The following is a 144,179-nucleotide window of genomic DNA, read 5'->3' as shown; positions in this document are numbered from 1 at the left end:
TACTTATATGATTCAATCATGTAACGGTAACTTACTGCAGAGAGACGATGGCAGAAGTTACAGTGAGTTTCAAATTCATAAAGTGGAAATATTTGGCCAGGAAGGGCTTATTGTTGTCATCCAGAACCCTGACATGGGCTCTCACAGATTGACCAATCTCCACCTGCAAAAAACAAGTCAATGTTGTGTTACTAGGAAAAGCACTATTTGGGGATCTAATTTAATTAGTAAGTTACATAAAACAAAGTATATAAGCAGCTACACTCAAATGAGTTTAATTGGCATTAAAGGATCAACCAACATTCATAGCATCTTAATTCTATTTCCATTTCCTGAATACACACTTCACAGAAAACAAGGCTGTCCTGTTCCATAGCAAACCAGTGATACACAACCTTTGGAATTTCAGCATGACGCCATTTATTTATAAGGGCTAGTCAGACCAGAGGAATGTGTGAGAGATAACAGGGATTACAGTCAAGCTGGGTGTCTGCCCTGCAGGATAAAGTATTGAGGCTGGCCACTGACCTTGTCAACCAATCGGACATAAACCTCAAGGATGTCTGAGATGTGGACCGTAGCCGTAGCAGGGGCAGGGAGGGCCAGGCAGAGGTCATGAACCATCACCTGCACTGTCCCCGGCTGGACTGGAAGCACCTGGAGAGACCACAGTTATTAAAGGTTTTATGACATGTTTTCACTGAACTTGTCTATGTGTTAAAACAAAGGCACAAGGATGTCCTGGTGCTTTCATCAATGCTACATTCATTCAAAGTATCACGTCATTTACAATAGCATTAGAAAGTAAGATGTTAAGAGACCAAAAGAGGTATAAGACCTAGGAAGGCAGTTATACAACATCACATCAGACAAATATGTAACCATGGTATGCTAATCCTATAGAAGTACATTCAAACAGAGTATTGTCATTCTGAGTGTTCCATGTTTCTCCTCACCTCAGCAGATCCCTGGGCCTCTTTGTGCACCACGTATGCTATCCCGCCAACACTGGTGTTGACAAAGAAATACCCAGATCCCTCCCACAGGGCCAGGTCAGCCTGGAGGACACCGCAGGAGAAGCCATAGATGAAAGCGTGATACCACAATGGACAAGATGACAAAGAAGAAGCCCAAGGCCCATCACAATATCAGATGAAATGTACTGTAGCCCATGAAGTGTAACATCAATACATTGTGGTTCACATGCTTTTCACATCATAAGCCACAAGTAATAATAGTGAGATAATCCATGCTGATAAAACCTTGTGATGAAGGGCCCCTGTGTGTAATATTTCAAGGCATCATAATCCAGCGCTATCAGCTAGATGGTATCTGTGAGCCGTCAGCGATACGGAGGGAGACTGAATGAGGGGTTTACATGGCAGGTAGTGACCTCAGTAAGAGGATTACAGAGCGTGAGACGGGTCAAAGGTCAGACAGGATTAAGATAGTAGTGGCCAGTGAGGGAAGAGTGGAGGACCATAGAAATGGGATACATGGAGAAGATATCACTTTTGACAGTGACGGATGGGATAGGTCACATTGTATTCTGTCAGCTCTATAACTTACATTTCTATCCATTTCTTCTGAACATTTCACACAGGCCCCAGTTCTTACCCGCACGTTAGGGTGGTTGTATATGGTGACAGCTTCAGGACTGACTGTCAAGTCCTCCACCAATAGGAGCTCCAGAGTGGCTGAGACAGGGGTCAGAGGGTCAAACTGCCAGGAAGAGGGAGATAAAACAGGACGGGCGCCATGGTTACAGGTGTAAATGTCATGCCAAAAGAGTAACAAGATGAGATTACCCTACATGACGGTGTTCTTACAAAGTTGAGTTCTGTGGTGAAAGTCAAGTGAAATCATAGTGTTAGTGTAAACGGCAAAATTAATATTATATATAATATTTGTACAGTTCTTTGAAGATCTGACTTTTGCCTCTCGTGTCTTGTGTAGTTATCGCAACCTCTAAACTGATTAAAATGTTTATTTTCTGTGGTCACAGAGACAGACTTATTCAGCCAATGGCACTCTTCCTTTTATTTATTTTAACCTTTATTTAACTAGGCAAGTCAGTTAAGAACAAATTCATATTTACAATGACAGCATACAAAAAAGGTCTGCGGCGGGGGCTGGGATTAAAATGTTTTAAAAATGTAGGACAAAACACACATTACGACAAGAGAGACAACACAACCCTACATAAAGAGAGACCTAAGACAACAACATAGCATGGCAGCAACACAACAACATGGTAGCAACACAACATGGTACAAACATTATTGGGCACAGACAACAGCACAAAGGGCAAGAAGGTAGAGACAACAATACATCACAAAAAGCAGCCACAAATGTCAGTAAGAGTGTCCATGATTGAGTCTCAATGAAGAGATGGACATAAAATTGTCCAGTGTGAGTGTTTGTTGCAGCTCGTTCCAGTCGCTAGCTGCAGCGAACTGAAAAGAGGAGCGGCCCAGGGATGTGTGTGCTTTGGGGACCTTTAACAGAATGTGACTGGCAGAACGGGTGTTGTATGTGGAAGATGAGGGCTGCAGTAGATATCTCAGCCAGTCACAGGAGGAAGTGAAAAAGACTAAAAATGAACACAACGGCTCTCAAATGAGTTGCTTGTCTAACCACATAAGATAAAAGGTGTTGTTTCTCTGCTATAGGTTGTGTTTGTCTTACCGGACTGAGAACCTTAGCAGCCTCAAGGTGGGGGGCCTGGTAACCCAGAGCTGTTACTGTTATAGCAGCAATCCCAGACTGGTGGTGGACAAGGACCACCTGACGACCTAACAGACAAGATGACATTTCTGTTGGTCAAAGCTATTGAAATAGCCTGCAAAAACCTGGTATTTTACCTGATTTCACCTGGTATTAGATTAAAGAATAACGACAAAAGCAAACAAGGATACCATCATGAGCATGATCAAAGCCGTACCATGAAGTCTCTTCTGTTTGTTGCTGTCCTCTAGTAGTTCCAGTTCCATAGGCATGGTGGGCTCAATGCTGGCCAGGGATACCTTGGTCGACTCCCAGACGATACTCAGAGAGCTGAAGTTGTCAAACTTCCTGCCTTGCTGGTCAAAGGCAGCCAGGTCCAGCACAGGGTTGTGGTAGTTTGAGACAGGCACCTGCAACAAATAATGTTACAATGTAGTTCTCTTTCTATGTTACAGTAAACATAGAATCACTGTGTAAAATGTACCATCAGTGAGGAAGACATTCAATTTAATACACTTTATTTATTCCCTCAGGAGCAATTAAGGCAGAAAGACAAACTTGACATGACCTTGGGTCTTTAGTTTTTTTTGTCTCGCTAGCTCCTGTGGCAAATGTGTTAGTATGTGTGCTGTGTCAACACTGCCTGCTTTGCTCTCTTTTCCTCACCAGTTGTTTGTTCTGTTGCAGCAGAGGGCAGGTGAGGTCCAGCTGGGGACTGATGTACACAGGCACCAAGGTGAGGCGAGAGGGAGGGGCGCACACAAACTTCACCACCGCCGGCTCCACCGCAGGATAGGGATTGGTCAGACTGGGCTGGTTCCCCACGGTTACTGCCAATATCTAGAAAGATGGTTATAACACGTTTATTAACTGTTCATAACACATACTACTGGTGTGTCACAATTTCATCTACAGTGCATCTCAAAGAGCTAAAAAGTCAGTTTAAAGCCCAGGGTACTGAACAAGTAGGTACCGAACAAGGAAAAGCCCATAGGAAAAGCCCATTCCCTCACCTGTTCTCCTATGGCTCTACAGGTGGCTCTGAACCAGTGTCGGAGGTAGCTACGGGAGGTGGACCCGGTCAGAGCCAGCCTAACCCCGTTGTCATCCTCAGCCTTCAGGTTCAGGAAGAACTTGGAGGGCTCTAGAATCCATGGCTTGGGGCCGCCCTCAAACAGCATGAGCTTAGAGGAGCCCAGGGTCACCAAGGCAACAGAGGCAGGGTCCACAGCCTGGACAGGACAACAGGTAAAGCACAGGTCAGTGAATGGAGAAGTGGTATATTTTGTAGAGTCAAATTATATTTCATGAAGCACATTTATTGCATTCTGCCTCCACATTTGTTAGATGTCTTTCAGATAAAGCCCTGAGGTCACTGCCAATCCTAAATGATTCAACTCCAGGAGGTTTTTCAACCCTCTCTGGGGAGAGTGGATGAATGTGTTCAAGTCAGACAGCCAAACTGGGTCAAGGAGGTAGACAGACAACATGGTGAAAGGTTGGTAAATGCTACAATATTTATGAGGAGAGCGTGAACTGCAAGAGCCGAGCCGTAGTTCTTGGAGTAAGAGTAATGGCAAGTCTGCCCAACTTGTTTCGCTTTACATCCCAAAATAAAACAATTTCCTGTTAGTGTACTGAGCACTGTTTTAGCATGCACTCAGGTTAATGGGATGAAAACCCATAGGCATGGAATAGAGCATGCATGACAGAATGGAAATGGCGCTCTCCATAATGACTCTTAGCTTGACATAAATTGTCTATTCTATGGCCGAGTTGACATCAATTCCATTACAGTGCAATACTTGAGACAAAGCAGCAGGAAGAAGTAAATCAGTGTATCCAGTGCATGAGGGCATAATTACAAATGCACAGAACACTGAGGAAACCCAGGAAGAGGTTATTTAATGCTAGCTCATCCTTGCTCTTCTGTACTGATTGCAGAGAGATAAAGAAAGTGTGTGTTGTATTGTGAAAGTGTGTGTGTGTGTGTGTGTGTGTGTGTGTGTGTGTGTGTGTGTGTGTGTGTGTGTGTGTGTGTGTGTGTGTGTGTGTGTGTGTGTCCCAATCTTGCTGATTAAGAGAAAGGCTAATTGATGCTCCGGGGAGAGTTGGCGAGGAGAGTGACTGAAGATCATTGGGTAGACTTTAGACAGGATCATTCACAACAGAGCACAGGTAAAGGACCACTCATCAGGGTGTGTAGGTGCATTTTTTACAAATACAAAAGTAGGAAACAGAGAAATCTTATGATGAGTCTTATGATGCAAAATCCATTATACGGGGATGATTGCTGTATCTTGAAAGTTACTTATCTTGAAAACTTGATTGCTGACAAGCAAAACATTTTGGGACCATGTCAACAATAGACTAATGAAACAAATACCAAAATACAGTTTTTGATTGGAATTTTCCTTTAAATAACACTCTTTTTGTGAACAAATGTTTCATTTTATCATTATAACAATGCAAGTAGAAACGTGAAAATCGCTTTGGGAAATCTGGTGCAGCTCAAGTCTACTACATAACCCACAATGCAATGCTCTCTCTGGGCTAGCTGCTATCTAGCTAGAAAAAGATGGCTACACACAATAATACCAAAGTAAATATCAGCATGTGAAGTAGCTAGCTTAGCTATAAAAATCGTCTAAAACTGCACTATCAATTTAGGAGTCTTAATCACGGAGTTCAACTTGCAGTTTCTCTCTGCTACTGAGCTATAAACGGCATCTCTGCCCAGTGCAAGAGCACAGTAATGTTGCTTTCCCACAAAGATACTTTTGAGGAGATGGGAAACTCCATCAGAAACGTACTAACGCCCATCGTGTACTTTACCCATGAGTCATCAATGGGCCTCACAGTGCATTCTGGGTGATTCTGGGACAAGGAGAGCACTCCTTCAAGGAGTCAATTGGGCATTAGCTCAAAAACTGAACAATAGCATGAATTCAGGGCACAAGTTGTACAACATTGCAAATATTTTCCAAGACGTGAGATAAATAACTTGTTCTCTGTAATATTGTATAGCCTTGGAATCGTGACATTAAGTACTTTCGAGGACAATAATCAGGTTCCTCAACTCATACCCTGACTTTGAGAAGGGATTGCATGACGATTATCTTAGCAACCGTGTGACGAAGAATGACAACATGAATGTGATGGGTCGACAGTCAGTTGGGTGGGAAGTTTCTCCCTTCTTTGCCCAATGAGATTCTCATCTCCTCCTTTCTGTAATATCTCAGTTTCCCACAGACAGAGCACATTGCGACATGGTACTTGGAGAAAGATTTTAGATTGAGCACATCGAAGAGAAATATGTACCTTGTCTTGAAAACGGACGGATGTGTTCTAGACAGTATGCCCATACCATCTATTGGCTGATTTGGCGATCTGGAGTGCAGGTAATCGTTTTAAAAGCCTGAAATGTGATTCTCCCCCCCCAGCAACGACAATTATGTAGCTATGACACATTCCTAGACGGTGTCCAGATTTTCACAGATGCACCACTTAGAAGTTAAATCATGGGGAAATGTTTTATTTTACCCACTGACAGAACAAAGGTTTTCACCAAATTGACAGGAGTTTCATGATTTTTATATCTGGGGGTAGATTACCCCTTTAACCTTAAGTTTCTTTGTGTCCCTTCGATAGGGGAAAAGATTTAAGTAAACCAATATGAAATCCATGTGTGTGAATAGGCCATGCCCTCAGGTACAGGTACAGGGGCATAGACTCACTTTGAGTGGTGGGTAGGCAGCGATGGTGATCTTGGCACTGAGGTAGACATTGCCGTGGGTGTAGCTGACCGTTAGGGCTGTGTATCCTGTGGCTAGAGCCTGGGCCCTTACCCCACTGCAGTGGTTCTGCCCTGGAGCCAGTCTACCTGTAGGGAAGGAAGGAGGGAGGGGGAGAAAGAGAGAGCGAGAGTCATATGGCTGCAATCCCAGTCCTAGAGGACCAAATTCTGCCATCTTTCATACACATCTCTTATCCAACATCTCTTATCCAACACAGACAACAATATGTCCCAGGCAAGCAATAACATATATCAAGGAAGGCAATTGAAGTGGTAGATCTTATGTTCTTCCGTGGATCAAGAGAGCTTTGAGGGAAATTAAAACCATATTGCCAATATGAGAAGGATAAACTGAACACTACAGAGGGTCTTTGTGAAGGCTCTGCCCCCCAGCTAGGTACATTTACAGTTTTTTTTGTCATTTAGCAGAAGCTCTTATCCAGAGCAATTAGGGTTAAGTGCCTTTCTCAAGGGTACAGACAGATTTTTCACCTAGTCGGCTCGTAACTTTTTTCGGTTACTGGCCCAACGCTCTTAACTGTTAGCCTACCTGCCGCCACAGGTACAGTACTGTCAGAGTTTTATGACCCAAGCGTGGGGGCGTTTCTCACCCTCCAGCAGCTGGAACACCCCCTGGTTCTCCTCCTCCACCTGCAGGTCAATGTGGCTGCAGTCGCTCAGCATCACCCGTTCCTCTCCTCCCCCCTCCCCTAGCAGGCCAAAGATCCGGAGGGGCAGCTCCAGCGCAAGGCGCACGCGGGCCTCCACCGGGCAGGGAGAGAAATCCATCCCCACGGGCTCCACCACGTACACCTGGGTGTGGGGGTTAAGAGGACAGTGAGACAGGTCAGAAGAAACAGCTGAAGTCCAGACAATGTTCTTCATTTTCTATGGATTTGTTTAATTATTTTCATTGACGTATAATGTTTGGAAACATGTTAACAACGACTAACTAGTACAGTTGATAAAGATGTAAGATATGTAACTATACAATTCACTGCATTGACCAGTGATCCTTCACATCCTGTAAAATGAGTTAGGGGAGGGCTATACGGTCACCTTCATCGTTCCATAGTGCATTGGGTTGCGGACATCATGGGCGTATACCACACTGACGCCAATGTCACTGACGGTCGTCATCACTCCTTTCACTGTCACCGTGGCAACGGCTAGGTTAGAGGAGGACCAGCTGAAATTCCCACTGCCTCCAGCTGCCTGGGACACAATGCAACATGGGTAAATATTGACACAGAGTCTGCAATACATCAAGTTCAAGAGACACTCTAACTTGTATCTGTCATTCTAAGTCAGTGTCTGGCCTTATACAAATTAGTAGGTAGTTATAAGAAATAGCGAAAGAAGATTCACAAAATGTCTAAATATAAAATATTATACACAAACACAGAACTTGACGGAAGTGATGTGTAATTCACTGTGGCTGATGTGAGAGATTCTTCAGCATGAGTTCCAACAGAAATAACAGTGAACATATGTTGTATTTAACAGGGACAAATACCCGTATTGTGTACTGGTAGGCTCCAACCTTGGGCTGCCATGGAAACGTGAGGATACTGGGACTGAGGACTATGGGATTGTAGATTTCTACATCCTGTTCATTGTGGACTGGGTTTGCCAGCTCATGGACTCCTCCATCCTAGAACACAAACACAACCTTGTTAAGACATAGCCAGGCTGTTTCTAACTAATGATCATGATCTCTCACAATTCTATAAGATAGCATAAAGTATTAAAGTAAGATAACAACTAATAAAAAATCTGCAAAGAAACTAATCCAAGGTTTCTACAAAACTCACATGATCCACTACAGATTTGAGTGTAGCATCAATTAGTGTTAGCCCGTTGTTCAAAGCCTTGACACGGTGGTAGGACCCATTCAGGGAGGACTCTAGAATCTCAAAGTACTCATCTGGAAACACAGCTTCGATCCTGATGTTCTGCAAGCACAAACAATCAAGATAGTAGCACTTAAAAATACAGAGGGGAATGAGAGAGTGAACAACTGTTTTAAAGGCCCAGTGCAGTCTAAAAGCGTGATTTTCCTACGATTTATATACATTTCCACACTATTAGGTTGGAATAATACTGAAATTGTGAAAATTATGATGACGCCCTTTTAATGTAAGAGCCGTTTGAAAAGACTGCCTCAATTTCTGGAGTTTTGGCGTGCCTGGGAACATCACCAGCCGGTAAATTAGTTAGACCATTAAGAAACCTCTCTGCCAACCACAGGTCATTTTCCTTTTTCCCCCACCCCACTCAAACCACTCCCAGACAGTCCTGGCAAAATTCTTGCTTGAGAAATTGCTCATTGCTGTGCAGGCATTTTTGTATATTTTTGACCATTTTAATTGAAAACATACACAGTATGGTATCTAATTGTTACACAGAAATCATTTGATATTGAGATAAAAAAAAGCTGCATTGGACCTCTAAAAGTGTGGAAAAAACCTAACCATTAAAGAGAGGACAGTGCATACAATCTGGCTGAGATGATAACATAGAAACTCCATAAAAAATTCAAAATGTTCCTTTCCAGTATTTGAATGTGTCCCAGCTATAGCTCAGTCTGCAGTTGATTAGACATCAAGAGGGATATGCCAAACTATTTAACAAAAAAAATCTAGTTTCCATTTTATAAGAGGGAGTGCGACAGTGTTTTGACAAACATAACAAACAATGGTGTAGAATTAAGACAACTTAGGCTGAGCTTACTTACATCGGATAAGTAAATCCTATTGCTTGACTTGTCAAACACTTCGATGAGGATATTATACACTCGTCCTGTTTCTAGAACCCAGCTCTCTACAGGATTCATCGTCAATCCTGGTAAAACAGGTTATAATTTGAACTGAAACAGGATATGTAGTTCAGAAATCACTCAATAACTGACAATGGTTTACTTTAAATGCTTCACTAATGCACAAGGATGAACAAAACGCATGCAGCCATACCCAAGTATACCGGTTCCACAACATACAGAGTCCCGTTGGGCATGCGAGACACCCTTTGCATGCGAAGGCCTGAGCAATTGTTAAGGACAATAAAGTTAGGTTATACAAAGAGAGGCATACAGGGACCATTTTAAGCACAGTTTAAATCTTGTGTTTGTCAAATGCACAATACAACCTGCTGGGATAAGTCTTAAGTAGTGAGCTTTAGCTAGACATGTTCCCCCCCAGACTGTCAAGTCCTGTTATATTACTGCCCGTCTCTGCAAGCCACTGAGAACGATATGAGAGAACGGAACACTCAACTTACCTAATCATGAATCCCTACATGAACACCATTCATGGTACACACCATTCATGGTACACACCATTGTATGTCATTACATTAAAATAAACCAGTGGTTCTCCAACTTTTCAGACGGGTCCCCCTTCCATCATCGGGGAACATCCTATGCACATTTATTTTTTGCCATTTAAAAACTAAATTCCTGCAATTCTACACATTTTGCTATGGGGCAGGTATCATTTTTTACAGCTAACTTTCTGCAATTTTACACATTTTGCCATGAGTGACTCAAACATTACAACAAAATCAATGGGCTAAAAAACCTAGCTTAAAAACATTAGCTGACATGGACTAGTTGATCTGAACATTTCTTATAAATAGCTCTCCAAGGTCTGCCATGACAAGAGGAAAACTGCTGATGCACTACCCAATATATATTTTTTTTATATTTGTTTTAGATGCTGCTAATTACCAACTAATGTTATAGCACTGTAGAGGAGTCTCAGACCTAAACTGATCAAGATCATATGAAGTGTATGTTGTCTTAAAAAGGAAACTCTTGTGATCCAGCAGCACGTTGATGTGTCCCAGCTGCAGGGCGTTAACAGTGGAGGTGCTCTGGTCCAGACTAGCCACAGCCAGGTCAGTGTTTCCATCAGCACCAGCCACACCGTCCTGGAGGTACAGCTCATATTGATCACAGGGCATGGAGATCTCTGGAACACATTACCCTGGGTCAGCTCTTCATGATTTGTCTTCATTAACTATTTCTTACATAGATGGGATGGACAGTATACACCCTGAACTGTGATATGAATACCATCTAATCATTCTTGATACTACATTACTGTATCCAATGACACAATTCAATACTTTTCTAGACACCCTTTTTTGTGACTATTGTCGATACATCATTGGATTTGTAAATGCATAGAATGATATGCTTGACTGTATAGTGCAAGTTCAGACCCACCTGTGATCTTTCCCTGTCTGATCTTCTGGACCTTGTATTGGATGGATGTGCCCACCAGCAGGTAGACATCACATGCAGGGCTCAGCAGGATGTTCTCCAGAATCAGCAGTTTCACCTCTGCTGCACCTACATTCTTTGTGAAGGGTGGATATCATAGTTAAAGCACGGCGTACAAACGGCACATGCCATTTGCTACATCAAGAAACCAGACCAACTCCATTGCAGTATGATTCACACGCCATCAATAGCGACCAACCCTCAAAGGTACGCCTTTAATCAAATGTTTAATCTAAACTCTAGATCACATTTACTCCACACACAGAAACACATAAAGCTCTCCCTCCATTTGGCAAATATGACCATAACTTTATCTTCCTGATTCTTGCTTACAAGCAAAAACTCTAACAGGAAGTACCAGTGACACGCTCAATTCTGAAGTGGTCCAATGAAGCGAATGCTAAGCTACAGGACTGTTTTGCTAGCACAGACTGGAATATGTTCTGAGATTCATCCGATGGCATTAAGCAGTTTACCCCATCAGTTACCGGCTTCATTAATAAGTGCATCGATGACAACGTCCCCACAGTCACTGTACATACATATCCCAACCAGAAGCCATGGATTACAGGCAACATCCGGACTGATCTAAAGGCTAGAGCTGCCACTTTCAAGGAGCGGGACACTAACGCTGATAAGAAAGCCGGTGTGAGTAAGACCTTTAAACAGGTTAACATTCACAAGGCCACAGATCCAGATGGATTGCCAGGACGCCTACTGAGAGCATGACCAGCTGGCAAGTGTCTTCACTGACATTTTCAACCTCTCCCTGACCCAGTCTATAATACCTACATGTTTCAAGCAGACCACCATCGTCCTAAGGCTGGGCAATATGGCCTAAAAATCAGCTTGATTTAAAAAAAATTGATGGGCGATTCCCGAGATCTCATATCTATACAGTGCATTCGGAAAGTATTCAGACCACTTTGTCCACATTTTGTTACGTTACAGCCTTATTCTAAAATGGAGTCAATTGAGAATAAAAAAATAAATAATAATACACACAATACCCCTTAATGACAAAGCAAAAAGAGATATGTAGAAATTCTAGCAAATTATGAAAAAAATAAAATAACTAAATATCACCTTTACTCGCCCATAGTTTAGGAATCCCCATCATTCCAGTGGCTATGCCCTTCCCAGTTCACGCCTTAGACAGTCGACCATTAGGGTCAGGGTTGATTAGGGAGGCCACCGCTCCTCTGGGCATGGTGACGCGGGGGGGGGGCACAAGGAGAGAATCAGTCTCTTCCTCATTGACTGTCCTGCGTTTCCCGTGGTGCTAGGCCTACCATGGTTAGCTTGTCATGACCCCACTGTTTCATGGCAATGGAGGGCTCTCACAGGGTGGTCGCGAGAGTGCTCGGGGAGGTGTTATGGGGTTTCTGTTGGTGCTACTACGGTGGAGAGTCCAGACCAGGTCTCCACCGTGCACATTCCCCCCGAATAGGCCGATTTGGCTCTCGCCTTCTCCAAAAAGAAGGCGACTCAATTACCACCCCATCGACGGGGGGGATTGTGCGATAAATCTCCTGGTAGACACCGCACTTCCCAGGAGTCACATGTATCCCCTGTCACAGGCGGAGACGGCGGCTATGGAAACATGTCTCCGAATCCCTGCGTCAGGGGTACAGTCGGTCCTTCACTTCACCCACCTCCTCGAGTTTCTTTTTTGTGAAGAAGGAGGGAGGTCTGCGCCCGTGTATTGACTATCGAGGCCGAAATCAGATCACTGAGGTACAGTTACCCGCTACCTCTTATCGCCACGGCGATTGAGTCAATGCACGGGGCGCGCTTCTTCACCAAACTAGATCTCAGGAGCGCTTACAATCTGGTGCGTATCCGGGAGGGAGACAAGTGGAAGACGGAGTACCTCATCATGCCGTACAGGTTGATGAATGCTCCATCCTCTGCCTTCCAGGCAGTTGTAAAGAAAAAGCCATATCTCAGACTAGCCAATAAAAATTGAAGATGGGCAAAAGAACAGACACTGGACAGAGGAACTCTGCCTAGAAGGCCAGCATCCTGGAGTCGCCTCTTCACTTTTGAAGTTGAGACTGGTGTTTTGCATGTACTATTTAATGAAGCTGCCAGTTGAGGACTTGTGAGGCGTCTGTTTCTCAAACTAGACCCTCTAATGTACTTGTCCTCTTGCTCAGTTGTGCACTGGGGCCTCCCACTCTTTCTATTCTTGTTAGAGCCAGTTTGCGCTGTTCTGTGAAGAGAGTAGTACACAGCGTTGTGCGAGAGCTTCAGTTTCTTGGCAATTTCTAGCATGGAATAGCCTTCATTTCTCAGAACAAGAATAGGCTGACGAGTTTCAGAAGAAAGTTCTTTGTTTCTGGCCATTTTGAGCATGTAATCAAACCCACAAATGCTGATGCTCCAGATACTCAACTAGTCTAAAGGCGGCCAGTTTTATTGCTTCTTTAATAAGAACAACAGTTTTCAGCTGTGCTAACATAATTGCAAAAGGGTTTTCTAATGATCAATTAGCCTTTTAAAATGCTAAACTTTCTTTAGCTAACACAACGTGCCATTGGAACACAGGAGTGATGGTTGCTGATAATGGGCCTATGCAGATATTCCATAACAAATCAGCAGTGTCCAGCTACAATAGTCATTTACAACATTAACAATGTCTACACTGTATTTCTGATCAATTTGATGTTATTTTAATGGACAACAAATTAGATTTTCTATCAAAAACAAGGACATTTCTAAGTGATGCTAAACATTTGAACAGTAGTGTATATGTATAGTTCATAGCTACGTCAATTACCTCGTACCCCTGCACATCAACTCGGTACTGTATATAGTCATGTCATTTTTACTCGTTATTTACTGTGTATTTATTCCTCGTATCACTATTTCTATTTTATCTAATCTTTACCTCTGCACTGTTGGAAATGGACCCGTAAGTAAGCATTTCACCTTTACTCTAGACCTGTTGTCTACAAAGCATGTGACAAATACAATTTGATTTAGTCAACTTTGCAATCATATTTTGCATCATTACATTTACATTTCAGTCATTTAGCAGACACTTATCCGGATCAACTAACAGTAGTAATTAGGGTTAAGTGCCTTGCTCAAGGGCACGTCGGCAGATTTGTTCACCTAGTCGGCTCGAGCTTTCAAACCTGCAACCTTTCAGTTACTGGCCCAACACTTAACAGCTAGGCTACCTATAACTGACTGTTCTACAACATCCCACAGTGGTTCTGTCATCTCTGACTAATATTAGGTCCATCTTATGACCCTGGAGGTTTTTTATTTTCAGACGGGTGACCTCATAGCAAACAGGTCATCGCCTGGCGACGGTCCAGATGGCTAGACTAACTCTACTAGCTGTGACATCACAGTAACGCAAGTCAGCCTGTTATTTATAGCCGTCTATACCCCTGGAGGGCTGCTGTCTGCCAGCCACGAGCTGAGATGATCGAAGGAAACTATTTTAAAAGGAGCTAAAGTTCTTCTACTCCTCTGATGTTCCTGTCCCTCGCTCCTAAAAATACATCTGATTGCAGTCCTTGAGCCAGTATTTGATTCTTAACTATAGAGTATGATATTCCATCTCCACAGACTACTTCAAGAACAAGGTAAGAAATTCAGGAAATTATTAAACGGAATACCTTATACAGCGATTCTTGTATTTTCGCCTTGAGCTTAGCGTGGCCCGTTTTCAGTCCTGACACCAAGATGATATCTCCCTGTTTCCCCACTCTCTCCATCTCAGAGATGTAACCAGAGGGGGTGTAAGTAGACTCAGAGAATTTAAGAACCCTTGAGGGATGGAAAATGCATAACAAGCCTATTATTGACAGTGACAAATTGACATCTTACAATTAACCTACGTAATATGTTGAACTTGTGATAAGATAACCTGAGGTCTATCATATACTATTCTGGCACAAGGCAAATCATATACAAATGTATTCAAATAACCTGATAAATCACAGGTTAGATTGACTTTGCATTGAACTGCCATCCTTAAACCAGTTGTTGTTATAATGACGTTGTTGACCATCTACTTTTACGTTCACTCCTACAGGCAGGCTCCTTTCTCCAGGGTTGAATGCATGGCAACGTGGAGGAACTCACCGTAATGAGGTGTAGGAGTCAGGGAAACCATCCATGTGGGCATCTTTCACTATGGTCCAATCAAACACCAAGCTCGCCAGACTACTGAAGGTGTTTCCTGCACAATTAACAATTTGGGGGTTAGAGACATGGCTTAACATATGCGCCCATTGCTTGGGATTTGATTTAATGTACATAAAAATGTAGATGGCCCAATTTAATTTTCAATTAAAAATATATATTACATGCGACATGCAAAACATTGTCTTGTGAATTTGATGTGAAGTGTTGAAAGGACTTAACCATTTACACTCGTAAGAATTGGCCTATATGGATAGGGCTAAATTGAAATGTTTCTTACAGAAGAAATATGAAAAGCATGGTAGGAATTAAAAGGGAACAGTTTGGAGATTATGGGAAAATGATTAGACCAAAGGTGAGGACAACAGTTTACCTGACAAGACTGAATCAAAACACTACACTGTTGAATTCATGTCTATTTTACATTTACTGTACTTTTTGCAGCATTTGTTGATAAAGAAAATCCTGGAAAATGTGGGGTAGGTGCAACATTAGATCAAATAAATGACAAAGAGTGCAGTAAAGTCCTTTAAATGCACTTATGACTCCAAGAAGAGTCTTCAACAGCTTTGATGAGCTCTCCTAGCTGTGCCGTTGCAGAAGTAAACCAAGCACAATTGTAATGATTTTGTTTGGAACACAACCCTGCATCCCCAACATCACACAATTACTATTGTTGTTTACGCATATAAAGGATAAATCAATGTGGACAAGACTGAAAATAGAGCACACTAGTTTGACAAGTCCCTAAAGGTTGCAGTCACATAAGCCCAAACAAAACCAGCAATCCTCTCAACACGATATTTTAGCGATTCCATTTGACAGCTCTGAGCGTAGTACACATCAAGGCCAAAACAAACACCGAAATGCAATGCGGCTTTGGGGCTGTCATCAAAGAGAATCAGGTTGTGGCGCCAGCTCATGTAAAAGAGTGTCTGTGCCTGGCCATAATGAAACCAGTGAGACAGAACAAACAGGGAAATTAACAGCTGCCTCACGACATGGAAGGCCTGCCTCACGACATCACAATCATCACTAGTGCACACAACAATGTGGATCTCTCTACGCAGTATACTGAAGTGGGTAGCACTTTTCAGTTGTTCTTATATCTCTGTAGGCACACTGTAATTACTCTAGTAACATTGTATTGACATGTTGATACATAGCAATATTGTAAAAAAAACACATAAGTGGAATCAGGACTTTATGATACAATGTTAGAGTAATACAGTGTTATTACATAGGTAGGTGTTATGATGACAGCACATGCCAATGTAAAAAGGTCTTTGTTGACCAAAAGAGAACCACTGACACAAACTGTCAAATAAAACATAAGTAAGAGTGTATCCTTGAACACTCACCTTCAGAGTCCAGTGCGTGGATCTTCAGTTCCAATGGCGAGTCCTCCAGGTGCAGCTCTCTGGTGGTGGACACTATCTGGATCTCACTGATTATGTCCACGATGGCATCACAGCGCAGCACCTGTCCCGTTACTGTGGAGAGGGGAAACGAGTCACATACACAGGTACTGTATCAACATTTGAGACATCTACAGAACCAGAAGTGAATATAAAAAAAAAAGTCAGGAATCAGTTGTGGCTAACTCTGCTGAGGTTTGATAGGTCATGCTGTGATGAGTCCTGGGCTACATTCAGTATCAGGCTGTACAACGTGGCAGAAGTCTGGGTGTTGTTGTAATTCTGGATGGCCAGAGAGCTAGCAACAATGACAAGAAGCTGCCATGTGGGGATTTGATTTGTAGGTGGCTTATTTCAGCTAGTTTTATCTTGTTCTTGATACCATGTCTTGTTTTGAGGTGAAGATGCTCCTAAGCAACTTTGCAGTCTTTTTTTTGTTATTTCTCACCTTATTAGCCTAGAATGTTCTTTGCAATATTACACACAGCTGGAAAGAACTTTTGGATATCAGATATCATGATGCCATCTATTTTGTGAAGTGCACCAGTCCCTCCTGCAGCAAAGCACCCCCACAACATGATGCTGCCACCCCCATGCTTCACGGTTGGGATGGTGTTTTTTGGCTTGCAATCCTCCCCATTTTCTTCCAAATATAACGATGTCATTATGGCCAAACAGTTATATTTTTGTTTCATCAGACCAGTGGGAATTTCTCCAAAAAGTACAATCTTAGTCCCCATGTGCAATTGCAAACCGTAGTCTGGCTTTTTTATAGCGGTTTTGGAGCAGTGGCTTCTTCCTTGCTGAGCGGTCTTTCAGGTTATGTCGATATGGGACTCGTTTTACTGTAGATATAGATAATTTTGTACCCGTTTCCTCCAGAATCTTCACAAGGTCAGCTTGTTACCTGTAAAAAAGACACCTGTCCACAGAAGCAATCAATCAGATTCCAAACTCTCTACCATGGCCAAGACCAAAGAGCTCTCCAAGGATGTCAGGGACAAGATTGTAGACCTACACAAGGCTGGAATGGGCTACAAGACCATCGCCAAGCAGATTGGGGAGAAGGTGACAACATTTGGTGTGATTATTCGCAAATGGAAGAAACAAAAAAGAACTGTCAATAGCCCTCGGCCTGGGGCTCCATGCAAGATCTCACCTCGTGGAGTTGCAATGATCATGAGAACGGTGAGGAATCAGCCCAGAACTACACGGGAGGATCTTGTCAATGATCTCAAGGCAGCTGGGACCATAGTCACCAAGAAAACAATTGGTAACACACTATGCCGTGAAGGACTGAAATCCTGCAGCGCCCGCAAGGTCCCCCTGCTCAAGAAAACATATACAGGCCCGTCTGAAGTCTGCCAATGAACATCTGAATGATTCGGAGGACAACTGGTGAAAGTGTTGTAGTCAGATGAGACCAAAATGGAGCTCTTTGACATCAACTCAACGTGTTTGGAGGAGGAGGAGGAATGCTGCCTATGACCCCAAGAACACCATCTCCACCGTCAAACATGGAGGTGGAAACATTATGCTTTGGGGGTGTTTTTCTGCTAAGAGGACAGGACAATTTCACCGCATCAAAGGGACGATGGACGGGGCCATGTACCGTCAAATCTTGGGTGAGAACCTCCTTCCCTCAGCCAGGGCATTGAAAATGGCTCGTGGATAGGTATTCCAGCATGACAATGACCCAAAACACACGGCTAAGGCAACAAAGGAGTGGCTCAAGAAGAAGCACATTAAGGTCCTGGAGTGGCCTAGCCAGTCTCCAGACCTTAATCCCATAGAAAATCTGGGGAGGGAGCTGAAGGTTCGAGTTGCCAAACGTCAGCCTCGAAACCTTAATGACTTGGAGAAGATCTGCAAAGAGGAGTAGGACAAAATCCCTCCTGAGATGTGTTCAAACCTGGTGGCCAACTACAAGAAACATCTGACCTCTGATTGCCAACAAGGGTTTTGCCACCAATTACTAAGTCATGTTTTGCAGAGGGGTCAAATACTTATTTCCCTCATTAAAATGCAAATCATTTTATAACATTTTTGACATGCGTTTTTCTGGATTTTTTTGTTGCTATTCTGTCTCTCACTGTTCAAATAAACCTACTATTAAAATTATAGACTGATCATTTCTTTGTAAGTGGACAAACGCACAAAATCAGCAGGGGATCAAATACTTTTTCCCCCCACTGTATGTATTCACCCCTTTGCTATGAAGCCCCTAAATAAGATCTGGTGCAACCAATTACCTTCAGAAGTCACATAATTAGTTAAATAAAGTCCACCTGTGTGCAATCTAAGTGTCACATGATCAGTCACATGATCTCAGTGTATATATACACACACCTGTTCTGAAAAAACTCAGAATCTGCAACACCACTAAGCAAGAGGCACCAACAAGCAAGTGGCACCATGAAGACTAAGAAGCTCTCCAAACAGGTCATGGACAAAGTTGTGGAGAAGTACAGATCAGGGTTGGGTTTAAAAAAAATCTGAAACTTTGAACATCCCATGGAGCACCATTAAATCCATTATTAAAAAATGGAAAGAATATGGCACCACAACAAACCTGCCAAGAGAGGGCCGCCCAAAAAAACTCACAGACCAGGCAAGGAGGGCATTAATCAGAGAGGCAACAAAGAGACCAAAGATAGCCCTGAAGGAGATGCAAAGCTCCACAGCGGCAATTGGAGTATCTGTCCATAGGACCACTTTAAGCCGTACACTACACAGAGCTGGGCTTTACGAAAGAGTGGCCAGAAAAAAGACATTGCTTAAGAAGAAACAAACACGTTTGGTGTTCACCAAAAGGCATGTGGTACACTCCCTAAACATATGGAAGAAGGTACTCTGGTCAGATGAGACTAAAATTGAGCTTTTTCGCCATCAAGGAAAACGCTATGTCTGGCACAAACACAACATCTCTCATCACCCCAAGAACACCATCCCCACATTGAAGCATGGTGGTGGCAGCATCATGCTGTGGGGATGTTTTTCCATCGGCAGGGACTGGGAAACTTGTCAGAATTGAAGGAATGATGGATGCCCAAGGAATGATGGATGCAAGAATGAGCTGCAATCAGACAGGATGTGGCCCAGAAGTTAATTGACAGCATGCCAGGGCAGATTGCAGAGGTCTTGAAAAAGAAGGGTCAACACTGCAAATATTGACTCTTTGCATAAACTTCATGTAATTGTCAATAAAAGCCTTTGACACTTATGAAATGCTTGTAATTATACTTCAGTATTCCATAGTAACGTCTTACAAAAATATCTAAAGACACTAAAGCAGCAAACTTAGTGGAAATTAATATTTGTCATTCTCAAAACTTTTGGCCACGACTGTATGTGAACACCCCTTCAAATTAGTCTATTTGGCTATTTCAGCCACACTCATTGCTGACAGGTGTATAAAATTGAGCACACAGCCATGCAATCTCCATAGACAAACAAACATTGGCAGTAGAATGACCTTATTGAAGATCTCAGTGACTCAACAGTGCGGTCATAGGACACCACGTTTCCAACATGTCAGTTTGTCAAATCTCTACCCTGCTAGAGCTGCTCCGGTCAACTGTAAGTGCTGTTATTGTGAAGTGAAAATGTCTAGGAGCAACAACGGCTCAACCGCAAAGTGGTAGGCCACACAAGCTTACAGGATGGGCCCGCCGAGTGCTGAAGCACGTAAAAATAGTCTGTCCTCTGTTACAATACTCACTACCAAGTTCCAAACTACCTCTTAAAGCAACGTCAGCACAAGAACGGTTTGTCAGGAGCTTCATGAAATGAGTTTCCATGGCCGAGCAGCTGCACACAAGCCTAAGATCACCATCCGGAATGCCAAGCATCAGCTTGAGTGGTGTAAAGCTTGCTGCCATTGGACTCTGGAGCAGTGGAAACGCATTCTCTGGAGTGATAAATCACCTTTTTACCATCTGGCAGTCCAACAGATGAATCTGTGTTTGGAGGATGCCAGAAGAACGCTACCTGCCCAAAAGCATAGTGCCAACTGTAACATTTGATGTTAGAGGAATAATGGTCTGGGGCTGTTAGTCATGGTTCGGGTCCCTTAGTTCCAGTGAAGGGAAATCTTAACGCTACAGCATACAATGCCATTCTAGACAATCGTGTGCTTCCAACTTTGTGGCAACAGTTTGGGGAAGGCTCTTTCCTGTTTCAGCATGACAATGCCCCTGTGCACAAAGCGAAGTCCATACAGAAATGGTTTGTCGAGATGGGTGTGGAAGAACTTGACTGGCCTTCACAGAGCCCCGACCTTAACTCCATCGAACCTCTTTGGGATGAATTGGAACACCGACTGCGAGCCAGGCCTAATCACCCAACATCAGTGCCCGACCTCAGTAATGCTCGTGGCTGAATGGAAGCAAGTCCTCGCAGCAATGTTCCAACATCTAGTGGAAAGCCTTCCCAGAAGAGTGGAGGCTGTTATTTAATGCAAAGGGGGGAGCAACTCCATATTAATGTCCATGATTTTGGAATGAGATGTTCAACGAGCAAGTGTCGACATACACATTCATGACCAAAAGTATGTATAGATGCACTCCGGACTCCGACATTGCTCCTCCTAATATTTTTTAATTCCATTATTTTACTTTTTTTAGACGTAGCTAAAATTTGATGTAACAATGTATTTGAGAGAGAACAAGTGCTCATTGTACAAATGTATTAATGTTCTCAATAAACATTGGAGATGAAATATAATTCACATGTTGTCAACAATCTAAGCCAACCCCGTCTGTTTTGCCCCATAGTTGCTAAACACCCAACCCGTCTATAGCATTGGAGTAAACCGCTGATTTACACTATTACACAATGCTGTAAACCAGTGTTCTTCATTCCTTTTACTGGGCCCCACAGGGATGTACTTTTTTGTTCTAACCCAGCACTACCAATCCTGATTCAGCTAATCAAGGGAAATGTTTCAACATATAGTTAATAGGGCTGACTTGTGCACTACACTGAGTAGATTGTCTGCTGAAGCCTTTAGGCTAAATCACCTCAACTTCCAAGGACCGAAGCATAACAAGTCCTTATCATTAAGAATTCAGAGAATCTATACAGCTCTTATCTCAATTCGACCCTCATGAACTAGTTGATGAGCAAGTAGTAGCACTTCACCCGTTCATGTTAGCCTCATGTAATGCTGCTTCAAAAAGGCCACAAAGGCTATTTGACCAAAAGCTTAGCCACAATAAACTGACATTTGCATTGACACCAAATAAGCAGATGTTCTCTCTTCATCCAAGCAGGTACTCTACTCCAGTGGTTCCCAACCTTTTTTGTTGTTGCTCTGCACAGAGTTCCCCTGATGTACCCCCTCATGTGAATTTTACCAGTAAGCCTGTGGTTTCATGAGTCCTCATGTATCCCCTGTGGATAGGCCAAGTACCCCCAGGGGTCCTACTACACCTGGTTAGAAAGCCCTGCTCTACGTACCGACATCCTCAGCCAGTATGATGCTGGTGAGTCTGGAGGAATGTGTGGAGCAGGCCTGGAGAACAGCTCTCTGGGAACACTGTCGGCTGAGGTCAGCCTCTACAGCCTCGATGCTGGCCACCTCTGGTCTGGTGGAAGACCTGGAGGTACGAAAAGGTACTGTATTTAGACACTCCAGGGACAATCTAAGTTTATATATAAATACTTGTATTTATTCAAAACAAATGCATTTTGCTTTCATCTGGTTGCTTTCTGTCCTCTTCAGCAAAACCTGGTGAGCATAAATCGGTCTAAGAAAACAGATTTTGCCCAAGGACATGTTGGAAGCTGTTATCTAATGACAGGAAAGAATAAAATCTGTTTTGACAGGAAATGTATGATTGATGAGGCACAGATTCTAAAATGAAAGACAAAGTTGATAGAGTATTTATAAACTTGTACCGTCAGCTCTGAATGGGAGTTTGTGTGCACTGTGCAGACCAGGCAGAGAGCTGAACATGTCCCACTGACCATCACACTCTAGCACAGTGGTTCCCAAACTTTCAACTCACTCTTCAAAGTTGTAATAGAACGTACAAGGTGCCATTTCAAAATTGGGTAGTGCATCATCAGTTCCTCTTGTCATGTCAGTCATTATATACCTTGGAGAGCTATTTATAAACTTGTCAGAAATGTCCATATCAACTAGCCCATGTCATTAACGTTTTTTGTTGTAATGTTTAAGTCATTCAAATATAACACGAATAAACATTAGACATGGCAAAATGTATAGAATTTAAAGAAAAGATATAACCCACAAAATGTTCTCTGCACCACATAGCAAAATGTGTAGAATTGCAGGAAATAAGCTTTAAACCTGCAAAATTCTCTCACCCGACAAGAGGGTGCCCATAAAAATAGAAGTGGCGTGCGCAGGAAGGGGGGCCTGAGTGAAAACGTTTGGGAACCCCTGCTCTAGCGGATACCTGACATGGGGTGCATGTGGCTGGGGCTCACGGTGGGCATGATCCCAAGTAGGTTATTTTCAATGCATGGTCATGGGTGTTAGATTATATCCATCCCAAAACTATAGCTTCAATAAAGAACTTTACTTTCCATTAAACAAAATCTTCCTGATTTACTTGACTATATGCTGCAGTGTAACAGTTCATGTTGCAACGCGTCCCACACGACCTATGAGTAGATATGAAAGACGATACCTGCGGGGACCCAAGCAATACAGTTGTCTGTTTCCTAGCGGGTAATTCTAGGAGCGATAATCTCTTTTTACAGATATTCACTTACCATCTGTAACAGCCTTCAGTTGCTTCCAATGTGAAGTTTATTCTGGTGCTTCGGGCAAGTGGTAATAACACTTTGGGGATATTCAACTTTGATGAGGCACTTGTGGTGTGAATTGAACTTGATATTAACAAAAACACTGATAGCGTGTTCAGCGCAAAAATCGCCATTTCCGACAGCCAGATAGATTGCAGGTACTGCTATTATCAATAGGAAAAAATACAAAATAAAATATGTTAGCGGTTACAGCCAACTAGCCTACAGTACAATAATTGTATATTTCTTCCATCCTCAATTATCCTAACGTTTCCGACACTGAGTGATCACCACGGGGTAACCTAATCGTTACAATGAACTAACATGACTACTGTAACCATTTCCTTCAGCAAACATTCGAACCATTGATAGTTACCTTAGTTTCAATTTCTGACAATAACGGAGAGCGGCAGCCGCATAACTATGATCATTTGGCCGGTTCCTAAAAATGGACACCTTTAATTCAAATACCCTTCAAATCTCTTGGATAAAATATACAGCAGACCTTCCCCTACCGTCTAAGTTTAGGATAAAAGGTAATTTCAACAAATATTATGTAGAAATACCAGCCATTACAAATAATTAGAGCTGCAGCGTGCATGCTGGCTGGGAGGCAGTTGACGTCATTTACAAAGTAAAGTAGTGGATGTGATGCGATGATGACGCGTTGTCTTAAAGATGCAGCATTGCTCAGCTTTTAGCCCACCAGCAACATACAGCAACCTACAGTATGTATCATTACCACCACAACTGACACATACTTTATATATTTTGTTATGTTCTACTCCCTGTATATAGCCATGTTATTTTCACTCGTTCTTTTTATTCGTTATTCACTGTGTATTTATTCCTCGTGTCACAATTGTTTTAGTACATGTTTTATTATTTATCTTATCTTTAACTCAGCATTGTTGGAAATGGACCTGTAAGTAAGCATTTTCCTGTTAGTCTACACCCGTTATCCAGGAAGCAAGTGTCAAATAAAATTGGATTTGACTATGCAGCTGAGCCGCCTATTGAGGGAGAGCTCAATCAGTTTGATCATCAGGTGAATTATGGATGTTTGTTATAACAATAGGGCTATTATGTACAGGTGTGACTGGGACGGGTTACCATACCCCTAGCGTAGCCAATCTCAAGATATTCAACTACTGGTAGACTGATACATAAAGTTCTACTGATACAAGCAATTATAGTGTGGTTTCAAAACACAGATTGTACTCATGTCTGTTTCTCTTTGACCCCAGACTTCTGAGGATCACTGTACAGCATTAGTCAGTGAGTAGTGAATCATTAATTGTGATTGTTGTTCATGAGGTCCGCAGGTCTAAACGACTTTCAGTAACCCAATTCTTCCTCTAACTACCAGCCTCTCTGTCTCTATTTCTCACCAGTCACCACCAGCAGAGGACTGAGTTAAGTACATGCATGTCCTATGGATCACCCATTTATATTAATTAGTGCCAATCTAAACCATGGAGTTGGTTGACACAGAAATGGGAACATAATATAGCTGGCCCCAACCACTTACAACTAGACGAGTTGAGTAAATTAGCTGGGAGCAAGAGAGGATGGCTCATAATAATAATAATAAATAGGACTTATATAGCACTTTTCAAGGACCCAAAGTCAAAACAAAACAGACCAAATAAAAACATGAATAAAGAGAGGGGTGGGCTCAAGGAAGGGAAAGAGTGTGATGAGTCAGTGTATGGGGAGGGTTTGGATACGAACCCGGTTTAGGATAAGGGGCGGATTGGGTTTAGGATACGAACCTGATTTAAGGTGGCCTGCTGTGGTGGAAAGGAGTGTGTGTGTGGATTGGTAGGGGAGAAGAAGGTCTGAGAGGTAGGGGGCAGCTTTGTAGGTTAGAAGGAGGATCTTGTAATCAATGCGTTGGAAGACAGGTAGCCAGTGGAGTTCACGGAGGACAGGGGTGATGTGCTACCAGGACTTAGTGTGGGTGAGGAGTCAGGCTGCAGATTTTTGAACCATTTGGAGCTCATGGATGAAGCTTGAGTTGATGCTGGAGAGTAGTGAGTTGTAGTAGTCAAGACGGGAGGAGATGAATGCATGTATGAGGGTTTTAGCGGCAGGACAGGAGAGGGATGATAATGAAGAGAATGCAGTGAATGGACTGGAGACCATTCCATTCATTACGTTCCAGCCATTACTATGAGCCCGTCCTCCCCAATTAAGGTGCCACCAGCCACCACTGCAGCAAATACTTCAGGAAGATCAAACACAGACCTCTTAAAGGCCTCCGCATGCTTCCCAGCCGAAACAGTTTCGGAAGAGATTGTGCGTATATCATGATGACATTTTGTGACGTTTTTTTGTTCGTTTTGGACTTCGGTAATGGGTTTTTTGGCTGTTCGGGCACACTACACATTTGTAAAATAGCTTAAAGTCTGGGTAGGATGGGTGGGAGGTAACACATTAGGTATGTCTGCAAGAATACAAGGAGAGTGTAGTCTTTTGACCTTTTATTGAAACAGGTTTGTTGGTCTTTTGTAGCCTTCAAATGATGAGAAATGTTACAGCTGATGAAAGATGGTTTGTCTAGGAACAAACTGTGACGTTCGTCGTTAAAGGTAGACCAAGGCGTAGCGTGAGTTGGGTTCATCATACTTTATTTTAAATGTGAACCAGCAAAAACAATAAAACGACCGACACGCTAGGCATGCAAACACATGCAACACAAAGACAAGACCCCACAACTGACTGTGGGGAAAAAGGGCTGCCTAAGTATGATTCCCAATCAGAGACAACGAATGACAGCTGCCTCTGATTGGAAACCATACTCGGCCAATCAAAGAAAAAAACAACATAGACATACAACGCATAGAATGCCCACCCCATGTCACACCCTGACCTAACCAAACAGAGAAAAACGTCTCTCTCAGGTCAGGGCGAGACACAAACAGAGGAAACAATCACTTAACATCAAGGTATAAAGGTTAAATTAGCACTATTAAGTCAGGAGGTAACGAAACAATATAAAAGGATAACTTTGCCTTGGCCGCCACACTGCATTCATACAATAATCATTGTCAATGAACGCAGCTCTGCGGTTACATGTTGGTTTGCCACCTCAACCTGCCTCTCTCGCACTGGACACTTCCAGTCTCCAGCAACATTGGCACCCCTACAGTTGACACACACAACTTTTCCCACCGAAACTACACAAACCTCTGTCCCATGCCCTACTGCACACTTTCTACATCTTGGAATCTCCCTACAAACACACTTCTGCGACATGACCATAAACGTGGCACCAAAAACACAGAAGTAGATTCGGCTGATAACTGATGTATCCTAACATGACTTTGTCAGGTAAAGACTGATTCAGAACTTAAAAGGACAGACTGACACCTCTGTTTCACCACACTCCCCACCTGGCCTGTGTCACACCAAACGATGGGAGTCACAAACACCAGGAATCTTCAATTTCAATTGCTCGACCTTCACACTTAACGCTACCCGAGAAATCACTCCTTTCAATGGTGCCTTATTCCTAAGAGCAAGGTAAGAAACAGATCTTGACCGAGTTGCGTGGCATGGAAACAAACATCACAAGTCCACTTCGGGTTACCTTCACCCATTTAACAGTACCCAACATCTTTTCCAGCCAGCCTCATACCACATATGGATAGACCAAAAGGCCTAGATCCACTTTCTCCAAGAATCTCACTCCCACTGGGCCAAACTCATCTTTATCATAACCATGTCCATCGATGCAAGGCTCGGGCTCTGAGCTCCTCGCAACACCTTCCACCTCACTTAAATCTCCCTCATTCACTTCCATTTCACCTCCAGAGCTCGGTCTGGCGGACATCTCACTCTGTTGTACTTGATCCCGGTCTTCTTCGACACACCATCTCCACTTTTAATCGCCATCTTCATCATTTTAAGATTCAATCTCTTCTTCAATTCTCTTCTTCCTCTTTTTCCTCTTCCATTCCTCCTCCGAAATCCACCTTTCCTTGTTCCTGTCCCAATATTCCTCTTCTTCTGGATTTGCTAGCGGCCCTGTGGCATGCCGACTTAACTCCATCTCTCTAGTCAGTCAGCTGACCGTCCATCAATTCTGGGACAGGGTTCCGGTCTGGAAGCACGCTTTTGACTGCACCTACATTATTGACCCTTGGCACTCACATCTATAGCCATTAAGTGCTTTGAAAGGCTGGTCATGGCTCACATCAACACCATCATCTAAAAAACCCTAGACCCATTCCAATTTGCGTACCGCCCCAACAGATCCACAGATGATGCAGTCTCTATTGCACTCCATACTGCCCTTTCCCACCTGGACAAAAGGAACACCTATGTGAGAATGCTATTCGTTGACTACAGCTCAGCGTTCAACACCACAGTGCCCTCAAAGCTCATCAATAAACTAAGGACCCTGGGACTGAACACCTCTCTCTGCAACTGGATCTTGGACTTCCTGACGGGCCACCCCCAGGCGGTGAGGGTAGGTAACAACACATCCGCCACGCTGATCCTCAACACAGGGGCCCCTTAGGGGTGCGTGCTCAGCCCCCTCCTGTACTCCCTGTTCACTCATGACTGCACGGCCAGGCACGACTCCAACATCATCATTAAATTTGCCGATGACACAACAATGGTAGGCCTGATCACCAATAACAACGAGACAGGCTATAGGGACAGCCTATAGGGACAGCCAATAGGGAGGAGGTCAGAGACCTGGCCTTGTGGTGCCAGGACAACAACCTCTCTCTCAACATGATCAAGACAAAGGAGATGATTGTGGACTACAGGAAAAAGAGGACCGAGCACGCCCCCATTCTCATCGACGGGGCTGCAGTGGAGCATGTTGAGAGCTTCAAGTTCCTTGGTGTCCACATCACCAACAAACTAACATGGTCCAAGCACACCATGACAGTCGTGAAGAGGGCACGACAAAGCCTATTCCCCTCAGGAGACTGAAAAGATTTGGCATGGGTCCTCAGATCCTCAAAAGGTTTAACAGCTGCATTATTGAGAGAATCCTGACTGGTTGCATCACTGCCTGGTATGGCAACTGCTTGGCCTCCGACTGCAAGACACTACAGCGAGTAGTGTGAATGGCCCAATACATCACTGGGGCCAAGCTTCCTGCCATCCAGGACCTCTAGACCAGGCGAATTCAGAGGAAGGCCCTGAAAATTGTCAAAGACTCCAGCCACCCTAGTCATAGAGTGTTCTCTCTGCTACCGCACGGCAAGTGGTACCGGAGGGCCAAGTCTAGGTCCAAGAAGCTTCTAAACAGCTTCTACCCCCAAGCCATGAGACTCCTGAACATCTAGTCAAATGGCTACCCAGACTATTCACATTGCCTCCCCTCCCCTCTCCACATCACTGCCACTCTCTGTTGTCATCTATGCATAGTCACTTTAATTAACTCTACCTTTACCTCAATTACTTATTTAATTATCTATTTTTTTCTTTTTTTTCTTAAAACTGCATTGTTGGTTAAGGCCTTGTAAGTACATTGTAATGTGACATTCTCTTAGTAGAGGATCTAAGAAGATCAAATTTGACTTCCCTATGGGGCCATCAATGGGAACTATCTTTCTTGGCCGTGATTCAGTTAAATCAAATCAAATGTTATTTGTCACATGCTCCGAATACAACAGGTGTAGACCTTACAGTGCAATGCTTACTTACAAGGCCTTAACCAACAATGCAGTTTTAAGGAAAAAAAAGAAACAAATAGATAAGTAAAAAAGTAATTGAGGTAAAATGTACACTACCATTCCAAAGTTTGGGGTCACAGAAATGTACTTGTTTTTGAAAGAAAAGCAATTTTTTTGTCCTTTAAAATAACATCAAATTGATCATAAATACAGTGTAGATATTGTTAATGTTGTAAATGACTATTGTAGCTGGAAACGGCAGATTTGATATTCCATAAAAACAATCTTATTAGTCACACGCGCCGGATACAACAGGTGTAGACCTTACAGTGCAATGCTTACTTACCCTGTCCCAGAAAAATGGACGGCAATCTGATAAACACTGTACAAAAATGTCATTTTGTACAGTCACTGAACTATCTTAATCAACTTTTGGCTCTGCATGGTCATTATTATAGGATAAAGGTATTGCAAAAAGTCTCATTATTTTCCTTTCATTACTAGGCAAAGGTGAAGCAAATGTTTCAAGTCAAAGTACCTTGTGTACCATTGGATGCTGCTGAGGGGTATAATAATGGAATTGAACACAATTTAAATAGCTGTCAGTGACATCTAGGGATGGGAACGGGTGCACTGCATGCAGTTGGACACCACCTGGTAAGATACATGGCAAGATTAGGGATAGTTGCTTACGCAACAGTGGAGGCTGCTGAGGGGAGGACGGCTCATAATAATGGTTGAATGGTCAGTTTTTTTATTTATTTATCCTTTATTTAACTAGGCAAGTCAGTTAAGAACAAATTCTTATTTACAATGACAGTCTACCCTGACAAAAGGGGGATGCCTAGTCAGTAGTACACCTGAAATGTTCTTCCACATGGCCCTCTGAATCAGAGAGGTGCAGGGGGCTTCTATAATCAACATCCACGTTGGCGCCCGGGGAACAGAACCAGGGTCTGTAGTGATGCCTCTAGCACCAAGATGCAGTGCCTTAGACCACTGCATCACTCAGGAGCACAGGAATGATGTGGTTTCCATGTGGTTGATACCATTCCATTAACTCCATTCCAGCCATTATTATGAGCCGTCCTCACCTCAGCAGCCTCCACTGTTGTGTAGGCTATTATCACGAACCTTGTCATTGTATTTACCAGGTGATGTATTCAACTACATGCAGTGTAACCCTCACCACCCCTAGATGTCACTGACAGCTATTTTAATTGTGTTCTTCAGAGCCTCCAAATGTGCAGGAATGGATCATTCAGCACTCTCTGGGAGTAACATTTTTATGTCGATATACAATCTAGAGAATCGATATACCATTATATTATAAACTATTTTGTCTGAAGTTGGGTGCTTTGAAACATTGTTGTTATTCTATTCCATTCAATTAAATTCTATTCTATTCTATTCAATTCTATTCTATATATCTAATAGATAATTCATTTCCACACCCCCTAAAGGAGAAAATACTCATTCTCGGGAGAAAAACAGACTCACTAATCATGGGGAATATTCATCTGTATGGCAGCAGTAATTATGTGTTTGTTTATTTATTTATATTTTACTAGAGGGTTGCAATTAAGGGATCTCATTTTTTATGCAAATCTGGCCAAGGGCTATACATTGGAGGAGAGGCAAGAGATTAGCAATTCTAAGGATAAAAAATGTATTTGTCACATGCTTCGTAAACAACAGGTGTAGACTAACAGTGAAATGCTTACTTATGGACCCTTCCCAACAACGCAGAGAGAAAGAAAGAGAAATAATAGAAAAATAATAACAATACTAACGATAAGCAGTGGTGGATAATGCAATGCTGTACGGTCCAAAACAGAGACATGATCACAGTGTCTAATTGCCACCTGTGCCAAAGAGGGAGACAAGAATTTGCAGTCAAGCAGTGAGAGCTATAATCAAGTCAGAGTTATTTTACAAGAAAGGTCTATCATACATGCAGAGCACGCGCTCTCTCCAAGGGATATCAGTCACATGACAAGACACTGGAAGAGATGAGGCGACTGTATCTTATCACATCAATTAACCCTTGAGTATGACAGAGAGGATGAAACCAGAACTGGTTTAGTAACATGACATAATGTTAGACACTGTCTTGACTCAGGGAATAAACAATGAGCCAGATGTTACCTCAATACACCAAGATGAGACCACTGTTCTTGTCTTTAACCTTAATCACAAGGTCTCAATACTACATGTGTTCATTGTATGTGAACTCATTTGTTGGCATTGCAGCTTATGACTTCATGAGTTAACACTCATGGACTGATACCAGATTTTTATCATACAGTCTGAATTCATCTCTCTATGTCTCCTCTGATTCCACATTGTATTCCTTTTCTCTTTGATCCTGTTACCACAACGCTCAGTCCAGATTGTGTGCTGGTTTCTTGGACACTGACAGATGCACAGCGTGATTAACAGCAACAGTTGACTTGATGTGTTTTACATAATGTCGTGCCGTGCCAGAGATGACATATTGTATTAGTCAGAGAACATTAACAATGAGATCACATCGCTGACTGCTGGCGTCGTTGCGTTCCAGTCAAAATGGTTGGTGAGATTGCAATCCTCCAGTCCAATACATGCTTAAAGGGGCCATCTGCAGTTCGGACTTAATCAAAGTGTAACCCCACCACTGATTTGGTAAACAGCTGAGGCATGGGGCTGGAGAAATCTAACCACTCTCAAACTCATAGAGCTATGGATACAAGGGCTGACTATGATATAACATGTGTAGTTTTAACTAGGTTTTGAGGCTATACAGTGTTTACTGTAAACAATTTACAACACAGTTGTGGTACTGTATCCTTGGGCACATAACTTTGATCATGACCAGACTTTATTGCTTCTAAATATTTGTATATTCTGACTGAAAAGGGAAGACATATTGGTGTTGGAATGGCTTTGAATGGTCTCTAGACAGCATGGCAAGATTTGATAGAGGTATGGTGACACCTTAGAGGATGGTGAAACATCTTGTATTCGTTTGACTTAGCATCTTTGTGAAGATGTAATTCCGAGGAGTGTGTGTGGGCAGTGTTGGTGCAGAGGTCTGGTACGGTGTGATGTAACGTCTTAGCAACAGGAAAACAATATCTAAAAGTCATGCAGTGTATCTGTAAGCAATTCCCCAGCGGGACTGCCCCTCACGTCTAGACAACAATAGAGCTGAGTACCAGACTGACCTCATGAAAAAACTCCTATGGCCTGTGATGTGGGGCTGGTTCTATGCCTGAAGAGAGATTGGCCTGTGATCTCCTCAGTCCCATTCTGCTTGGCAGTGTTCACAACCAAGTTGCCATGAACTAGATCCAAGGACAAAAAAAGGGGGAGGTCTCAAATAGCAGGAGAAAAAAACACTAAAACCTTTTTAGCAATGAGTTTCCTGTGTTTTTTATCATGTTTTCTGAGGGGAATTGGGGGTATAACTTCTACAAATGGCATGGTTCCTAGTTTCTGAAAATGTATTTAGGTTGGTTTTAAACTGTAAGAGGTTGTCTGTCACAGAGGCAAATGTGGATTTGGTTGGGAGCACTGTGATTGAAATTCTATATTTTGGACAAATATTTGGATTTGTTTAAAGTACATGCACCGCAGAAATCAAATGTTCTCTAATACAGCCTCAAACCACAGGCCACCCACCCCCATATTGGACATTCTGATACTGTAACTACATGATTATTTAGCTCCTTCTGCCATTTGTAGCTGGAGTGCCTATAGGACTTTGCCAGTCCATGAGAGAACATCAACAGGGCACTGTGGAGAGTGTTAGTCTGGGAGGGCAGGTGTCCTAGTGGTTAGAGCTTTGGGATAGTAATGGAAAAGGTGCCCGTTTGAATCCCTGAGCTTACACGTGAACAATCTGTTGTTCTGCACTTGAGCAAAGCAGTTAAACCCCCTGGGTGCCCAATATGGCAGCCACCTGCACCTCTCCTCTTCAGAGGGGTTGGGTTAAAAGTGGAAGTCAAGTTTTGATTGGACCTTGTGTGCAATTGATTATTAAAAGAAATGCATCCCCTAACCCACAACAGCTGCCTTGCACTTCTTGGTGTTAACAGGTAGTCTATATTTTGGTGAAGTATTTTGATTTGTTTCAATTACATGCACCGCAAAAATCAAATGTTCTCTAATACAGCCTCAAACCAAAGGCCACCCACCTTCTTGGTGTTTACAGGTAGTTGTCATTGGTTACCATGCTTTGTTTACTTTCAGAAGGAGTTCCCAGGTTACGAGAAGTCGGAATCAACTGGAGGGCTTTAGATTGGTCGCAACCCACTCCCCCCGAAAAAGCTTTAGATTGGTTGCAAAAACGAATCGTTTTTTGGAGTCTCGTTTTGGTGTCATCTCACTGTGAGGCGCAATAAAGAGTGTGCTGTAGGTAGACCTCATTAAAGGTGTTAAAATGCTGTGAAATCAGGTCTTGCCCCAGGGAGACATTCTGTGTGTTCCAAGAAAAGCTAAACAAGTTAAAGAGGTGGGACTACAGTAGCATAGGTGATCACCAATAAACTAATTGCAATGGTCAATGAAGAGGTTCTGATATTTCTTAATTTCTTTAGTTTTATTTGGGGGATTTGTTTGTATTGTTAGGTATTACTGCACTGTTGGAGCTAGAAACATAAGTGTTTTGCTACACCTGCGATAACATCTGAAAAATAAGTGTACGAGAATAATAACATTTGATTTGAGATATGCCATAGATTTTAGCCAATAAAAGATGATTTCACATCCATCAAAATGCTGATTGTGTCAACAAAGAGTTTACATCTTGATTGTCACATATACGTTCAAACCAAATACTGCAAGGCTCAAAACCGTGAACACGCTGTTGTAATGTGGAGCTGTGTTCTCTGGGACAGAAAGGTGGATTTACAGAGCTGCATTCAAGGTGTATAAATAGATTTACAGAGCTGCATTCAAGGTGTTAAAACCCTTTACATGTACATAGTTCCATGCTTTGAATACCCTTGCTATTTCCATGGTGCAGGCATTAAGTGGAAATAGCTGAAAAGCGTTTGTATTTTGCAGCTCCATACACTCGTAATCATAGACAATAGCGGATAATCTCACTAAAACGTTTCCATGTGTTCCCAGTGTGATATATTCTGACTTCTGTTTATTTAACAAAGGTAAAAACCCAGGAGATGTATTTCTTCATCTTCATCGATATAGGAGTTCACAGAGGGGTATCAGTGGTAAACACCGCAAAAATATTGTGGTTGATATTATATGCGGTGTAGAATACAGGCCTATGTCTCCATCTTGCCCTCTATCTGTTTTCATTCTGTTCATCCCATTCAGTAAAATATATTCATTGTTACTATTAAGACTGGATGAAATATCACCCTTTATATTTCTGTCACTTTCGACAGAAATAAATGGACTAATATGGGCAAAGTTAAAAGATTTAAAATTTTGTAAAACTGTAACATCCTGTAAATTATATTCACTCTTAATTTCCCTTTGTGTAGCCCCCTGCAGTGCCACATTACGCTGTCTTTACTGGGCTGCTTTAAAGACTTCCTCCCCTCACTTCATCATTGACCTACAGTACTGCTCTCTCTCTCTGATAGGCAAGGGGGCTCGCTGTTAGAACAGATTGAGGGACTCTAACATTTTATTGACCAATAGCCTACAGCTGTGTGTGGCAATGTGGCTGCAGACCTGAATGGGACTGTAAAGTTGCCCGCTGGTATTAGGATTTTTATGTACCTATCTCATTTACTTATGTTCATATTCATGATTTGTACTGTTTCATGGGTGTTTTTCAAAAATAGTACAGTGGAAACAATGTGTATGCATGAGTCAGATTCTGCACACTCAATAGGGCCTAGTGACATTAGACATGCAATCAGGTGATAATAGACAACACTAAAAGGATGAAGCAATAGACATCTTACAACCCGACAGTATATGTGACTATTGTGGACTTGCAGCTGGGGATCCCCTCTCCACCTGTTCAAACAGAGATGAGAGGTCAGCACATTGTGTCGCGCAACGGGCAGATAATATTAACACCTGCTGCACTCAGGGGGCCCCTAGCAGACAATGATGTCACAGTCAATGATGTCTACTTCAATTAAAATAATGTAAATATACAGATACTACACAACACAGCTCAGTTCTTCCCTGGTGAGAATGACCTAATTCTGGTCAGAAGAAAGTTGTTATAAACAGGTGATAAACCCCTCCCAAAGTTCTTTGAGAAAATGTGTAATGGTGGAAAGTGCTGGAGAGTTTCCGGAGGGATCCCTGAGTAAACTGGCCCAATTAGGTGGATTATCAAGAGGCAGGGACTGAAGGCGGTAGGCTGGGTGAATTAGTATTGGCAGAAGTCACCATTCAGACATGCATGACTGGGTAATAACAACAGAGCGGGGTGCAATTACCTTTCCCAAATCAGCCCTGTGTCAGATCAGGTTACCCTGCGCTGAGAGGCTTTACGGCAGCCAGGTCGCCCACTGGGAGCCTCAGACGAGCATTCAAAGGTCAACTACAGTGGAGCAGCCTGCCTCTCTTGCCACGGCTTGTTACATGATGACGTCTTTCATAAGTCACATGTGCCAAAGGTCACAAACTTGCTTAGATAAATCTGAATTATGATGATGTCAAGGTTATTTTGAGAATTTGGTTAAACGTCCGGAATCTTCAGTCATTTTGGTAATTAACAGGTAATTAATCTATGGTAACTTTAGTTATTTATACTCAAGTAACTTTAAAAAATGTCATATAAATAGTATACATTTTGTATATCTGTGTCCATTTTGTCCATAAGTTTCTACTGGATATACCATACGGTTCAAGAGAAAATAGCCTAATTCATGAAAAAAGCATCTAATCAACAATGGCATTATTTTCAATTCACTCTTCCAACTTTTGACTTTTTTCACAACTGCCACCAGTTTGGCACCAAAACATTTACAACAAAGACATTTGGCCTTTTCTTGTTTAGAGAAAAGTCTCTCCTTTGTCCTCTCTTCTCCGTCCTTCTCGAAATCCTCCATTTAGGAAGGAAACACAAGTGTATCCTACCTCGGAAGAGTTTTTATATCTGACACACCCCTTTGAATCAGCTGTTGTATTGTCGGAGGAGAATAGCATGCACACATTTAAAAACGATATGCTACTTATCCTTTTATCTATAAAATGTCTTGCACAACTAAATAAATTCGTTTTTATAACTTTACACATTTATTTAGGGATCCACCGCTGTAAATGTAATTTGACCGATGAAGCGCGAGTGGAGAAGGAGTTTCTCATAAAATCGCATTTTCGTCCACGTTCACTCCTCGCATTGATAATCATGATGAAAAGACAACATGATCAAGTATGAAGTTTTTAGGGGGTTGGGCTACACATTGCTTTAAGTCTGTTCGCACTACAAAAGTTCAGTTAGACTTCATTACACAAATAGTAGGTGGTCTTGTGTTATACAATCTGTATCGAATGTACCGTGGCTCCAGAGCAAAAGCAGACTTAAACTCAATTTCCTCCCGTGGTGTGCCTTTTCATTTGTGTCATTATGCGGCTAAACAGTTCCTGCTTCTCAAATCCCTCCCTTTGTGTCTCAAATCACAACGGACTCTGTTCTCCATACAGTAGTGCACTGCTTTTGACCACAGCCACATTTGGGGTCCTGGTCAAAAGTAGTGCACTATTTAGGAAATAGCAAGGTAGTTGAGAGGCATTTGGTGTTGGTTTTAATTGCGGCCAGGGGTCTGGAGCAAGGAGTAGAGTGACACCGTGCAGGCTCCCCCAGCATTAGTGAGCTGAGCTCCACAGCCTGTTAGCTCATGGGCTCAGGTCATTAAAACACCAGAGACGGCATGGCTGCCAGGCACACCCCAGGCTGAGATCACAGTCCAGCTCTGAGCTCTGGACCAGAAGAAAATCTGTGTTTGTTCCCTGGGCGGTCACGACAATGGTATGTAGTCAGTCACAATACAAGTGGACACAATGTGAGTGGATGGACTTGACCTGTACTGGACAACATCAATGGATGCTGGCAAGATAGACTATGGGGCAAATGTTTTACCCAGTTACAGGATAGCACTGAACAACACTTTGGGTCATGGATTACACTTGTACGAATTTGTTTATAACACAGTTTGTTAAACCAGTGAAGCCTGACAGGTGATTTCTCAAAATGAAAAAGCTTGCCATCTTCATTATGTCTCTATACAAGGGCAATCTGCTGAGATTTTCTGTACTATACCAGTACTATACTAGCACTATACTATACTCTGTACTATACTAGTACTATACTAGCACTATACTCCTGGCAGGTAGCCTAGCGATTAGAGCGTTGGGACAGTAACCGAAAGGTTGCTTGTTTTAATCCCCATGCCGGCAAGGTGGAACAATCTGCCATTCTGCCCTTGAGCAAGGCAGTTAACCCCCACAACAACTGCTACCCGAGCGCTGATAACGTCGATTAAGGCAGCACCTCTCTGATTCAGAGTGGTCGGGTTAAATGAAGAAGACACTTCAGTTGTGCAACTGACTAGGTACACCGTTTCCCTTTCCCTACTACATCAGATCAATAGTCCAGAGGAAGACATATGATCTCCATATTGTTTTCCCTTTTCAACAATGTGCACACAAAAACAAATGCTAGAACCATTGACTCATCCATGTCATTGATTTATAGTGGGGGTGTCCCTAAAATAAAGCCACCAATGGCACCATAAATCCCCTTGTGTTTGTCTGATCAATCTATCCATTCACTGAGGGGACTTTTGTCTCTAGGATCACTCTCACTGATGGCCCCCATGACCCCTAAATAAGATAAAACAGACTGGCTCGAGGTGTGTGTCAGACAGTGATGGAGTTGGTGGTTGCTGACCTCTACTTGAGGGTTATTTAAATCAATCAATCAATCAATAAAATGTATTTATTTATAAAGTCCTTTTTACATCTGCAGATGTCACAAAGTGCTGTACAGAAATACAGCCTAAAACTCCAAACAGCAAGCAAATGCAGATGTAGAAGCAGGATGGCTAGGAAAATCTCCAGAGGTTTCAGAGGTTAGTCCACATCACAGGTAGGTTCCTCTCTGCTGCAACCTAGACGTAACATAGTAAAAGTAAATTCATGACTTTCGATTAGTATGGTATGTTTCCAATTTGAATTCCAATTTGTTTAGACTAACGTTAGCCAGGTGACTAGATTGCTAATGCTACTGTTAGCTAGGTGGCTAACGTTAGCTAGGCTAGTGGTTAAGGTTAGAGGTTAAGGTTAGTGTTAAAGTTAGGAGTTAGGTTAAAGGGTTAAAGTTAGGTTTAGGAAAGGGTTAGGTAACAAAGTAGCTAAAAAGTAGTAAGTAGTTGCAAAGTTGCTAAATAGCTTCACATGCTAAAGTTGTCTATGATGATATTTGAACGCGCAACCTTTGGGCTGCTAGACGTTCACGTTATACACCTACCCATCCAACCTGACCAACCACCCTACTTCAGTTTTTGCCTTAAAGGGAAACTTGTGGATTTTTGGCAATGAAGCCTTTTATATACTTCCCTAGAGTGATGAATTCATGAATACCATTTTTATGTCTCTACATCCAGTATGAAGGAAGTTAGAGGAATGTGTTGCGAGCCAATGATAACTAGCATTAGCGCAACAACTGGAAGTCTATGGTATCTACTAGCGTGCAGAAATTACACTAACGCTTGTTAGCAACTTCCTTCAAACTGCACACAGATAGATAAAAATGGTCTCCATAAGTTCATCTCACTTTGGGGAAGTAGATAATGGGCTTTTTTTTGCCAAAATCCTGAAGTATCCTTTTAAGTAACATTCTGTATTTTATGTAACTATACCAAGTCTAATATATATACTATTTTGAGTGTCCCGGATTTATGTTTATGATTAGGTCTAGTCTATGAGACCAGGCTGTCCTCTCACGTAGACAGAGATTGGGCAAAATCTAATCAACGCTTCAGTCACGTGTCTGTCTTTTAGCGGGAGAGCAGTTTACCCACTCCATTGAATTACAGAAACTGATTGTCGTTAAACAGTTACACACAGACGGCTATCTTAAATCTCTGGGCCTAAAACATGAAACACCGCATGGATCATGTGATATTTTCTTATTGAGTGAGAAGATTTGCAGGAGATTTTGATTATTGTGTGTGACTTGTAGCCTTTTTAGCCTATCCTTTATCCTTTTCAAGGTAATCAAATGGGCAAAATATGGCCATAATAGTTTTTGGTTGATTCAGCTGGAATTATAAGAGCTACACAAAAATGTCTCAATAATTAAAATATAAATTGCGCCAGGGAAAATGACTGCATTCATCAGTAAACACAAGTGCAATGGCTAATATTGGAATATGACAGCAAGCAGCCTATTTCAGTAAAGTAAAAGAGCAACGAGATGCAAGGAGTAGGGGATTGGAATTCGTTCAAGCGTGAATCAGTAGCGTAATAAACTAGAGGCGCGAAGTTATTCCAGACTTCTAATTTTCCAAAGTATTAGGAGAGCAAAGAAAGTTTTTGTTCCGCCCTTTCCTCTCTCCCTTCGCAGAGAGCGCTTGCACATCCCCCTTCTCTTTAGAACGCGCACAACTAACTTCGGGGACAACCGCTGGCCAGTAGATAATACAGGATAGTCTACCCGTCGCACAGTGACAGAACTGAGACGCAAGGTAAATATACACTTTTCAATCACTGCCTTTGTACACATCATTGTGAAAATGTGTTTATGTGCTAACCTTATATAAGAGACTGCATGAGATTCTTTCCATGATGTAAAACATGTAAGAAGTATGGTGTTTTCCCACATTTCTACCCATCAGTTGTGTGCATGGCTTGGCATGACAGCATGTCACTGACTTGAACAGATTTGTCAGGCTATATTTTAGTTCCTTTCTCCAAATAACTAAGATATCAGCATTTTAATAATATATTAAGTTATGCCTATTTCACACTTATTTGTTAAAACACAGAGAAAATGGGTTTAAATCATGTTTCAAATATAAAATAATGCAGTATTCTCTTCAATTATCCTTGAAGTCTAATACTTATATCAATGTGTATGGAATGACAAAGTGTAAACAGTAATATTTGTTAAAAGTGATTTGGATTTATTTGAATTTGTGCACCTTATCACCCCTCAGGCTACTGACTTAATCACATTCAAGACATTCTTATGCAAAGTATACCAGATAACTTCAGTCTATCTTTAAATCTTTACAACAGTCAGAAAATACAGTATTTCAAAACCCTAAGACTAACCACAAACAGTACTGTTGAGAACTTTTCCTGATATTCATTATCATGTTAAATGTTTTCTGTGTCCTGGCAAGAGTTGTGGTTGACAAAAGGTGGAGAGTGGGATGAGCAAGCCAAGCCCACAACCATTGTTTTCAGAAGCTTTGGACATTGTGTGAACAGATTGTACGTTTTTCAATGTACTTTGTTTCATTGAAACAAATGAGTATTATCTATGTAAGCAAAGATACAGTGGCCAGATGTATCTTCTATTCACTTTAGCTTCTTATCACAGATTCTGATAGTGGTTGTGCGTGACATATTTATACAATCAGTTTTATTTTCCCAGACAGACTTTCTATTTCTTTTTTGAATCTCACTCTAAGATGTGGCAGACATAGGAACAATCATGCCAATTGTCTTCACATGCCATGTGCTGAATTCAACATAATTAAAACACCAAACCAGTGGGGCACATGCCAGTCAAGACTGTGAGACCTGAAATGATTCCTTACCCGCTGCATACAAAGCCATCATTGATTGTCTAAGTGGTGCATTAGTCTGTGCTGCAGTCCTTCTCATTCTGTGGTCTGGTATGATGAAGAGAGAGACGTAGCCCCAGATGTGAGAGAGGTAGCCAGAACCAATGTTTTACTTTCAATTGGATGTCTGATGGCTCTCAAAAGCTTTGAATTTGAAAAAACGTTGAATTTGGAAAAGGAGATTGTAATATTTCATTTTGAAAACCTCTGCACTTGGCTGTGACTGCTATAACCAGTTAACTGTGCGCTTGGTTGAGTTTGACACTGAGGGGTTGTGTTAGTGTATGATGACAGAATCCTCACTGAAGGGAAGGCTGTGCATGGTCCCTTATATAATCAGCAATGGAGGAATTTGCTCCTAGATAATAGGATGCCTCAACACAGAGCAGCACACTTTGGCATACTTACAGTCCATAACACTATATAGGTTGATAAACTCAACATTCTTATTCAAATATATTTAAACATAGTAATATAATATGTCAGGAGCATAGTATTTTAGAATATGTTGATATAGAAAACATTGACTGTATGCAGTTATGAGTTGCTTTGAGAGTTTAAAGACGTGTCAGTGCAGGTTTCTCCATACAACCAATGTACACACGAGCGTGTCTATTGAGTAAAATATACCATGTCAACACAGGGGGATTTTTGCCCTCCCAAACTGCTCCACCACATGTTGGAATCTATGCACCAGCAAGCTGTTTCTTAGCACTAAGGGGGCACTATGTGTGTCTTTTGAGTCTAACTAACACTGTTAATATTCCTCAACTGACTGTTAAGCTCAGTGTTAAAGATTTCTAAAATGTCAGGAGTAGATCGAATATCGGTTTTTATACACAGAATGTTTCACTTACAACAGGAATGTATTTTGGAAAATAACTTGTGAAATCATAAAACAGATTTCTTTGCTTGAAATGTCGCAGTGTCTCTTATAACTGGACCAAGCACACGAGCAGTGGAGGAAAACAGGAAAAGTGAAATAGAAAACTTAGTTTTCAATAATATGTTCTCTGATTTGAAGTCACATCAATGACTTGGATGACACACGAGTATAGAATTGTCTGAATAACCAATCTGAATATGGATAACTGCAAAGATTGTTCAGTGCAATAGTGTAAGAAATTCATCTTATCAAGAACTTACACACTTCCCACATTCTGAATTGCAGATTTGGAAGCGATCGGGCACTATCAACAAGCCTACTACTGTATTGTGTTAGACCAGTGGTTCCCAAACTTTTTATAGTCCCATACCCCTTCAAACATTCAACCTCCAGCTGGGTACCCCCTTTAGCACCAGGGTCAGTGCACTCTCAAATGTTGTTTTTTGCCATCATTGTAAGCCTGCCACACACACACTATACGATACATTTACAGTGAGGGAAAAAAGTATTTGATCCCCTGCGGATTTTGTACGTTTGCCCACCGACAAATAAATGATCAGTCTATAATTTTAATGGTAGGTTTATTTGAACAGTGAGAGACAGAATAAGACCAAAAACATCCAGAAAAACGCATGTCAAAAATGTTATAAATTGATTTGCATTTTAATGAGGGAAATAAGTACTTGACCCCTCCGCAAAACATGACTTAGTACTTGGTGGCAAAACCCTTGTTGGCAATCACAGAGGTCAGACGTTTCTTATAGTTGCACACATCTCAGGAGGGATTTTGTCCCACTCCTCTTTGCAGATCTTCTCCAAGTCATTAAGGTTTCGAGGCTGACGTTTGGCAACTCGAACCTTCAGCTCCCTCCACAGATTTTCTATGGGATTAAGGTCTGGAGACTGGCTAGGCCACTCCAGGACCTTAATGTGCTTCTTATTGAGCCACTCCTTTGTTCCCTTAGCCGTGTGTTTTGGGTCATTGTCATGCTGGAATGCCCATCTACGACCCATTTTCAATGCCCTGGCTGTGGGAAGGAGGTTCTCACCCAAGATTTGACGGTACATGGCCCCGTCCATCGTCCCTTTGATGCGGTGAATTGTCCTGTCCCCTTAGCAGAAAAACACCCCCAAAGCATAATGTTTCCACCTCCATGTTTGACGGTGGGGATGGTGTTCTTGGGGTCATAGGCAGCATTCCTCCTCCTCCAAACACGGCGAGTTGAGTTGATGCCAAAGAGCTCCATTTTGGTCTCATCTGACCACAACACTTTCACCCAGTTGTCCTCTGAATCATTCAGATGTTCATTGGCAAACTTCAGACGGGCATGTATATGTGCTTTCTTGAGCAGGGGGACCTTGTGGGCGCTGCAGGATTTCAGTCCTTCACGGCGTAGTGTGTTACCAATTCTTTTCTTGGTGACTATGGTCCCAGCTGCCTTGAGATCATTGACAAGATCCTCCCGTGTAGTTCTGGGCTGATTCCTCACCGTTCTCATGATCATTGCAACTCCATGAGGTGAAATCTTGCATGGAGCCCCAGGCCGAGGGAGATTGACAGTTCTTTTGTGTTTCTTCCATTTGCGAATAATCGCACCAACTGTTGTCACCTTCTCACCAAGCTGCTTGGCGATGGTCTTGTAGCCCATTCCAGCCTTGTGTATGTCTACAATCTTGTCCCAGACATCCTTGGAGAGCTCTTTGGTCTTGGCCATGGTGGAGAGTTTGGAATCGGATTGATTGATTGCTTCTGTGGACAGGCGTCTTTTATACAGGTAACAAAGTGAGATTAGGAGCACTCCCTTTAAGAGTGTGCTCCTAATCTCAGCTTGTTACCTGTATAAAAGACACCTGGGAGCCAGAAATCTTTCTGATTGAGAGGGGGCCAAATACTTATTTCCCTCATTAAAATGCAAATCAATTTATAACATTTTTGACATGCGTTTTTTTGGATTTTTTTGTTGTTATTCTGTCTCTCACTGTTCAAATAAACCTACCATTAAAATTATAGACTGATAATTTCTTTGTCAGTGGGCAAACGTACAAAATCAGCAGGGGATCAAATACTTTTTTCCCTCACTGTATTAAACGTAAGAATGAGTGTGTGTTTTTGTCCAACCTGGCTTGTGGGAAGTGACAAATAGCTCTTATAGGACCAGGGCACAAATAATAATATAATAATCAATAATTTTGCTCTTTATTTAACCATCTTACATATAAAACCTTATTTGTTCATCGAAAATTGTGATTAACTCACCACAGGTTAATGATAAGGGTATGCTTGAAAGGATGCACATACAGTAACTCTGCAATGTTGGGTTGTATTGGGTTGTCTTAAATCATTTTCCACACACAGTCTGTGCCTGTATTTAATTTTCATTCTAGTGAGGGCCGAGAATCCACTCTCACGTAGGTATGTGGTTGCAAAGGGCATCAGTGTCTTAACAGCGCAGCCCAATCCAGAAATATGGCAGAGGTTTCTGATTTAAATTCAATTTTCACAGAACTGCTTGTTGCAATTTCGATGAGGCTCTCTTGTTCAGATATTGGTAAGTGGACTGGAGGCAGGGCATGAAAGGGATAACGAATCCAGTTGTTTGTGTCATCCGTTTCGGGAAAGTACCTGCGTAATTGCGCACCCAACTCACTCAGGTGCTTCGCTATATCACATTTTACATTGTCCGTAAGCTTGAGTTCATTTGCAAACAAAAAATCATACAATGATGGAAAGACCTGTGTGTTGTCCTTGTTAATGCAGACAGAGAAGAGCTCCAACTTCTTAATCATAGCCTCAATTTTGTCCCGAACATTGAATATAGTTGTGGAGAGTCCCTGTAATCCTAGATTCAGATCATTCAGGCAAGAAAAAACATCACCCAGATAGGCCAGTCGTGTGAGAAACACATCATCATGCAAGCGGTCAGACAAGTGAAAATGATGGTCAGTAAAGAAAACTTTAAGCTCGTCTTTCAATTAAAAAGACGTGTCAATACTTTGTCCCTTTATAACCAGCGCACTTCTGTATGTAAAAGCGTTACATGGTCGCTGCCCATATCATTGCATAGTGCAGAAAATACACAAGAGTTCAGGGGCCTTGCTTGAACAAGGTTAACCATTTTCACTGCAGTGTCCAAAACGTCTTTCAAGCTGTCAGGCATTCTCTTGGCAACAAGAGCCTCTCGGTGGATGCTGCAGTGTACCCAAGTGGCGTCGGGAGCAGCTGCACTAGCGTTACCACTCCACTATGTCTCCAAGTCATGGCTTTTGTGCTATCAGTACAGATACCAACACATCTTGCTCAAAACTCCTGTGGCTTATTTTTCAGATTGGCATGTTTTGTTTCTAAATGTCTGCGCAAGAGGGAAGGTTTCATTGAGTTGTGAGATAGTACTTTTGCACATATAACACACTGTGGCTGAGGAAAGGCACTACTCCCAATATAAGTGAACCCCAAATCAATGTAGTTCTCATCATATTTGCGCCTCTTCGATGGTCCAACGTCTTTGTCTGTTGTTCGGTGCTTTCCCGGGTAAGGGGGCAGTAGCTCTTAGCTGCATCAGATTCACAACTGTCAGTGTCCATGCTAGCTGGGCTAACAACAAATGTAGAATTACTGATGCTAGCATTGGATGTGTTCGTGGAAGCAGAACAACTTGTGTCGTCGACAGGTGCAGGTGTAGTACTGCTGGTAGTAGCAGTACTACCAGTAGAGCTGGTATGTGTCTTACTTTTTTCAACCATTTATCCATTTTCGAGCAAACTGAATAAGCAGCAGCTCAATTGGCTACATACGGACCGTTAGTGGAATTCCCGCGAGAGAGTAACGGTTAATGTGATCGGATGTTCATTATTTGACTAGGCTACCTGTATTTGACATTGTGTTGTTATTTCGCTGAACTCTAGATGGTTTAATTTTATTTTTGGCAGTGAAACGAGGTTACTCAGGTGAGAAAAAAACCTCACCCAAATGTTTAGCCCCGTTGGAAAATATAAATGGACAGAATCTGTTATTTTATTTTATGTTAAAATATTTTTTTTAAATGTGAATCACATTTTCATTTGGCGTACCCCTGACGGCATTGTGGGTGCCCCAGTTTGGGAATAGCTGTGTTAGAGGATTAGCTTAGCTCTCTGTTTATTATTGTATCTGTTGAAGTTGTTCATGCTCTGTCAGGTGCAGTACTGTAGGTGGAGTACTTTCATCTGTTAGTGTTCCTAACAACTTGTTACTGTACCTCAACAATACCCTCTTCATCTTAAAGGAACTTAACTTTGTAAAGCATTTTACAAGGCAATATTAAATTAAGTTGATATTGTTGCTGATAAACAATCTTCTGCTCCAAGCACTCTGTCAACTGTTTATGTGTGGGCCTCCAATTGTATTGTATTGTTTTGGAAGGTTTTGTTATTTCAGCCTTGCTTTTCTAACTGTGGAAAGTTTGTCTAGGGTTGTCCATATTTCCCCCCAACCCTATCCGGCGTTACCTGTAGCCAAATGTCCATGCCAATGTAATGTAAACCACAGCATGCATCCACAGCTGTGCTGTGACCCAAGAGAGTGGGCATGGAAAAACATACATTAGCTCAATGGTCAATTTTAGTCTAGGCATAATGACAGTAATGTTAGCTAGTTTAAACACACTGGTGGGACCTAGTTCAAATGAAATCAAATATAAGTTTATTTGACACGTACACAGGTTACAGCAGCTGTAAACAGTGCAGCCAAATGCTTACCTGCAGCTTCCTCAACAATGCAGTTCAAATACCAATACCAATAATATCAAAAGTCAATCAAAAACAAAAAGTAGAAGGAACAGACAACTTGGTGATTACCTTATGGTTCTGTCACTACAGTAACATAACAGAACAGATGTTATGCCTCTTTCATTCTCACAGGTTGAAGGAGGCCATTTGAAATCGGACCTTCAACATCATTCTCACTCTTGTTCGACTGCAGAGGACTGGGTACAATTGTTATCAACAAATTCAATTTTCAACATTTGTTCTTGGGGGACTTTTATGCAAAATGAACCAGAAGAATGTGATGCTGTTTCAATGTGTGCTCCTGTTGTGGCTGGGCACCTGTCTAAGCCAAAGGGACTGTACAAGCGTGGATTGTCCAGTGTTGGACAACTGCATTGAGGAGGTTTTGGAGAAGGGAGCTTGCTGTGCCACCTGTGTTAAAATAGGATGCTCATGTGAAGGTTACCAGTACTATGACTGCATCCATGCAGGATTCCGGAATGGTAAAGTTCCAGAGGGAGAATCTTACTTTGTGGATTTCGGAAGCACAGAATGTTCTTGTCCACAGGGAGGCGGGAGGATCGGGTGCCATTTCATCCCGTGTCCCGAGATCCCTCCAAACTGCATCGCTGTTGCGGAACCCGCGGATGGATGTCCGCAGTGCGAGCGCATTGGCTGTATCCATATTAACCAGAAATACGAGGCAGGTCACTCCTTCCAGATGGACCCTTGTCAGGTGTGTCACTGTCCTAATGATGGCGGGAGCCTGATGTGTTCCCCTATCCCTGACTGTGACTCGGGTAACGTTAAGAAGCCCATGATAGCAACAACCACACAGAACAACGACCCTCCGAGAGACCTCAGCAAACTGCATGATAACAAACAGACAAGCCCGCTAGACCCATTCGCCACCGCTAACACCCTACCTCTTTACAAAGAGGAGCCATCCGTCCTGGATGAAGATGAGGATTATGACTACACACTGCCTGACCCCACATCTACCACTCCACAAAACCTGGTCCAGCCAACAGAATCTACCACTCCACAAGACCTGGTCCAGCCAACAGAATCTACCACTCCACAAGATCTGGTCCAGCCAACAGAATCTACCACTCCACAAGACCTGGTCCAGCCAACAGAATCTACCACAGTGTCACCATCCTATGCTGAGACAAGCTCTTCTCCTTATGAGATTTTTAATGACCTGAGGCAGGAGCTGAGAGAGAGACTAGGAACATACGATCAGGAGCGAACAGAGGAGGCGACCGTTACTGAGGATCCACATCACATAGATCAGACCACCTCAATGGCCCAGGGTGAGTCAACAACATCAACAACTAAACAGGAAGTGACCTCAGAGAGCCAAAGGCGTCAACAGGAGGTTGTTGACCGGGACAGCAGGCATCACAGAGACAGTGACAGAATGATGAAGAGTGACAGTTCGGAGGACGTCACACCAACTGTCCGTAGTGACAAGGGAGTGAGACACACTGGCCTCCACGAACAAAGAGACAGCCACAGCAGTCACCACCATGATGGCAGTCCTTTATCCCAAAGTCATGGAAGGCACCTTGAGGAGCAGCGTGAGAAGCAGCGTGAGCAGCCCAGAACGCCCCAGAGTAAACCTGACCAGGAGTCTTCATTCCCCACAGAGAAGTTCAGCCCGACCAGCAGAGCTCCTGTCACGAGGGAGGAGGGAGTCCAGCTGGCCAGGAGACAGCCCCACACCCTCTTCAACTACCAGGGCCCAAACGAACAGCCTGGAAACACTGAGGGTAAGTCAACAACACTAATATGGCCACTGTGCTTTTGGTATAGTTGATATTGAACAGCTCTACCTGTCCACAGTCTAAAACAATAAGGTACTGCCGATATGTTTCTATTCATTTTCTATAATTACTTTATTTAACGTGAGTAAATCACATACAATGACCTTTGAGACCTAGCGAAAGGCACTATACATGACAGCAGTTCTTGTATATGCAATTTGTTAATTCATTAAAAGATAGGAACTACATTCATCAAATGAAATGGTTTGTGCCTGTGACAACAGTAGCCCAGTGTTAGAGCCTCAGATGATTTACTGTCCTATTTCTCTTACATCCTGTGTTCAATGTAGGAATTCTTAATCAGTCTATAGTAGCTACTACTGTAGCTGGCGCTGGGTCCAGGAAATGCTAGGGTTCATGGAAAGCATATGGTCCCTAGACAGTGAGTCTTCAACTTTCCTACTCACAACAGGGGTTGGAGATAACCATGCTTGTCTTTTTTTAATTAATTTTTTTACTCATTTTAGTTAGGCATTTTATCAAATGGAAATTCCTTAGGATAACCTCTCAATAAAGGACTACAATGGAGGCATTTGGAGAATTCAAGGATGTTTCCATGTTTTCTTTAATTCAAACCCAAAGTGACAGATTGATAAAGTATTGTGACATTTCCGTATCTTCCTTGTGACGTCTACATCAGTGCCTTCCATCCTTCCAGGAGCCTCCTGAACACCGCTTAGCTTCTGTAGCAGTGTCACTCATGTACCATCATCAGTAAGCTCTCAGAGCTAGCAGGCCTCCCCAGGGCATAAATACTGTACAAGAGCAGCTTCTGAGATGGACAGCAGATGATGAAGACATTAGTTAAATGTCTGGAGGATGGGTTAAGAGGGTACAGTGTTCATAGAGAATACCTATCTCTGCTTTCAACTTGAGGTCTTCTCGTCTGTGACACATTCATAGGTAGTAGCTGTGATTGTGTATGCCCTCTAAATGGAGACTGTGTGGGGCCTCCAATATGTTGGAAAGTCTTCTCATCAAATCAGGTTTCACCCTGAGAGAAAAACCCCTCAATCAGATCATGAGATTCCTATAGGGTTTATGGGTTTACCTTTCATAATGTTTACAGTAATAAAGTGATTTGAACTGAATAAACTCCATGTAATTTCATCATCACCGCCACTGTACAGCTACTGAATTACGAACTAGGTCAGAGTTATGGGAGTTCGGACTCTTGTACTATACTGTAAGTAGGTATCGTGTAACAAACAGTCATCTGTGGATTTTCCCAGCCTCAGCAAGCCATCCTGCTTTGCTACACTATCACTGTTCAGACCTGTTGGTATTTTTCTCTGCTTTCAGCATAGGAATGTATAGTATGTATTAGCTGTATGGGGTGTTTCTTTGGGAGTTAGCACAAGAGATACCTGTCACATACATTCCATGCGGAGAGGCTAGATTCTACAGGTCACGGATAGAGTCTGGACTCACGAGAGCAAAGAAAGAAATATGTCAGTTCTTGTCTTCCTCAGTGGCATTGGTGTTTACAATTCACACAATTTGTTTACAAAGGCAAGGCGAAGGTCTGGTCAACTTCTCCAGTATGCCTTATGCCTGCCTGTGAGTAAATATCCCCCCGGCCTGCCTTGGCTGCAGTGCAACACGTAGATTTGTCTTGACAGATGCCCTCAACTGTTTTTCACGCTGCATATCAGAATATTAGGATATCATCCAAAAATGAAATGGTAGATTACTGTTGCTTCACGGTAGGTTGACTGAGACAGTCTGAGTTCATTCACATCCATGCTTGTCAAACACACCCTTAGTATCTCTGCCCTGTTTGGAGCAGCGACATAGAGATGACTGGCCTGGCTACTGTCCAGCCCCTGGGTAAAACTGTAATTGTTAAGCAGGGCCGGACTACCGCATTTGGGGCCTTGTGGCCCCTTCCTCCAGGGGGCCCCCAACCCATTTTTTTTGTTGCAGTTTTAAAGAGAATTTCCTGATATTCTACACATTTTGCCATGATGCTGAGAGAAAATGTTGCAGTTTTAAAGCTAATTTACTGCCATTCTATACATTTTGCCATTTCTTATGACGTGTTCATATGCTTGACCACCAGGGTGCCACCAACCCCCCTCCCCCCAGAAAAAGTATTCGGGCCCCATGGAGGTTGGGGGCCCCAGAGCACATGCCCTGCTTGCCTGGCCCTGTTGTTACTGTAAGGGTCAGAGGTCATGGTCACTGGGTGAAGGGAAAGCGGTTCCAGCATGGTGACATCCTTAAGGACAGGAAGAGACTCAGTTGACAAGGCCCTGAATAATGCCTGTTATCAACCCCCTTTAGGGCAGCATGCCAGAGTCTTTGGGAGAGGAAAGGAGAAAGCATCGACTACAAAAACACAACTATTTTTCACTACACATAAACCGGCCTAGTTTCTATTGAAGTAAAATATATATATATATATTTTAGAGTCAATAACTACCCTGCTCCGTCTGGAGTCTGGGCTGCTACCCTCCCTCTACCAGTTAGGGGGGTTTCAAGTTGTGGGGGTTTCTTGGCACTCCGAGGCTGTCATGGCCGTGTTGGTGTAGGATTTCACAGGGGGTTGTACCTGAAAAGGGCATAATACACATGTGATGAATGAGACCTCTGTTGTGGCCTGATTGCCAGGCGCTACTCGCTGGTCCCTCATGAGCCACTGTGATTACGCTTCTCCCATGAGGCACTGGGCCTCCCAATCCAACCATTAATCACTGGAGCTCCGCTAGACTTTCACACTCTTCTCCTGCTCATCAAGAAACTTACTTAGCCTACTCAACCAAGCCATTTTGGGATCGATTTGTTAAAACAGGCATAGGAAAATGTAAGGCGTGTACAAAACGTTCAAGTCATTTTGGACTTTTGTCCAAAACTCAATTTTCAGTAGCCACTATGCTGTACTTTGTGCCCTCATTATTTGTGTCAGGGATATAGCAAGGAGGACATTTGTATCATTGCCGCTCACAACACCTACTGTTGCATCCAGGGCCGGATTAAGAAATCATAGGCCCCAGGACTTTGTTTTTTTATATAGGCCCCGCCCATCCTCACTTCCCGGCACACCATCATTTTCTGTAAACAAATCCGTGCACCAAGATGCAATTCGATGTGTGATAAATTTACTGTTGAAGAAAAAGCCGCTTTATAATAAAGCCATAATAACATTTGCAATGTGGCATAGCCTACAGTTGAGCAGAGGCGTTTTTAGGATTTCCACACATGGGGAACATGTTAGCAATTCTACTTAAATTTACATGATAGAACACATTAGCTGAATCTTTTTTAATACTATATAAATTACCAAAATGAGTGGCTACACTAACAATCTGAGATCAACAGGTCTTGAATTCAAACAAACAATAGCCAAGGCCACTGAAACGTCACGCAGATTGAACAATATTAAGAGGCAATGTAAGTGCTGTTATTGTGAAGTGGAAAAGTCTAGGAGCAATGATGGCTCAGCTGCGAAGTGGTAGGCTACAGAAGCTCACGGAACGGGACTGCTGAGTGCTGAAGCGCGTAGCTCGTAAAAATGGTCTGTCCTCAGTTGCAACACTCACTACCGAGTTCCAAACTGCCTCTGAAAGCAACGTCAGCAAAATAACTGTTCATCGGGAGCTTCATGAAATGGGTTTCCATGGCTGAGCAGCCGCACACTAGCCTAAGATCATCATGCGCAATGCCAATCATCGGCTGGAGTGGTGTAAAGCTTGTCGCCATTGGACTCTGGAGCAGTGGAAATACGTTCTCTGGAGTGATGAATCACGCTTCACCATCTGGCAGACTGACAGATGAATCTGGGTTTGGCAGATGCCAGGAAAATGCTGGAAAAAATGGTCTGGGGCATTTTGTCATGGTTCGGGCTAGGCCCTGTAGTTTCAGTGAAGGGAGATCTGAACGCTACAGCATACAATGACATTCTAAACAATTCTGTGCTTCCAACTTTGTGGCAACAGTTTGGGTAGGCCCTTTCCTGTTTCAGCATGACTATGCCCTGTGCACCAAGCAAGGTCCATACAGAAATTGTTTGTCAAGATCGGTGTGGAAGAACTTGACTGGCCTGCACAGAGCCCTGACCTCAACCCCATCAATCACCTTTGGGATGAATTGGAACGCCGACTGCGAGCCAGGCCTAACCGCCCAACATCAGTGCCCTAATGCTCTTGTGGCTGAATGGAAGCAAGTCCCTGCAGCAATGTTCCAACATCTAGTGGAAAGACCAGCTCCATATTAATGATTTTGGAATGAGATGTTTGACGAGCAGATGTCCACATACTTTTTGTCATGTAGTGTTTATTATCGGCTACTAAACACAATTTCCAATAGCACACTGACTCATCTAATGATGAAGATGAAGCCACAGGCTTCTTCCCACCAGTCTTGGCAATAGCATTATCTCAAGATGAGCTACTTATAAAAACTGCTGCTGTTTGCAAAAAAATGTATAGTTGTTGAGAAAAATAGTTACTGTTAGTTCCACAGACAGATTAGTCTTCTCTTTCCAGAAGTAGGCATTTGCTTTCCAAACTTTACACTTTTCCCGCAATAGTTGTCACGTCCTGACCAGTAATAGGGGTTATTTGTATTGTAGTTTGGTCAGGACGTGGCAGAGGGTATTTGTTTTATGTGGTTCGGGGTGGTGGTTTGTTTAGAAGGGTGTTTGATTTATTATTTCCGGGTTTTGGGTTATGTTCTATGTTTTTTGTATTTCTATGTTCTCTCTAGTTTAATATTTCTATGTCTAGGTAATTGGGTGTTGGACTCTCAATTGGAGGCAGGTGTTTTAGTTGCCTCTGATTGAGAGTCCTATATATAGGTTTGTGTTTTGTGGGAGATTGTTTCTGTGTATAGCTTCAAGCCTGACAGGACTGTTATTCGTCATTGTTTCTTTTTGTGTACGTGTTTATTTTTGGTTCACCTTCTTTGCCAACTAAATAAAAAAGAAGATGTGTGCACATAATCCCGCTTCGTCTTGGTCCGCTTTATCCGACGACAACCGTTACAATAGTATTTTGAAATTTGCAAAAGACAGACAGACAGCTGCAACCAACCATGGAAATATAATCCATAGATGGCCGTTCCCATTAAAGTCAGGACTAGCAGCTATTGATATTGTACCTATGATTTTAATCTTCAAATTGCCAGGGTAAGAGGTTCCAAAACCCTTCTATCGATTATGTCTATAGCCACAACACAACAAGTTGTATATTTGGCTAGCATGCTGGACAAATAGCAGCCTTTCCGACTATAGGCAACCGGTAACTGCCAAAATAAAGGAAACACTTGAGTAAATGAGGGAAACAAATAATATGTCATGGTGTGGGGTGCATTTTTCCTGTCATGGTCTAGGTCCACTTGTAGAATCTTTGACAAGGATCATTAAAGCTGTTCTGGCAGCTCATGGTGGCCAAACACCCTTTTAAGACACTATGTTGGTGTTTCCTTTATTTTTGCAGTTACCTGTGTATGCTTGTGATACAATTTTATCCACAGTATTTTTTTTTTTAACTATCGATCCTCTGTTGCTAAATTATGCTCCCTGGTGTATTTTGAACATTGAGAGTGGGTTCCTGTGGTTGGATAAAATAATATTAAAATTACAGATTTTTTATTTTATTTGCTTTGTCTCTTGGGCCCCCTATAGGCTTGGGTCCGGCCCCTGTCTCACACAATTGACCAGTCACATGTATTTGTTATGCAGTTACCCAATCAAGGCAGGGCCCCCCAATTACCCACATGTGCCCCCTACCTCTTCTCCTCCCCCAATCTGACGATTAGCTGAGCGGCAGTAAGCAGCAGCAGTCTGTCTACATTCATTGAGAGCGGGCTCCTGAATCCTCCTGTGGTTGGTGGTTGCAGTAAAACATTTTTTTATATATATTACATATATAATATATACTGTATGTATTTATTTATTTTCTACATAAAAAATAAAGAAAATGCTGCCTCTTGGGGCCCCAATGGGCTTGGGCCTGGGCCCAGTGGCTTCATCCCCGGTAAGCTCCTGCATTAATCTGTCCCTGGTAGCATCTGGGAGTGAACTAGGCAGATATGTAATTTTAGTGCTGATGAAAAGGAGTGTGAATTCCAGACCTGGCCACATCAGGGTTCATCTTTACCGCTACTTTGAGGGAAGCGCTTGGAGGTGGTTGATCCTCATGCCAATCTACTGTAGGGGGCTTTCCAGGACATTTCCAGGAAGGCTTATCTCACTATTGCATGTCTTTACCGTAAAAGGGCAAACGGATCCACAAAACCACTCAGAATTGAAAATACGAACCCGAAAAAGCCATATGCAGGAAACCGGATCGTCAACAAGACCTAGAAATAACATGAAATTGGTGATAAATACAACTGAATAACAGCTCTGCCACTTGTATCCATCTGCATTAATGTAATTGCAATTATGGTTATGTAAGGCCAACGGCTTGCAGCTATTTTCAGCATACTATAAATCTGTTCTCATGGTTAAAGATTAGATGATATGCTTTATTATTCTTCTTTGATGTGATTTGACCTGGCAGTCAAACATTTGCAATGGGCCAAATAAGATTAGAGAGGTTCACCTGTGTAACCACAAATCAAATCGTTATTTGTCACATGCGCTGAATACAACAGTGAAATGCTCACTTACAAGCCCTTAACCAACAATGCAATTTTAAGAATACATTTTTTTATTGAAATATAACAAATAATTAAGGACAGATCCCGGAAATGCAACCCTCTTTAGTGTGTGTGTGTGTGTGTTTATATTTGGTGAGGTTATTGCCGTATAACTCTATTGGATTAGGTTTTTTAATACTTAATCATCAATATTCAAAGAAAAGGGCCTTGACAGTGGAACCAGAGCCTGTTAGAATAAGGCAATAATGAAAAGGAAAAGCTAACACCTTTTGGAAACAACGACCGTTCTTTCTATACAGTAATGTTCCCGTCTGAATGGCTGCATATAAATGAGACTGTTTTAACTGCAGCTTGCAAATTCAACCATGCTGAGCAATTGGGCAATTTTTCCCCCCCGTGGTATCTGATGTTACAAAATGCAAAATCTGGATTTGGATGGATGTGCCAAGGCATGGAATTAAACAATATCCTGTCCTTTGGCTTGTGAAAACAGGCTGTGATATATTACCCATAGAACACCAACAGGAAATGGCTCCACACGTTGGAGTAAATGAGAGGTCTGGCGAGGGTGTGTTGCATCTAACCATAACTCTACATGTAGGGAAATAATCACATTCAAGAGCTCTATCCTTGAAATGCAGATTGATTCTAGTCTGTTTGAATGTCAATCAAAATGAAATGAGTTGTATTAATTTGCATTTTTCACAGACATATTTTACAGAATGCTTAGCAAAACAGTGGAAAGGAACAAACAACCAGACCTAAACTAACTATTTATACTGTATACTGTAACATTGATTGCGATCCTGTCAATGATGTTGATCATTCAGATCACCGGAGCCAATCAGGAGTCGGGACGAGGCGATGGGACATTTCAGTGTGTGTCTGTGCCTCGTACTGGTCTGGTCATCCATCCAACACCACCAAAGACAGTGGGGTCTGGATGGCCCTCAGGGCTCCCAACCGCAAACCACAGCCCAGTCAAGAGTTCAGACTCCAGAGAGACTGATGGATCACATGTCCATCTGTTCTACTATCACTACTATCAGTCTCAGTCACTATCAGGGTGATCAGGATAAAAAGCTGTCGATACGCTGTCTTCTTCAACATGCTTCAGCCGGCCATGGAAAGGAAGTCATGCTGATGGGGGAAACACCCTCCCTGTTAAGTCATAGACAGCTGGGGCGTTCCACCAATTGAGTACCTTTTGGGTATTGTTAAAAGTTTTATTTCACTACATTTTTATAAAAGATTAACTTTTGGTGTATGGCTAATTACTTCCCACTCATCTCCCCTGTAACTATTCTCCAGGTCGTTGCTGTAACTGAAAATGTGTTCTCAGTCAATGTACCTGATAAAATAAGGGTAAAATAAAAACTAATTATAAACTGTACAGCAGCACCGGCCACCAATTTATGGCACAAGGATGGAGACATGTCGGGATGGGAGCTGCTCCCCTCTTGTTTTCAATACTCTCAAAGGAAGGTGGTGGTGGTGGGCTACAGTGCTGTGTGTGCGTGATATTACTGCAACTTAACAGGCTGACAGACAGATGTAATGACAGGCCAAGAAGAGAGAGATGTACCTAGAACCACCTATCAAGGCCACCTCCACAACTTTCCTCCTCACATGATAAATCAGCCATGGGGGTGATTACACACCTGAATGGAACATATTTGCTTTAGTCTCCTAATTAGAGAGATGCAGCATATTCATGGGCTGAGCTTAGACATGGTTCCGTTACTCCAGGTAATTGTTTCAAGGCTGTAAAGTGGCTGTTTCAGTCTAAATGTTTGACCTTTATCTGCAGGGTCTCTTTTCAGAGCCTTTTTGATGTTGTTAACTCAAAAGGCCTCAATTCAATCAAACCTGCATTGTGGTATTTTCAAAGTAGCTCTTTTCCCCCATTTAAAAAAACCCAACTTAGAATGGTCTTGGGTTCTGTAAAAACTCACATATTTCATAATAAGAAGTATGTGTTTCTGGGCAGACATTTGTAAACTAAGACCTTGCACAAATATTGCTTTGGCATGTTCAACTGAATTCCAGTCCAACTGCAAATAATATCTTACCTTGTTAATGAGCACATGGGACCATTCTGTACTACGTTTTATGATTGCTATACTGATTCCAGCTGGAGAAAAAAAATGAGTAGGATGCAAATGAAACAGATGACTGATGAAGATCTCGGTCTTATAATAATAACAAATTCACGCAGGTTCAAAGAACATTGTCAGAGAGCGCGAATGGGGACAGATATTTCTGCATCAAAGAGGCCTTGCCTCCTCTGAGGTTCCCTATCTTTTCATTTCTAAACCTATAAATGATTCACTGCTGTGCAGAGCATTCTCCACTGGAAATAACAGCTTGGTGCTCACATGAAAAGGCATGTCAAGGAGAGTGGGCCAAACAAAGGAAAGTGAATCACTAAGAAAAGTTGGGGAAGTTAATTAATGACGAGAGAATTAATGACCAGTTCACATAAGCTCCTTCAAACAAATACTTATTTTTTGCATATGTATTATCTGTATTATCCTTTCTGGCTGTTTCTTTAACTGGACTCATGCTTTAGTTGATTTTGTAGACTGTGGAGTTTAATCATGGTATTGGGTAAAGATCTCCACTTAGCACTTTTCTCTGTACCGCCTCCAGCTGCTCTCCTATTAAATCAAATGCTACATTTTAATCAGCCTACATAATAATTGACAAATTAAAGTTATAAAAGGTATACAAATTAGTTTTTACAGTCTGCTGATTTAGAAACAGTGCAGCTGGAATGCCCACAAACATAAAACAGTTTTAGAACAATGTCCCAGTTTTGTGTTTCACAAGGGTAAACCCTTCAATAATATCATAACAGTCTTAAGATATTATGTCGTTTTATGAAATGTCATCTGTCAAAACCATTGTGATGCACAAAAGAGGCTTGAGTTAACGCTGCTATTTAATTTAACTGTCATTTGACCAATGTTGTCCCCAGGGTGGTACGGATTACTTGAACATTTTAATTTATTACAGATTACATGACAATAAAACATGATTAGTAACAAAATCCATAGAATTACTCAAAATGAATAATGATTCATTTCGCGTAATTATAACTTTTGGATTACTTCCTTGGTTAGACGGCATCTGCCTGCCTCCTCAATTGATTCTGCAGACCGATCAGTTCCCTCTAACTCTGTCCACCCAACCCCCCCAGCATCCTTAGGCAAGTGCTGGCTCAAATTCCTGCTGCATTTTCTTGATGACATGGCATCACTGCTAAAAGGTCAGCTTCACTATGAAGTTACAGGGAAAGCTTTCTCAACCGTCATTCTTTGATTGTGAAATTATAGGCCTATTACACCCAGCCACCAAGCAGATTGTGGCCAGTAAAAGAGGAAATGGTCATTTGAGTGTCTGACCCACCATTACCTTGGGCTCCCGAGTGGCACAGCGGTCTAAGGTACTGCATCTCAGTGCTAGAGGCATCACTACAGACCTGGTTAGATTCCAGGCTGTATCACAACTGGCCGTGATTGGGAGACCCATAGGGCGGTGTATAATTGGCCCAGCATCGTCTGGGGTAGGATGTCGTTGTAAATAAAAATGTGTTCTTAACTGACTTGCCTAGTTAAATAAAGGTACAAATAAAAAATAAAAGTATACCATAACAGGTTGGTATGATAAAGATGTCAATAGACAGATGTAATGGATCTAGGAGAAATCAGATGATTTGTTATCCCAGTGCTTGGGAAGTGAACAGGGTGGAGCTGTGTTGACACAAAGATCATGATGTTTTTTGTTACAAATCCTGACGTAAAAAAAAAGTTTCTGTGGAAAGCCGCCAACGAGAAAAAATGTGGCCGTTTTGGAGATTTCAAACGGATTACAATAGAAGGGAAAGCTTTAATTCCCACTGAAAACAGTGTGGCTCGGCAAGCTTTAAAATAGGTTCCAAAATAGTATGTGTTTAAGGCAACCATTTGCAGCCCAGATCTTGATATTAGAAAAATTATTTCTAAAATGTAATCAGATGTTTTTAAGAATATAACTGTAATTTAAGTAATCCAGTCAAGTTACAGATACTTTATTTTTGTAATCTGATTACGTAATCCCTGGTACTAATTTACTAGTGAACCCTGGTTGTCCCATGATAATATAAACTATCTCATAAGAGAGACATGGTCCAAGATGGTTGTAGCAGAGGACTTGGCAGCCTAGTTGGGAAGGAGCAGTGACAGAACGCGCAGTCATAAATCAACACCCATCAATAGGCAGCAGTGGTAATACATTTCACAGGCAATAATATTGCACACTACAAATATGAATGGCCAGTACTTAATGCTGAAAATCCATAAAGACATAATTTACATTAATATTAGAAACATTCAAAAACATTACTGAAATGGGATAAACCAAATAACGAGAGGCGCCAGCACACAACCTGTGGCTAAAAGGTGAATTTGACTGGCGTGCGCACCTCACAGAGACAATTCAGAGGTGGTGAGTAGATTAGAGCAGGTTGGCGATAGAACAAAATCTATAATAGAGCTAGTCCTGCCCGACTATATTGCTGACGCATGCCAGATCTTACAATGCCTGGATAGGTATTTTACCTGTGTTATAGCAATCTGGTACCTGAATGCACAGTTGACCATGTGGCATGCAACCATTGGTTGATGCAATGCAACGCCTGAGAAGGGGAACACGACCAAACATTTCTTAATAAATTACTTGATTATCTGTCTCTGGCATTCTTTTATTATGGGCTGTCAGAGTTAATCATTTAACTCGAGTTAACTTTTTGTAATTTTGTGCACCTTTTTTCTTTATTGTGTGATTAATCACATTGTCTGAAAGTGTTTAAAATAACTGGAAAACATCCATTATACATCATATTATGCTATGTCAAAACAAGTTGACTTTGAGGTTAAAGAAAGTGTGCTTTATCAATTTACCTGATTTTGCTAACTGTTAGTTTGGACACAATCAAGACATCAACATGCAATGTATTTTGTATAAAACAATCTTAATTCTGAATTTGAGATTAATCGTGATTAATCACATCAAATCCCCAAAAATATTTATCGTTTGACATCCCTATGCAAAAAAACTATGCATTGATGGGACTAGCGATAGCATAGGCCTTGGTAAGCAAACATGTTTCATTAGCAACAAACTTAGTAGCAAACGAGGAGTTCATGTGGGAGAAATGGCACATTATAGATTGACCTAATTATACCAACCAGAGAAATACAGTATTGTAGGCTACAGGCCTACCTTTTCAGCTGGAATGGCTACACTGGGAAACATATCTTTGACCTAGAGGGTTAGGTTCAGTCTGTCCAAATGTAACAGAGTTAAGAACGTACCGTAAACTCACTCCATAGCTAGCTTGAAATGGCTCGGATTGCGCCATCCAATCGGTACGTTTTCGGTGGCCCAACCCTTTGGAATCTTGTCAAGGACGGCAGTCACATGTGTTGCAAAGCAGAAGGTCATTGGTTCAAGCCCAGTATGAGGCAGTTGGACAGTGGAGGAAGCTAAACTGTTAGCAGCAAACTAAACCCTGTTACACAAAGAACTACAGTACAGGAAACACCAATCAACATTGGAATGCACTGATCTGGAGTCATCATGATCATTGGGCAGGCTCTAAATGAGATTATTCTTTTTTTCCCTCTGTCTGTTCCTAGTGCTGGATGGGGTGATAGTGTGTTGTCTGAACACTGATTAGCCTTCAAGCTAAGATTTTGTATACATTGGCTCTGAAGTGTACTTTATAGAGTCTAAGGTTTCACAGTGCTCCCTGCCAGGGAAACAGAGAGAGGGAGACGGAGGTGGAAAATAATAAAATAATTTGTTCCTCATGCTGCTGAATGTGAATTCAGTCTATTCACCAAAGCACATTCAGAGCAAAGTCAATCACTCTAACAGACACGTGGAACAGTAACAGTCAAGCTGGGATGCAGACACACTCTCAGTAAACTGCCTCAGATTTATGTATCTTTGGATATTGCATAGACTACAATGTTACACATTAAATCCTTACTTCCATAAAGGACTGAGTGAGATGTATTGCGTGAATGATAGTCTGAGAGTTTGAGATTGTCCTCTCCAATGGTGATCTCTTCTTCATTCTATTTAGTTAGCCACTTTTCTTTTTTCATTTCATGTGTTCCCTCAAAAAAATTGAACTAAAACCCAATCTGTCTGTTGGTGTATTTGTTTTGTGTGTGTGTGTGTGTGTGTGTGTGTGTGTGTGTGTGTGTGTGTGTGTGTGTGTGTGTGTGTGTGTGTGTGTGTGTGTGTGTGTGTGTGTGTGTGTGTGTGTGTGTGTGTGTGTGTGTGTGTGTGTGTGTGTGTTTCTGTAGTTTCTTCCAAGGAGTTGGTGGAGACCTGCTGTGGGACAGGGGAGAAGTGGGCCTCAGCCAATGGCCACTGCAGCAACATGGAGCTCCCCAGAGAGGACAGACACTCCATCTGTCGGTACGCCCATGGAGACACACTAAACACAAGTTTTAGGAAGCCCAATTTTTCTGTAGAAATTACTCATTGGTAGGGACCAGAGTTTTTCCTACTTAGTTATAGAGTGTGTTATAAATGTCAGCTTTGCTGCTTTCACTATGCCAGTGAGGGATGGTCGGCTGCCAAGTTTGTTTCTGTTTCTGCTTCTGCTACTTGTAAAATATGATCATTTTATAAATGGCATCTTACGTGATTTCGCTTCGTGGGCCCATGTCATTATTGTGTGGCATGATTCCATGAAAGTTGTATTTGTGGTTGATGTGTTAAATATGAAGTGAATCAGATCACGATCTCTAAAACAATTGTGCCAATATGAAAACTATACATTTTACAGGCCCTCACACATTATATTGCACAGCGTACTAGTGTGAATCTTTGCCCTAATAGACTTCCAATTTGATTCCATAACATTTCCAGATGATGCTGGTTTTGGCCAGAGGGAGGCACAGCTAGCCAACACTCTTCTAGTGTAGGACCACAGTTAGGTCTAGGTACAGTCAAAACACTGACTCAAATTCTAACATCTCTCCTGTGTGTCTCTCTCTCTGCCAGGACGGCTCAGAGACAGTGCTGTCTGGGCTCTCTGAAGGAGAGTCGCTGTTTCTCTGGTATGAATGCAGCCAGAGAGGGAGTTGTGTGTGAGGTGGACAACAATGACCAGTGTGGAGCTGACTCCTTCAAGGTAAATGTGGTTCCCATGAGTTGGTTGGTTGGTTGGTTTGGTGGTGCTAGCTGTAATCCCAGAGTTATGGGTTTGATTCCCACATAGGCCACATTCCATATAGTGAGTAATGTTCTGTTGTTCTTGCCATAACCAACTCTTACCTCTTTTCTAACACTGAATATACAGTATATAACCAACTCCTACCTCTTTTCTAACATGGAATATACAGTATATAACCAACTCCTACCTCTTTTCTAACACAGAATATACAGTATATAACCAACTCCTACCTCTTTTCTAACACGGAATATACAGTATATAACCAACTCCTACCTCTTTTCTAACATGGAATATACAGTATATAACCAACTCCTACCTCTTTTCTAACATGGAATATACAGTATATAACCAATTCCTACCTCTTTTCTAACATGGAATATGCAGTATATAACCAACTCCTACCTCTTTTCTAACACAGAATATACAGTATATAACCAACTCCTACCTCTTTTCTAACACAGAATATACAGTATATAACCAACTCCTACCTCTTTTCTAACACGGAATATACAGTATATAACCAACTCCTACCTCTTTTCTAACATGGAATATACAGTATATAACCAACTCCTACCTCTTTTCTAACGCTGAATATACAGTGTATGCTTGGATTTGGAATGAAAGTGTTTGCTAAATGGCCATATATTTATGTTACCTCATTCTCTGATCTGTTGACAGAGCCAACATAATTTGCTGGGGGAGTCCCCAGAAATGATTTAAGGTCAAACATAGCCTACCTAGAATTAATTTAAATCAAACCAAATGCATCTACAAGACATGAATAGCCACAGTTTCATGAATTAAATGTACAAAGACAACTGTAAAAGCAGTTAAAAGAAAACCTCCCTTCAGATTTCCACTGGCCCTAGTCATTGCCAGTGAAGACCACACCAATCAGGAGGACCGTTTAGAGTCCCTCAGTGACTCAATTACCTCTTATTCAATTTAGGCAGCTCAAAGAGGGAGGACCATGTTTGTGGTCAAGGTTCCCACAGATTTATGAGCTTCTCGCTCATGAAACGAGGCTGCAGTACTGCAGGATATGTCTGAAGGTGTTTTCACCATCCTCCCATGATCAATAGCTTGGACACTGGTATTTTGAAAGCAGTGATATTTGATATTTCTGGAAAATGTAGCTATGTAGCTCAAGGTCTGTTATTGATGTCAGTGAGAGTCAAATCATTGTGATGTAGTGTGGAGTTGTAGTGTATTAGCCCAGATTTCCAGAGCCATTCATCTGCCATCAGACCTGTCTTCCAGGAAGTACCCAGAGCGCCCAGAATAGTAGGGGGGCATTATATACTCAAGGCCTTGGTCTAATGTTAAATATTGTCTTTTACCACCCCACCATGGGCTCTACATAACTCAAGTCATATAATAATTCTGTACAGCCACGCTATATCACAGTGGTCACTATTTCAGTGTTATGTTTCACTCTCCTTCATGTAGCCTGAACAACATCCTGCTGCGCGCTAAGACAGAGAAAGAGAAGAGAGACACTTGATATGGTAGATATAGCAGTCTGATGTTGAATCTGCCCACCCTACAGGAGTGTTGTAGCTGCTGCTCTCTGGGGCTGAGGTTCCGTAGGGAGGGCCACCGCTGTGAGGCCCATCAGTACCTGGGCTACCCCTGCAGCCACGTCTTCCTCACCTGCTGTGAGGGAGAGGAGGAGGTGGCGAGAGAGGAGGGGGAGGGAGACGGCTTGCACACCCTCAGAGAGAGGCCTGTGCTTAACCCGACTGCAGTGCCAAAGAGAGGTAGTGTCACATACCTGAGCACACACACACACACACACACACACACACACACACACACACACACACACACACACACACACACACACACACACACACACACACACACACACACACACACACCACGGTCCTGCCAACACACTACACACACCACTGTCCTGCCAACACACACCACTGTCCTGCCAACACACTACACACACCACTGTCCTGCCAACACACACCACTGGCCTGCCAACACACTACACACACCACTGTCCTGCCAACACAATACATACACCACTGTCTGCCAACACACTACACACACCGCTGTTCTGCCAACACAATACATACACCGCTGTCCTGCCAACACACTACACACACCACTGTCCTGACAAAACAATACACACACCACTGTCCTGACAAAACAATACATACACCGCTGTCCTGCCAACACAATACATACACCACTGTCCTGACAAAACAATATATACACCGCTGTCCTGCCAACACAATACATACACCGCTGTCCTGCCAACACACTACACACACCACTGTCCTGACAAAACAATACATACACCGCTGTCCTGCCAACACAATACATACACCGCTGTCCTGCCAACACACTACACACATCACTGTCCTGACAAAACAATAGATACACCGCTGTCCTGCCAACACAATACATACACCGCTGTCCTGCCAACACACTACACACACCACTGTCCTGAAAAAACAATACATACACCACTGTCCTGCCAACACACTACACACACCACTGTCCTGACAAAACAATACATACACCGCTGTCCTGCCAACACAATACACACATCACTGTCCTGCCAACACAATACATACACCGCTGTCCTGCCAACACAATACATACACCGCTGTCCTGCCAACACAATACATACACCGCTGTCCTGCCAACACAATACATACACCGCTGTCCTGCCAACACACTACACACACCACTGTCCTGCCAAGCACACTACACACACCACTGTCCTGCCAACACAAACACACACACCACTGTCCTGCCAACACAATACACACACCACTGTCCTGCCAACACAATACATACACCGCTGTCCTGCCAACACACTACACACACCACTGTCCTGCCAACACACTACACACACCACTGTCCTGCCAACACAATACACACACCACTGTCCTGCCAACACACTACACACACCACTGTCCTGCCAACACAATACACACACCACTGTCCTGCCAACACACTACACACACACCGCTGTCCTGCCAACACACTACACACACCACTGGCCTGCCAACACAATACACACACCACTGTCCTGCCAACACAATACATACACCACTGTCCTGCCAACACACTACACACACCACTGTCCTGCCAACACAATACACACACACCACTGTCCTGCCAACACACTACACACACACCACTGTCCTGCCAACACACTACACACACACCACTGTCCTGCCAACACAATACATACACCGCTGTCCTGCCAACACACTACACACACCACTGTCCTGCCAACACACTACACACACCACTGTCCTGACAACACAATACATACACCGCTGTCCTGCCAACACACTACACACCACTGTCCTGCCAACACACTACACACACCACTGTCCTGACAAAACAATACATACACCACTGTCCTGCCAACACAATACACACACCACTGTCCTGCCAACACAATACACACACCGCTGTCCTGCCAACACACTACACACACCACTGTCCTGCCAACACACACCACTGTCCTGCCAACACACTACACACACCACTGTCCTGACAACACAATACACACACCGCTGTCCTGCCAAAACACACACTACCACTGTCCTGCCAACACAATACACACACCACTGTCCTGCCAACACAATAAACACACCGCTGTCCTGCCAACACAATACACACACCGCTGTCCTGCCAACACACTACACACACCGCTGTCCTGCCAACACACTACACACACCACTGTCCTGCCAACACACTACACACACCACTGTCCTGCCAACACAATACATACACCGCTGTCCTGCCAACACACTACACACACCGCTGTCCTGCCAAACAATACACACCACTGTCCTGCCAACACACACCACTGTCCTGCCAACACACACCACTGTCCTGCCAACACACTACACACACCACTGGCCTGCCAACACACTACACACACCACTGTCCTGCCAACACAATACATACACCACTGTCCTGCCAACACACTACACACACCACTGTCCTGCCAACACAATACACACACCACTGTCCTGCCAACACACTACACACACACCACTGTCCTGCCAACCCAATACACAAACCACTGTCCTGCCAACACAATACATACACCACTGTCCTGCAACACACTGCACACACCACTGTCCTGCCAACACACTACACACACCGCTGTCCTGACAAAACAATACATACACCACTGTCCTGACAAAACAATACATACACCGCTGTCCTGCCAACACACTAAACACACCGCTGTCCTGCCAACACACTACCACTGTCCTGCCACCACAATACACACACCACTGTCCTGCCAACACAATACATACACCGCTGTCCTGCCAACACAATACATACACCGCTGTCCTGCCAACACACTACACACACCGCTGTCCTGCCAACACACTACACACACCACTGTCCTGCCAACACACTACACACACCACTGTCCTGCCAACACAATACATACACCACTGTCCTGCCAACACACTACACACACCACTGGCCTGCCAACACAATACATACACCACTGTCCTGCCAACACAATACATACACCGCTGTCCTGCCAACACACTACACACACCACTGTCCTGCCAACACACACCACTGTCCTGCCAACACACACCACTGTCCTGCCAACACACTACACACACCACTGGCCTGCCAACACACTACACACACCACTGTCCTGCCAACACAATACACACACCACTGTCCTGCCAACACACTACACACACCACTGTCCTGCCAACACAATACACACACCACTGTCCTGCCAACACACTACACACACACCACTGTCCTGCCAACACAATACACACACCACTGTCCTGCCAACACAATACATACACCGCTGTCCTGCCAACACACTACACACACCACTGGCCTGCCAACACACTACACACACCACTGTCCTGCCAACACAATACATACACCACTGTCCTGCCAACACACTACACACACCACTGTCCTGCCAACACAATACACACCACTGTCCTGCCAACACACTACACACACACCACTGTCCTGCCAACACAATACACACACCACTGTCCTGCCAACACAATACATACACCACTGTCCTGCCAACACAATACATACACCACTGTCCTGCCAACACACTACACACACCACTGTCCTGCCAACACAATACACACACACCACTGTCCTGCCAACACACTACACACACACCACTGTCCTGCCAACACACTACACACACACCACTGTCCTGCCAACACAATACATACACCGCTGTCCTGCCAACACAATACATACACCGCTGTCCTGCCAACACAATACATACACCGCTGTCCTGCCAACACAATACATACACCGCTGTCCTGCCAACACACTACACACACCGCTGTCCTGCCAACACACTACACACACCACTGTCCTGCCAACACACTACACACACCACTGTCCTGCCAACACAATACACACACCACTGTCCTGCCAACACACTACACACACCACTGTCCTGCCAACACAATACACACACCACTGTCCTGCCAACACAATACAACACCGCTGTCCTGCCAACACACTACACACACCACTGTCCTGCCAACACACACCACTGTCCTGCCAACACACACCACTGTCCTGCCAACACACACCACTGTCCTGCCAACACACTACACACACCACTGGCCTGCCAACACACTACACACACCACTGTCCTGCCAACACAATACATACACCACTGTCCTGCCAACACACTACACACACCACTGTCCTGCCAACACAATACACACACCACTGTCCTGCCAACACACTACACACACACCACTGTCCTGCCAACCCAATACACACACCACTGTCCTGCCAACACAATACATACACCGCTGTCCTGCCAACACACTACACACACCACTGTCCTGCCAACACACTACACACACCACTGTCCTGCCAACACAATACATACACCACTGTCCTGCCAACACACTACACACACCACTGTCCTGCCAACACAACACACACCACTGTCCTGCCAACACACTACACACACACCACTGTCCTGCCAACACAATACACACACCACTGTCCTGCCAACACAATACATACACCACTGTCCTGCCAACACAATACATACACCACTGTCCTGCCAACACACTACACACACCACTGTCCTGCCAACACAATACACACACACCACTGTCCTGCCAACACACTACACACACACCACTGTCCTGCCAACACACTACACACACCACTGTCCTGACAAAACAATACATACACCGCTGTCCTGCCAACACAATACACACATCACTGTCCTGCCAACACAATACATACACCGCTGTCCTGCCAACACACTACACACACCACTGTCCTGCCAACACACACCACTGTCCTGCCAACACACACCACTGTCCTGCCAACACAATACATACACCACTGTCCTGCCAACACACTACACACACCACTGTCCTGCCAACACAATACACACACCACTGTCCTGCCAACACACTACACACACACCACTGTCCTGCCAACCCAATACACACACCACTGTCCTGCCAACACAATACATACACCGCTGTCCTGCCAACACACTACACACACCACAGCTCCTGCCAACACACTACACACACCACTGTCCTGCCAACACAATACATACACCACTGTCCTGCCAACACACTACACACACCACTGTCCTGCCAACACAATACACACCACTGTCCTGCCAACACACTACACACACACCACTGTCCTGCCAACACAATACACACACCACTGTCCTGCCAACACAATACATACACCACTGTCCTGCCAACACAATACATACACCACTGTCCTGCCAACACACTACACACACCACTGTCCTGCCAACACAATACACACACACCACTGTCCTGCCAACACACTACACACACACCACTGTCCTGCCAACACACTACACACACCACTGTCCTGACAAAACAATACATACACCGCTGTCCTGCCAACACAATACACACATCACTGTCCTGCCAACACAATACATACACCACTGTCCTGCCAACACAATACATACACCACTGTCCTGCCAACACACTACACACACCACTGTCCTGCAACACACTGCACACACCACTGTCCTGCCAACACACTACACACACCACTGTCCTGACAAAACAATACATACACCGCTGTCCTGACAAAACAATACATACACCACTGTCCTGACAAAACAATACATACACCGCTGTCCTGCCAACACACTAAACACACCGCTGTCCTGCCAACACACTACCACTGTCCTGCCACCACAATACACACACCACTGTCCTGCCAACACAATACATACACCGCTGTCCTGCCAACACAATACATACACCGCTGTCCTGCCAACACACTACACACACCGCTGTCCTGCCAACACACTACACACACCACTGTCCTGCCAACACACTACACACACCACTGTCCTGCCAACACAATACATACACCACTGTCCTGCCAACACACTACACACACCACTGGCCTGCCAACACAATACATACACCACTGTCCTGCCAACACAATACATACACCGCTGTCCTGCCAACACACTACACACACCACTGTCCTGCCAACACACACCACTGTCCTGCCAACACACACCACTGTCCTGCCAACACACTACACACACCACTGGCCTGCCAACACACTACACACACCACTGTCCTGCCAACACAATACATACACCACTGTCCTGCCAACACACTACACACACCACGTCCTGCACACAAACACACACCACTGTCTGCCAACACACTAACACACCACTGTGCCAACCCAATACACACACCACTGTCCTGCCAACACAATACATACACCGCTGTCCTGCCAACACACTACACACACCACTGGCCTGCCAACACACTACACACACCACTGTCCTGCCAACACAATACATACACCACTGTCCTGCCAACACACTACACACACCACTGTCCTGCCAACACAATACACACCACTGTCCTGCCAACACACTACACACACACCACTGTCCTGCCAACACAATACACACACCACTGTCCTGCCAACACAATACATACACCACTGTCCTGCCAACACAATACATACACCACTGTCCTGCCAACACACTACACACACCACTGTCCTGCCAACACAATACACACACACCACTGTCCTGCCAACACACTACACACACACCACTGTCCTGCCAACACACTACACACACACCACTGTCCTGCCAACACAATACATACACCGCTGTCCTGCCAACACACTACACACACCACTGTCCTGCCAACACACTACACACACCACTGTCCTGACAAAACAATACATACACCGCTGTCCTGCCAACACATTACACACCACTGTCCTGCCAACACACTACACACACCACTGTCCTGACAAAACAATACATACACCACTGTCCTGCCAACACAATACACACACCACTGTCCTGCCAACACACTACACACACCACTGTCCTGCCAACACACTACACACACCACTGTCCTGCCAACACACACCACTGTCCTGCCAACACACTACACACACCACTGTCCTGACAACACACTACACACACCGCTGTCCTGCCAACACACTACCACTGTCCTGCCAACACAATACACACACCACTGTCCTGCCAACACAATAAATACACCGCTGTCCTGCCAACACAATACATACACCGCTGTCCTGCCAACACACTACACACACCGCTGTCCTGCCAACACACTACACACACCACTGTCCTGCCAACACACTACACACACCACTGTCCTGCCAACACAATACATACACCGCTGTCCTGCCAACACACTACACACACCGCTGTCCTGCCAAAACACACCACTGTCCTGCCAACACACACCACTGTCCTGCCAACACACACCACTGTCCTGCCAACACACTACACACACCACTGGCCTGCCAACACACTACACACACCACTGTCCTGCCAACACAATACATACACCACTGTCCTTCCAACACACTACACACACCACTGTCCTGCCAACACAATACACACACCACTGTCCTGCCAACACACTACACACACACCACTGTCCTGCCAACCCAATACACAAACCACTGTCCTGCCAACACAATACATACACCACTGTCCTGCAACACACTGCACACACCACTGTCCTGCCAACACACTACACACACCGCTGTCCTGACAAAACAATACATACACCACTGTCCTGACAAAACAATACACACACCGCTGTCCTGCCAACACACTAAACACACCGCTGTCCTGCCAACACACTACACAACCACTGTCCTGCCACCACAATACACACACCACTGTCCTGCCAACACAATACACACACCACTGTCCTGCCAACACAATACATACACCGCTGTCCTGCCAACACACTACACACACCACTGTCCTGCCAACACACTACACACACCACTGTCCTGCCAACACACTACACACACCACTGTCCTGCCAACACAATACATACACCACTGTCCTGCCAACACACTACACACACCACTGTCCTGCCAACACAATACACACACCACTGTCCTGCCAACACAATACATACACCGCTGTCCTGCCAACACACTACACACACCACTGTCCTGCCAACACACACCACTGTCCTGCCAACACACACCACTGTCCTGCCAACACACTACACACACCACTGGCCTGCCAACACACTACACACACCACTGTCCTGCCAACACAATACATACACCACTGTCCTGCCAACACACTACACACACCACTGTCCTGCCAACACAATACACACACCACTGTCCTGCCAACACACTACACACACACCACTGTCCTGCCAACCCAATACACACACCACTGTCCTGCCAACACAATACATACACCGCTGTCCTGCCAACACACTACACACACCACTGGCCTGCCAACACACTACACACACCACTGTCCTGCCAACACAATACATACACCACTGTCCTGCCAACACACTACACACACCACTGTCCTGCCAACACAATACACACCACTGTCCCGCCAACACACTACACACACACCACTGTCCTGCCAACACAATACACACACCACTGTCTCTGCCAACACAATACATACACCACTGTCCTGCCAACACAATACATACACCACTGTCCTGCCAACACACTACACACACCACTGTCCTGCCAACACAATACACACACACCACTGTCCTGCCAACACACTACACACACACCACTGTCCTGCCAACACACTACACACACACCACTGTCCTGCCAACACAATACATACACCGCTGTCCTGCCAACACACTACACACACCACTGTCCTGCCAACACACTACACACACCACTGTCCTGACAAAACAATACATACACCGCTGTCCTGCCAAGACATTACACACCACTGTCCTGCCAACACACTACACACACCACTGTCCTGACAAAACAATACATACACCACTGTCCTGCCAACACAATACACACACCACTGTCCTGCCAACACACTACACACACCACTGTCCTGCCAACACACTACACACACCACTGTCCTGCCAACACACACCACTGTCCTGCCAACACACTACACACACCACTGTCCTGACAACACACACACCACCACTGTCCTGCCAACACAATACACACACCACTGTCCTGCCAACACAATAAATACACCGCTGTCCTGCCAACACAATACATACACCGCTGTCCTGCCAACACACTACACACACCGCTGTCCTGCCAACACACTACACACACCACTGTCCTGCCAACACACTACACACACCACTGTCCTGCCAACACAATACATACACCGCTGTCCTGCCAACACACTACACACACCGCTGTCCTGCCAAAACACACCACTGTCCTGCCAACACACACCACTGTCCTGCCAACACACACCACTGTCCTGCCAACACACTACACACACCACTGGCCTGCCAACACACTACACACACCACTGTCCTGCCAACACAATACATACACCACTGTCCTTCCAACACACTACACACACCACTGTCCTGCCAACACAATACACACACCACTGTCCTGCCAACACACTACACACACACCACTGTCCTGCCAACCCAATACACAAACCACTGTCCTGCCAACACAATACATACACCACTGTCCTGCCAACACACTACACACACCACTGTCCTGCCAACACACTACACACACCACTGTCCTGCCAACACAATACATACACCACTGTCCTGCCAACACACTACACACACCACTGTCCTGCCAACACAATACACACCACTGTCCTGCCAACACACTACACACACCACTGTCCTGCCAACACAATACACACACCACTGTCCTGCCAACACACTACACACACACCACTGTCCTGCCAACCCAATACACAAACCACTGTCCTGCCAACACAATACATACACCACTGTCCTGCAACACACTGCACACACCACTGTCCTGCCAACACACTAAACACACCGCTGTCCTGACAAAACAATACATACACCACTGTCCTGACAAAACAATACATACACCGCTGTCCTGCCAACACACTAAACACACCGCTGTCCTGCCAACACACCACCACTGTCCTGCCAACACAATACACACACCACTGTCCTGCCAACACAATACATACACCGCTGTCCTGCCAACACAATACATACACCGCTGTCCTGCCAACACACTACACACACCGCTGTCCTGCCAACAAACTACACACACCACTGTCCTGCCAACACACTACACACACCACTGTCCGCCAACACAATACATACACCACTGTCCTGCCAACACACTACACACACCACTGGCCTGCCAACACAATACACACACCACTGTCCTGCCAACACAATACATACACCGCTGTCCTGCCAACACACTACACACACCACTGTCCTGCCAACACACACCACTGTCCTGCCAACACACACCACTGTCCTGCCAACACACTACACACACCACTGGCCTGCCAACACACTACACACACCACTGTCCTGCCAACACAATACATACACCACTGTCCTGCCAACACACTACACACACCACTGTCCTGCCAACACAATACACACACCACTGTCCTGCCAACACACTACACACACACCACTGTCCTGCCAACCCAATACACACACCACTGTCCTGCCAACACAATACATACACCTCTGTCCGGCCAACACACTACACACACCACTGGCCTGCCAACACACTACACACACCACTGTCCTGCCAACACAATACATACACCACTGTCCTGCCAACACACTACACACACCACTGTCCCGCCAACACAATACACACCACTGTCCTGCCAACACACTACACACACACCACTGTCCTGCCAACACAATACACACACCACTGTCCTGCCAACACAATACATACACCACTGTCCTGCCAACACAATACACACACCACTGTCCTGCCAACACAATACACACACCACTGTCCTGCCAACACAATACACACACCACTGTCCTGCCAACACACTACACACACCGCTGTCCTGCCAACACACCACACACACCACTGTCTCTGCCAACACAATACACACACCACTGTCCTGCCAACACACTACACACACCGCTGTCCTGCCAACACACACACACCACTGTCCTGCCAACACAATACACACACCACTGTCCTGCCAACACAATACATACACCGCTGTCCTGCCAACACAATACACACACCGCTGTCCTGCCAACACAATACACACACCGCTGTCCTGCCAACACACTACACACACCACTGTCCTGCCAACACACTACACACACCGCTGTCCTGCCAACACAATACCACACCACTGTCCTGCCAACACACTACACACACCACTGTCTCTGCCAACACAATACATACACCGCTGTCCCGCCAACACAATACATACACCGCTGTCCTGCCAAACCAACACACCACTGTCCTGCCAACACACACCACTGTCCTGCCAACACACACCACTGTCCTGCCAACACACTACACACACCACTGGCCTGCCAACACACTACACACACCACTGTCCTGCCAACACAATACATACACCACTGTCCTGCCAACACACTACACACACCACTGTCCTGCCAACACAAACACACACCACTGTCCTGCCAACACACACACACACACCACTGTCCTGCCAACCCAATACACACACCACTGTCCTGCCAACACAATACATACACCGCCGTCCTGCCAACACACTACACACACCACTGGCCTGCCAACACACTACACACACCACTGTCCTGCCAACACAATACATACACCACTGTCCTGCCAACACACTACACACACCACTGTCCCGCCAACACAATACACACCACTGTCCTGCCAACACACTACACACACACCACTGTCCTGCCAACACAATACACACACCACTGTCCTGCCAACACAATACATACACCACTGTCCTGCCAACACAATACATACACCACTGTCCTGCCAACACACTACACACACCACTGTCCTGCCAACACAATACACACACACCACTGTCCTGCCAACACACTACACACACACCACTGTCCTGCCAACACACTACACACACACCACTGTCCTGCCAACACAATACATACACCGCTGTCCTGCCAACACACTACACACACCACTGTCCTGCCAACACACTACACACACCACTGTCCTGACAAAACAATACATACACCGCTGTCCTGCCAACACATTACACACCACTGTCCTGCCAACACACTACACACACCACTGTCCTGACAAAACAATACATACACCACTGTCCTGCCAACACAATACACACACCACTGTCCTGCCAACACACTACACACACCACTGTCCTGCCAACACACCACACACACCACTGTCCTGCCAACACACACCACTGTCCTGCCAACACACTACACACACCACTGTCCTGACAACACACTACACACACCGCTGTCCTGCCAACACACTACCACTGTCCTGCCAACACAATACACACACCACTGTCCTGCCAACACAATAAATACACCGCTGTCCTGCCAACACAATACATACACCGCTGTCCTGCCAACACACTACACACACCGCTGTCCTGCCAACACACTACACACACCACTGTCCTGCCAACACACTACACACACCACTGTCCTGCCAACACAATACATACACCGCTGTCCTGCCAACACACTACACACACCACTGTCCTGCCAAAACACACCACTGTCTCGCCAACACACACCACTGTCTCTGCCAACACACACCACTGTCCTTGCCAACACACTACACACACCACTGGCCTGCCAACACACTACACACACCACTGTCCTGCCAACACAATACATACACCACTGTCCTTCCAACACACTACACACACCACTGTCCTGCCAACACAATACACACACCACTGTCCTGCCAACACACTACACACACACCACTGTCCTGCCAACCCAATACACAAACCACTGTCCTGCCAACACAATACATACACCACTGTCCTGCCAACACACTACACACACCACTGTCCTGCCAACACACTACACACACCACTGTCCTGCCAACACAATACATACACCACTGTCCTGCCAACACACTACACACACCACTGTCCTGCCAACACAATACACACCACTGTCCTGCCAACACACTACACACACACCACTGTCCTGCCAACACAACACACACACCACTGTCCTGCCAACACAATACACACACCACTGTCCTGCCAACACAATACACACACCACTGTCCTGCCAACACAATACATACACCACTGTCCTGCCAACACACTACACACACCACTGTCCTGCCAACACAATACACACACACCACTGTCCTGCCAACACACTACAGACACACCACTGTCCTGCCAACACACTACACACACACCACTGTCCTGCCAACACAATACATACACCGCTGTCCTGCCAACACACTACACACACCGCTGTCCTGCCAACACACTACACACACCACTGTCCTGACAAAACAAAACATACACCGCTGTCCTGCCAACACATTACACACACCACTGTCCTGCCAACACACTACACACACCACTGTCCTGACAAAACAATAGATACACCATTGTCCTGCCAACACAATACACACACCACTGTCCTGCCAACACACTACACACACCACTGTCCTGCCAACACACACCACTGTCCTGCCAACACACTACACACACCACTGTCCTGACAAAACAATACATACACCACTGTCCTGCCAACACAATACACACACCACTGTCCTGCCAACAGACTACACACACAACTGTCCTGCCAACACACTACACACACCACTGTCCTGCCAACACACTACACACACCACTGTCCTGCCAACACAATACATACACCACTGTCCTGCCAACACACTACACACACCACTGGCCTGCCAACACAATACACACACCACTGTCCTGCCAACACAATACATACACCGCTGTCCTGCCAACACACTACACACACCACTGTCCTGCCAACACACTACACACACCACTGTCCTGCCAACACACACCACTGTCCTGCCAACACACTACACACACCACTGTCCTGACAAAACAATACATACACCACTGTCCTGCCAACACAATACACACACCACTGTCCTGCCAACAGACTACACACACAACTGTCCTGCCAACACACTACACACACCACTGTCCTGCCAACACACTACACACACCACTGTCCTGCCAACACAATACATACACCACTGTCCTGCCAACACACTACACACACCACTGTCCTGCCAACACACTACACACACCACTGTCCTGACAAAACAATACATACACCACTGTCCTGCCAACACAATACACACACCACTGTCCTGCCAACAGACTACACACACAACTGTCCTGCCAACACACTACACACACCACTGTCCTGCCAACACACTACACACACCACTGTCCTGCCAACACAATACATACACCACTGTCCTGCCAACACACTACACACACCACTGGCCTGCCAACACAATACACACACCACTGTCCTGCCAACACAATACATACACCGCTGTCCTGCCAACACACTACACACACCACTGTCCTGCCAACACACACCACTGTCCTGCCAACACACACCACTGTCCTGCCAACACACTACACACACCACTGGCCTGCCAACACACTACACACACCACTGTCCTGCCAACACAATACATACACCACTGTCCTGCCAACACACTACGCACACCACTGTCCTGCCAACACAATACACACACCACTGTCCTGCCAACACACTACACACACCACTGTCCTGCCAACACAATACATACACCGCTGTCCTGCCAACACAATACACACACAACTGTCCTGCCAACACACTACACACACCACTGTCCTGCCAACACACTACACACACCACTGTCCTGCCAACACAATACATACACCACTGTCCTGCCAACACACTACGCACACCACTGTCCGCCAACACAATACACACACCACTGTCCTGCCAACACAATACATACACCGCTGTCCTGCCAACACACTACATACACCACTGTCCAGCCAACACACACCACTGTCCCTGCAACACACACCACTGTCCTGCCAACACACTACACACACCACTGGCCTGCCAACACACTACACACACCACTGTCTCTGCCAACACAATACATACACCACTGTCCTGCCAACACACTACACACACCACTGTCCTGCCAACACAATACACACACCACTGTCCTGCCAACACACTACACACACCACTGTCCGCCAACACAATACACACACCACTGTCCTGCCAACACAACACACACCGCTGTCCTGCCAACACACTACACACACCACTGTCCTGCCAACACACACACACACCACTGTCCTGCCAACACACACCACTGTCCTGCCAACACACTACACACACCACTGTCCTGACAAAACAATACACACACCACTGTCTCTGCCAACACAATACACACACCACTGTCCTGCCAACACAATACACACACAACTGTCCTGCCAACACACTACACACACCACTGTCCTGCCAACACAACACACACCACTGTCCTGCCAACACAATACACACACCACTGTCCTGCCAACACACTACACACACCACTGTCCGCCAACACACTACACACACCACTGTCCTGACAACACAAACAACACCACTGTCCTGCCAACACAATACACACACCACTGTCTCTGCCAACAGACTACACACACAACTGTCCTGCCAACACAATACACACACCACTGTCCTGCCAACACACTACACACACCACTGTCCTGCCAACACAATACATACACCACTGTCCTGCCAACACACTACACACACCACTGTCCTGCCAACACAATACACACACCACTGTCCTGCCAACACAATACATACACCGCTGTCCTGCCAACACACACACACACCACTGTCCTGCCAACACACACCACTGTCCTGCCAACACACACCACTGTCCTGCCAACACACTACACACACCACTGTCCTGCCAACACACTACACACACCACTGTCCTGCCAACACAATACATACACCACTGTCCTGCCAACACACTACGCACACCACTGTCCTGCCAACACAATACACACACCACTGTCCGCCAACACACTACCACACACCACTGTCCGCCAACACAATACACACACCACTGTCCTGCCAACACAATACACACACAACTGTCCTGCCAACACACTACACACACCACTGTCCTGCCAACACACTACACACACCACTGTCCTGCCAACACAATACATACACCACTGTCCCGCCAACACACTACACACACCACTGTCCTGCCAACACATTACACACACCACTGTCCTGCCAACACAATACACACACCGCTGTCCTGCCAACACACTACACACACCACTGTCCTGCCAACACACACCACTGTCTGCAACACACACCACTGTCCTGCCAACACAATACACACACCACTGTCCTGCCAACACACTACACACACCACTGTCCTGCCAACACAACTACACACACCACTGTCCGCCAACACAATACACACACCACTGTCCTGCCAACACAATACACACACCACTGTCCTGCCAACACACTACACACACCACTGTCCTGCCAACACAATACATACACCACTGTCCTGCCAACACAATACACACACCACTGTCCTGCCAACACACTACACCACTGTCCTGCCAACACACACCACTGTCCTGCCAACACACACACACACCACTGTCCTGCCAACACAATACACACACCACTGTCCTGCCAACACACATACACACCACTGTCCTGCCAACACAACACACACACCACTGTCCTGCCAACACACTACACACACCACTGTCCGCCAACACAATACACACACCACTGTCCTGCCAACACAATACACACACCACTGTCCTGCCAACACACTACACACACCACTGTCCTGCCAACACAATACACACACCACTGTCCTGCCAACACAATACACACACCACTGTCCTGCCAACACACTACACACACCACTGTCTCTGCCAACACAATACATACACCACTGTCCGCCAACACACTACACACACACCCTGTCTCTGCCAACACAATACACACACCACTGTCCTGCCAACACAAACACACACCACTGTCCGCCAACACAACACATACACCACTGTCCTGCCAACACAATACATACACCACTGTCCTGCCAACACACTACACACACCACTGTCTCTGCCAACACAATACACACACACCACTGTCTCTGCCAACACACTAACACACACCACTGTCCTGCCAACACACTACACACACACCACTGTCTCTGCCAACACAATACACACACCACTGTCCTCGCCAACACACTACACACACCACTGTCTCGCCAACACAATACACACACCACTGTCCTGCTAACACAATACACACACCGCTGTCCTGCCAACACACTACACACCACTGTCCTGCTACACACACACACGCTGCCAAACACAATACACACCACTGTCCTGCCAACACAACACACACACCACTGTCTCTGCCAACACACTACACACACCACTGTCCTGCCAACACAAACACACCACTGTCTGCCAACACACTACACACACCACTGTCCTGCCAACACAATACACACACCACTGTCCTGCCAACACAATACACACACCACTGTCTCAGCCAACACACTACACACACCACTGTTGCCAACACAATACACACACCACTGTCCTGCCAAACACAACACACCACTGTCCTGCCAACACACTACACACACCACTGTCTGCCAACACACTACACACACCACTGTCCTGCTAACACAATACACACACCACTGTCCTGCCAACACACAACACACACCACTGTCCTGCCAACACACCATACACACACCACTGTCCTGCCAACACACTACACACACCACTGTCTCTGCCAACACAATACACACACCACTGTCCTGCCAACACAATACACACACCACTGTCCTGCAACACACTACACACACCACTGTCCTGCCAACACAATACACACACCACTGTCCTGCCAACACACTACACACACCACTGTCCGCCAACACAATACATACACCACTGTCCTGCCAACACACTACACACACCACTGTCCTGCCAACACAATACACACACCACTGTCCTGCCAACACACACACACACCACTGTCCTGCCAACACAATACATACACCACTGTCCTGCCAACACACTACATACACCACTGTCTCTGCCAACACACACACACACCACTGTCCTGCTAACACAATACATACACCACTGTCCTGCCAACACAATACACACACCACTGTCCTGCCAACACAATACACACACCACTGTCCTGCCAACACAATACACACACTACTGTCCTGCCAACACAATACACACACCACTGTCCTGCCAACACACTACACACACCACTGTCTCTGCCAACACACTACACACACCACTGTCCTGCCAACACAATACATACACCACTGTCCTGCCAACACACTACACACACCACTGTCCTGCCAACACAATACACACACCACTGTCTCTGCCAACACAAACACACACCGCTGTCCTGCCAACACACTACACACCACTGTCTCTGCCAACACAATACACACACCACTGTCCTGCCAACACAATACATACACCGCTGTCCTGCCAACACAATACACACACCACTGTCCTGCCAACACACTACACACACCACTGTCCTGCCAACACACTACACACACCACTGTCCTGCCAACACAACACTACACCGCTGTCCTGCCAACACACTACACACACCACTGTCCTGCCAACACACTACACACACCACTGTCCTGCCAACACACACACCACTGTCCTGCCAACACAATACACACACCACTGTCCTGCCAACACAAAAAACACACCGCTGTCCTGCCAACACAATAACACACCACTGTCCTGCCAACACACTACACACACCACTGTCCTGCCAACACACTACACACACTACTGTCTGCCAACACAATACACACACCACTGTCTCTGCCAACACAATACACACACCGCTGTCCTGCCAACACAATACACACACCGCTGTCCTGCCAACACACTAACACACCACTGTCCTGCCAACACACACCACTGTCCTGCCAACACACTACACACACCACTGTCCTGCCAACACAATACATACACCACTGTCCTGCCAACACAATACACACACCACTGTCCTGCCAACACAAACACACACCACTGTCTCCCAACACACTACACACACCACTGTCCTGCCAACACAACACACACACCACTGTCCGGCCAACACACACACACCACTGTCCTGCCAACACACACACACACCACTGTCCTGCCAACACAATACACACACCACTGTCCTGCCAACACAATACATACACCACTGTCCTGCCAACACACTACACACACCACTGTCCCACACAAACACACCACTGTCCGCCAACACACACACCACTGTCTGCCAACACATACACACACCACTGTCCTGCCAACACAATACACACACCACTGTCTGCCAACACACTACACACACCACTGTCCTGCCAACACAACAAAATACACCACTGTCCTGCCAACACACACACACACCACTGTCCTGCCAACACACTACACACACCACTGTCTCTGCCAACACACTACACACACCACTGTCCTGCCAACACACTACACACACCACTGTCTCTGCCAACACAATACATACACCACTGTCTCAGCCAACACAATACACACACCACTGTCTCTGCCAACACAATACACACACCACTGTCCGCCAACACAAACACCACTGTCCAGCCAACACACACACACACCACTGTCCTGCCAACACACACACACACACTGTCTGCCAACACACTACACACACCACTGTCTCTGCCAACACACTACACACACCACTGTCCTGCCAACACAATACATACACTACTGTCCTGCCAACACACTACACACACCACTGTCCTGCCAACACAATACACACACCACGTCCTGCCAACACAATACACACACCACTGTCCTGCCAACACCACACACACCACTGTCCTGCCAACAGACACACACCACTGTCCTGCCAACACACTACACACACCACTGTCCTGCCAACACACTACACACACCACTGTCCTGCCAACACAATACATACACCACTGTCCTGCCAACACACTACGCACACCACTGTCTCTGCCAACACAATACACACACCACTGTCCAGCCAACACACTACACACACCACTGTCCTGCCAACACAATACATACACCACTGTCCTGCCAACACAAACACACACAACTGTCCTGCCAACACACTACACACACCACTGTCTCTGCCAACACACTACACACACCACTGTCTCTGCCAACACAATACATACACCACTGTCCTGCCAACACACTACACACACCACTGGCCTGCCAACACAATACACACACCACTGTCCTGCCAACACAATACATACACCGCTGTCCTGCCAACACACTACACACACCACTGTCCTGCCAACACACAACATGTCCCGAACACACACCACTGTCCTGCCAACACACTACACACACCACTGCTTCCTGCCAACACACTACACACACCACTGTCCTGCCAACACAATACATACACCACTGTCCTGCCAACACACTACACACACCACTGTCCTGCCAACACAACACACACACCACTGTCTCTGCCAACACACTACACACACCACTGTCCAGCCAACACAATACATACACCGCTGTCCTGCCAACACACTACACACACCGCTGTCCGCCAAACACACAGGCTAACACACACCACTGTCCTGCCAACACAAACACCACTGTCCCGCCAACACACTACACACACCACTGGCCTGCCAACACACTACACACACCACTGTCCTGCCAACACAATACATACACCACTGTCCTGCCAACACACTACACACACCACTGTCTGCAACACAATACACACACCACTGCCAGCCAACACACTACACACACCACTGTCCTGCCAACCCAATACACAAACCACTGTCCTGCCAACACAATACACACACCACTGTCCTGCCAACACACTACACACACCACTGTCCTGCCAACACACTACACACACCACTGTCCTGCCAACACAATACATACACCACTGTCCTGCCAACACACTACACACACCACTGTCCTGCCAACACAATACACACCACTGTCCTGCCAACACACTACACACACACCACTGTCTGCCAACACAAACACACACCACTGCTCTGCCAACACAACACACACACCACTGTCTCTGCCAACACAATACACACACCACTGTCCTGCCAACACAATACATACACCACTGTCCTGCCAACACACTACACACACCACTGTCCTGCCAACACAATACACACACACCACTGTCTCAGCCAACACACTACACAATCACCACTGTCCTGCCAACACACTACACACACACCACTGTCCCTGCCAACACAATACATACACCGCTGTCCTGCCAACACACTACACACACCACTGTCCTGCCAACACACTACACACACCACTGTCTCTGACAAAACAAAACATACACCGCTGTCCTGCCAACACATTACACACACCACTGTCCTGCCAACACACTACACACACCACTGTCCTGACAAAACAATTGATACACCATTGTCCTGCCAACACAATACACACACCACTGTCTCTGCCAACACACTACACACACCACTGTCCGCCAACACACACCACTGTCCTGCCAACACACTACACACACCACTGTCCTGACAAAACAATACATACACCACTGTCCTGCCAACACAATACACACACCACTGTCCGCCAACACACTACACACACAACTGTCCTGCCAACACACTACACACACCACTGTCTCTGCCAACACACTACACACACCACTGTCCTGCCAACACAATACATACACCACTGTCCTGCCAACACACTACACACACCACTGCTCCGCCAACACAATACATACACCACTGTCCTGCCAACACAATACATACACCGCTGTCCTGCCAACACACTACACACACCACTGTCCTGCCAACACACACCACTGTCTCTGCCAACACACACCACTGTCTCTGCCAACACACTACACACACCACTGGCTCTGCCAACACACTACACACACCACTGTCCTGCCAACACAATACATACACCACTGTCCTGCCAACACACTACACACACCACTGTCCAGCCAACACAATACACACACCACTGTCCTGCCAACACACTACACACACACCACTGTCCTGCCAACCCAATACACACACCACTGTCTCTGCCAACACAATACATACACCGCTGTCTCTGCCAACACACTACACACACCACTGGCTCTGCCAACACACTACACACACCACTGTCCTGCCAACACAATACATACACCACTGTCCTGCCAACACACTACACACACCACTGTCCCTGCCAACACAATACACACCACTGTCTCTGCCAACACACTACACACACACCACTGTCTCTGCCAACACAATACACACACCACTGTCCTGCCAACACAATACATACACCACTGTCTCTGCCAACACAATGCATACACCACTGTCCTGCCAACACACTACACACACCACTGTCCTGCCAACACAATACACACACACCACTGTCCTGCCAACACACTACACACACACCACTGTCCTGCCAACACACTACACACACACCACTGTCTGCCAACACAATACATACACCGCTGTCCTGCCAACACACTACACACACCACTGTCTCTGCCAACACACTACACACACCACTGTCTCTGACAAAACAATACATACACCGCTGTCCTGCCAACACATTACACACCACTGTCTCTGCCAACACACTACACACACCACTGTCCTGACAAAACAATACATACACCACTGTCCTGCCAACACAATACACACACCACTGTCCTGCAAACACACTACACACACCACTGTCTCTGCCAACACACTACACACACCACTGTCTCTGCCAACACACACCACTGTCCTGCCAACACACTACACACACCACTGTCTCTGACAACACACTACACACACCGCTGTCCTGCCAACACACTACCACTGTCCTGCCAACACAATACACACACCACTGTCCTGCCAACACAATAAATACACCGCTGTCCTGCCAACACAATACATACACCGCTGTCCTGCCAACACACTACACACACCGCTGTCCTGCCAACACACTACACACACCACTGTCTCTGCCAACACACTACACACACCACTGTCTCGCCAACACAATACATACACCGCTGTCCTGCCAACACACTACACACACCGCTGTCTCAGCCAAAACACACCACTGTCCTGCCAACACACACCACTGTCTCTGCCAACACACATACTGTCTCCGCCAACACACTACACACAACACTGGCCTGCAACACACTACACACACCACTGTCTCTGCCAACACAATACATACACCACTGTCCTTCCAACACACTACACACACCACTGTCTCAGCCAACACAATACACACACCACTGTCTCTGCCAACACACTACACACACACCACTGTCCCCGCAACCCAATACACAAACCACTGTCCTGCCAACACAATACATACACCACTGTCTCTGCCAACACACTACACACACCACTGTCTCAGGCAACACACTACACACACCACTGTCTCTGGCAACACAATACATACACTACTGTCTCTGCCAACACACTACACACACCACTGTCAGCCAACACAATACACACCACTGTCTCTGCCAACACACTACACACACACCACTGTCTCTGCCAACACAATACACACACCACTGTCTCTGCCAACACAATACATACACCACTGTCTCTGCCAACACAATACATACACCACTGTCCTGCCAACACACTACACACACCACTGTCTCTGCCAACACAATACACACACACCACTGTCTCCGCCAACACACTACATACACACCACTGTCCTGCCAACACACTACACACACACCACTGTCTCTGCCAACACAATACATACACCGCTGTCCTGCCAACACACTACACACACCACTGTCTGCCAACACACTACACACACCACTGTCCTGACAAACAATACATACACCGCTGTCCCGCCAACACATTACACACCACTGTCCTGCCAACACACTACACACACCACTGTCTCTGACAAAACAATACATACACCACTGTCCTGCCAACACAATACACACACCACTGTCAGCCAACACACTACACACACCACTGTCTCTGCCAACACACTACACACACCACTGTCTCTGCCAACACACACCACTGTCTCTGCCAACACACTACACACACCACTGTCCCTGACAACACACTACACACACCGCTGTCTCTGCCAACACACTACTACTGTCCTGCCAACACAATACACACACCACTGTCTCAGCCAACACAATAAATACACCGCTGTCTTGCCAACACAATACATACACCGCTGTCTCAGCCAACACACTACACACACCGCTGTCCCTGCCAACACACTACACACACCACTGTCTCTGCCAACACACTACACACACCACTGTCCGCCAACACAATACATACACCGCTGTCTCTGCCAACACACTACACACACGCTGTCCTGCCAAACACACCACTGTCTCCGCCAACACACACCACGTCCTGCCAACACACACCACTGTCTCTGCCAACACACTACACACACCACTGGCTTCCCAACACACTACACACACCACTGTCTCTGCCAACACAATACATACACCACTGTCTCTTCCAACACACTACACACACCACTGTCTCGCCAACACAATACACACACCACTGTCCTGCCAACACAACACACACACCACTGTCCTGCCAACACAATACACACACCACTGTCTCAGCCAACACAATACATACACCACTGTCCTGCCAACACAATACATACACCACTGTCTCTGCCAACACACTACACACACCACTGTCCTGCCAACACAATACACACACCACTGTCCTGCCAACACACTACACACACACCACTGTCCTGCCAACACACTACACACACACCACTGTCTCAGGCAACACAATACATACACCGCTGTTCTGGCAACACAACACACACCACTGTCTGCCAACACACTACACACACCACTGTCTCTGACAAAACAAAACATACACCGCTGTCCTGCCAACACATTATACACACCACTGTCTCTGCCAACACACTACACACACAACTGTCTCTGACAAAACAATAGATACACCATTGTCCTGCCAACACAATACACACACCACTGTCCTGCCAACACACTACACACACCACTGTCCTGCCAACACACACCACTGTCCTGCCAACACATTACACACACCACTGTCCTGACAAAACAATACATACACCACTGTCTCTGCCAACACAATATACACACCACTGTCCTGCCAACACACTACACACACAACTGTCTCTGCCAACACACTACACACACCACTGTCCGCCAACACACACAGGACACACGTCTGCCAAACAACACCACTGTCCTGCCAACACAATACATACACCACTATCTCAGGCAATACACTACACACACCACTGTCCTGCCAACACACTACACACACACCACTGTCTCTGCCAACACAATGCATACACCACTGTCTCAGCAACACAATACATACACCACTGTCCCTGCCAACACACTAAACACAACACTGTCTCTGCCAACACACACCACTGTCTCTGCAACACACTCACACACACCATGTCCGCCAACACAATACATACACCACTGTCTCTGCCAACACACTAAACACACCACTGTCTCTGCCAACACAATACATACACCACTGTCTCGCCAACACAATACATACACCGCTGTTCTGCCAACACACTACACACACCACTGTCTCTGCCAACACTACACACACACCGGTGTTCTGCCAACACACTACACACACCACTATCCTGCCAAACACTGCACACACCACTGTCCTGCCAACACAATACATACACCACTGTCCTTCCAACACAATACATACACCACTGTCTCTGCCAATACACTGCACACACCACTTTCCGCAACACAATACACACACACCACTGTCTCTGCCAACACACTACATACACCACTGTCTCTGCCAACACAATACATACACCACTATCTCTGCAAATACACTACATACACCACTGTCCAGCCAACACAATACATACACCACTATCTCAAGCCAATACACTACACACACACCACTGTTCGCCAACACAATACATACACCACTGTCCAGCCAACACAATACATACACCACTGTCCCTGCCAACACACTAAACACACCACTGTCTCTGCCAACACACACCACTGCTCCTGCCAACACACTACACACACACCACTGTCCTGCCAACACACTAAACACACCACGTCTCTGCCAACACAATACATACACCGTGTCTCTGCCAACACACTACAAACACACCACGTCTCAGCCAACACAATACATACACCACTGTCTCAGCCAACACACTAAACACACCACTGTCCTGCCAACACAATACATACACCACTGTCCTGCCAACACACACCACTGTTCTGCCAACACACTACACACACCACTGTCCTGCAAACCACTGCACACACCACTGTCTTTGCCAACACAATACATACACCACTGTCCTTCCAACACAATACATACACCACTTTCCTGCCAACACACTAAACACACCACTGTCCTGCCAACACACTACACACACACCACTGTTCTGCCAACACAATACATACACCACTGTCCTGCCAACACAATACATACACCGCTGTTCTGCCAACACACTACACACACCACTGTCCTGCCAACACTACACACACACCGGTGTTCTGCCAACACACTACACACACCACTATCCTGCCAAACACTGCACACACCACTGTCCTGCCAACACAATACATACACCACTGTCCTTCCAACACAATACATACACCACTGTCCTGCCAATACACTACACACACCACTTTCCTGCCAACACAATACACACACACCACTGTCCTGCCAACACACTACATACACCACTGTCCTGCCAACACAATACATACACCACTATCCTGCAAATACACTACATACACCACTGTCTCTGCCAACACAATACATACACCACTATCTCAGCCAATACACTACACACACACCACTGTCCAGCCAACACAATACATAACCACTGTCTCTGCCAACACAATACATACACCACTGTCCTGCCAACACACTAAACACACCACTGTCTCTGCCAACACACACCACTGTCCTGCCAACACACTACACACACCACTGTCTCTGCTAACACACTAAACACACCACTGTCTCTGCCAACACAATACATACACCGCTGTCTCTGCCAACACACTACACACACACCACTGTCCTAACAACACAATACATACACCACTGTCCTGCCAACACACTAAACACACCACTGTCCTGCCAACACAATACATACACAACTGTCCTGCCAACACACTAAACACACCACTGTCCTGCCAACACAATACATACACCACTGTCCTACCAACACACACCACTGTTCTGCCAACACACTACACACACCACTGTCCTGCAAACCACTGCACACACCACTGTCCTGCCAACACAATACATACACCACTGTCCTTCCAACACAATACATACACCACTGTCCTGCCAACACACTAAACACACCACTGTCCTGCCAACACACTACACACACACCACTGTTCTGCCAACACAATACATACACCACTGTCCTGCCAACACAATACATACATCACTATCCTGCCAATACACTACACACACCACTGTCCTGCCAACACACTACACACACACCACTGTCCTGCCAAGACAATACATACACCGCTGTCCTACCAACACAATACATACAGCGCTGTCCTGCCAACACACTAAACACACCACTATCCTGACAAAACAATACACACACCACTATCTCTGACAAAACAATACATACACCACTGTCCTGACAAAACAATACATACACCACTGTCCTGACAAAACAATACATACACCGCTGTCCCGCCAATACAATACATACACCGCTGTCCTGCCAACAGACTACACACACCACTGTCCAGCCAACACACACCACTGTCCTTCCAACACACTACACACACCACTGTCCTGACAAAACAATACATACACCACTGTCCCTGCCAACACACAACAAAAACACACCACTGTCTCAGCAACACAATACACACCACGTCTCTGCCAACACACACCACTGTCTCGCCAACACACACCACTGTCCTGCCAACACACACCACTGTCCGCCAACACACTACACACACCACTGTCTCAGCCAACACACACCACTGTCCTGCCAACACACACCACTGTCTCTGCCAACATACACCACTGTCCGCCAACACAATACATACCCCACTATCTCTGCCAATACACTACACACATCACTGTCTGCCAACACACTACACACACACCACTGTCTCTGCCAACACAATACATACACCACTGTCTCTGCCAACACAATACATACACCACTGTCCTGCCAACACACTACACACACCACTGTCTCTGCCAACACAATACACACACACCACTGTCTCTGCCAACACACTACACACACACCACTGTCTCTGCCAACACACTACACACACACACCACTGTCTCTGGCAACACAATACATACACCGCTGTCTCTGCTAACACACTACACACACCACTGTCCTGCCAACACACTACACACACCACTGTCTCTGACAAAACAAAACATACACCGCTGTCCTGCCAACACATTACACACACCAATGTCCTGCCAACACACTACACACACCACTGTCCTGACAAAACAATAGATACACCATTGTCCTGCCAACACAATACACACACCACTGTCTCTGCCAACACACTACACACACCACTGTCCTGCCAACACACACCACTGTCTCTGCCAACACACTACACACACCACTGTCCTGACAAAACAATACATACACCACTGTCCTGCCAACACAATACACACACCACTGTCTCTGCCAACACACTACACACACAATTGTCTCGCCAACACACTACACACACCACTGTCCCGCTAACACACACCACTGTCCGCCAACACACACCACGTCCTGCCAACACACACCACTATCTCTGGCAACACAACACACACACCACTGTCCGCCAACACACACCACTGTCTCTGCCAACACACACCACTGTCGTGATAACACACACCACTGTCTCTGGCAACACACTACACACACCACTGTCTGCCAACACACACCACTGTCTCACAATATACACAACTGTCTGCCAACACAATACATACACCACTATCTCAGCCAATACACTACACACACCACTGTCTCTGCCAACACACTACACACACACCACTGTCTCTGCCAACACAATGTATACACCACTGTCTCAGCTAACACAATACATACACCACTGTCTCTGCCAACACACTAAACACAACACTGTCTCTAGCCAACACACACCACTGTCCAGGCAACACACTACACACACACCACTGTCTCAGCCAACACAATACATACACCACTGTCCTGCCAACACACTAAACACACCACTGTCCTGCCAACACAATACATACACCACTGTCCTGCCAACACAATACATACACCGCTGTTCTGCCAACACACTACACACACCACTGTCCTGCCAACACTACACACACACCGGTGTTCTGCCAACACACTACACACACCACTATCCTGCCAAACACTGCACACACCACTGTCCTGCCAACACAATACATACACCACTGTCCTTCAACACAATACATACACCACTGTCTCTGCCAATACACTACACACACCACTGTCCTGCCAACACAATACACACACACCACTGTCCTGCCAACACACTACATACACCACTGTCCTGCCAACACAATACATACACCACTATCCTGCAAATACACTACATACACCACTGTCCTGCCAACACAATACATACACCACTATCCTGCCAATACACTACACACACACCACTGTCCTGCCAACACAATACATACACCACTGTCCTGCCAACACAATACATACACCACTGTCCTGCCAACACACTAAACACACCACTCTCCTGCCAACACAATACATACACCGCTGTCCTGCCAACACACTACACACACACCACTGTCCTGCCAACACAATACATACACCACTGTCTCTGCCAACACACTAAACACACCACTGTCTCCGCCAACACAATACATACACAACTGTCCTGCCAACACACTAAACACACCACTGTCCTGCCAACACAATACATACACCACTGTCCTGCCAACACACACCACTGTTCTGCCAACACACTACACACACCACTGTCCTGCAAACCACTGCACACACCACGTCCTGCCAACACAATACATACACCACTGTCCTTCCAACACAATACATACACCACTGTCCTGCCAACACACTAAACACACCACTGTCCTGCCAACACACTACACACACACCACTGTTTCTGCCAACACAATACATACACCACTGTCCTGCCAACACAATACATACCCCACTATCCCTGCCAATACACTACACACACCACTGTCTCTGGCAACACACTACACACACACCACTGTCTCAGCCAACACAATACATACACCACTGTCCTGCCAACACAATACATACACCACTGTCCTGCCAACACACTACACACACCACTGTCTCTGCCAACACAACACACACACACCACTGTCCTGCCAACACACTACACACACACCACTGTCTCGCACAACACACTACACACACACCACTGTCTCAGCCAACACAATACATACACCGCTGTCCTGCCAACACACTACACACACCACTGTCCGCCAACACACTACACACACCACTGTCTCTGACAAAACAAAACATACACCGCTGTCCTGCCAACACATTACATACACCACTGTCTCTGCCAACACACTACACACACCACTGTCTCTGACAAAACAATAGATACACCATTGTCCTGCCAACACAATACACACACCACTGTCCTGCCAACACACTACACACACCACTGTCTCTGCCAACACACACCACTGTCCTGCCAACACACTACACACACCACTGTCCTGACAAAACAATACATACACCACTGTCTCTGCCAACACAATACACACACCACTGTCTCTGTCAACACACTACACACACAACTGTCTCGCCAACACACTACACACACCACTGTCCAGCCAACACACACCACTGTCTCAGCCTAACACACACCACTGTCCCGCCAACACACACCACTATCCTGCCAACACAATACACACACCACTGTCCAACACACACCACTGTCCTGCCAACACACACCACTGTCGAGCTAACACACACCACTGTCCTGCCAACACACTACACACACCACTGTCTCTGCCAACACACACCACTGTCTCGCCAACATACACCACTGTCTCTGCCAACACAATACATACACCACTATCTCAGCCAATACACTACACACACCACTGTCTCTGCCAACACACTACACACACACCACTGTCTCTGCCAACACAATGCATACACCACTGTCCTGCCAACACAATACATACACCACTGTCTCTGCCAACACACTAAACACAACACTGTCCTGCCAACACACACCACTGTCTCTGCCAACACACTACACACACACCACTGTCTCTGCCAACACAATACATACACCACTGTCTCAAGCAACACACTAAACACACCACTGTCTCTGCCAACACAATACATACACCACTGTCCTGCCAACACAATACATACACCGCTGTTCTGCCAACACACTACACACACCACTGTCCTGCCAACACTACACACACACCGGTGTTCTGCCAACACACTACACACACCACTATCCTGCCAAACACTGCACACACCACTGTCTCTGCCAACACAATACATACACCACTGTCCTTCCAACACAATACATACACCACTGTCTCAGCCAATACACTACACACACCACTGTCTCTGCCAACACAATACACACACACCACTGTCTCTGCCAACACACTACATACACCACAGTCCGCCAACACAATACATACACCACTATCCTGCAAATACACTACATACACCACTGTCTCTGCCAACACAATACATACACCACTATCCTGCCAATACACTACACACACACCACTGTCCTGCCAACACAATACATACACCACTGTTCTGCCAACACAATACATACACCACTGTCTGCCAACACACTAAACACACCACTGTCCGCCAACACACACGATTCTCCAGCCAACACACTACACACACACGTCTCTGCCAACACACTAAACACACCACTGTCTCTGCCAACACAATACATACACCGCTGTCTCAGCCAACACACTACACACACCACTGTCTCTGGCAACACAATACATACACCACTGTCTCTGCTCAACACACTAAACACACCACTGTCCTGCCAACACAATACATACACAACTGTCCTGCCAACACACTAAACACACCACTGTCCTGCCAACACAATACATACACCACTGTCCTGCCAACACACACCACTGTTCTGCCAACACACTACACACACCACTGTCCTGCAAACCACTGCACACACCACTGTCCTGCCAACACAATACATACACCACTGTCCTTCCAACACAATACATACACCACTGTCCTGCCAACACACTAAACACACCACTGTCCTGCCAACACACTACACACACACCACTGTTCTGCCAACACAATACATACACCACTGTCCTGCCAACACAATACATACACCACTATCCTGCCAATACACTACACACACCACTGTCCTGCCAACACACTACACACACACCACTGTCCTGCCAAGACAATACATACACCGCTGTCCTACCAACACAATACATACAGCGCTGTCCTGCCAACACACTAAACACACCACTATCCTGACAAAACAATACACACACCACTATCCTGACAAAACAATACATACACCACTGTCCTGACAAAACAATACATACACCACTGTCCTGACAAAACAATACATACACCGCTGTCCTGCCAATACAATACATACACCGCTGTCCTGCCAACAGACTACACACACCACTGTCCTGCAACACACACCACTGTCCTTCAACACACTAACACACCACTGTCTCTGACAAAACAATACATACACCACTGTCTCTGCCAACACACTACACACACAATTGTCCCGCCAACACACTACACACACCACTGTCTCTGCCAACACACACCACTATCTCTGGCAACACAATACACACACCACTGTCCTGCCAACACACACCACGTCTGCCAACACACACCACTGTCTCTGCCAACACACACCACTGTCTGCCAACACACTACACACACCACTGTCCTGCCAACACACACACTACTGTCTCTGCCAACACACACCACTGTCTCAGCAACATACACCACTGTCCTGCCAACACAATACATACCCCACTATCTCTGCCAATACACTACACACACCACTGTCTCTGACAACACACTACACACACACCACTGTCCTGCCAACACAATACATACACCACTGTCTCTGCCAACACACTACATACACCACTGTCTCAGCTAATACAATACATACACCACTGTCCTGCCAACACAATACATACACCACTGTCTCAGCCAACACACTAAACACACCACTGTCTCTGCAACACACACCACTGTCCTGCCAACACACGGCACACACCACTGTCCTGCCAACACACTAAACACACCACTGTCCTGCCAACACAATACATACACCGCTGTCCCGCCAACACACTACACACACACCACTGTCCGGCCAACACAATACATACACCACTGTCTCTGCCAACACACTAAACACACCACTGTCCTGCCAACACAATACATACACAACTGTCCCTGGCAACACACTAAACACACCACTGTCTGCCAACACAATACATACACCACTGTCCTAGCCAACACACACTACTGTTCTGCCAACACACTACACACACCACTGTCCTGCCAACCACTGCACACACCACTGTCCTGCCAACACAATACATACACCGCTGTCTTCCAACACAATACATACACCACTGTCCTGCCAACACAATACACACCACTATCCGCCAATACACTACACACACCACTGTCTCTGCCAACACACTACACACACACCACTGTCCGCCAACACAATACATACACCACTGTCTCTGCCAACACAATACATACACCACTGTCCTGCCAACACACTACACACACCACTGTCTCTGCCAACACAATAACACACACCACGTCCTGCCAACACACTACACACACACTACTGTCAGCCAACACACTACACACACACCACTGTCCTGCCAACACAATACATACACCGCTGTTCTGCTAACACACTACACACACCACTGTCCTGCCAACACACTACACACACCACTGTCTCTGACAAAACAAAACATACACCGCTGTCTCTGCCAACACATTACACACACCACTGTCTCTGCCAACACACTACACACACCACTGTCCTGACAAAACAATAGATACACCATTGTCCGCCAACACAATACACACACCACTGTCCTGCCAACACACCAACACACCACTGTCCTGCCAACACACACCACTGTCTCTGCCAACACACTACACACACCACTGTCTCTGACAAAACAATACATACACCACTGTCTCTGCCAACACAATACACACACCACTGTCCTGTCAACACACTACACACACAACTGTCTGCCAACACACTACACACACCACTGTCCTGCCAACACACACCACTGCTCTGCAACACACACCACTGTCCCTGCCAACACACACCACTATCCTGCTAACACAATACACACACCACTGTCCTGCCAACACACACCACTGTCTCTGCCAACACACACCACTGTCGTGCGCAACACACACCACTGTCCTGCCAACACACTACACACACCACTGTCCTGCCAACACACACCACTGTCTCGCCAACACACACCACTGTCCTGCCAACACAATGCATACACCACTATCTCAAGCTAATACACTAACACACCACGTCTGCCAACACACTACACACACACCACTGCCCGCCAACACAATGCATACACCACTGCTCCTGCCAACACAATACATACACCACTGTCCCTGCCAACACACTAAACACAACACTGTCCTGCAACACACACCACTGTCCTGCCAACACACTACACACACACCACTGTCCTGCCAACACAATACATACACCACTGTCCTGCCAACACACTAAACACACCACTGTCCTGCCAACACAATACATACACCACTGTCCTGCCAACACAATACATACACCGCTGTTCTGCCAACACACTACACACACCACTGTCCTGCCAACACTACACACACACCGGTGACTGCCAACACACTACACACACCACTATCCTGCAAACACTGCACACACCACTGTCCTGCCAACACAATACATACACCACTGTCCTTCCAACACAATACATACACCACTGTCCTGCCAATACACTACACACACCACTGTCCTGCCAACACAATACACACACACCACTGTCCTGCCAACACACTACATACACCACTGTCCTGCCAACACAATACATACACACTATCCTGCAAATACACTACATACACCACGTCTGCCAACACAATACATACACCACTATCCTGCCAATACACTACACACACACTACTGTCCCAGCCAACACAATACATACACCACTGTCCTGCCAACACAATACATACACCACTGTCTCAGCAACACACTAAACACACCACTGTCTCAGCCAACACACACGACTTCCTGCCAACACACTACACACACACCACTGTCTCGCCAACACACTAAACACACTACTGTCCTGCCAACACAATACATACACCGCTGTCCCTGCCAACACACTACACACACACCACTGTCCCAAGCCAACACAATACATACACCACTGTATCTGCCAACACACTAAACACACCACTGTCTCTGCCAACACAATACATACACAACTGTCTGCCAACACACTAAACACACCACTGTCTCTGCCAACACAATACATACACCACTGTCCTGCCAACACACACCACTGTTCTGCCAACACACTACACACACCACTGTTCTGCAAACCACTGCACACACCACTGTCCTGCCAACACAATACATACACCACTGTCCTTCCAACACAATACATACACCACTGTCCTGCCAACACACTAAACACACCACTGTCCTGCCAACACACTACACACACACCACTGTTCTGCCAACACAATACATACACCACTGTCTCAGCCAACACAATACATACACCACTATCTCAGCCAATACACTACACACACCACTGTCTCTGCCAACACACTACACACACACCACTGTCTCAAGCAAGACAATACATACACCGCTGTCCTACCAACACAATACATACAGCGCTGTCCTGCCAACACACTAAACACACCACTATCCTGACAAAACAATACACACACCACTATCTCTGACAAAACAATACATACACCACTGTCTCTGACAAAACAATACATACACCACTGTCCTGACAAAACAATACATACACCACTGTCTCTGACAAAACAATACATACACCGCTGTCTCTGCCAATACAATACATACACCGCTGTCCTGCCAACAGACTACACACACCACTGTCCTGCCAACACACACCACTGTCCTTCAACACACTACACACACCACTGTCCTGACAAAACAATACATACACCACTGTCTCTGCCAACACACTACACACACAACCGTCGCAACACACTACACACACCACTGTCTCTGCCAACACACACCACTATCCTGCCAACACAATACACACACCACGTCTCAGCCAACACACACCACTGTCTCTGCCAACACACACCACTGTCTCTGCCAACACACACCACTGTCTCTGCCAACACACTACACACACCACTGTCTCAGCCAACACACACCACTGTCCAGCCAACACACACCACTGTCCTGCCAACATACACCACTGCCCTGCCAACACAATACATACCCCACTATCCTGCCAACACACTAACACACCACTGTCTCAGCCAACACACTACACACACACCACTGTCCTGCCAACACAATACATACACCACTGTCCTGCCAACACACTACATACACCACTGTCCTGCCAATACAATACATACACCACGTCTCTGCCAACACAATACATACACCACTGTCTGCTAACACACTAAACACACCACTGTCTCTGCTAACACACACCACTGTCTCTGCCAACACACTGCACACACACCACTGTCTCTGCCAACACACTAAACACACCACTGTCTCTGCCAACACAATACATACACCGCTGTCCTGCCAACACACTACACACACACCACTGTCTCTGCCAACACAATACATACACCACTGTCCTGCCAACACACTAAACACACCACTGTCCCAGCCAACACAATACATACACAACTGTCCCGGCAACACACTAAACACACCACTGTCAGCCAACACAATACATACCCGCCTACAACACCACGTCGCAAAACACACACACACGCGCCAACACAATACATACACCGCTGTCCTTCCAACACAATACATACACCACTGTCTCGCCAACACAATACATACACCACATCTGCCAATACACTACACAACCACTGTCAGCCAACACACTACAAACACACCACTGTCTCGCCAAGACAATACATACACCAATGTCCTGACAAAACAATACATACACCGCGTCTGCCAATACACTACACACACCACTGTCCTGCCAACACACTACAAACACACCACTGTCTCAGGCAAGACAATACATACACCTCTGTCCTACCAACACAATACATACAGCGCTGTCTCTGCTAACACACTAAACACACCACTATCCTGACAAAACAATACACACACCACTATCCTGACAAAACAATACATACACCGCTGTCCCGCCAATACAATACATACACCGCTGTCCTGCCAACACACTACACACACCACTGTCTGCCAACACACACCACTGTCCTTCCAACACATTACACACACCACTGTCCTGACAAAACAATACATACACCACTGTCTCTGCCAACACACTACACACACAACTGTCCAGCCAACACACTACACACACCACGTCCTGCCAACACACACCATATCGCCAACACAATACACACACCACTGTCTCTGCTAACACACACCACTGTCATGCCAACACACACTACTGTCCGCAACACACACCACTGTCTCTGCCAACACACTACACACACCACTGTCTCTGCCAACACACTACACACACACCACTGTCCTGCCAACACAACACATACACCACTGTCCGCCAACACACTACATACACCACTGTCCTGCCAACACACTAAACACAACACTGTCCTGCCAACACACACCACTGTCCTGCAAACACACTACACACACACCGGTGTTCTGCCAACACACTACACACACCACTATCCTGCCAAAGACTACACACACCACTGTCCTGCCAACACAATACATACACCACTGTCCTTCCAACACAATACATACACCACTGTCCTGCCAACACACTAAACACACACCACTGTCCGCAACACACACCACTGTCCTGCCAGCACACTACACACACACCACTGTCCTGCCAACACAATACATACACCACTATCTGCCAATACACTACACACACCACTGTCCTGCCAACACACTACACACACACCACTGTCTCGCCAACACACTAATACACCACTGTCTCTGCCAACACAATACACACACCACTATCCTGCAAATACACTACATACACCACTGTCCTGCCAACACAATACATAGACCACTATCCAGCCAATACACTACACACACCACTGTCCTGCCAACACACTACACACACACCACTGTCTCTGCCAACACAATACATACACCACTGTCCTGCCAACACAATACATACACCAGTGTCTCTGCCAACACACTAAACACACCCACTGTCCTGCCAACACACACCACTGTCCTGCTAACACACTACACACACACCACTGTCCTGCCAACAGAATACATACACCACAGTCCTGCCAACACACTAAACACACCACTGTCCTGCCAACACAATACATACACCACTGTCTCTGCCAACACACACCACTGTTCTGCCAACACACTACACACACACTACTGTCCTGCCAACACATTACATACACCACTGTCCTGCCAACACAATACATACACCACTATCCTGCCAATACACTACACACACCACTGTTCCGCCAACACACTACACACACACCACCGTCCTGCCAACACAATACATACACCGCTGTCCTACCAACACAATACATACACCGCTGTCCTGCCAACACACTAAACACACCACTATCCTGACAAAACAATACACACACCACTATCCTGACAAAACAAAACATACACCACTGTCCAGACAATACAATACATACACCAATGTCTCTGACAAAACAATACATACACCGCTGTCTCTGCTAATACAATACATACACCGCGTCTCTGCCAACACACTACACACACCCTTGTCTCGCCAACACACTACACACACCATGTCCTGCCAACACAATACATACACCACTGTCCTGCCAACACACTAAACACAACACTGTCCTGCTAACACACACCACTGTCTCTGCCAACACACTACAGACACACCACTGTCTCTGCCTAACACAATACATACACCACTGTCCTGCCAACACACTAAACACACCACTGTCCTGCCAACACAATACATACACCACTGTCCTTCCAACTCAATACATACACCACTGTCCTGCAAACACACTAAACACACCACTGTCCAGCCAACACACACCACTGTCCTGCCAACACACTACACAAAAACCACTGTCTGCCAACACAATACATACACCAGTCCTGCCAACACAATACATACACCACTATCCTGCCAATACACTACACACACCACTGTCCTGCCAACACACTACACACACACCACTGTCCTGCCAACACACTACATACACCACTGTCCTGCCAACACAATACATACACCACTATCCTGCAAATACACTACATACACCACTGTCCTGCCAACACAATACAAACACCACTATCCTGCCAATACATTACACACACACCACTGACCTGCCAACACAATACATACACCACTGTCCTGCCAACACAATACATACACCACTGTCCTGCCAACACACTAAACACACCACTGTCCTGCCAACACACACCACTGTCCTGCCAACACACTACACACACACCACTGTCCTGCCAACACAATACATACACCACTGTCCTGCCAACACACTAAACACACCACTGTCCTACCAACACAATACATACACTGCTGTCCTGCCAACACACTAAACACACCACTGTCCTGCCAACACAATACATACACCACTGTCCTGCCAACACACTAAACACACCACTGTCCTGCCAACACAATACATACACCACTGTCCTGCCAACACACACCACTGTTCTGCCAACACACTACACACACCACTGTCCTGCCAAACACTGCACACACCACTGTCCTGCCAACACAATACATACACCACTGTCCTTCCAACACAATACATACACCACTGTCCTGCCAACACACACCACTGTTCTGCCAACACACTACACACACCACTGTCCTGCCAACACACTACACACACACCACTGTCCTGCCAACACAATACATACACCACTGTCCTGCCAACACAATACATACACCACTATCCTGCCAATACACTACACACACCACTGTCCTGCCAACACACTACACACACACCACTGTCTCTGCAAGACAAAACATTCACCGCTTTCCTGCCAACACAATACATACAGCGCTGTCCTGCCAACACACTAAACACACCACTATCCTGACAAAACAATACACACACCACTATCCTGACAAAACAATACATACACCACTGTCCTGACAAAACAATACATACACCACTGTCCTGACAAAACAATACATACACCACTGTCCTGCCAACACAATACATACACCACTGTCCTGCCAACACACACCACTGTTCTGCCAACACACTACACACACCACTGTCCTGCAAACCACTGCACACACCACTGTCCTGCCAACACAATACATACACCACTGTCCTTCCAACACAATACATACACCACTTTCCTGCCAACACACTAAACACACCACTGTCCTGCCAACACACTACACACACACCACTGTTCTGCCAACACAATACATACACCACTGTCCTGCCAACACAATACATACACCGCTGTTCTGCCAACACACTACACACACCACTGTCCTGCCAACACTACACACACACCGGTGTTCTGCCAACACACTACACACACCACTATCCTGCCAAACACTGCACACACCACTGTCTCTGCCAACACAATACATACACCACTGTCCTTCAACACAATACATACACCACTGTCTCTGCCAATACACTACACACACCACTTTCCTGCCAACACAATACACACACACCACTGTCCTGCCAACACACTACATACACCACTGTCCTGCCAACACAATACATACACCACTATCCTGCAAATACACTACATACACCACTGTCCTGCCAACACAATACATACACCACTATCCTGCCAATACACTACACACACACCACGTCCGCCAACACAATACATACACCACTGTCCTGCCAACACAATACATACACCACTGTCCTGCCAACACACTAAACACACCACTGTCCTGCCAACACACACCACTGTCCTGCCAACACACTACACACACACCACTGTCCTGCCAACACACTAAACACACCACTGTCCTGCCAACACAATACATACACCGCTGTCCTGCCAACACACTACACACACACCACTGTCCTAACAACACAATACATACACCACTGTCCTGCCAACACACTAAACACACCACTGTCCTGCCAACACAATACATACACAACTGTCCTGCCAACACACTAAACACACCACTGTCCTGCCAACACAATACATACACCACTGTCCTACCAACACACACCACTGTTCTGCCAACACACTACACACACCACTGTCCTGCAAACCACTGCACACACCACTGTCTCTGCCAACACAATACATACACCACTGTCCTTCCAACACAATACATACACCACTGTCCTGCCAACACACTAAACACACCACTGTCCTGCCAACACACTACACACACACCACTGTTCTGCCAACACAATACATACACCACTGTCTCTGCCAACACAATACATACACCACTATCTGCCAATACACTACACACACCACTGTCTCTGCCAACACACTACACACACACCACTGTCTCAGCTAAGACAATACATACACCGCTGTCCTACCAACACAATACATACAGCGCTGTCCTGCCAACACACTAAACACACCACTATCCTGACAAAACAATACACACACCACTATCCTGACAAAACAATACATACACCACTGTCCTGACAAAACAATACATACACCACTGTCCTGACAAAACAATACATACACCGCTGTCCTGCCAATACAATACATACACCGCTGTCCTGCCAACAGACTACACACACCACTGTCCTGCCAACACACACCACTGTCCTTCCAACACACTACACACACCACTGTCCTGACAAAACAATACATACACCACTGTCCTGCCAACACACTACACACACAACTGTCCTGCCAACACACACCACTATCCTGCCAACACAATACACACACCACTGTCCTGCCAACACACACCACTGTCCTGCCAACACACACCACTGTCCTGCCAACACACACCACTGTCCTGCCAACACACTACACACACCACTGTCCTGCCAACACACACCACTGTCCTGCCAACACACACCACTGTCCTGCCAACATACACCACTGTCCTGCCAACACAATACATACCCCACTATCCTGCCAATACACTACACACACCACTGTCCTGCCAACACACTACACACACACCACTGTCCTGCCAACACAATACATACACCACTGTCCTGCCAACACAATACATACACCACTGTCTCAGCCAACACACTACACACACCACTGTCTCTGCCAACACAATACACACACACCACTGTCCTGCCAACACACTACACACACACCACTGTCTCTGCCAACACACTACACACACACACCACTGTCCTGCCAACACAATACATACACCGCTGTTGCTCAACACACTACACACACCACTGTCTCAGCCAACACACTACACACACCACTGTCTCCTGACAAAACAAAACATACACCGCTGTCCTGCCAACACATTACACACACCAATGTCTCTGCCAACACATACACACACCACTGTCTCTGACAAAACAATAGATACACCATTGTCTCTGCCAACACAATACACACACCACTGTCTCTGCCAACACACTACACACACCACTGTCCTGCCAACACACACCACTGTCTCAGCCAACACACTACACACACCACTGTCTCTGACAAAAAATACATACACTACTGTCCTGCCAACACAATACACACACCACTGTCTCTGGCAACACACTACACACACAATTGTCTCTGCCAACACACTACACACACCACTGTCCTGCCAACACACACCACTGTCCAGCCAACACACACCACTGTCCTGCCAACACACACCACTATCCTGCCAACACAATACACACACACTGTCCTGCCAACAACACACACCACTGTCTCTGCCAACACACACCACTGTCGTGCTAACACACACCACTGTCTCAGCCAACACACTACACACACCACTGTCCTGCCAACACACACCACTGTCCTGCCAACATACACCACTGTCCTGCCAACACAATACATACACCACTATCTCAGCCAATACACTACACACACCACTGTCCTGCCAACACACTACACACACACTACTGTCTCTGCCAACACAATGCATACACCACTGTCTCTGCCAACACAATACATACACCACTGTCTCGCCAACACACTAAATACAACACTGTCTGCCAACACACACCACTGTCCTGCCAACACACTACACACACACCACTGTCTCTGCCAACACAATACATACACCACTGTCTGCCAACACACTAAACACACCACTGTCTCTGCCAACACAATACATACACCACTGTCCTGCCAACACAATACATACACCGCTGTTCTGCCAACACACTACACACACCACTGTCCTGCCAACACTACACACACACCGGTGTTCTGCCAACACACTACACACACCACTATCCTGCCAAACACTGCACACACCACTGTCCTGCCAACACAATACATACACCACTGTCCTTCCAACACAATACATACACCACTGTCCTGCCAATACACTACACACACCACTGTCCTGCCAACACAATACACACACACCACTGTCCTGCCAACACACTACATACACCACTGTCCTGCCAACACAATACATACACCACTATCCTGCAAATACACTACATATACCACTGTCCTGCCAACACAATACATACACCACTATCTCTGCCAATACACTACACACACACACCACTGTCCTGCCAACACAATACATACACCACTGCTCTGCCAACACAATACATACACCACTGTCCTGCCAACACACTAAACACACCACTTTCCTGCCAACACAATACATACACCGCTGCTCCTGCAACACACTACACAACACACTGTCTCTGCCAACACAATACATACACCACTGTCTCAAGCAACACACTAAACACACCACTGCTCCTGCCAACACAATACATACACAACTGTCTCTGCCAACACACTAAACACACCACTGTCCTGCCAACACAATACATACACCACTGTCTCTGCCAACACACACCACTGTTCTGCCAACACACTACACACACCACTGTCCCGCAAACCACTGCACACACCACTGTCTCTGGCAACACAATACATACACCACTGTCCTTCCAACACAATACATACACCACTGTCCTGCCAACACACTAAAAACACACCACTGTCCTGCCAACACACTACACACACACCACTGTTCTGCCAACACAATACATACACCACTGTCCTGCCAACACAATACATACCCCACTATCCTGCCAATACACTACACACACCACTGTCCTGCCAACACACTACACACACACCACTGTCCTGCCAACACAATACATACACCACTGTCCTGCCAACACAATACATACACCACTGTCCTGCCAACACACTACACACACCACTGTCCTGCCAACACAATAACACACACCACTGTCCAAGCAACACACTACACACACCACGTCCTGCCAACACACTACACACACCACTGTCTCTGCCAACACACTACACACACCACTGTCCTGACAAAACAAAACATACACCGCTGTCCTGCCAACACATTACACACACCACTGTCCTGCCAACACACTACACACACCACTGTCCTGACAAAACAATAGATACACCATTGTCCTGCCAACACAATACACACACCACTGTCCTGCCAACACACTACACACACCACTGTCCTGCCAACACACACCACTGTCCTGCCAACACACTACACACACCACTGTCCTGACAAAACAATACATACACCACTGTCCTGCCAACACAATACACACACCACTGTCCTGCCAACACACTACACACACAACTGTCCTGCCAACACACTACACACACCACTGTCCTGCCAACACACACCACTGTCCTGCCAACACACACCACTGTCCTGCCAACACACACCACTATCCTGCCAACACAATACACACACCACTGTCCTGCCAACACACACCACTGTCCTGCCAACACACACCACTGTCGTGCTAACACACACCACTGTCCTGCCAACACACTACACACACCACTGTCCTGCCAACACACACCACTGTCCTGCCAACATACACCACTGTCCTGCCAACACAATACATACACCACTATCCTGCCAATACACTACACACACCACTGTCCTGCCAACACACTACACACACACCACTGTCCTGCCAACACAATGCATACACCACTGTCCTGCCAACACAATACATACACCACTGTCCTGCCAACACACTAAACACAACACTGTCCTGCCAACACACACCACTGTCCTGCCAACACACTACACACACACCACTGTCCTGCCAACACAATACATACACCACTGTCCTGCCAACACACTAAACACACCACTGTCCTGCCAACACAATACATACACCACTGTCCTGCCAACACAATACATACACCGCTGTTCTGCCAACACACTACACACACCACTGTCCTGCCAACACTACACACACACCGGTGTTCTGCCAACACACTACACACACCACTATCCTGCCAAACACTGCACACACCACTGTCCTGCCAACACAATACATACACCACTGTCCTTCCAACACAATACATACACCACTGTCCTGCCAATACACTACACACACCACTGTCCTGCCAACACAATACACACACACCACTGTCCTGCCAACACACTACATACACCACAGTCCTGCCAACACAATACATACACCACTATCCTGCAAATACACTACATACACCACTGTCCTGCCAACACAATACATACACCACTATCCTGCCAATACACTACACACACACCACTGTCCTGCCAACACAATACATACACCACTGTCCTGCCAACACAATACATACACCACTGTCCTGCCAACACACTAAACACACCACTGTCCTGCCAACACACACGACTCTCCTGCCAACACACTACACACACACCACTGTCCTGCCAACACACTAAACACACCACTGTCCTGCCAACACAATACATACACCGCTGTCTCAGCCAACACACTACACACACACCACTGTCTCAGCCAACACAATACATACACCACTGTCCTGCCAACACACTAAACACACCACTGTCCTGCCAACACAATACATACACAACTGTCCTGCCAACACACTAAACACACCACTGTCCTGCCAACACAATACATACACCACTGTCCTGCCAACACACACCACTGTTTCTGCCAACACACTACACACACCACTGTCCTGCAAACCACTGCACACACCACTGTCCTGCCAACACAATACATACACCACTGTCCTTCCAACACAATACATACACCACTGTCCTGCCAACACACTAAACACACCACTGTCCTGCCAACACACTACACACACACCACTGTTCTGCCAACACAATACATACACCACTGTCCTGCCAACACAATACATACACCACTATCCTGCCAATACACTACACACACCAATGTCCTGCCAACACACTACACACACACCACTGTCCTGCCAAGACAATACATACACCGCTGTCCTACCAACACAATACATACAGCGCTGTCCTGCCAACACACTAAACACACCACTATCCTGACAAAACAATACACACACCACTATCCTGACAAAACAATACATACACCACTGTCCTGACAAAACAATACATACACCACTGTCCTGACAAAACAATACATACACCGCTGTCCTGCCAATACAATACATACACCGCTGTCCTGCCAACAGACTACACACACCACTGTCCTGCCAACACACACCACTGTCCTTCCAACACACTACACACACCACTGTCCTGACAAAACAATACATACACCACTGTCTCTGCCAACACACTACACACACAACTGTCTCTGCCAACACACTACACACACCACTGTCCTGCCAACACACACCACTATCTCTGCCAACACAATACACACACCACTGTCTCTGCCAACACACACCACTGTCTCAGCCAACACACACCACTGTCCTGCCAACACACACCACTGTCCTGCCAACACACTACACACACCACTGTCCTGCCAACACACACCACTGTCCTGCCAACACACACCACTGTCCTGCCAACATACACCACTGTCCTGCCAACACAATACATACCCCACTATCCTGCCAATACACTACACACACCACTGTCCTGCCAACACACTACACACACACCACTGTCCTGCCAACACAATACATACACCACTGTCCTGCCAACACACTACATACACCACTGTCCTGCCAATACAATACATACACCACTGTCCTGCCAACACAATACATACACCACTGTCCTGCCAACACACTAAACACACCACTGTCCTGCCAACACACACCACTGTCCTGCCAACACACTGCACACACACCACTGTCCTGCCAACACACTAAACACACCACTGTCCTGCCAACACAATACATACACCGCTGTCCTGCCAACACACTACACACACACCACTGTCCTGCCAACACAATACATACACCACTGTCCTGCCAACACACTAAACACACCACTGTCCTGCCAACACAATACATACACAACTGTCCTGGCAACACACTAAACACACCACTGTCCTGCCAACACAATACATACACCACTGTCCTGCCAACACACACCACTGTTCTGCCAACACACTACACACACCACTGTCCTGCCAACCACTGCACACACCACTGTCCTGCCAACACAATACATACACCGCTGTCCTTCCAACACAATACATACACCACTGTCCTGCCAACACACTAAACACACCACTGTCCTGCCAACACACTACACACACACCACTGTCCTGCCAACACAATACATACACCACTGTCCTGCCAACACAATACATACACCACTATCCTGCCAATACACTACACACACCACTGTCCTGCCAACACACTACAAACACACCACTGTCCTGCCAAGACAATACATACACCAATGTCCTGACAAAACAATACATACACCGCTGTCCTGCCAATACACTACACACACCACTGTCCTGCCAACACACTACAAACACACCACTGTCCTGCCAAGACAATACATACACCTCTGTCCTACCAACACAATACATACAGCGCTGTCCTGCCAACACACTAAACACACCACTATCCTGACAAAACAATACACACACCACTATCCTGACAAAACAATACATACACCGCTGTCCTGCCAATACAATACATACACCGCTGTCCTGCCAACACACTACACACACCACTGTCCTGCGAACACACACCACTGTCCTTCCAACACACTACACACACCACTGTCCTGACAAAACAATACATACACCACTGTCCTGCCAACACACTACACACACAACTGTCCTGCCAACACACTACACACACCACTGTCCTGCCAACACACACCACTATCCTGCCAACACAATACACACACCACTGTCCTGCCAACACACACCACTGTCATGCCAACACACACCACTGTCCTGCCAACACACACCACTGTCCTGCCAACACACTACACACACCACTGTCCTGCCAACACACTACACACACACCACTGTCCTGCCAACACAATACATACACCACTGTCCTGCCAACACACTACATACACCACTGTCCTGCCAACACACTAAACACAACACTGTCCTGCCAACACACACCACTGTCCTGCAAACACACTACACACACACCGGTGTTCTGCCAACACACTACACACACCACTATCCTGCCAAAGACTACACACACCACTGTCCTTCCAACACAATACATACACCACTGTCCTGCCAACACACTAAACACACACCACTGTCCTGCCAACACACACCACTGTCCTGCCAGCACACTACACACACACCACTGTCCTGCCAACACAATACATACACCACTATCCTGCCAATACACTACACACACCACTGTCCTGCCAACACACTACACACACACCACTGTCCTGCCAACACACTACATACACCACTGTCCTGCCAACACAATACATACACCACTATCCTGCAAATACACTACATACACCACTGTCCTGCCAACACAATACATAGACCACTATCCTGCCAATACACTACACACACCACTGTCCTGCCAACACACTACACACACACCACTGTCCTGCCAACACAATACATACACCACTGTCCTGCCAACACAATACATACACCAGTGTCCTGCCAACACACTAAACACACCACTGTCCTGCCAACACACACCACTGTCCTGCCAACACACTACACACACACCACTGTCCTGCCAACAGAATACATACACCACAGTCCTGCCAACACACTAAACACACCACTGTCCTGCCAACACAATACATACACCAATGTCCTGCCAACACACACCACTGTTCTGCCAACACACTACACACACACCACTGTCCTGCCAACACATTACATACACCACTGTCCTGCCAACACAATACATACACCACTATCCTGCCAATACACTACACACACCACTGTTCTGCCAACACACTACACACACACCACTGTCCTGCCAACACAATACATACACCGCTGTCCTACCAACACAATACATACACCGCTGTCCTGCCAACACACTAAACACACCACTATCCTGACAAAACAATACACACACCACTATCCTGACAAAACAAAACATACACCACTGTCCAGACAATACAATACATACACCAATGTCCTGACAAAACAATACATACACCGCTGTCCTGCCAATACAATACATACACCGCTGTCCTGCCAACACACTACACACACCCTTGTCCTGCCAACACACTACACACACCACTGTCCTGCCAACACAATACATACACCACTGTCCTGCCAACACACTAAACACAACACTGTCCTGCCAACACACACCACTGTCCTGCCAACACACTACAGACACACCACTGTCCTGCCAACACAATACATACACCACTGTCCTGCCAACACACTAAACACACCACTGTCCTGCCAACACAATACATACACCACTGTCCTGCCAACACAATACATACACCGCTGTTCTGTCAACACACTACACACACCATTGTCCTGCCAACACTACACACACACCGGTGTTCTGCCAACACACACACACACCACTGTCCTGCCAACACAATACATACACCACTGTCCTTCCAACTCAATACATACACCACTGTCCTGCAAACACACTAAACACACCACTGTCCTGCCAACACACACCACTGTCCTGCCAACACACTACACAAAAACCACTGTCCTGCCAACACAATACATACACCACTGTCCTGCCAACACAATACATACACCACTATCCTGCCAATACACTACACACACCACTGTCCTGCCAACACACTACACACACACCACTGTCCTGCCAACACACTACATACACCACTGTCCTGCCAACACAATACATACACCACTATCCTGCAAATACACTACATACACCACTGTCCTGCCAACACAATACAAACACCACTATCCTGCCAATACATTACACACACACCACTGACCTGCCAACACAATACATACACCACTGTCCTGCCAACACAATACATAAAACACCACTGTCCTGCCAACACACTACACACACACCACTGTCCTGCCAACACAATAAACACCACTGTCCTGCCAACACACTAACACACACCACTGTCTCTGCCAACACAATACATACACCGCTGTCCTGCCAACACACTAAACACACCACTGTCCTGCCAACACAATACATACACCACTGTCCTGCCAACACACTAAACACACCACTGTCCTGCCAACACAATACATACACCACTGTCCTGCCAACACACACCACTGTTCTGCCAACACACTACACACACCACTGTCCTGCCAAACACTGCACACACCACTGTCCTGCCAACACAATACATACACCACTGTCCTTCCAACACAATACATACACCACTGTCCTGCCAACACACACCACTGTTCTGCCAACACACTACACACACCACTGTCCTGCCAACACACTACACACACACCACTGTCCTGCCAACACAATACATACACCACTGTCCTGCCAACACAATACATACACCACTATCCTGCCAATACACTACACACACCACTGTCCTGCCAACACACTACACACACACCACTGTCCTGCCAAGACAAAACATTCACCGCTTTCCTGCCAACACAATACATACAGCGCTGTCCTGCCAACACACTAAACACACCACTATCCTGACAAAACAATACACACACCACTATCCTGACAAAACAATACATACACCACTGTCCTGACAAAACAATACATACACCACTGTCCTGACAAAACAATACATACACCGCTGTCCTGCCAATACAATACATACACCGCTCTCCTGCCAACACACTACACACACCACTGTCCTGCCAACACACACCACTGTCCTTCCAACACACTACACACACCACTGTCCTGACAAAACAATACATACACCACTGTCCTGCCAACACAATACACACACCACTGTCCTGCCAACACACTACACACACAACTGTCCAGCCAACACACTACACACACCACTGACCTGGCAACACACACCACTGTCCTGCCAACACACACCACTGTCCTGCCAACACACACCACTGTCCTGCCAACACACACCACTGTCCTGCCAACATACACCACTGTCCTGCAAACACAATACATACACCACTATCCTGCCAATACACTACACACACCACTGTCCTGCCAAAACACTACACACACACCACTGTCCGGCCAACACAATACATACACCACTGTCCTGCCAACACACTAAACACAACACTGTCCTGCCAACACACACCACTGTCCTGCCAACACACTACACACACACCACTGTCCTGCCAACACAATACATACACCACTGTCCTGCCAACACACTAAACACACCACTGTCCTGCCAACACAATACATACACCACTGTCCTGCCAACACAATACATACACCGCTGTTCTGCCAACACACTACACACACCACTGTCCTGCCAACACACTACACACACACCACTGTCCTGCCAACACAATACATACACCACTGTCCTGCCAACACAATACATACACCACTATCCTGCCAATACACTACACACACCACTGTCCTGCCAACACACTACACACACACCACTGTCCTGCCAAGACAAAACATTCACCGCTTTCCTGCCAACACAATACATACAGCGCTGTCCTGCCAACACACTAAACACACCACTATCCTGACAAAACAATACACACACCACTATCCTGACAAAACAATACATACACCACTGTCCTGACAAAACAATACATACACCACTGTCCTGACAAAACAATACATACACCGCTGTCCTGCCAATACAATACATACACCGCTGTCCTGCCAACACACTACACACACCACTGTCCTGCCAACACACACCACTGTCCTTCCAACACACTACACACACCACTGTCCTGACAAAACTATACATACACCACTGTCCTGCCAACACAATACACACACCACTGTCCTGCCAACACACTACACACACAACTGTCCTGCCAACACACTACACACACCACTGACCTGGCAACACACACCACTGTCCTGCCAACACACACCACTGTCCTGCCAACACACACCACTGTCCTGCCAACACACACCACTGTCCTGCCAACATACACCACTGTCCTGCAAACACAATACATACACCACTATCCTGCCAATACACTACACACACCACTGTCCTGCCAAAACACTACACACACACCACTGTCCGGCCAACACAATACATACACCACTGTCCTGCCAACACACTAAACACAACACTGTCCTGCCAACACACACCACTGTCCTGCCAACACACTACACACACACCACTGTCCTGCCAACACAATACATACACCACTGTCCTGCCAACACACTAAACACACCACTGTCCTGCCAACACAATACATACACCACTGTCCTGCCAACACAATACATACACCGCTGTTCTGCCAACACACTACACACACCACTGTCCTGCCAACACTACACACACACCGGTTTTCTGCCAACACACTACACACACCACTATCCTGCCAAACACTGCACACACCACTGTCCTGCCAACACAATACATACACCACTGGCCTTCCAACACAATACATACACCACTGTCCTGCCAACACACTAAACACACCACTGTCCTGCCAACTCACACCACTGTCCTGCCAACACACTACACACACACCACTGTCCTGCCAACACAATACATACACCACTGTCCTGCCAACACAATACATACACCACTATCCTGCCAATACACTACACACACCACTGTCCTGCCAACACACTACACACACACCACTGTCCTGCCAACACACTACATACACCACTTTCCTGCCAACACAATACATACACCACTATCCTGCAAATACACTACATACACCACTGTCCTGCCAACACAATACATACACCACTATCCTGCCAATACACTACACACACCACTGTCCTGCCAACACACTACACACACAACACTGTCCTGCCAACACAATACATACACCACTGTCCTGCCAACACAATACATACACCAGTGTCCTGCCAACACACTAAACACACCACTGTCCTGCCAACACACTACATACACCACTGTCCTGCCAACACACACCACTGTTCTGCCAACACACTACACACACACCACTGTCCTGCCAACACAATACATACACCACTGTCCTGCCAACACAATACATACACCACTATCCTGCCAATACACTACACACACCACTGTCCTGCCAACACACTACACACACACCACTATCCTGCAAATACACTACATACACCACTGTCCTGCCAACACAATACATACACCACTATCCTGCCAATACACTACACACACCACTGTCCTGCCAACACACTACACACACACCACTGTCCTGCCAACACAATACATACACCACTGTCCTGCCAACACAATACATACACCAGTGTCCTGCCAACACACTAAACACACCACTGTCCTGCCAACACACACCACTGTCCTGCCAACACACTACACACACACCACTATCCTGCCAATACACTGCACACACCACTGTCCTGCCAACACACTACACACACACCACTGTCCTGCCAACACAATACATACACCGCTGTCCTGCCAACACAATACATACACCGCTGTCCTGCCAACACACTAAACACACCACTATCCTGACAAAACAATACACACACCACTATCCTGACAAAACAATACATACACCACTGTCCTGACAAAACAATACATACACCAATGTCCTGACAAAACAATACATACACCGCTGTCCTGCCAATACAATACATACACCACTGTCCTGCCAACACAATACATACACCTCTGTCCTGCCAACACACTACACACCACTGTCCTGACAAAACAATACATACACCACTGTCCTGCCAACACAATACATACACTGCTGTCCTGCCAACACACTACACACACCACTGGCCTGCCAACACACTACACACACCACTGTCCTGCTAACACACTACTCACACCACTGTCCTGCCAACACATTACACACACCACTGTCCTGCCAACACACTACACACACCACTGTCCTGCCAACACAATACACACAACACTGTCCTGCCAACACAATACATACACCACTGTCCTGCCAACACAATACATACACCAGTGTCCTGCCAACACACTAAACACACCACTGTCCTGCCAACACACTACATACACCACTGTCCTGCCAACACACACCACTGTTCTGCCAACACACTACACACACACCACTGTCCTGCCAACACAATACATACACCACTGTCCTGCCAACACAATACATACACCACTATCCTGCCAATACACTACACACACCACTGTCCTGCCAACACACTACACACACACCACTATCCTGCAAATACACTACATACACCACTGTCCTGCCAACACAATACATACACCACTATCCTGCCAATACACTACACACACCACTGTCCTGCCAACACACTACACACACACCACTGTCCTGCCAACACAATACATACACCACTGTCCTGCCAACACAATACATACACCAGTGTCCTGCCAACACACTAAACACACCACTGTCCTGCCAACACACACCACTGTCCTGCCAACACACTACACACACACCACTATCCTGCCAATACACTGCACACACCACTGTCCTGCCAACACACTACACACACACCACTGTCCTGCCAACACAATACATACACCGCTGTCCTGCCAACACAATACATACACCGCTGTCCTGCCAACACACTAAACACACCACTATCCTGACAAAACAATACACACACCACTATCCTGACAAAACAATACATACACCACTGTCCTGACAAAACAATACATACACCAATGTCCTGACAAAACAATACATACACCGCTGTCCTGCCAATACAATACATACACCACTGTCCTGCCAACACAATACATACACCTCTGTCCTGCCAACACACTACACACCACTGTCCTGACAAAACAATACATACACCACTGTCCTGCCAACACAATACATACACTGCTGTCCTGCCAACACACTACACACACCACTGGCCTGCCAACACACTACACACACCACTGTCCTGCCAACACACTACTCACACCACTGTCCTGCCAACACATTACACACACCACTGTCCTGCCAACACACTACACACACACCACTGTCCTGCCAACACAATACACACACCACTGTCCTGCCAACACAATACATACACCATTGGCCTGTCAACACAATACATACAACGCTGTCCTGCCAACACACTACACACGCCGCTGTCCTGCCAACACACTACACACACCACTGTCCTGCCAACACAATACACACACCACTGTCCTGCCAACACAATACATACACCACTGTCCTGCCAAGACACTACACACACACCACTGTCCTGCCAACACAATACACACACCACTGTCCTGCCAACACACTACACACACCACTGTCCTGCCAACACACACCACTGTCCTTCCAACACACTACACACACCACTGTCCTGACAAAACAATACATACACCACTGTCCTGCCAACACAATACACACACCACTGTCCTGCCAACACACTACACACACAACTGTCCTGCCAACACACTACACACACCACTGACCTGGCAACACACACCACTGTCCTGCCAACACACACCACTGTCCTGCCAACACACACCACTGTCCTGCCAACACACACCACTGTCCTGCCAACATACACCACTGTCCTGCAAACACAATACATACACCACTATCCTGCCAATACACTACACACACCACTGTCCTGCCAACACACTACACACACACCACTGTCCTGCCAACACAATACATACACCACTGTCCTGCCAACACACTAAACACAACACTGTCCTGCCAACACACACCACTGTCCTGCCAACACACTACACACACACCACTGTCCTGCCAACACAATACATACACCACTGTCCTGCCAACACACTAAACACACCACTGTCCTACCAACACAATACATACACCACTGTCCTGCCAACACAATACATACACCGCTGTTCTGCCAACACACTACACACACCACTGTCCTGCCAACACTACACACACACCGGTGTTCTGCCAACACACTACACACACCACTATCCTGCCAAACACTGCACACACCACTGTCCTGCCAACACAATACATACACCACTGGCCTTCCAACACAATACATACACCACTGTCCTGCCAACACACTAAACACACCACTGTCCTGCCAACACACACCACTGTCCTGCCAACACACTACACACACCACTGTCCTGCCAACACAATACATACACCACTGTCCTGCCAACACAATACATACACCACTATCCTGCCAATACACTACACACACCACTGTCCTGCCAACACACTACACACACACCACTGTCCTGCCCACACACTACATACACCACTTTCCTGCCAACACAATACATACACCACTATCCTGCAAATACACTACATACACCACTGTCCTGCCAACACAATACATACACCACTATCCTGCCAATACACTACACACACCACTGTCCTGCCAACACACTACACACACAACACTGTCCTGCCAACACAATACATACACCACTGTCCTGCCAACACAATACATACACCAGTGTCCTGCCAACACACTAAACACACCACTGTCCTGCCAACACACTACATACACCACTGTCCTGCCAACACACTACACACACACCACTGTCCTGCCAACACAATACATACACCACTGTCCTGCCAACACACACCACTGTTCTGCCAACACACTACACACACACCACTGTCCTGCCAACACAATACATACACCACTGTCCTGCCAACACAATACATACACCACTATCCTGCCAATACACTACACACACCACTGTCCTGCCAACACACTACACACACACCACTATCCTGCAAATACACTACATACACCACTGTCCTGCCAACACAATACATACACCACTATCCTGCCAATACACTACACACACCACTGTCCTGCCAACACACTACACACACACCACTGTCCTGCCAACACAATACATACACCACTGTCCTGCCAACACAATACATACACCAGTGTCCTGCCAACACACTAAACACACCACTGTCCTGCCAACACACACCACTGTCCTGCCAACACACTACACACACACCACTATCCTGCCAATACACTGCACACACCACTGTCCTGCCAACACACTACACACACACCACTGTCCTGCCAACACAATACATACACCGCTGTCCTGCCAACACAATACATACACCGCTGTCCTGCCAACACACTAAACACACCACTATCCTGACAAAACAATACACACACCACTATCCTGACAAAACAATACATACACCACTGTCCTTACAAAACAATACATACACCAATGTCCTGACAAAACAATACATACACCGCTGTCCTGCCAATACAATACATACACCACTGTCCTGCCAACACAATACATACACCTCTGTCCTGCCAACACACTACACACCACTGTCCTGACAAAACAATACATACACCACTGTCCTGCCAACACAATACATACACTGCTGTCCTGCCAACACACTACACACACCACTGGCCTGCCAACACACTACACACACCACTGTCCTGCCAACACACTACTCACACCACTGTCCTGCCAACACAATACACACACCACTGTCCTGCCAACACACTACACACACACCACTGTCCTGCCAACACAATACACACACCACTGTCCTGCCAACACAATACATACACCATTGGCCTGTCAACACAATACATACACCGCTGTCCTGCCAACACACTACACACGCCGCTGTCCTGCCAACACACTACACACACCACTGTCCTGCCAACACAATACACACACCACTGTCCTGCCAACACAATACATACACCACTGTCCTGCCAAGACACTACACACACACCACTGTCCTGCCAACACAATACACACACCACTGTCCTGCCAACACACTACACACACCACTGTCCTGCCAACACACTACACACACCACTGTCCTGCCAACACACTTCACACACCACTGTCCTGCCAACACACACCACTGTCCTGCCAACACACTACACACACCACTGTCCTGCCAACACACTACACACACCACTGTCCTGCCAACACACACCACTGTCCTGCCAACACACACCACTGTCCTGCCAACACACACCACTGTCCTGCCAACACACACCACTGTCCTGCCAACACACTACACACACCACTGTCCTGCCAACACACTACACACACCACTGTCCTGCCAACACACTACACACACCACTGTCCTGCCAACACACACCACTGTCCTGCCAACACAATACACACACCACTGTCCTGCCAACACACTACACACACCACTGTCCTTCCAACACACGACATACACCACTGTCCTGCCAACACACATAAGTGTCCTGTCAAAGAAAGGCACAGAGTTAAACAAAAGAAAACCTTTATACTCTACCCCTCCTTACTAAAGAGAGGCTTTGCAGTGGAATCTCCCCACTTTGTGCACCTCACTGCCCTGCCAGAGTGAGGATGGGAACTACTATAGACCCCTCTATGAGAGATACAAATCAAATCAAATTGTATTTGTCACATGCACCGGTGTAGACCAGGTGTAGACCTTGCAATGAAAAGCTTACTTACAAACCCTTAACCAACAATGCAGTTTTAAGAGATAAGATACAGTTCCTGTTCTGTATTCTCTTGTACTTCCTTGGTTACCTTCTGCTTTACTTGACTCTATTCTACTGTACAACATAAAGGTTAGGCTATTAGTGACAGCCCTCTCTCCTTGTCCTGTAGTGTCAGACAGTCCGTTCCCTAAAGAGGCCTTCTCCATCGGGGAGGAGGAGGAGAAGGAGAGGGAGAATACGGTGGAGGGCCCTCCGGAGGTGGAGGATGTAGATGAGTGCCAGTTTTACCAGGGAACACTATGCCACCACAGGTGTATCAACACCCCTGGCTCCTTCAGGTGTGCCTGCTACCCTGGCTATGTACTGCAGAAGGACGAGGTCAGCTGTGTGCCAGGTAAAGGAAAACTACTCTTAGGTTGTTAGAGTATGTCAGAGTACTGTACAGTACCATGCACTGTACTGTACAGTACTCCACAATACTGTATGTGCAAGACCACATAGCTATTAGCCTGGTTGCCTGTCTGTTTGGGCCTTGAATAATGGCACACAGTTGCCTTAATTGGCAATACGATGACACATTGGATAAAAACAGATTGGCACCTAGGCTAATAACTAAAGTATAGAACAGTTATGTTTAATTACATAAAACAAGTGAAGGATGACTGATTCCAGAGTGGAGTACCTTTGTGCCAAACCATTTTTCACAGCCACTCTCTCAACAGTATGATTAACAGCCTTCTGTGTTTTCAGACTCCTGCCAGACTCTATCTGTCCATATTTGTCCACACTTTTGACAGCATATGATTTTCCTGCTCTGGCCTGAACATTGCTTCCTGCCTACTGTCTCTGATTCAGACTGATAATTGTTATTCAGATCTCATTTATACATTTTTTTATTATATTTTTTATGTGTACCCCTTTTATCCCCAATTTTGTGATATCCAGTTGATAGTTACAGTCTTGTCCCATCGCTGCAACTCCCGTACGGACTCAGGATAGGTGAAGGTCGAGAGCCATGCGTCCTCTGAAACACCCCCCCCCAAGCTGCACTGCTTCTTGACACACTACTCACTTAACCCCGAAGCCAGCCGCACCAATGTGTCGGAGGAAACACCGTACAGCTGGCGACCGGGGCCAGCGTGCAGGCGCCCGGGCCGCCACAAGGAGTCGCTAGAGCGTGATGGGACAAGGACATCCCAGCCAGCCAAACCCTCCCTAACCCGGACGACGCTGGGCCAATTGTGCGCCGCCTCAAATGTCTCCCAGTCGCGGCCGGCTGCGACACAGCCTGAGATCGAACCCGGATCTGTAGTGACACCTCTAGCACTGATTAGTGCCATAGACCGCTGTGCCACCCGGGAGGCCCCCAGATCTCATACTGTTTTGATAAAGCTTTTCTTCACAGTTATCAGTAGCCTTCATACATTTAGACAAGTAAAGACAGTATGTTCAGGTATTTCCAACCTACTGTACTGTAGGCTACTGTAAGTGTGCCATACATTTATCGAATGGGGCTTTCACCAGCACAAGCCTGTCTCAACAGGAATCTAATGTGAAACCTACTTTACAGAAAGGTGCAGTGAGTCTGCAGGCTGATAAAAACCCAGGTTTGTCTGCAGGCCATGCCTTTTCCTGTCATGCCTCAACTCTCTGTCTCTAAGGGAACTTTAATCTGTGCCCTGTTGCTGCCTAACCTCATATCTGTGGATGAATTGAAGGCATTTCACAGCTCTCTCTTCTCAGGGCTGCGTGGGACGCTACCGTCCCACCCACAGTTCACGCTATTCAACAGCCAGTGAAAAATCAGAGCGCCAAATTCAAAACAACAAAATGTCATAATTCAAAGTTCTCAAACATACAACTATTTTACACCATTTTAAAGATAAACCTCTCCTTAATCCAACCACATTGTCCGATTTCAAAAAGGCTTTACTTCGAAAGCATAAAGTTAGATTATGTTAGGACAGTGCCAACAAAAGAAAAACCACACAGCCATTTTCCAAGCAGGAGAGGGGTCACAAAAACTATAAATACAGCTAAAATTAAGCACTAACCTTTGATGATCTTCATCAGATGACACTCCTAGGACTCAATGTTACAGAATACATGTATGTTTTGTTTGATAAAGTTCATATTTATATCCCCAAAAACATTTTACATTGGCGTATGATGTTCAGAAAATATTTTTCCTCCAAAACTGCCGGTGAACCAGCACAACAATTTACAAAAATACTCATCATAAATGTTGATAAAATATTAAACTGTTATTCAAAGAATTATAGATAAACATCTCCTGAATGCAACCGCTGTGACAGATTTCAAAAAAGCTTCACGGGGAAAGCACACTTTCCCCGTGAATACAACAGGCAATACAGATACCCGCCATTTTGGAGTCATCTAAAATCATAAATAGCATTATAAATATTCACTTACCTTTGATGATCTTCATCAGAAGGCACTTCCAGGAATCCCAGGTCCACAATAAATGTTGTTTTGTTCGATAAAGTCCATCATTTATGTCCAAATACCTCCTTGTTGTTAGCGCGTTCAGTAAGCTACTCCAAATGTAGGAAGTGCGCCCAAAATTTCACAACAAAAAGCCCAAAAAAGTTCTATTTACATTCGTTGAAACATGTCAAACGTTATATAGCATCAATCTTTAGGGCCTTTTTAACATAAAACTTCAATAATATTCCAACCGGACGATTCCAATGTCTTGAAAAACGTTATGGAACACAGCTACCTCATCACGTGAACGCGCGCCACAAAACTCATGTAATTTTCTGAGTCACCAACTTCCCGGCCTTCTTGTTCGCTCTGTGTTCACCGCAAAAGCCTGAAACTAGGTTCTAAAGACTGTTGACATCTAGTGTAAGCCTTAGGAAGTGCAAAATGAACCCTAAGTCACTGTGTGTTAGATAGGCAATGACTTGAAAAGACTATAAGCATCAGATTTCCCACTTCCTGGTTGGATTTTTCTCAGGTTTTTGCCTGCCATATGAGTTGTGTTATACTCACAGACATCATTCAAACAGTTTTAGAAACTTCAGAGTGTACTAATAACATGCAAATATTTGACTCTGGGCCCGAGTATTAGGCAGTTTACTCTGGGCACGTTTTTCATCCGAAATCGAAAATACTGCCCCCTATACCTTGACAGGTTAACCACCAAGACAGGATGACTGGGCGGTTTGTTGGTTATACTGTTTAATTAGTATTTTCCGTGATGAGTTTATTTCTGTTTTCACAGAGACGGTAGATGAAGAGAACAAGTTGAGAGAGGATGACAGGCCAGAGGTGGAGTCTACCTCCACCACACCCTCCACCACTCCAACCTCTGTTAACCCCTGTGAGGGTGGGTAGAACCTGACAGCAGGCCAGAGTGGTGCCTATCTACTGTAGACCTGGCAGACTACAATGTCGACTGTGTTTTCATACCTTAAAATCAGTCATTAGTCTTGATAGAAGAACCCAAATGTATGTCTGGAATCAGTGTGTGGAAGTAGTCCCATTATGATGGTGCGCCAGCATTAGAGGAATCATAGTGGAACACCATATTTGGTACAGAATAGAAAGGTAAATGAAGACACCCATTAGTCCGCTTAGAGAGCACAAAGCCTAGAAGGTTTTCAGTCATGCACCCTTCTAGAATAGTTCATGTCACATTCCTTCACATGACAGATGTTTCCTCCTTCAGTTTAATACTTTAACCACCTTTGTCCATTTTAGTTATGTTTGACCCATTGTACTTTTAAATGTTACATACAAGTTTTAAGATTGCATCAAAGGCCACAAAGCTCCTGTGTGTATTGCGAAGTATCCAGCCATTCCCATGTAGTCCAGCATAGTATGTAGTGGGGGTCTCCTCAGGGTGTGTGTTTGGCTCCATAATTCCAGGGTGGGGATCCCGCCCCATTGGGACGCAGGAGGAAATACAATCCGAACAGGTCAGGGGTCAAAGTGGAAACAGGAAATGAGTACACATGGATACAGTAAATCAGAGGTTATATAACACACACACACACACACACACACACACACACACACACACACACACACACACACACACACACACACACACACACACACACACACACACACACACACACACACACAGAGCCAGGGACTGCCCTGTGACGTATGTCACCTTGACTACTGTTGTGTTGTGGTGTGTTTTGGTGTGATGTTGAGCTGTGTTGTGACCCTTTGAGCAGGAAATGGCCTCTGTATGCAACAGTGCTCCTCAGTGGCTGGTAGACCTGGCTGCTCCTGTTTCCCTGGATTCTCTCTGATGGCTGACGGACAATCCTGTGAAGGTAAGAAAAAAGACATGCACGCACGCACGCACGCACACACACACACACACACACAAACACAGAGGGCACATCAGCTCAGTATTTCAGCAGTTCCAGTCGGGCAGACTCTGAATGGCTGTCACTGACTCCAGTCTCTCCTCAGTCTCCCCCCAGTGCCCCCGGAGCAGAGCAGAGCTGCTCTCTGTGTACAAGATTAGCAACGGTCATCGTAATTGTTTAAAGTTATTCTAATAAATGCAACAGTTGGACAATGAATGAAGATATTGACTGAATTATAGCACAAAAAACATTGAACTGGCACGGACATAATGAATGGAATTCCAGTATTAAATGTATTGTCAAATGTCACTTTTTTTCTTTATATATATATATATATATATATATATATATACCTTACCAGTCACAAGTTTGGACACATCTACTCATTCCAAGGTTTTTATTTATTTGTACTATTTTCTACATTGTAGAATAATAGTGAAGATAACAAAACTATGAAATAACACATATGGAATCATGTAGTAACCAAAAAAGTGTTAAACAAATCAAAATAAATTTCATATTTGAGATTCTTAAAATTAGCCACCCTTTGCCTTGATGACAGCTTGGCTCACTCTTGGCATTCTCTCAACCAGCTTCATGAGGTAGTCACCTGGAATGCTTTTCCAACAGTCTTGAAGGAGTTCCCACATATGCTGAGCACTTGTTGGGTGCTTTTCCTTCACTCTGCGGTCCAACTCATTCCAAACCATCTCAATTGGATTGAGGTCGGGTGATTGTGGAGGCCAGGTCATCTGATGCAGCACTCCATCACTCTCCCTGGTCAAATAACCCTTACACAGCCTGGAGGTGTGTTTTGGGTCATTGTCCTGTTGGAAAACAAATTATGTTTGTGTTTGATGTATTTGATACCATTCCACTCATCCTGTTCCAGCCATTACCATAAGCCCATCCTCCCCAATTAGGTGCCACCAACCTCATGTGACTTTAAAATTAAATGTGCCTTATTTGCATATACACTGGGTGTATTTGCATACAATAATACATTAATATAAAGGAGTGGGCTGCAACCACCAGAAACTTGTCTCTAGGCCTACCTGTGCTCTACTGCCTCGCTACAGTGCCTTGCGAAAGTATTCGGCCCCCTTGAACTTTTCAACCTTTTGCCACATTTCAGGCTTCAAACATAAAGATATAAAACTGTATTTTTTTGTGAAGAATCAACAACAAGTGGGACACAATCATGAAGTGGAACGAAATTTATTGGATATTTCAAACTTTTTTAACAAATAAAAAACTGAAAAATTGGGCGTGCAAAATTATTCAGCCCCTTTACTTTCAGTGCAGCAAACTCTCTCCAGAAGTTCAGTGAGGATCTCTGAATGATCCAATGTTGACCTAAATGACTAATGATGATAAATAGAATCCACCTGTGTGTAATCAAGTCTCCGTATAAATGCACCTGCTCTGTGATAGACTCAGAGGTCCGTTTAAAGTGCAGAGAGCATCATGAAGAAGGAAGGAACACACCAGGCAGGTCCGAGATACTGTTGTGGAGAAGTTTAAAGCCGGATTTGGATACAAAAAGATTTCCCAAGCTTTAAACATCCCAAGGAGCACTGTGCAAGCGATAATATTGAAATGGAAGGAGTATCAGACCACTGCAAATCTACGAAGACCCGGCCGTCCCTCTAAACTTTCAGCTCATACAAGGAGAAGACTGATCAGAGATGCAGCCAAGAGGCCCATGATCACTCTGGATGAACTGCAGAGATCTACAGCTGAGGTGGGAGACTCTGTCCATAGGACAACAATCAGTCGTATACTGCACAAATCTGGCCTTTATGGAAGAGTGGCAAGAAGAAAGCCATTTCTTAAAGATATCCATAAAAAGTGTAGTTTAAAGTTTGCCACTAGCCACCTGGGAGACACACCAAACATGTGGAAGAAGGTGCTCTGGTCAGATGAAACCAAAATCGAACTTTTTGGCAACAATGCAAAACGTTATGTTTGGCGTAAAAGCAACACAGCTCATCACCCTGAACACACCATCCCCACTGTCAAACATGGTGGTGGCAGCATCATGGTTTGGGCCTGCTTTTCTTCAGCAGGGGCAGGGAAGATGGTTAAAATTGATGGGAAGATGGATGGAGCCAAATACAGGACCATTCTGGAAGAAAACCTGATGGAGTCTGCAAAAGACCTGAGACTGGGACGGAGATTTGTCTTCCAACAAGACAATGATCCAAAACATAAAGCAAAATCTACAATGGAATGGTTCACAAATAAACATATCCAGGTGTTAGAATGGCCAAGTCAAAGTACAGACCTGAATCCAATTGAGAATCTGTGGAATGAACTGAAAACTGCTGTTCACAAACGCTCTCCATCCAACCTCACTGAGCTCGAGCTGTTTTGCAAGGAGGAATGGGCAAAAATGTCAGTCTCTCGATGTGCAAAACTGATAGAGACATACCCCAAGCGACTTACAGCTGTAATCGCAGCAAAAGGTGGCGCTACAAAGTATTAACTTAAGGGGGCTGAATAATTTTGCACGGCCAATTTTTCAATTTTTTATTTGTTAAAAAAGTTTGAAATATCCAATAAATTTCGTTCCACTTCATAATTGTGTCCCACTTGTTGTTGATTCTTCACAAAAAATTACAGTTTTATATCTTCATGTTTGAAGCCTGAAATGTGGCAAAAGGTCGAAAAGTTCAAGGGGGCCGAATACTTTCGCAAGGCACTGTAATTATTAATTACCATTGTTATCATGTTCTCTTGCCTGATTCAACAAGTGTGTCAAGAGAAGGATACCCATGCAATTTAAAATCACAACTCTTGGCTCTAGATTACACCTATGTAAGAATGTTGTTCATTGACTACAGCTCAGCATTCAACACCATAGTACCCTCCAAGCTCATCATTAAGCTTGAGGCCCTGGGTCTCGACCCCGCCCTTTACAACTGGGTCCTAGACTTCCTGACGGGCCGCCCCCAGGTGATGAATGTAGGAAACAACATCTCCACTTCACTGATCCTCAACACTGGGGCCCCACAAAGGTGCGTGCTCAGGCCCCTCCTGTACTCCCTGTTCACCCATGACTGTGTGGCCATGCATGACTCCAACACCATCATCAAGTTTGCAGACAAAACAACAGTCGTGGGCTTAATTACCAACTACGACGAGACGGCCTACAGGGAGGAGGTGAGGGCACTCGGAGTGTGGTGTCAGGAAAACAACCTCTCACTCAACGTCAACAAAACAAAGGAGATGATCGTGGACTTCAGGAAACAGCAGAGGGAGCACACCCCTATCCAAATCAACGGGACAGTAGTGGAGAAGGTGGAAAGTTTTAAGTTCCTCAGCGTACACATCACGGATAAACTGAAATTGTCCAACTACACAGACAGGGTGGTGAAGAAGGCGCAACAGCACCTCTTCAACCTCAGGAGGCTGAAGAAATTTGGCTTGTCACCTAAAACCTCATCGAGAGCATCCTGTCGGGCTGTATCACCGCCTGGTATGGCAACTGCACAGCCCACAACCGTAAGGCTCTCCAGAGGGGGTTGCGGTCTGCACAACGCATCACCGGGGGCAAACTACCTGCCCTCCTGGACACCTACAGCACCCGATGTCACAGGAAGGCCAAAAAGATAATCAAGGACAACAACCACCTGAGCCACTGCCTGTTCACCCTGATATCATCCAGAAGGCGAGGTCAGTACAGGTGCATCAAAGCTGGGACTGAGAGACTGAAAAACAGCTTCTATCTCAAGGCCATCAGACTGCTAAACAGCCATCACTAACACAGAGAGGCTGCTGCCTACATACAGACTTGAAATCATTGGCCACTTTAATAAATGGATCACTGTCACTTTAATAATGTTTACATATATTGCATTAGTCATCTCATATGTATATACTGTATCTTATACCATCTATTGTATCTTGCCTATGCCGCTCGGTCATCGCTCATCCATATATTTAAATGTATATATTGTTATTTCATCACTTTACTTAGATTTGTGTGTATTAGGTAGTTTTTGTGGAATTGTTAGATTACTTGTTAGATATTACTGCACTGTCGGAACTAGAAGCACAAGCATTTCGTAACACCCGCAATATCATCTGCTAACCATGTGTATGTGACCAGTAACACCTGCTAATCATGTGTATGTGACCAGTAACACCTGCTAATCATGTGTATGTGACCAGTAACACCTGCTAATCATGTGTATGTGACCAGTAACACCTGCTAATCATGTGTATGTGACCAGTAACACCTGCTAATCATGTGTATGTGACCAGTAACACCTGCTAATCATGTGTATGTGACCAGTAAACTGTGATGTGAGATCAGACATAATATCGCTATCATCCCAGTTTTCCTTTTTGGAAAGATGCTTTTATTTCAGCGCATCTAATTTGTAAACATTTCAAATTTATTAAATCATACCTTTTTTCAATTGCACAAACATCAATACCCATAAAAATAAAGTTATCTTTCTTCCCTTTCTTGTGATGTAACTGCCGAGACGATGCGTGAAATCCCAGACGAAACATTTGTGTTTTTATAGAGGCAACAGAATGCCGATGCATTCCATTGAGCCCATTTCAGCCATTACTGGAGTGTGTTTGGCAGATCATAACAAAGGTTTCCCCGGTCATTACATTAACGGGAACACACTAATGGCACAAGCAAGAGTTGGAAAGAGTCACCAGAGTAAAATGAAAGCAATCAATCCAGATTTAAGTGACAAGTGGATTTTGCACTCCTCAAACACAGGAAATGGAAAGGTCCTCAGGTGGGCGGAGCATGCACATTGCTAACCAGAGTACTAATCCCCTTTTCTCACAGTGACATTGGAAGCGAAGACGCCAGGCTGCAGACTAACAGAGCCTTGTACTTGGAGGCAGGCTCCACTATGTGATTAAATGTGTTTCTATCTTTGTGATCTCACACTGTCCCTACAGTACAACACGCCACACACGTCTACTAGTTGAGACACAATATGGGATTGTATGGTTGTTACGATGAAGCTAATTAGTGAGCTAATGTATCTGTTTAAGTAATCTCGTAGAAAAGCATATGTTACGCCACCCTTGTTAGAGATTGCTCGGATTCCATATTAAAGGGATAAGCCATCGCTTCTTGCAGACTGAGACTTCCTGCTTGGTGGCAGTGGATTGTTCTGTTGTGACATGGTGGTGCAGTGTTTTGACAGATCTCTCATTGTGTGAGACTTACACCCTGTGGCTGTGCCCCCAATCCCTTCTCTCTGTGGAGGCCAGGCTGCTTAATCTATTTAGGACTGCCCCTGTGTTACACTAAGAATTTAACAGGACTAGGGGTGACTAGGGTATTCCAATGTGCTTACTTTCCCTCTCTATTTCTCTCACTTACTCTGATTTACCCTTTCCATCCCACTCCCCTCTCTCTCCATCTTGTCTCATGCTTTCATTCTCTCTTTTTGCTTTTGTATCTCCCCTCCTACACTCTTGGTGTCTCCCTTGGTGTCTCCCTTGGTGTCTCTCTTGGTGTCTCTCTTGGTGTCTCCCTTGGTGTCTCCCTTGGTGTCTCTCTCGGTGTCTCTCTCGGTGTCTCTTGGTTTCTCTCCACCACTCTCTCCTTTCACACAGATATCAATGAGTGTTTGATGTCCACTCGTACCTGTCAGATGAACGAGAGATGTGTGAACACGGCTGGTAGTTTTGTGTGTCGGCGTCAGATCACCTGCTCTCTGGGTTACCAGATCAACAACGACGTCTGTGAAGGTATGGAGACAGTACAGTAGCTGCAAACTGTACAACACCCAAATCATTCACTCTCCAGTATAGGTGTAACTAGTAGCAACACAACAACTGGTGTGTATTCATTTGACCTTTCACAATGTGAGGAAAGCACATTGTTTAGTTTTACAATCACAGTTGCCACCCATGGGAGTGACTACGAGTCAGAGATTGGGAGCTGCCAATTAGATCCTGAACCATGTAAGCTACATTTTTCAACTGACCACACAAACAAGTCTGTTTGATGCTGAATATGATTACAAACAAGATATTAGCATTGGGTTTTGCCTGCATACCCTCTATTAGAAGATCTCACTTGACTTGTGTTTATGTCGGTGGAGAATGTAAAATGCTCCAACACAAAAAGAAACCTCACAGCCTTCATCATTATTTCCGTTGCCCACACTTGGCAGGATACACTAACTCTGGGCTCTTACACACAGCCAGTGTGCTCTGAGATAGAGCTATGAGATGAGCAAGTTGTTAAAGTTCTGTTGTTGACTACTGGAAGGAAATGGAGAGAGAGATGGGTCTCAGAGATGGGTCTCTTCTGCTCTGGTGGAGGGTGTTAGAGTACGGGCTACAGCTGCTCTGGTGGAGAGTGTTAGAGTAGGGGCTACAGCTGCTCTGGTGGAGAGTGGTTAGAGTAGGGGCTACAGCTGCTCTGGTGGAGAGTGTTAGAGTAGGGGCTACAGCTGCTCTGGTGGAGAGTGTTAGAGTAGGGGCTACAGCTGCTCTGGTGGAGAGTGTTAGAGTAGGGGCTACAGCTGCTCTGGTGGAGAGTGGTTAGAGTAGGGGCTACAGCTGCTCTGGTGGAGAGTGGTTAGAGTAGGGGCTACAGCTGCTCTGGTGGAGGGTGTTAGAGTAGGGGCTACAGCTGCTCTGGTGGAGATTGGTTAGAGTAGGGGCTACAGCTGCTCTGGTGGAGAGTGTTAGAGTAGGGGCTACAGCTGCTCTGGTGGAGAGTGTTAGAGTAGGGGCTACAGCTGCTCTGGTGGAGAGTGTTAGAGTAGGGGCTACAGCTGCTCTGGTGGAGAGTGTTAGAGTAGGGGCTACAGCTGCTCTGGTGGAGAGTGTTAGAGTAGGGGCTACAGCTGCTCTGGTAGGGAGTGTTAGAGTAGGGGCTACAGCTGCTCTGGTAGAGAGTGTTAGAGTAGGGGCTACAGCTGCTCTGGTGGAGAGTGGTTAGAGTAGGGGCTACAGCTGCTCTGGTGGAGAGTGGTTAGAGTAGGGGCTACAGCTGCTCTGGTAGAGAGTGTTAGAGTAGGGGCTACAGCTGCTCTGGTAGAGAGTGTTAGAGTAGGCACTACAGCTGCTCTGGTAGGGAGTGTTAGAGTAGGGGCTACAGCTGCTCTGGTGGAGAGTGTTAGAGTAGGGGCTACAGCTGCTCTGGGCTTCAACGGAAATTAAACTCCCACCGCAGTGAGTCAACCAAATGAGCATTTAAACACGGTGCTCATAACTGCTGCCACTTCTGTCAGCTGGTTGGAGTGTGGGATCGAGACTGTGTTGTTATGTTTCTACTCCTCTTTCAATTCCCTGCCCATTACTTCACATCAATTAAACTCCCCTCTCATCGACTGAAGTCCCGTCCCCTCCGACATCTTACAAAGAAAGCAAATTCTCTCCTCACTGCTTACTCCAGGAGTTGATTGTCTTCCCCAATTTCTTATCCAATAATTGCTGTCCCCGCTTGGGTAGAGTGAACACCCTGGGCTCTGTGAGGTTGTCGAGCCAGCTCCCTCCTTGATTTGTCATGAGCCAATTACCTTCCTAAAGTATTGCTTTAACTGCGACTGAGCACCCTGCCAGTCTCTCACACGTTTATTCCTGTCCCTGACCGCGGTATCTCTCTGTCTCAGTATGTCTGGGTCTGTCAGAGCTTCACTCAGTCCTGTGCCAGCCATGCCAAGACCAGGATTGTCTTAATGTGCTAGTTGAAGCCCTGCCCTTTCCAGGGGCCAAGCTTAGGCTTTAGCATGGTACATACCGTATGATGTCCCTACATGGATCATAGAGCCTCACAGACATACAGTACATGTGGCTTCATGCACAGAGGAAGACACACACTCACACTTGTTTTCTGCATGCACACACACACACACACACACACACACACACACACACACACACACACACACACACACACACACACACACACACACACACACATACAGAGAGAAGTTCGCTCTCTAAGCCCTGTTTATGACAGATGTGATATCTCTGCAGTGACAAGGCTGTGTACAACAGCAGATGTGTCAGGATGATTGACATCAGGGGAATCCCAGTGTAGACAGGTGAAAGAGCTGTAAGGAGCTGTGCTCTGGGGGAACTCACTGCTCTCTACTGTCACAGATACAAACACCAGAGAATAGGAAGGCTAATGCACATAACTATGGTCTGACAGGCTGGCTCATTGGAGATAATTCATCATGGAGAAATAATAAGCTGTGTTTGCTGTTGTGTTAATGTAATGAGGATGATAGGTGGGGGAAAAATTCATAGGATCCTCTCTGAAGTTGGAGAATTAACCCTTTTACTGTTGATTGTTTTCTTAAAGGGGAAGGAGAGTGTATAAATAGATCTATGTGAAATGATTTATCTGGTCATTTAGGAGCGCTTTAGCTGCTGTCTCAAAGTCACAGTAACACAGTGACACCAGGTGGTTACAGTAGACATTACACTCTAACAGGCTTGCAACGTATGAGTTTTACTTCTCTAAGCAACTTAATGGATTACAATAGATTGATTACAAACTGACAATAGATCACCAACCAAACATGTTTTTACATCATTTGTCATACATTAGATTCAATGTATAATATGCATCCTGCTTATTCCTGTCTCTGTTTACAGATGTTGATGAGTGTTTTCAGGGGACTCATGACTGTGGGCCAGGCTTTGAGTGTGTGAACAGTGAGGGCTCGTTCAGGTGTAATGCCAAACCTCGCTGCTCCATGGGCTTCACACAGGACACACATGGAAACTGCATTGGTAAGAGGGGCTGTCGGGACTAACTGGGCTGTTAACAAGAGTAATAGTATGAATGTAACATTATGAACATAACTATAGCAGTGTGTCAATATAAATGTAAAGGTATACCCAGACCAGGTAAAGAGGGGTTGAATGTCACACAGGTAGTGAGGTTTAAACCTACACCCAGCAGACCAGACCAGGTAAAGAGGGGTTAAATGCCACACAGGTAGTGAGGTTTAAACCTACACCCAGCAGACCAGACCAGGTAAAGAGGGGTTGAATGCCACACAGGTAGTGAGGTTTAAACCTACACCCAGCAGACCAGACCAGGTAAAGAGGGGTTGAATGTCACACAGGTAGTGAGGTTTAAACCTACACCCAGCAGACCAGACCAGGTAAAGAGGGGTTGAATGCCACACAGGTAGTGAGGTTTAAACCTACACCCAGCAGACCAGACCAGGTAAAGAGGGTTTGAATGCCACACAGGTAGTGAGGTTTAAACCTACACCCAGCAGACCAGACCAGGTAAAGAGGGGTTGAATGCCACACAGGTAGTGAGGTTTAAACCTACACCCAGCAGACCAGACCAGGTAAAGAGGGGTTGAATGTCACACAGGTAGTGAGGTTTAAACCTACACCCAGCAGACCAGACCAGGTAAAGAGGGGTTGAATGCCACACAGGTAGTGAGGTTTAAACCTACACCCAGCAGACCAGACCAGGTAAAGAGGGGTTGAATGCCACACAGGTAGTGAGGTTTAAACCTACACCCAGCAGACCAGACCAGGTAAAGAGGGGTTGAATGCCACACAGGTAGTGAGGTTTAAACCTACACCCAGCAGACCAGACCAGGTAAAGAGGGGCTGAATGCCACACAGGTAGTGAGGTTTAAACCTACACCCAGCAGACCAGACCAGGTAAAGAGGGTTTGAATGCCACACAGGAGGGGGATCAGAGGGGAGCAGAGCAGAGTGGGCAGCAGTGGGGCGGATGAAAGCCAACCCTCCTCCAGTCAGTACATTCTGAAACTGAGGAATGAGCCTGGGGGACAGGAACTGGGGCATGTCGAGGCAGTTCTGAACCACTGAAAAACAGTCAAAGGCAGGGTTAGAAGATGAGAAAATAGAGGGAAACACACACCAAAATGATCCCAGGGAATGGGAGTGTATGATGTATGTCTGCTTCTGAGTAACACAGTGTGACTAACTGGCTGACATCTCTCTCGGACGCTGTCCTCTCTTTCACCCTGTCTTCCCGTGGTCCTCTGTTCTTCCTTTTCTATCTTCAAACTTCCCTCCCCTCTGTCTCCAACCCTCTCTCCTACCTCCCTACCTCCCTCCCTCTGTCTCCAACCCTGTGTCCATCCGGCCTCTCTTCTCCCTCCATCGTCCTCTCCATTCATCAGACATAGATGAATGTGGTGTAGTGGGCCAGCCCTGCAGTCCAGGCTTTAACTGTATCAACACTGTGGGATCCTACAGCTGCCAGAGGAAGATCATAATGTGTAGCCGTGGTTACCATGCCAGCCCAGACGGAGCCAGATGCATAGGTAAGAGGAGGAGAGGTATACAGATCTGTGGAGTTTTCATTTCCATGGTTAATACCATCGTCAAGTCTTTAATAGAGATGGTTGACATTGAGCCACAGTACCCACTCTGTATCTTTCCTCTCTTCCTCTCTACCGCTCTTCCTGTGTCCAGATGTGGATGAGTGTCAGAGCGCTCTACACCACTGTGGGGAGGGACAGATCTGCCACAACCTGCCCGGCTCCTACCGCTGTGACTGCCAGACGGGCTACCAGTACGACATGTTCAGGAAGACTTGTGTGGGTAGGTACTGTGTGGCCTACTGACCTCAAGAGAAGAAGCTCTCCCTTTAACTTTTTTATTTAAATAAAAATCTCTGTCAGAGTAGTTCTGCGTGGTTTTGGTAGGCTAGTTGAAATATCTCCTGCTGCAGCTCTCCTGCTGCAGTTAGTCTCCCAGGCAGCTCTCTCCTTCTGCAGTTATTCACCCAGGCAGCTCTTTCCTGCTGCAGTTAGTCTCCCAGGCAGCTCTCTCCTGCTGCAGTTAGTCTCCCAGGCAGCTCTCTCCTCCTGCAGTTAGTCTCCCAGGCAGCTCTCTCCTGCTGCAGTTAGTCTCCCAGGCAGCTCTCTCCTCCTGCAGTTAGTCTCCCAGGCAGCTCTCTCCTCCTGCAGTTAGTCTCCCAGGCAGCTCTCTCCTGCTGCAGTTAGTCTCCCAGGCAGCTCTCTCCTCCTGCAGTTAGTCTCCCAGGCAGCTCTCTCTTCCTGCAGCTAGTCTCCCAGGCAGCTCTGTCCTCCTGCAGTTAGTCTCCCAGGCAGCTCTCTCCTGCTGCAGTTAGTCTCCCAGGCAGCTCTCTCCTCCTGCAGTTAGTCTCCCAGGCAGCTCTCTCCTCTTGCAGTTAGTCTCCCAGGCAGCTCTGTCCTCCTGCAGTTAGTCTCCCAGGCAACACTCTCCGCTGCAGTTAGTCTCCCAGGCAGCTCTCTCCTACTGCAGTTAGTCTCCCAGGCAGCTCTCTCCTGCTGCAGTCTTAAATCCTGCTGCTCTGCTCCTCTGGGCTGCAGTCAGTCAGTCAGTCAGTCAGCCAGCCGCTGCAGAGGACAGTGTGCTGATTCACTGGTATGTGACTTTAATAATAATGAACTCCAGTGGAGTGTTTTGACTTATCAGCAGGCAGCTGGCCCTTCCACTTCCAACCCCTATTCACACACATACACTATGGAGGTGCACACACATACATGCATATGTTTTGTATACACACATTCTCTCTCTCTCTCTCTCTCTCTCTCACACACACACACATGTTCTCTCTCTCACACACACACGCATATTCTCTCTCTCACACACACACGCATATTCTCTCTCTCACACACACACGCATATTCTCTCTCTCACACACACACGCATATTCTCTCTCTCACACACACACGCATATTCTCTCTCACTCACTCACTCACTCACTCACTCACTCACTCACTCACTCACTCACACACTCACACACTCACACACTCACTCACTCACACACACACACACACACACACACACACACACACACACACACACACACACACACACACACACACACACACACACACACACACTCTCTTTAGATGTGAACGAGTGTTGGCGCTACCCTGGCCGCCTTTGTGCCCAGACCTGTGAGAACACCCCGGGATCCTATCAGTGTTCCTGCACCGCTGGGTTCAGCTTATCCAGGGATGGCAAGAACTGTGAAGGTCTGTCTGTCTGTCTGTCTGTCTGTCTGTCTGTCTGTCTGTCTGTCTGTCTGTCTGTCTGTCTGTCTGTCTGTCTGTCTGTCTGTCTGTCTGTCTGTCTGTCTGTCTGTCTGTCTGTCTGTCTGTCTGTCTGTCTGTCTGTCTGTCTGTCTGTCTGTCTGTCTGTCTGTCTGTCTGTCTGTCTGTCTGTCTGTCTGTCTGTCTGTCTGCCTGCCTGTCTGCCTGTCTGTCTGTCTGTCTGTCTGGCAACACCCCCAGCAGGACAGAGAAGGCTTTTGTTCACCCTTCACACCTCTAGAGGACTGTGAGATTCGACTGATAGGACAGTAGTGGATGTTGGTGGAGAGACAGAGACACAGACATATGTTGCATTCTGTGGTGTCATGGATGTCATGGCATTTGTTTTAGGAGTATTTTTCCATCTTTGAATGTCTTACAGATGTGAATGAGTGTCTGACCAACCCCTGCAGTCAGGAGTGTGCCAACATCTATGGCTCCTACCAGTGTTACTGCAGACAGGGCTCCTACCTAAGGGAGGATGGACACACCTGTGAAGACATTGATGAGTGTGCCCAGAGCATTGGCCACCTGTGTTCCTTTAAGTGTGTCAACGTCCCAGGGAGCTACCAGTGTGCCTGTCCCGAGTACGGTTACACCATGTCTCCCAACGGACGCTCCTGCAGAGGTGAGGAGACACTGATACACACATTACATACACATAATACACACACACACATTACCTCTGAGCTGACTATGGTTTGGGTTACAGACATAGACGAGTGTACCATCGGGGCCCATAACTGCTCCTTGGCTGAGACCTGCTACAACATCCAGGGAGGCTTTCGCTGTCTGTCCTTCGACTGTCCACAGAACTACCGCAAATCCTCTGACATGTAAGTGACTGTATCTCCACTAATCCGATATCCCAGGACTCCTTGGAAACGAGAGGAACTACAGTTGAATTGAAGAATTGTAATCTTATGTGTTGTTGGAAAAGTTCAAACAACAATGAATGGACATTTTCAGAGGTATTTTCATGTTGCCCTCTGGGGCTGGCAAACTGTGCTGTCTTGATTTTCTCAAAGTTCAAAGTTCTTTAGAGGTTTTTCTCCAACTAGTGGAGTGTACGCAGGAAGGAACAATGTTTCCCTTGAGGGGAATGTGTCAGGCTGGGTAATCAGATCAAAGCTGTGAAACAGAAAGGCCACAGTGGACACAGAGGCCATGATAGATCAGCTAGGATTCAGAAGAGGATTGGCTTTATTTCTCTTCTATCTTATTCTATCTTATTCTGAAATGACCTGGAAAAACAGTCATGTTTTGCCTATATGATTCTGCCCATTTGACTGTTATTATTTATGATGTGTTGATTCCATGACTGACTGACTGACTGACTATCTGACTCATGATTTGACTGTTCTCATTCTGTGAGTCTTTTTCATTCTTTTCATTCTGATTAATATAGTTTTGAAATTCTGACTCTCTCATTGGCTGGTCCTCTAGGCGCTGTGAACGACAGAGCTGCCCCAACTTGCTGGACTGTCAGAACTCTCCTCTCAGGATCACCTACTACCACCTGAGCTTCCAAACCAACATCGTCATCCCTGCCCAAATCTTCCGCATCGGCCCCTCCCCCGCCTACTCCGGGGACAATGTCATCATCAGCATCACCCAGGGCAACTTGGAGAACTACTTTAGCACGCGGAAGCTGAACGCCTACACGGGCGCGGTGTACATGCACAGGCAGGTGCGTGAGCCACGGGACTTTCTGATCGATGTGGAGATGAAGCTGTGGAGACAGGGCACCTTCACTACGTTCCTGGCCCGGATCTATGTCTTCATCACGGCCAACTCACTCTAAAAGACTGGCCCCCAGCCTCACCCTACTTCCACCCTTGTCCCACCCTCTCAATGGACAGCCCATCCCCTTCTATACCCCTAGGCCTACCACTCAATGGACAGCCCATCCCCTTCTATCCCCCTTGCCCCACCCCCTCAATGGACAGCCCATCCCATTCTATCCCCCTAGCCCTACCCCTCAATGGACAGCCCATCCCCTTCTATCCCCCCTAGCTCTACCCCTCAATGGCAGCCCATCCCCTTCTATCCCCCCTAGCTCTACCCCTCAATGGACAGCCCATCCCCTTCTATCCCCCTAGCTCTACCCCTCAATGGACAGCCCATCCCCTTCTATCCCCCCTAGCCATACCCCTCAATGGACAGCCCATCCCTTTCTATCTCCCTAGCCCTACCCCTCAATGGACAGCCCATCCCATTCTATCCCCCCTAGCTCTACCCCTCAATGGACAGCCCATCCCCTTCTATCTCCCTAGCTCTACCCCTCAATGGACAGCCCATCCCCTTCTATCCCCCCTAGCTCTACCCCTCAATGGACAGCCCATCCCCTTCTATCCCCCCTAGCTCTACCCCTCAATGGACAGCCCATCCCCTTCTATCTCCCTAGCTCTACCCCTCAATGGACAGCCCATCCCCTTCTATCCCCCCCTAGCTCTACCCCTCAATGGACAGCCCATCCCCTTCTATCCCCCCTAGCTCTACCCCTCAATGGACAGCCCATCCCCTTCTATCCCCCTAGCCTCAATGGACAGCCCATCCCCTTCTATCCCCCTAGCTCTACCCCTCAATGGACAGCCCATCCCCTTCTATCCCCCCTAGCTCTACCCCTCAATGTACAGCCCATCCCCTTCTATCCCCCTAGCTCTACCCCTAAATGGACAGCCCATCCCCTTCTATCCCCTCTAGCCATACCCCTCAATGGACAGCCCATCCCCTTCTATCCCCCTAGCTCTACCCCTCAATGGACAGCCCATCCCCTTCTATCCCCCCTAGCTCTACCCCTCAATGGACAGCCCATCCCCTTCTATCCCCCTAGCTCTACCCCTCAATGGACAGCCCATCCCCTTCTATCCCCCCTAGCTCTACCCCTCAATGGACAGCCCATCCCCTTCTATCCCCCTAGCTCTACCCCTCAATGGACAGCCCATCCCCTTCTATCCCCCCTAGCTCTACCCCTCAATGGACAGCCCATCCCCTTCTATCCCCCCTAGCTCTACCCCTCAATGGACAGCCCATCCCCTTCTATCCCCCTAGCTCTACCCCTCAATGGACAGCCCATCCCCTTCTATCCCCCCTAGCTCTACCCCTCAATGGACAGCCCATCCCCTTCTATCCCCCTAGCTCTACCCCTCAATGGACAGCCCATCCCCTTCTATCCCCCCTAGCCCTACCCCTACAATGGACAGCCCATCCCCTTCTATCCCCCCTAGCTCTACCCCTCAATGGACAGCCCATCCCCTTCTATCCCCCCTAGCTCTATCCCTCAATGGACAGCCCATCCCCTTCTATCCCCCCTAGCTCTACCCCTCAATGGACAGCCCATCCCCTTCTATCCCCCCTAGCTCTACCCCTCAATGGACAGCCCATCCCCTTCTATCCCCCCTAGCTCTACCCCTCAATGGACAGCCCATCCCCTTCTATCCCCCCTAGCTCTACCCCTCAATGGACGGCCCATCCCCTTCTATCCCCCCTAGCTCTACCCCTCAATGGACAGCCCATCCCCTTCTATCCCCCTAGCTCTACCCCTCAATGGACGGCCCATCCCCTTCTATCCCCCTAGCCTTAATGGACAGCCCTTCCCCTTCTATCCCCCTAGCTCTACCCCTCAATGGACAGCCCATTTGTTTCCTACCATACTGACCGTCTAGTAGACGAGTTGCCCAGTTTTATACCACACTGATGATATCAAAAAGTAGTTTTGCACTGTTAACAAAAAAACGATTCAACTTAAAAAGTTAAGTTACCTGGCTGCCTTACAATCGGTTACGTCAACTAGTAGTTCAAATTAGTTGACAAAACATAATATGAGTGACATTAGTTTATCAAGTTGATTCAACTTGAAATCTTAAGTCAGTGGGCTAGAGGTAACATTAGTTTTTACAGTGTAGAGAAGGGCTCTCCAACCCCAGTTGTAACTAACCCGATTCAGCTTATCAACCAGCTAATTATTAGAATCAGGTGTGCTAGCTTCGGGTTGGAACGAAAACGTACAGGATGGTAGTTCTCCAGGAACAGGGTTGGGGATCCCTGGTGTTAGCGTGTTGTTGTCTTTAACCCACTAAGACAGGTTGTGTCAGGGCCTCAATCCAAATTCTCTCTTTTCTATCTCCCTTAAGCTGCTGTTCCTTTCTATCCTCTTGAAGAATGTTGTACCACTATGGTAATTTAATATCACAGTATATTATGACATGTATTTGTATTTACTGTATGTATTATTCAGACACATTAGATATGACTGGATGTATCATATTTTGTTCCGCTATTTTCATAAGCTGCAAATTATTTTTAGTAAAAATGAAAACTACACAAACTGTTTTATGTTCCGTGTCTACCGTATGACCTATAACAGTAGCTGTATCCGATGAGCAGATTCAAATGAAATACAAGGCGTGTTTTTTTTACACATAAAATCCAACTGAAGAAAAGTATTCAATTGAATTGACTTAAAAGTAAACCAAATTAGTGCTACTCCTGTTTATGTTCGTTCACACAGTACAAGTGAATCCAGAAGTGGTTCCAATGTTAGCACCATGTCAGAACATGTTATACTGTTAATATACATGCTTATTTACATACCTTTTCACACCTCCCTAGTGAGATCACCACCGTCAAACCGACAATATCAAATATAAAAACAACATACATGTTTTATGATGACTAATCAAAACCAGGGCTATTATCATAATAAAAACATATTATCTTATTTATAATAATATAATGAATCACTGTATGAAGCAGATGATTTTAAAGTAGCTGTCCAGTGTTTCCAGATTTCTATGAATAATTAATTACAATATGAGTGAATGTTTATTTTTTACCCCAACTCTGATATTGTAGCACTTGTTGAAAGAGTAACATCTCCATCTACAGGATATTGTGTGTTCTACACTCAGTATTTGGTTCTACACCATTGCTGCATGGCTGGAATTCAATCCAACTCACAATGGAAATGTAAAAGACGCGTCATAAAGGCTTGGGTTTTGAGCCAAAACGGGTCCCGATTGTTTATTTTTTTCACAATCATATGGTTTGTTTCTAATCCAATTTGTTCAATGTGTTACACATTTGTTGTGGTTAAGATCTCGTTCAATCTCTTCAAGTGTCTGTTGACAAACTTCTGCCCATATACACTACCTGGTACAGTAGTAGGTTTACAGAACCCAAATTCATTCTGTGGTTTTATATGACCATGGCACAAACAACTACTGTGTAAATACCATGATGCAGATTTGAGTGTAGAATTCACATCAATT

The 144,179-nt window shown here is 45.9% G+C and overlaps 2 protein-coding genes across 9 annotated transcripts in view; one reads left to right on the top strand and one right to left on the bottom strand.

Moving 5' to 3' along the window:
* The window catches only part of LOC106566759 (nuclear pore membrane glycoprotein 210), a 50,116-nt gene extending 26,326 nt beyond the window's left edge, over positions 1–23,790 (bottom strand). For 4 of the 8 annotated variants that reach the window (XR_001319935.2, XR_006758516.1, XR_006758515.1 and 1 more), the window contains exons 1-23: positions 23,544–23,790; positions 23,135–23,331; positions 21,851–21,990; positions 16,334–16,465; positions 14,913–15,009; positions 14,444–14,594; positions 10,752–10,884; positions 10,336–10,494; positions 9,496–9,564; positions 9,261–9,367; positions 8,338–8,478; positions 8,040–8,177; positions 7,583–7,738; positions 7,135–7,336; positions 6,465–6,610; positions 3,741–3,959; positions 3,394–3,567; positions 2,945–3,137; positions 2,689–2,795; positions 1,618–1,722; positions 957–1,058; positions 529–657; positions 36–163 (exon numbers count right to left, since the gene is read on the bottom strand). Coding sequence is in view for 5 of the 8 variants with exons in the window: in XM_014135123.2 (XP_013990598.2) it covers positions 36–163; positions 529–657; positions 957–1,058; positions 1,618–1,722; positions 2,689–2,795; positions 2,945–3,137; positions 3,394–3,567; positions 3,741–3,959; positions 6,465–6,610; positions 7,135–7,336; positions 7,583–7,738; positions 8,040–8,177; positions 8,338–8,478; positions 9,261–9,367; positions 9,496–9,564; positions 10,336–10,494; positions 10,752–10,884; positions 14,444–14,594; positions 14,913–15,009; positions 16,334–16,465; positions 21,851–21,990; positions 23,135–23,301 (3,095 nt within the window). In the remaining 3 variants the exon portion in view is untranslated. Of the gene's footprint in view, positions 1–35; positions 164–528; positions 658–956; positions 1,059–1,617; positions 1,723–2,688; positions 2,796–2,944; positions 3,138–3,393; positions 3,568–3,740; positions 3,960–6,464; positions 6,611–7,134; positions 7,337–7,582; positions 7,739–8,039; positions 8,178–8,337; positions 8,479–9,260; positions 9,368–9,495; positions 9,565–10,335; positions 10,495–10,751; positions 10,885–14,443; positions 14,595–14,912; positions 15,010–16,333; positions 16,466–21,850; positions 21,991–23,134; positions 23,332–23,543 lie in introns of those variants that run through there. The other 4 variants (XM_014135124.2, XM_014135125.2, XM_045693060.1 and 1 more) reach the window with 4 other exon arrangements.
* A 15,534-nt stretch (positions 23,791–39,324) lies between these two features.
* LOC106566675 (fibulin-2) lies at positions 39,325–143,917 on the top strand. Its single transcript, XM_014134937.2, has 16 exons — positions 39,325–39,473; positions 46,363–47,984; positions 61,004–61,118; positions 61,710–61,839; positions 63,431–63,641; positions 122,683–122,907; positions 125,764–125,868; positions 126,728–126,829; positions 132,470–132,604; positions 135,476–135,613; positions 136,999–137,142; positions 137,294–137,422; positions 138,724–138,849; positions 139,289–139,534; positions 139,619–139,742; positions 140,353–143,917. Exons 2-16 carry the CDS (start codon positions 46,493–46,495, stop codon positions 140,708–140,710), a joined length of 3,780 nt encoding a protein of 1,259 aa, XP_013990412.2. The 5' UTR covers positions 39,325–39,473; positions 46,363–46,492; the 3' UTR covers positions 140,711–143,917.
* Positions 143,918–144,179: the final 262 nt, after the last annotated feature.

This window comes from Salmo salar, chromosome ssa13, assembly GCF_905237065.1.
Source record: "Salmo salar chromosome ssa13, Ssal_v3.1, whole genome shotgun sequence".
Lineage (NCBI taxonomy): Eukaryota > Metazoa > Chordata > Actinopteri > Salmoniformes > Salmonidae > Salmo > Salmo salar.
This window is presented reverse-complemented; position numbering and strand designations above follow the sequence as displayed.

Bases quoted from the DNA above. Each gene is read 5' to 3' on its own strand.
- LOC106566675 (XM_014134937.2), top strand. From the start codon at position 46,493: ATGAACCAGAAGAATGTGATGCTGTTTCAATGTGTGCTCCTGTTGTGG. The intron at 47,985-61,003 runs GTAAGTCAACAA...GTGTTTCTGTAG, and splicing joins ACAGCCTGGAAACACTGAGG to TTTCTTCCAAGGAGTTGGTG. The intron at 135,614-136,998 runs GTAAGAGGGGCT...TCCATTCATCAG, and splicing joins CACACATGGAAACTGCATTG to ACATAGATGAATGTGGTGTA.